Source organism: Rhinatrema bivittatum, chromosome 6, assembly GCF_901001135.1.
Source record: "Rhinatrema bivittatum chromosome 6, aRhiBiv1.1, whole genome shotgun sequence".
Taxonomy (NCBI): domain Eukaryota; kingdom Metazoa; phylum Chordata; class Amphibia; order Gymnophiona; family Rhinatrematidae; genus Rhinatrema; species Rhinatrema bivittatum.
In genome coordinates, this window is record NC_042620.1 from 55,454,862 (window position 1) to 55,599,040 (window position 144,179).

Genomic DNA, 144,179 nt, shown 5'->3' on the forward strand with positions numbered 1-144,179 from the left:
CCACGTTTGGTTCTCACCAAATTGGCCATAAGTTTGTCTGCTTTATTTCCAAATCTATACAATTTGTGGGAAGCATGAAGTAAGGCTGTGGTAGTTTTTTGGTGCAAATAACAATTAAGGGTACTCAATGCCTCCTGATACACTTTTTTGTTCTCAATATTCGGGCCTGCCACATATCGAGCTTTCACCTTTTGGAATTCCCTCTCCAGTTCAAGTATCCTCCTGTTGAGGAGCTTATTTCGCCTGATTTGAAATGTGATAATTTCCCCTCGCAGGACTGCTTTTCCTGCTTCCCAATATAGCAGCGGATTGTCTTTTACTGACTTATTTTCCTCATAATCTTTCCATTTCTCCTTGAGGAAGAGCTGAAATTCACTGTCCCCTGTGAGATGGTCTGGGAATCGCCATCTCTTGACTGCCCTGCCCCCTATTTTCCTCTTAATATCAACCCATATCATAGCATGGTCTGAACACGCCACAGGCCCTATCTCTGCACCATTTATGAAAGAGAAATTTGTAGCGCTGGTGAGTAGATAATCAATACGAGACATACGTGCTCTAGCTATATGCGTATAGGTCCTGTCTTCAGGATGCAATTACTAGAGATGTGAATTGGAACCGGAATCTGATCGGTTCTGGTTCCGATCCAAATCTTAAAATTTTTATCGCCCAGCCCGATTTGAGTTTTGATTATCGGCTGCGCCCGATCCGATAATCAAAAAACCCTCCCCCACCCTCCCGAACCCCTAAAAAAGGTTTTAAAATTACCTGGTGGTCCAGCGGGAGCGCGGGGAGCGATCTACCTCTCTCAGGCCATCGGCTGCGTTAATAAAAATGGCGCCGATGGCCCTTTGTCCTTACCATAAGACAGGGCAAAGGTAGCGCCGGCGCCATTTTGAATACTGGCAATACGGCCTGAGTGCAGGTGATCACTCCCGGATCCCCGCTGGACCCCCAGGGACTTTTGGCCAGCTTGGGAGGGCCTCCTGACCCCCACAAGACTTGCCAAAAGTCCAGCGGGGGTCCGGGAGCGACCTCCTGCAGTTGGGCCGTATTGCCAGTATTCAAAATGGCACCGGCGCTACCTTTGCCCTCACTATGTCATAGGGGCCGACGGTCGGCCCCTGTGACATAGTGAGGGAAAAGGCTAGCACCGGCGCCATTTTCAGTACTGGCAGCCGCTTTTGGGGCAAAAAAAGTGTGTCTTATGGAGAGAAAAATATGGTAATTTCTTCCTCAACCGTACCTTTGAATGGTTGAGGAATCTTAAACTAAAACCCAACCCAGAGAAATCAGAAGCTGGGTGAAGGGGATACGATCCCCAAGTTTCCACCCAAAATGAATGGAATTGATATTCCTTTAAAGAACATAGTAAATGTGATAGGAGTGAATTTGGTTAGCAACCTGACAATGGCTAGACAGGTTGCTGCAGTGACTAAATCTTCTTTTTATTTTCTTCATTTTATTGGATGACTTACGCCAGTTCTGAAAAGATCTGACCTACAGCTATTAATTCAAGCTCTCCTTTAATCATTGAATTACTGCAGTTCATTATATGTGGATATTATAGGTGCATTTAACAAAAGGTTGTTAATGCAGTACACAGGGATTGATACTGGAACCTGTGATGTTTAATGTATTCATAAATGATCTCGGAAATCGAACAATGAGTGAGGTGATCAAATGTGCAGATGACACAAAATTATTCAAAGTCTTTAAAACAGCAGTGAATTGCAAGGAACTGCAGAACAACCTTGTGAGTCTAGGAGACAGACTAACTGAATGGCAAATGAAATTTAATGTGAAAAAGTGCAAAGTGATGCACATTGGGAAAAGTAATCCCAACAACAGATACACAATGCTGGGTTATGTACTAGGAGTCACCACCCAGTAAAAAGACCTTGAAGTTTTTGTGAAGAATATGTTGAAATCATCTACTCAGTGTGAAGAGGTGGTCAAAAATGCCAATAGAATGCTAGGAATGATCCAAAAAGGAATGGAGAATAAAATGTAAAATATTATATTGCCTCTGTATTGACCCAAAGTACAATTGCACTTTGAGTTTTGCATGCAGTTCTGATCGCCCTGTCTCAAACAAGAAATAGCAGAACTAGAAAAGGTGCAGAGGAGGGTGACAAAAATGATGAGAGGCTACTCAGGCTAGGGATTGTCAGCTTGGAAAAGAGATGGCTGAGAGTAGACATGATAGATATTTATAAAATTATAAGTGGTGTGGAACGGGCAAATAAAGGACAGTCATTTACCCTTTCTGTTACGACTATGGCTGCTGTGCAGCCTCCTCACCACCAGAGGTCCCTTACGAGCATGCTTTCTTGGCTGGCTCAGTCCATCCTACTTATCTGCTCTATATCCTGGATTTCCTACTTAACCCACCCTAGCCAATGCCTCAGTGCGTCGGCATTGAGTTCCCTTGGGCTCCCTGCTCTGCCTCCTGTTTCCTTCTGTGTGCCTTCCGGCCTTCTGTCTTGCCTTGCTGCCTTCGGGCTTGTATCCTGGCTCCTTGCCTTGCTGCCTTCGGGCGTTTGTGTTTTCTGTTCAGTGTAAGTCTTGTCTTGGTTTTGTCTAGTCCAGTCATTGTCTGTCCTGTTCTCTTGGTTCTCTCATTCCAGTTCACACATACCTACAGTCAGTCTCACACTTACCTGCACGCTATCCTGAGTCCACCCTTACCTGCACTCAGTTCCAGTGTTCAGACCACGTTTACCTGCACTCACATCCACGCGTACCCCCATGCTGTTCCAGTGTATCACGAAGTTCACCCTTACCCCCACGCACCCTGTTCCAGAGACTCCTTTCCAGCCAACACCCAGTTCTACAGACTGCAGCTTACACCAGACTCCTTCCAGCCAGCACCTGGTATCAGAGACTCCTCCAGCCTGCACCAGACTCCTTCCAGCCAGCTCCCAGCACCACAGACTCCTTCTAGCCAGTACCTGGTATCAGAGACTCCTCCAGCAGCACCAGAGATTCCTCTCCAGCCATTGTCAGAGACTTTACTGTGACTCCTGTTCTCTCTATCCTGAGTCACTCCTGCAGGTGGTGTTCACCACACCTGGTGATCGCCCAGTCGTAACACTTTCAAATAATATTAAAACAAGGGAACACTCCATGAAATGAACAACCAGCAAATTCAGATCATAGAAAGTACTTTTTCACTGACACCCGAATTTTCAATGGCCTGCAAGCATTAAAACCAGGGATTACGCGCATGGTCGGGCCATGCACGCGCCAAGCGCATTTCAGAAACAGTCCAGCTACGTGCATAACCCCCGATATGCGCAAAAGTGTCAGGCTAGCAAAAAGGGGTGGGCTGGGGAGGCGTGGTCTGGGTGGGGAGGGGTGGGGCAGGGCCCGGTTGGGACAGCGGCCATTAGGCCCTGTCCTGGGGAAGCATGCATCAGCAGCCGGCCGGTGTGCATAACTTACTTCTGCTCTGAAGGAGCAGGTAAGTTATAAAACAAAGAAAAATAGAGTAGGTAGGTAGCGGTTAGGGATCGGAGAGGAGAGGGGAAAAGGTAGGAAGATTAGGTAGGGGTATAGGGAAGTTCCCTCCCAGTCTGCTCCTGGGAGGGAAATGGGGAAGGCCTACTCATGTTGCTGCATGTTGGTTTCTAAAATTACCCCCCCCCCACCGCGTGCGCAAGTCCCAATCCACCCACACATGCACATATGATTTTAAAATCTGGCACACATGTGCACACGGGAATCATATTTTATAATATATATGCGCCAACATGTGCATGTTATAAAATAGCCGCATCCATGTGCGTGCTATTTTGTTTTAATTTGTATTAATTTTGACCCCTTAGTGCACTATCAAGCTGTGGAATCTATTGCCAGAGGACATGATCAATGTGACTAGCATAGTGGGATTTAAAAGAGGTTTGGACAAATTCCTGGAGGAAAAGTCATTAACACATTATTATCCAGGTAGACTAAAGAAAGCTATTGTTATTACTGGGCATGAGTAACAAGAATTAGATCTACTTTATGGGATCTTCCAGGTACTTGCAACTTAGATTGACCACTATCAAAGACAAGATGCTGGGCTCTATGAACCTTGGACTGACCCAGCATACTAATTCTAATGTTCTTATGTTCTAAGTTTGCAATTTTTACAGAATACAGCAGCCAGGTTAATCTCAGGTATACCTGTACTGAAGGAACCTTATTGGTTACCAGTGCAGATCCGAATTTAATTTAAAAATTTGGGCTTACCTTTTAAAATGCTCCACAGAGGTTTGCCACATTATTTAGATGTGCTACTGATCGTGATCGCTTATAGACCAACTTGTGCTCTTCACTCTTTGCAAATAGAGTTGCTAAGGCTTCCTTCACCTAATGGGATAAGGTTTTAAGGGACTCGGCGTACTTCTCTTGCCAGGCTCCCTTGCTGTGGAACTTGCTCCCATTGTATATATGCCCAGAATTAATTATGAGAAGTTTAGGAAACTAATCAAGGCATGTTTTTTTTAATGAATTGTAGAAAACCCCACTGGAAATTAAGTTACTAATCAGGAAGAAAGACGTTTTCAGGAGCCTCTGACTCTGAGAGATCCAAAGCCCCTTCACAGGGATGGATTCCTGAGAGGAGGATGGAAGTGTAAGAGAAAGAGAATTGCGGCACCTATCCGGTATTAACCACCATATATCAACAGGATATACTGCAGGAGGTTGGATAAGGACTAGTCATCTGAATCAAGGCATGACAAGTGGGATTGTATTGTATGCCATTACATTTAGTGAAGAAACTTATTCCACCAATTCCGAGAGGGAGCTCCAAAATGATCCCTGCAACTAGAAAGGGATTTGGAACCAGAAGAGTAATTTAAAACATCAATAGTCACAGATTTATTGGAACTTAATTACATAATGGATTTCATGGAACAAAGATATGTATATTGTCAATCACGTCATTTCTACATTAATTACCAGTAAAGTTATGTTGGAACCACATTCAATGTCCTGTGTCATTATTGCTGTAAATCTTATTGATTGTTAAGACAATATTCAGGGACTTGGAGATCAGTCTTCCCCCAACAAGGCATCCTGAAAAAACAGAGGGATTTAAGGATAGCATAGGAGGCTTTGAAAGCTTAAGTCGTTGCTGGTCGATTTTAAAAGCTTTGCAGACACATCAAAACTATGAGATAAGCATGGGCCTCAGACCCATGCGCGCCGCATGGATTTTAAAAAGGTCCACGGCAATGCGATTGCGCATATCTCCTGTTATGAGCACAAAAATATTTTTGCCAAAAAGGGACAGGGTGTAGGCATGGTCTGGGTGGGGCATGGGTGGGACATGGGCGAGCTGGGTCTGTAGCATGAATTCAACACGGAAGTATTTACACGCACAAGTGAGCACCGGGGTCCCCTATCGTGTAACTTTACTTCTGCTATGGACAGCATGTAAGTAATAAAATTAAAAGAACAGAGACTAGTTAGCAAGGTTTATGGGGTCTAGGCTAACAGGGCCAATGGTAGACAAACTAACAGGGGGGGTTAGGAAAGCTGATTGGTTATTTGGGAGAACTGAGAAAATGGGCTCTAGTGTTGGCATGGGTATCTACTGAAATGCCCCCCACTCATCCAGGCTAAATGGTATTTGCATGCACATGCGTATGCCCATATAAACCGAGGTGCACATGTATGTGCATCCATGTTATTTTATAACATGCGAGCATATATGAGCGTATGTTATAAAATGGCCGTGTTCATTGGCACGCGCCGGCAAATGTGCGTACATGTGCGCCCGTGCGCGGTTCTTAAAATTTACCTCTAGAAATTTGGGATGGCCTGCAGACCCTTCAGTGAGGACCTCAGCCAAGGCATTACAAAAGTTTTTAGTTAACAGGGTTGTTTTAGGATGTAGGTAATCTAACTGTGGGGTCGGGTTGGAATGAATTTTTATGGTCTATTTTATTTTGGGTAGGTGGGGAGGGGCTGGAATGATTATTATAATGTATTTGTAATAGCATTTTATTATACACGTCTTAGATGCTATGGTTGTGTGGCAGTATATCAAATTTTATTAAATATATGATGTGGAAGGTTCCAAGTTCAATCCCTGAAGTTTCTGCTCCCTAGGTTAACTGGGCCTGAGTATGGTACAAAGGCAGCATTTGTAGTCCCTGAGGGGTAGGGAGTCATGGTCATTACTCAAGGCTGACACCTACTGGCCAGATTCAGGACCCTTGATTGTTGGGCTCTGGAAGAGCCCTGGTACATGGCCTCTGGTCCCAGACTGTCACTGCAATAATCAGACTAGGTACATTAGCAGGGGAGAAAATAATCTAAAATAGGGGGGGGGAAAGCCTCCAGTTAGTTGTGAATGAAGGCTCATCGTGCGAAGATCCTACTCCTAGTTCCAAATGAGCAGCAGGTCCAAAGGAGCAGGAGGAAATTGCCAGATATACAAAAAGAAAAAAAAGAAAAAGAAGTAATCAAGGGCACCTATTGTTTATTTTGCTGATTTTCAATCTTTCCATTGCTATCAGATATTCAAGAAAAATCATAGATTTTATATGGATTGCTGATACTTTATATGAAATTTGTGCTTCAGGATCAATGGTTTATAAAGTTAAAAAATGAGTCTTTGGGGTATACAAGTTTTACCATACTCAGTACTGAAAGGAAATGTTTTATTTTTTTTTTTCTTATACATTTTGTTTCATTAATGTGTCAAATTGTGCCTAGCATTTTGTCACTAGAATTATTGTTCTTTATTTCACTGTCAAATTTCATAAATTAACAGGAAACATATTCACATAAGAATCTGAAGAGTGTAATACAGTTGCTTAACAGATGTCAGAACAAGTGCAGTTGTTATATGTGTTGTCAAATTTGCTTTAATTATTCATTAAAAGACATATCACCAGTAAACCTGAGCTCACATTTCTTGCAGTTTAACCACATTAATATAGGGGATGTCTTGATAGTTATTCCTCCTTGTTTAAAATCATCTGGTAGTTCAAAAAGGAGATGTGGGAAACGATACATTATTTTAGCATAAAGAATAAGGAAGCTTTGAATATTGTAGTAAATATAATGGGAACGAGAAGGCCAGTATACCCCACTGAAATAAAACTTGCATATTGTTATTAAGGATACAAGACAATATTCTCCCTCATTTAGGTCAAAAATAAACTCATATACCTTAAAAATGAAGAGAGGGGAGGCAGAAGAATACCAAAAGGAGTTTTAGGAGCTATTTAAGTGCTCTAGTTTTTGACCTTGTGGTGTATTCCAAATGAAAAATAATAATGACCACAGTATCAATTTCAGAAAACCATCTATTCTCCAGTAGGGGTACCCACAGAGAGACAAAGCAGTAGTACAGTTTGGACCAATATTTCTCAGTTGTTTTAAAAAAGGAAGAGGGGGTCAGTGATTACTAGGGCACTGGACTATGTCTAAGAAGAAGTGCCAAGCCAAACGTTTTTTTAATATTGAAATTTAATTTTTAATTTTCCTGTTTTGAGATGTGTCACATAAATTGGACAGCTACCCAATAGTAAGTAATACAAAGCAGGACTATTCTCCACATTATTCATGCATTCCTTCTATTATACATAATGGTTTATCTAGTTTCTCAGTTTCTTTATTGTCTGTGCTTTGAGTCTTCTCTGATGAGTATCTTGAATTATAGACCAGTGCAACAGGCCTTTCCTTCTTGATACCCACCACTAATTTGTCTGTTATTCCATTTTAGGAGATTTTGCATTAATAGCCTTACAATAAAATGCTTAACTTAACTAGGTTTAGGACCATATTTGCTAAGTATTTCCCATAGACACATCTTTTGAAAGTTAGCCACAGATGTATTGAGTTAGTCCAATAAATATTATCACCTACAATGTGTCTAATCACCTTTATTTCCCATAGACACCTAATAGGAAAAAAGCCTTAGTAAATCAGGCTCTTAGAGGTACACTGTTGACAAACCTCTAGTTTCTAGAGGGTACTAAATAATGAACAAGATTACAACAGTCGCTCCATGACTTAGAAGCTGGATGTTTAGCATAAAACAATGATGGGTGACATTCTGATAGATTTAAATTCTTTAGTTTCAAAATCTAGTAATTAGAATTACATAGTTGTATTAAATATACCACAAATGACATATTTAGTAAACTAATTCACAAGAAAATGTCTGTGTTGAGAATAGAATGAGAATATAAATTAAGTATCACATTTTTAATTATATCTAAAGCTGGATAAAATAAAATGTCAATAAAATGATCACTGAAGACGGAGTTACAAAATAGTTTCAAAAATTTAAATTAGGGAAATTGACCTAACTGTTTTAGCACACTTTGTATACTGTGCTTAGTCTAAACAACCTATGTGAAATATAAATACCGCATAACATCTAGACATCAACATTATCTAAGGAAACCTGAAGGCATCATTTGGGACAATGTTGAATATAGTGCATAAAGTATACAATTAATTAAGAGTTGTGATCACTTTTCTTAGAAAAAAATATCCCAGATGAATGCAGCAGCTTTTGAGCAAAACTGTAAGTTATAGATGTGACAGAAAGAGAAAAAATAATTGTCCTATCGGAAAAGACTGCTTTTGAGTTGGTCTGCAAATAGCACTATTTGTGAACATATCCCTCCTGATGTGGTGATTTGTGCATAAGAGCTGTATTCAGATTGCACAATATGATATTATCTGATAGCCATATTTTAAGGGGGGTCAGCTGGGTCTCCATTGAATATATTTGTATTTGGTCTTTCATTGTTTGTTTATATTCTTACTACACTTGATATTTCTGTAAATGTTATTTCCCCTGTGGTTTATGTATTTAACTTTGAGGGTTTTTTTTTTTAATATAAGCAAGTAACACATTTTTAAATAAACATTAATATTGCCTAATCCGGTACTAATAGGTGAAGTGTCACATAGATCACTAAACCTTGCAATATTTTCTTTATGTCTTTATGCCTTGTTCTCTCCTTTACCTTCAGTATCTTTATGTCTTGTTCTCTCCTTTACCTTCAAGTTCTAAGTTCCTATGAAGTTAGCCTTGTTATTTTGTATCCACTTGTTTGAAGTAATTTCCAATTTTGGTTCTATGTAAACCGACGCGGTATGTACTAGTACATGAACTTCGGTATATAAAAGCCTTTAAATAAATAAATAAATAAATAAATACATACATTTTCTTAGGCTTCTTTTTTAGGTAATGCTTAGCTAGTACGGCCATGGCAAAGCTATCATTGTCATGGTACAGGAAAGCCTCACAATGGGCAACAAAACTATACCAAAACTGCTTTTTGTGAGCTTGCAGAGGGGAAGGAAAACCAACGCACAGTAAGTAAGTACATTTACCATTGTTCCGCAAAATTTAGCGGTGTGCCAAACATTTGCACAGGAGTACATCTCTACAAGGCAGAGTAAGATTTTTCCAGAGCCAATGTGAAAATATATTTTTCTGCATAGGAAAAAAAATTGGCACAGACCAAATATCTCCATGTAATCGACTGTTTGCATGGCTCTAGTATGTTCCAGAATTGAAGCTATGTAGATGTTAGGAACAGCAGCTACTCACTCAGTTCCAACTGGAATATTTTATTATGGACTAACAGAATCAGATGCAGAGACATTTTTCATCAGTTTGCATTCAGTGGAAATAACTCCTTGAAAATTATCTTTTACTATGATGTTTGATATTTGTTAACTGTTTAATATTTGTAATTGTTTGACACCATGGTGTTTTGTTCTTTTATAATAAATTAATCTTCAAATAATGCTTCAAATAAGTGCCTTTATGACAGCATTTTTATGATGTATACTTGGATCTCTTTATGTCACATGTTGAAACTTTCTGATACACCGCTCAGGTTATACAGATGTGCTGCATCTAGATGTTACAATTGTAAATGGATGCTAAGAAAACAGAGCTGATCCTTTATAGATTAAAATATCTAGCTTACAGCACTAACACAATCACTATTTTATTTTTCACCTGATAAAGAGGCATTGTCAATCTGCAGAAAATTAAAGAAAGCTTACTGTTTAAGTCAATAACTTTTCTGCCAATGCTGGATACCTTTAGTAACTCCAAAAAATACACCATGTTCGCATAATAAAGATTCATCAACCAGAGGACAAATATGGTGTTTCACTATGATAATTATAATCAGGGCAGACTTTTTGCACAAGTTTGTAATCTACACTGTAAAAGGCAATGTAAATGCAGATGACCTTGAATGGTTTTGAGCATAACCAGGAAACATGGCTTTGTGTCTGCTCTTGGTAGCAGACCTTAAAAGGATCAAAGTTGCATGAGGCAGTTTTCTTGGCTCGGTCAGTTTTTTCGTATTCAATTCGGCAGTTGAAAGACTTGGAATCCTTGTTTTCCAGAGTTGACTGTGGAGAAGTTTCAAACTCCACCACCTTGGAGGGTGGCACGAGACTGACAGAAACATTTCCAAGGCCTGTTGAGTTGTGTCGGAAATACACACTGAAGGTCCCATTTCCATGGTCAACAATTTTCCCTGTTATCAGAAGGTTCAGTTTTACTGTTTTGATGTTAGAATGGAAATCCCCCCATCCAAACATTTTCTTGAATTTCCCAGTTTTTACTATTGGCCTGCGTTTCGTTCGTACAAGGGACACTTGAGCATCAGTTATATTGGATAACCAATCCCAAAAGCTTTCTGTGCTGTCCAAATAAGACATTTGGCTGTGCTTGATCTCTGGTGACTGTTTAACAAACAGACGCAAAGGACTGATGATCCTAGAATGGACAGCATTGCCAACCATCGTCTTTGCGGCATATTTTTCTTCCCATTCGAGCACTTCTGTTGCACTTATTACTTGCTTATTTTCACAAGAAATCTGTTTCAAAAGAGAAATAAAAAGAAATGAATATTAAAAATCTAAAATTGTGTTCAATTCAACGTTAAATGTGTACTCTCCGGTTGAACAGACTGTATGGAGAAACAGAATTTTCCTTTTATGATATGTTAGCCTGAGATATAGCACCCCAACAACTAACTGTGAGCATAATAATAGAACATTACAAAACTGTGATCACAAAAGAATTTACTTTTTCCTGCATTATTTTATTTCTTCAAGCACATATCAAAAGTATAATGGACACTGTTATATTGAAAAGGTTTGGAGTAGTATGATGAAAATGTCAACTTATAATGGTGAATTTTTCTATGATAAAAGAATTATGTATAAGGTGTTTCAAATTTTAATATTAATATTGCAGTTAGTAAGGCATAAAGATACTTGGATTACAGAAATATGACATCAAAAATAAGCAGGAGCTGGTGTCTTGTATGAGTAACAGTTCTATGTCATGTTATTATAATAGCACGAGTGTGCATTTTATTCTACAAACTATAGGGTAGATTTTAAAAAATTGCGCATTCGCATACTTTTGTTTGCGCACCAGGCGCAAACAAAAGTAGGCTGCATTTTATAAGATATGCGCGTAGCCGCGCGTATCTTATAAAATCCAGTGTCGGCGCGCGCAAGGGGGTGCACATTTGTGCAACCTGCGAGCGCCAAGCCCAGTGCGCGCTGCCTGTTCCCTCCGAGGCCGCTCCGATTTCGGAATGGCCTCGGAGGGAACTTTCCTTCGCCCTCCCCCCACCTTCCCCTCCCTTCCCCTCCCTAACCCACCCCCCCGGCCCTATCTAAACCCCCCTTACCTTTATTCCACGATTTACGCCTACGAAAAGCAGACGTAAATCTGCGCACGTCGGCCGGCTGCCCCGCTCCGTGTTCCGGTCCCGGGGGCTGGTCCGGAGGCCGCGGCCACGCCCCCGGAACGCCCCCGGGCCGAAAACACGCCCGCGTTGCCGCCCCCAAAACGCCGCGTCACGCCCCCGAAACGCAGCGTCATTCGGCCACGCCCCTGACACGCCCCTCCCCGCCCCTTTTTAAAAACCCTGGGACTTACGCGCGTCCCGGGGCTCTGCGCTCGCCGGCGGCCTATGCAAAATAGGCGCGCCGGCGCACGAGGGCCCTGCGCGCGTAAATCCGCCCGGATTTATGCGCTCAGGGCATTTAAAATCCGCCCCTATATATTAGGAAGGGTTGGTCATGTGCTAAACTTTATAAATATCAGGCTGATACAGTACAGTGTGCTCCAGTGGAGCGCACTGTTAACCGGCATTTGGACGCGCATTTTCGACGCACTAGCTTTACCCCTTATTCAGTAAGATGAGCAGTTAAGATGTGCAAATTATCTTGTGTAAATGGCTCATGTTAATGACATGAAAATTAGTCAGTAAATTTTTTATTTTAAAGTTAGCTTGTTAATGTTGACATTACACAACATACATCTCTTGTATGTGTAATTTAATTTGTCATGGAAATGGGTTTGAGTTAATGTTCGTATGCTTTAACACATGTTATTTTATTATATGTTTATAAGTAATGAGCTGATTTACATAGTCATGCAACTCATTGCCTATTTTGCATAGATTTACATTCATTTTTGTGATAGCTAAATTACCGTACATATATTAAAAGCACTGAAAACACATGTAATCAATGTAATGTGTATTCATGGTACTTTTAATGCATGTTAATGATATTGTGTATATCAGCACGGGTTAGAAAATTGGCTTATTCCTGATAATTCTGAAATCTGTCATGTAGGAGTAAGATAAAGTCTTCCTCTAACAACTCAGAGGCCAATGTATTAAAATGCACGGAACTTCACAAAGGCAAGTTTGCATGCTAAAATCACTAACAGGCCGATTCAGTAAAGTCCACGGGAGAGCGGGTGAATGCTCGCTCTCCCGGCGCGCGCACAGGCCACTTGCCTGGGCACGCGATACAGTATTCAAATGAGGCCCGGCAGTAGAAACGGGCAAAAGGAGGCGCTAGGGACACTAGCGCATACCTAGCGCCTCCTTTTTGACAGGTGCGGCGGCTGTCAGTGGGTTTGACAGCCGATGCTCAATTTTGCCGGCGTCGGCTCTCGAGCCCGCTGACAGCCACGGGCTTGGAAACCGGACACCGGCAAAATTGAGCGTCTGGTTTTCGACCCGACAGCTGCCGGCCGACTTCCAATTTTTTTTTCTTTTTTTAAAACTTTTTTTACTCTTCGGGACCTCTGACTTAATATTGCCATGATATTAAGTCAGAGGGTGCACAGAAAAGCAGTTTTTACTGCTTTTCTGTGCACTTACCTGGTGCCAGAAGAAATTAGCGCCTACCTTTGGGTAGGCGCTAATTTCTGAAAGTAAAATGGCTTGGCTGCACATTTTACTTTCTGAATCGCGCAGAAATACCTAATAGGGCCATCAACATGCATTTGCATGTTCAGGGCGCTATTAGGTTCGGTGGGTTGGATGCTCGTTTTCCGCCCCTTATTGAATAAGGGGTAAGGGAAAACACGTGTCCAATGGCAGGTAAACTGTACTGTACTGTATCGGCCTGTAAATGGGATAACACGTAGCAGAGACACACATACCTGAGCTTCTGACCAGAGAAGTTGAATTTTTAATTTGTTAACCATAATATAGACTGATTTCTTGCTGACTTGCTCTATTTCCTGCTCTATTTCTTCTGTTGTTGCATTATTTTAAATCTCTATACAGGGGCAGATTGCAGGAAAATATTGGCCCAGGGAATTTTTTCAAAACCGGCATCAGATACCGGAAGGGTATCTGATGCCTTCATGCCCTTTCCCTGCAGCACGTGTATCAACAGCTCCCAAAGGCACACTATGTCAACCCTGGTACCCAGCAGAACTGAGCCAAAATATCTCCAAAATAAACTTAATCTTTCCTAAATAACTAGGAAGTTGAACATATTCTAGAGACCATTGGTGAGCAGAGTTGCAGCCCCTGTTCCATCCATGCAAATTGAGATATAGTCTGGATTCCTGGTCTGGCTCTTGAACCAGTTGCAAGTAATGACACTGCCAGCCAGTGTCAAACACACACACTCAGTCTCAAACATTTTTTAGATTGCTGAAAGTTTATTGGCACAATCAAATTAGCATCCGCAAAGTCACATACTCTTTCTCAGACACACCCAGACAGAGTGTGTATGTGTCTGTATCAGAGACAAAGATACCCCCACATACAGACACTCTCTCTCACAGACAAAGTGTATAAGGGTGTGTGACTCTCACTCTCTCTGACAGACACACAAACACTCTCTCTGACATTGTACTGTTGTGCTGCTGCTTATGTGCTCACACAGTGCGTGCCCCCAGTCCAGCACTGCTCATCGTGGTGTAAAGTTCTTGCTTGCTGCCAGTCCTTCCCCATTCTGTAGCAGCCCCTCCCTTTCCCAATCTCATTCTGTAAGAGACTCACTGGTTCCAGGGCCAGCTGCTTCTCTCAGAGCTCAGTATAGTCACCTCAGACAGAAGCCTCCCCAACACTGCATAGGAACTTTTTCCTACCTTACTCCCTTCTGACCTGTGCCTGTGCCTTGCCTCCACGTCTCTGCAACCCTCCCACCTCTCTAGTGCATTCCCACTGGCTGCAGGCTACACAGTCTGCGGCGTTTATGGTTCTCAGGCTGTGCTCTGCCTACAGACCCCAGGGGAGGAGGGACCAGAAGTGATCCACACTGTTCCCTGGGCTTATAGAAAGGGAAAATTAAGCCCTGGTCGAGACTGGGGAGAGCCACTAACCTAAAGCAGCACAGCTCCAGATGGAATCCTGCTTTCTCTTATGGAGCTAGTGCAGCCAGGGCTGGTGAAGGGTATTAGGTATCATAGGTGAACCTTACAGCCTTGCATACATGCCTAACCCCACCCTTCCCACAAATAATTTAAAAACAACCATTTATAGTAACAGATTTTACATGAAAAAGAATATTCAGTGTTCTAAGGAAAAATTTCACTTAAAAAATGTATATTATTTGCAAGCACTATTGTGGTACCATCCGGGAAACTCTGCAAAAAAGACACCTGCAATCATATTGTAAAGCATGTTGGCCCTCAGAAAGCTTTAAGTAAATGTTATTACAATATAGTAAACCTACCATAGGAAAAGAGTACTAACTGCCAGCACTCAAACAGTAACAACCCTAACTATGAAAAGGCAACACTTCAAATGTTACAGCAGGCCCTAAAACACCAATTTACTCGATAGTAAGCTGAAACTACATGCTAGCAAAATATCTTACCTCAAACACACATGCAGAACACAGGCAGACCCTCACCAAATACAAAATAAAGAGACAAAATATAACTAGAAACATGCAGACAAAAACTGATTGGAAACCGTAACAAGACAGACTCTGTATGCAATGCAACAATGTAAAAACAGAAACATCACTATTCCTCATTAAACATCAAACAATACAATCAAGATATATAAAATATCAATCATAATAGTAAAACCATAATCATAAAAAGAATACATGTTCAAAACAGCTGATGAAAAGAATACCCAATAATTACTTTTTTAAATTATTCCCAAATACCATTAAAAGCAGATACATACCAAATAAATAAAATATTTAAAAACAGAAGATATCAAATAACACGCAATTATTAAAACTAATAAGGATAAAAAAATATCCTGCTCTCCAACTTTTGATTTCAAGTCACCTGAGATTGTCATGGATTAGTTCAGGGAGAGAGTAGCACAACTTTCTCCTCTCTTTCTCACATACCCATATTCCCCAAAACACACACACACACACACACTTGCTTACTCACACATCCTCACACACATGTTCTCTCTCTCTCTCTCTCTCATATGCTTTCTCACATACCAATACATATGCTCCCTCACTTCTCTCTCACTCATACATGCACACATAGGGGTAGATTTTCAAAGGGGTACGCGCGTACCCCCCGAAAACCTACCCCAACCCCCCCCTGCACGCGCCGAGTCTATTTTGCATAGGCTCGGCGGCGCGCACAAGCCCCAGGACACGCTTAAGTCCCGGGGCGTGTCGGGGGCATGTCGGGGGCGTGTCAGGGGCATGTCGGGGGCGTGTCGGGGGCATGTCGGGGGCGTGCCGCGAGTGACGTGGCGTTTCGGGGGTGTGCTGCGAGTGTCGTGGCGTTTCGGGGGCAGGCCCGGGGGCGTGGTCGAGGCCTCCAGACCAGCCCCCGGGTCGGGTGATGGCGCGCCAGCAGCCCGCTGGCGCGCGCAGATTTACGCCTGCGGAAATCTGCCAACAAAGGTAGGGGGGGGTTTAGATAGGGCCGGGGGGGGGGGGGTGGGTTAGGTAGGGGAAGGGAGGGGAAGGTGAGGGGAGGCGGAAGTAAAGTTCCCTCCGAGGCCACTCCGATTTTGGAGCGGCCTCGGAGGGAACAGGCAGCGTGCGCTGGGTTCGGCGTGCGCAGGTTGCACAAATGTGCACCCCGTTGCTCGCGCTGACCCCGGATTTTATAAGATACACGCGTACTTTTGTTCGCGCCTGGTGCACGAACAAAAGTACGCCCGTGCGTACATTTATAAAATCTACCCCATATTCTCTCTCATGCACTTACTCTCTCCCCAGAACATACAAACAGAGGCTTCCTTGGGTCTGCACAGCTTCTTTCTCATACACACATGCAGTCTTACATGCTATTTCCTCACATGCACACAGGCTCCTACACATGCTCACCCACATACTCTCTTACATGCTATTTGCTCACACATATGCTCTCTCATGCATACATACATGTTCCATCTCATATACATATGCTCTATCTCATACACACGCACACACAAACACTTGCTCTCTCTCTCCCTGGAATATACTAATAACAGAAGCCTTCTCCTTGAGCCTGTGCAATGACTCTCACACATACATACATATTCTGTCTTACATTCTATTTACTCATATACATACTCACTCTCTCTCCAAGGAACATAAAGAATTCAGGTAGCATCAGACTTCTTTCTTCTGCCGGTGCAACAGTCTTAAATGGTGCAGCTCCCAACAACAGTCTCTTTGCCATGGCACGGCCAAGCTGACAGGGCCTCTTCTTTCCAGCCCCGTGGCCCGGCTGACAGGGGCTTCTTTCTTTTTTGCCACGCAGCCTGGCCGACAGCGGCAACTTCTTTTCTTCTGAGCAGTGCGGCACAAATTAGCCCTGCAACCATGTGACTAGCCTGACTGGCCCACCAGGACATGCCCGAAGCCCCAATAGGCCAATCTGCTCCTGTCTCTATATATTTAATCTAGTTATTGTTTTTAGAATCCTGGCTAGTATATATTGAATAACTGTTTTTTAAGTTAAATAAAAACAAATATATTATAAAATATAGGTAGCCTTTGGGTCTGGTGACTCAGAAGGTACTGCAGTGGTTCATTAAAAAATTAGTATATAGTAGTAAAATTAATTGTTCAAGTGCGTTTCCTGAGACACACATACCTGAACGTCCTGCCAGAGAAGTTGAATTTGTAATTTATTAGCCTTAATATAGACTGATTTCTTGCTGACTTGTTCTATTTTCTGCTATAGTCCCTCCCCCACTACGCCTCTACTCACCCACCCCAAAGGTTGCTATTCGGCCCCTATGACATAGTGAGGGCAAAGGTGGCGCCGGCGCCATTTTGAATACTGGCAATACGGCCCAAGTGCAGGAGGTCGCTCCCGGACCCCCGCTGGACTTTTGGCAAGTCTTGTGGGGGTCAGGAGGCCCCCCCAAGCCGGCCAAAAGTCCCTGGGGGTCCAGTGGGGGTCCGGGAGCGATCTCCTGCACTCAGGCCGTATTGCCAATATTCAAAATGGCGCCGGCGCTACCTTTGCCCTGTCACAGGGTAAGGGCAAAGGGCCATCGGCGCCATTTTTATTAACGCAGCTGATGGCCCGAGAGCGGGAGATCGCGCCCCCACTGGACCACCAGGTAATTTTAAAAGGTTTTGGGGGGGGGGTTCAAGGGGGTCATTTTAAAGGGTCGGTGGGTTTTTTGTTTTATCGGGCCATCGGCGCCATTTATATTAGTGGCAGCCAAAATGACGCTGATGACCCGAGAGCGGGAGATTGCGCCGGGACCCCCCCCACTGGACCACCAGGTAATTTAAAACGTTTTTTGGGGGGGGTTCGGGAGGGTGAGGATTTGTTTTAAAGGGTTGGGGTGGGTTTAGGGGTTGTTTTGGTGTGCCAGTTTTCCCGCCCTCCCCCCTCCCCCGATTTACGATTTTTCATGATAAATCGGGGGAATTTCTATTGTATCGCGACTCTAACGATTTTTGACGATTTAAAAAATATCTGACGATTTTTTTAAATCGTCAAAAAACAATTCACATCCCTAACCCATTCTTCATTGCCCTCCTCCACTTGCACAGAGCACCCAGAAACCAAGAATAAATGGATTATAGTGGGCTCTGGTAGGATAAAACCTGTGATATGGAGACAGCCACGCTCTCAAGTGACACAAATACAAAATACCTTCTCTCTATTGAAAAATGAAGAAGCTGTAGCAATGGAGACTGATGTGGGATCGGAAAGGAAAGAAGAAACCCAGTGCACACAGAAACTCCATAACAAAACCAAAAACCATAAGAAGAAGCTCATTGTGCTGGGAGTCTTAGTCATCAGAGGCACTAATTTGGGAATTCTTTTCAAGGGGAATACAATAGTTAAATGCCTTCCAGGATCTTCAGCTAGTAGAAATGCTAATCAGATAGTCAATGCAATCAATAAAGAAAGTAAGGGCTCTGAAGTTGACTTTATTATCCATCTTGGAACTAATGACCTTGCTAGAAACAACATCCAAGCCACACAGAGAGATTTCTAGACTCTGGGGAAGCAGATTAGGCACATGGTGAAGACTCTTGCCTTTTCAGAAGTGTTACCTATTCATTGAAAGTGAAAAGAGAGGCTAAGCCATGTAAATAATTTCAATGCATGCCTCAAAACTTGATGTAAGGATGAAAGTTTTGGATATATTGGGGGTGGGGCTGTGTATGGAACTGTAAGAGGCTCCATGTCACAGATGACTTACATCTGTCTGTGGCAGGAAAAAGGATCCTAAGTGAAAAATTCAAATCATATACCATATGGCATTTAAATTAGAGGACAGGGGAGGCAAAAGGAAATTGAAATGTCACCCCCAAGATCTCCAAGAAGTGGGTGAAAAAATTAACAGAAATCAAGGAGAGAAGCTGGAAAGCTATAAGTACGAATGCCCGTAATCTGGGCAAAAAAGTCCCAGACCTGCAGGCTTTAATGGTGGAAGCCACTGCTATGACTGGCATCAGTAGCATGGGATCTTCTTAGTGTTTGGGTACTTCCCAGGTTCTTGTGGCCTGGTTTGGCCTCTGTTGGAAACAGGATGCTGGGCTTGATGGACCCTTGGTCTGACCCAGCATGGCAATTTCTTATGTTCTTATGTTCTTAAGTAGATTTGGACATCATTACTGTTACAGAGACATAATTCACTGAGCCTCATTATTGGGATATGGCCATCCCTGGCTATAACTTGTTTAGGAAGGACAGATAATACAGAAAATGTGGAGGAGTAGCTCTTTATGTCAGAAACAATATTCAAGTAACTGAAATGGAAGGGATGGGGGCAGAAAAGAAGCATTATCATCTGTCCTAAAAAAAAGAAGATGGTGCTTCCATTTATATCGGTGTGGTCTACAGGTCTCTGCCTCAAACAGAAGAATTGGACAGAGATCTGGGTGAAGACATCCAAAAAGTGGGAAAGAAGGGAGATTTGTTGCTATTTGGAGATCTTAATCTGCCAGATGTGGATTGGAATATCCCTTCTGCAGAACGAATAAGCAATAGGGAGAGAGTGGATGCTTTTCAAGGGGCTCTGTTCAAACAAATGGTAATGGAACCTATGAGGTAGGGTGTGATGCATAATGGGTTAATGGTGCCATTTTGAATACTGGCAGCATATCGCCTTTGCCCTCACTATGTCACAGGGACCGACCGTCGGTACCTGTGACATAGTGAGGGCAAAGGCGATCGGCGTCATTTTGAGTACTAGCATCGGACGGTCGGCGTGCAGGAGGTCGCTCCCGGACCCCCACTGGACTTTTGGCAAGTCTTGTGGGGGTCAGGAGGCCCCCCCAAGCTGGCCAAAAGTCCCCAACTGGGGTCCAGGAGCGACCTCCTGCACTCCGGCCATCCAATGCCAGTACTCAAAATGGCGCCGATAGCCTTTGCCCATACTATGTCACAGGGGCTACCGGTGCCATTGGTCAGCCCCTGTCACATGGTAGGAGCACAAGATGGCACCGATGGCCATGTGACAGGGGCTGACCAATGGCACCGGTAGCCCCTGTGACAAAGGCTATCGGCGCCATGATGAAACCGGCACCGAGGGTGTGAGTGCAGGGGATGGCTTCCGGACCCCGCGCTGGACCACCAGGGAGTTTTGGTAAGTCTTGGGGGGGTTCAGGAGGGTGAGGGGTGGTAGTTAATTTTAATTTAGCTGGGACACGAATAGAAATCGCCGTATTAATACATCGGGGCGCCATACGGCCGAATGCAACATATCTGCTCCCCGACGAATCCGAATCACGAATGAAACGTATGGCTTCCCTCTGCACATCCCTACTAAAGGCCAGCTGGATAGTGAGCTCTTGCTGCCGGTAATTTTTTTTTTTTTTTTTTGCAGTTTGCATAGAAAAAAGTAGGACCTGCTGAAAAATTACCTTGCTAGTATCATATGAGATTTTCTGACCTGTTGTATAAAATCAATATTTATTTATTTATTTAAAATGTTTCTTGCCCACGCTCTCCAAAGTATGGAGCTGGGTACTTGGCAACAAGCATAATCATCTAAAAACAATACATATACCTCAAGACGGAATACATAATCTTTAAATCTTAACAGTTGCATAAAGATGTCAGACATTCCTGATGGCTTAGTATATCTGTGTGACAATTTAGTCACTTATTTCAAATGCATCCTTGAAAAGGATGGTTTTAAGTCCTTCTTAAATGCTGTCGTTTCTTTAATATTATGAACCCGAGCAGGAAGAGGTTTCCATAATATGGGACCTGCTGTAGAAAAAGCCCATTCATGTGTTTCTGTTAGGTGGACAACTCACAGGGATGGGATATCTAATAGATTCTGGTTGGCAGACTGAAGGGACCATGCAGGGGTATAAATGCTAAGAGATTAATTTTCAAAAGATGCGCATGTAAAAAATAACTCAATCACATAAAATAGTATGCAAGCAAGTATACACTATTGTATAAACTGCAACATATGTGCGCATATTAGGTACCATGAGGAGACTTGCATGTGTGAAAAAAGGGATCGGCCAGGGATGTTCAGGAAGAGTCCAACAGTTATCTGCATGGGTTGCTATTTTACAACCTGCCAAAATGACGTGCACAAGTTTTTTATTTGCATATATTTACTCTTACTCAATATCTGGTGTAAGAGATTGTAAACATCTCAGAAGTGAAAAAAAAAAATGACTGGGTTGGGAGTCTGAGTGAAACAGGGTTACTTCAGGTTGAAGTGCCAAGAAGATCTACACAACCTGCAGATGGACTGGGCGAACTGGTAAAATTTGTTATTTCATTGCTGCAAACATACTATAAAATCCCCTGACTTATGCATGCAGCCGCCAACTTATGGGGGTAAATATGTCAAAGTAACACAAGTAAATCTATTTGCATATACCTTTAAAATTCAAAGTGAAAATTCACAAGTATATCATTTGTGCACACTTATATGGCTAAACTCCAACTTATCTGGCTAAGTAGTGCCTTTGCTGCTATTTAGATGGTCAAATTTGAACTAATCCAGATAAATAGCACTTTTTTTTAGACTTATCCAGCAATCTTACATACCCAGATACATTGGAAAAATGCTAATTAGATGGACAAGTAACACTTTTCAGACATCCAGCTAAGTGCTGCTACTGAGCTGCATAAATCCAAACTTATCCAGATAAGTGCCACTACTTTCCCGGATAAGCCTGAACTTGCTTGGGTTGCACTTTTTACATAAATGAGCATGTGTGCATGCATATGAACTTGTGTTTTATAACCTGCACATATTATTTGCACACAGATTATAAAACAGAGTAGGAAATTCACGTGAGCCCATCCATATATATGTGTATATGGACACACACACAAGCAGTTTTGAAAGTTATCCTCAAATTGTTGGATTGATCAGTGATAAAGAATTTATAATTGTTAATAAATTATGCATAATGACTGCTATAGCAGCATTAAAACTTACTAAAAGAACTTAATATTGTTCCATGCAATACATTGAAAAGTAAGGTTGTTTTTGGGAGGAAATAATACATACTGAAGAATGAACTAAAGGAAATATTTTCCATATGTGGCATAATCTGTGAAAGGCTTTAAAAATAGCATTCAATATTGAAGAAGTACTGTAACTACATATATATATATATATATATATATATATATGTAGTTACATATATGTAGTTATATATATATATATATATATATATATATATATATATATATATATATGTAGTTACAGTACTTCTTCAATATTGAATGCTATTTTTAAAGCCTTTCACAGATTATGCCACATATGGAAAATATTTCCTTTAGTTCATTCTTCAGTATGTATTATTTCCTCCCAAAAACAACCTTACTTTTCAATGTATTGCATGGAACAATATTAAGTTCTTTTAGTAAGTTTTAATGCTGCTATAGCAGTCATTATGCATAATTTATTAACAATTATAAATTCTTTATCACTGATCAATCCAACAATTTGAGGATAACTTTCAAAACTGCTTGTGTGTGTGTCCATATACACATATATATGGATGGGCTCACGTGAATTTCCTACTCTGTTTTATAATCTGTGTGCAAATAATATGTGCAGGTTATAAAACACAAGTTCATATGCATGCACACATGCTCATTTATGTAAAAAGTGCAACCCAAGCAAGTTCAGGCTTATCCGGGAAAGTACATACATATATATATGTATATATGTATGTAAGTATATATATATATATATATATATATATATATATCCTATTTTGGGGGTTGATTTAATTTAAATAAAAATTTTCTAGATCTTCTCTTGATTTAATAAGTCTTTGAATAGATTTCAATTTATTAGGCTAATCCACTTGCAGTTTCCCCTCCAACCCTAAACCACTGCACTGCTATAAGAGCTTTGCAGAACTGATAAAATGTTTTTAGGATCCCCCTGTTCAATAGCTCATATAATTGGATTGGTTTAACAATTCTGCCCTGTCTCTTGTAGTTAAACTAAAATGACAAGCTGCTTCAGCAGATAAGTCCTTCTTGATGTAGCCCATCAAATTTAGTACTTATAAATGAATCTTATAAGGAACTTCCCTCCTGATCGAGATACTTCATTGCAGCTGACAAAACTGAAACCAGTATCTGCTGACTGAACACTAGATTGCCATCAATGATTAGTGGTGTAGCTTGCCCAAAAGTCATCCCTCTTCTGAACCTGTAGGGAATGCTAGAGCGGTATAATAAGAAAATGACAGATGGGGGAATGAGAAATGACAGCATGTGGACATCTATCAATATGTTATTTTGAGGTAATATTTCCTGACATAATACATCATCTACTGACAAACTAGTAATAATGATAAAAAGAAATATAAAGTTAATTTTGTCAATGCTTAAATTGAAAAATTTATTGAACTTTCCTGCATTTATTAAATGTTTAGCATTTGAAAGTTTGACAAATTGATTTGAAAACTAACAGAACATAGAAAAGAAAAGAAAGAAAATTCATATACTTATTTAGGATTGAAGATAATAACTTTTGCATCATCCCATTTCTTATTAGCTAAGATGTTAAATGAACAGCAGTAGACTAACATTTGTTTACAACTTTATTCAAATTGAATAATGGATGATCGTATACCATCATGTCAAAAGAGAGATGCTGAGCCAATTTTGATTTTTACTGCATTATATTTACGGCTTAGTAACGCCAGCTTTTCTTTAGAAACTGGTAATATGAGCCCATAGATGAAATGGAAGTAAAATGACTGGCTCAACCTAACCCCCCTGACATGGAGCTCTGTGGTCACTCTAAAACCTAAGCAACAGAGACTCAGCAGCAGCTCTGCAGAACTATATTGTCCATCTGCTCAATTTTAAAATCCTTAAGAACATAAGAAGCTGCCATACTGGGTCAGACCAATGGTCTATCAAGCCCAGAGTCCTGTTTCAAACAGTGGCCAATCCATTCCAGGATACAAATACCTGGCCATACCCAAACGTTAGATAAATCCCATGTTTTCTGGATTCAGACCATGCTCACTGGCATTCTGCCCAGGGACTCTGACCTGAGGGGCTAATTTCACTGAGGTTTACACTGTGGGCTACTTGAGGGGCTTATCGCCTGTATGCACACAGGACTACCTTGGGGACTTACCCAATATAAATATACCTGGGGGCTTGAACCCAGGAGCTTATTCCTACACAATTGGCACCACAAACTTTGATTCAGTATATCATGTTCTAGGTACTTAGGATAGTAAGTTTATTTGAGCAATAGGAGGATAGAACAAATAAAATCAGATCATACAGAAGAAGTAATGGTAGATAATAGTAATTGCTACATTTATATAAAAAGCTTACATGTTTCCAAAGGATCAGCCTATGCTATCACGTCCGGAAGCACATTTTTCCTCTCTCTCTGTTATTTTTCTTTATATTTATTTATTTATTTATTTATTTGAGTTTTTTCTATACCGGCATTCGCGAAGGGAATCGCATCATGCCGGTTTACAAATAACAAGGAGTGAACAACAATAAAGTGATAAAAAACATTAACAAGTGCTAAAAGAAGGGAAAATTGCAGTTACAATAAAACAGGGACATATTACAACTTGGAACAGAAGAAAAGGAGATAGTAATTTAACAGTGAAGAATAACTGGGAAAGCCTGCCAGTTTAAAAGGGATTGTACAATTGATGGGATTGTCAAAACTGTTGATTTTATATACTAAATGTGTTGTGTCCCGCGGCCGTGGCAGGCCACGACCGCGGTCCTCTACCTCGTCCGCGGCGGCGACCCGCCGCAGCAGCCTCAGGGGAAAACCCTGACCGGGTGCGCGTTGCCCCGGCGTGGGTCCCCGGCCTGACCGCCGGGTGGAGAACCATCTCTGCTCTATCCCCACGCCATTCCTGCAGCCTTTCCTCCGTGGAGGAAATTCAAGATGGCCACCGCCATCCTTAGGCGGGAAGCCGCGTTCCCTTCTTTAAAGATGGCGCCGGCCACTTTACTCATCAGCCCCTTTTATAATAATAGGGGCTGATGAGTAAAGTGGCCGGCGCCATGTTTAAAGATGGCGCCGGCCAGCCTGTGCTCCTACCATGTGACAGGGGCCGGCCAATGGCACGGATACCCTGTCACATGGTAAGGGCAAAGGGGCATCGGCGCCATTTTTTTTTTTTTTTTAGAACAGCTGATGCCGGGAAATCTCTCCCCGAGGCCCCCCGAGGCCCCCCTGGATCTCTCCCCGAGGCCCCCCGAGGTCCCCCTGGACCACCAGGTAATTTTAAAAGGTTTTGGGGGGGGTCAATTTAAAGGGTCGGGTGTTTGGTTTTTTTTTAGCAGCGCGGGCCTCCTTAAAAAAAAAGGGTTGGGAGGGTGGGGGGGTCGATTTAAAGGGTCGGGAGGGTTTTTTTTTTATCGTGCCATCGGCACCATTTTAATTAGTGGCAGCCAAAATGGTGCCGATGGCCCGAGAGCGGGAGATCGCGCCGGGACCCCCCCCACTGGACCACCAGGTACTTAACATTTTGGGGGGGTTCGGGAGGGTGGGGGAGGGTAAGGAATTGGTTTTAAAGGGTCGGGGTGGGTTTAGGGGTTGTTTTGGTGTGCCGGTTTTCCCGCCCTCCCCCAAATAATTCCCATGCCCTATTTAATGATACAATACAAATGCCCCTGACGATAAATCGGGGGCATTTGTATTGTATCGTGCACTCTAACGATTTTGGACGATTTTAAAATTATCTGACGATAATTTTAATCATTCAAAAACGATTCACATCCCTAACAATTAGTAAGAGACGATAAATACCTAGGAGGTATTTCTATGTATCCACACATTGAGACTTCAGAGCTATGTCTGCTTCTGGGGACCTGCATGTGAAACAAGGAGCATTTCAGAGAATGCCACCTTAGAGGTTTTGGATCACAACTGTACCTTAAAGCCTACATTTGGTTTCCAGAAACTCCTTCCCACACCATCTTATGTTATTGGTGTCAACATATATTATGACAGCCAGCTCTTCCCCAGCACTGTCTAAAATCCTTTCTAGGTGACGTGTGAGGTCCACCTCCTTTGTTTCAGTCAGGCAAGTTAAGTTACCGAGTGATCCACCAGCCATCCAGTAGCTACATTACTAATACTGAATCACCAGCTATGATGGCCAAACTAACCCTTTCCTCCTGGGCAATAGCCCTGGGTGTTACGATTCCTTCTGCAGCTGTGCCACAGGAGGCATCTCACCTTCTTCTGGAGGCCACTCCAAAGCCAGGGCCTCGCCTGAGCAATTGTCCGGATCCGGCTCCACGGCCTGGGAGGCCTTCGGTGTTTGGAGCCTACTTGAGGCCTATTCCACTGCAGCCTGGATGCTCTGGTGTGGACCGCGCCCTTCTCCTAAGGGGCAGGCCCGCGGCTCCTCTCCTCTCTTATAGAGCCAGCGAGGGATGACCCATCTGGACTCCTCCCAGGGAGTTGCCTGCTTCTGGGCTATAAAAGCCTTGCTCCAGCACTCATGCTTTGCCTTGCATTGGAGTTACACGATTCTGGATGTCTCCTCTTCCAGCGCTCCGTAAGGCCTCCATGTTTACTTCAGCTTGGTGTCCGTGTCTTGCACGCCTTGATGTTTCATGATGTCCCTTGATGTTTGTTCCTGACCCTCATGTTTTAATCTTGCTTTTGACTGCCAGGAGTGCAGTAACCTGCTTCAAACTGCCAGGAGTGCAGTACCTTCCCTGAACTGCTTGTGCAGCATATTTCCTTTCCTGCGCTGGTTCCCCTCCTGCGGATGTGGGACAGGGTGGTCTGTGACCAGACCAGTCGTACTGGCTGTGTAGGGCACCCTGAGGGACAGTGCCAATGTCTGAACCTCCCTGCTTGTTTCAGAATCTAGGTCTACAGTATCCTGCTTTAGAGTCTACATCTAAGTACCTTGTTTTAGAGTCTACGTCTACAGTATCTTGCTTTAGAGTCTACGTCTACAGTCTGTGGTTCCCGAGTCTTCGTCGTCTGTTTTTGAACCTTTGTCTGCCCACGCTCTGAGTCTGGCCTGCTGCTTCTTGCCATCTCAGCAGCAGGTCCGAAAGGGCTGGGAATGGTCGGAGGACTGTTCATCACCAACACTCCTCATGTTTGTTCCAGAAGCATGCAGGTCCGGCTGGGGTCGGATCCACACTACACCTACCCTTGGTGCGGGATCGTGCCAGGGGCCCAAGGGTACACTCCCTCCAAGGGGGACTGCTCTCCTAGCGCTCCCGTGGTAACCCTGGGAGACTCATCCTCTGTCTGAGAGGATAATGCATCACCTGGAGAGCAGGTCTATGCTACAGGATCACTTCCTGTTGCACCAGGATGATGCTTTCTGACCAGGTGACCTTCCTCTTCCAAGGCAGCACTGGAGTTGGGACTTGGCTACTAAGTCTCTGAAGGTCTTCTCTATATACCTCTCTTGTCTGCCTCAGCTCCTCCAGGTCTGCGTTACTACTACATAATAGGACCAAGACAAAATATGTTTAAATCAGAGATATATAATACCTTAATTTCCAAAAACTTACACAGAATTTATAATATGAATGTGCTTTTGTTTCATTTCATTTTGAAAACGAAACAAAACAAAAACAAATTAAATTCTGTTTGTTTTTATTTCATTTCATTGTCAAATGAAGTGGGGCAGCGCCCTCCTCCCCTTAACCACTTATCCAATCCACAAGTTTAAGGGGCAGGAGTTATCCCCAGTTTCTCCTTGTCTGCTGGGTGTGCATTTTAAAGTGGTGCCAGTGAACCCTGAGGCCAGCACAATTGAAGTACTGTATATCTGTATCTCCATACAGAGGTACTTCCATGCAACAAAACGGTACCAATCTCAGGACTTGCTGGAGCCATTCTGAAATATAGGCTCGGGGAGCAGGAGCAATTGGAAATTACTCCAGTGAGATTGAGGGAAAGGTGCTGAGGGGGCATTTGTGGTGGCGGCGGCAGCAGCAGAGGGAAAGGGGGCAGGGTGGGCTAGACCTTTTTCATTTGTTTTGTTTTAAATGTATTGTGCTTTGATAACTTTTACAGGATTTTAAAATTTTTATCTTCCTCTATTGATGCATCACAACTGGTACTTACTTTCTAATTTATTTGAAAAATGTTAAAAAAAAACCCCAAAAAACTATAGAAAGTTATAAAATGCAGATCTCTAAAAAATGTCAAAAATCAGGATCCTTCTCTTCCAAAAATTCTCTTTATCTTGATACTAAATCTAATGGTGTACCTTTGACATGAGAATTTACTGAACAACCATTTGCTAGTCCATAGTCCTATCATCCTAAGGAAAAACTGTGGTGCAAACAAGTAAGAAAAGAATATGGCATATCTATGCAACTTACTGGCTACAAGGAAAATATTCTACATAATCCTATTAAGGATGTTGCCATTATTTGATCAAAAATATAAACATATTCCGAGCATATTATACAGGAATTTATATCATGTTCATTAGAGATGTGAATCAGGTGCCAGAATCGGTTCTGGTTTCGGGGTAGTCCAGTAGGGGTCCCGGGAGCAATCTCCCGCTCTCTTGTTGTCGGCTGCTAGTAAACAAAATGGCGCCGGCGGCCCTTTGCCCTTACCATGTGACAGGGGCTATCGATGCCATTTTGATGCAGGCCATCCATTAGGGGTGTGCGTTTGTTTGCAACATATTGGCAATCCGAAACGTATAGGGCCATATTTGTTGTATTCATGGGGAAGCGAAATGTATCGCGATTCCAACGAATACAACAAATCTTCACCAAATTATTCGGCCGTCTAAAGGAGCGAATTTAAACAAAACCCCCACCCTCATGACCCCCCCAAGACTTGCCAAAACTCCCTGGTTGTCCAGCGGGGGACCGGGAGCCATCTACTGCACTCACGCCGTCGGCTGCCGGTATTCAAAATGGCGCCAATAGCCTTTGACCTTACTATGTCACAGGGGCTACTGGTGCCATTGATCGGCCCCTGTCACATGGTAGGAGCAATGGACGGCCGGTGCCATCTTGTGCTCCTACCATGTGACAGGAGCCGACCAATGGCACCGGTAGCCCCTGTGACATAGTAAGGGCAAAGGCTATCGGCGCCATTTTGATTACAGGCAGCTGACGGCGTGAGTGCAGGAGATCGCTCCCGGACCCCTGCTGGACCACCAGGGACTTTTGGAAAGTCTTGGGGGACCCTCCTGACCCCCTCCATCCCCTGCCCCCCCATAAATTCCATAGTGGTCCTTGTTCTCCCCTCCCCATGATCCTAAAGCCCCAAGCCTAATCTCTTATCCCTAGTGATTCTTGAGTCCCTCCTCTCCCTGGAAAATCTCCCTCTTCAGCAACTTTCTTCATCTCTCTCCTTGGTCAGTAAAGTACTAACTTTGTATGCACTAATAACTCAAGTTGACATCCTGATCTGAAAAAAGAAGCAATGTCACCCTCAATATTTCTAATTTCTATTATATTGAAGGTAAAATAATTGCTCAGAGCTCTTGAAAGTTACTCCTTCACCAATAAAGGTGCCAGCTGCCCTATCTTGCATTCTTATAGCTAAGGTAGAAGATTCCCATGGCCGAAAATGCTTTGCTTAACTGTATTTAGCCTTTTCCAGCATTATTGGTCTATGCGCTATAACATTCTGCTGTGCAGTGCATTGTCAGAGCACTGTGCTTGCACCGACCTGAAACATTTCATTTATGGCTATGGCTCAAACAGATGGAGTAACCTCAGGGGAGATGAGCTGTTTGAACAGAAACAGGCAGTGTGGGCAAAATGAATGGCACACATTTCTCTTTTATTCCAATGACAAGTCCACATACAAGAAATATATTTTTTTATTTTTTGCAGAAAAAATAGGATACCAAGACTAAGAATAATAGCATGAAGAACAAAGACAAGAGCAAGGAAAGTTGTTATTTTGACTAAAACGGATAATGCTGCTGCTGTTCAGTTTTCTCCTCCCAGCCGGCTGTCCCTCTGACATCTTGTGGACACTACAGTTGGAATTCTCTTTCTTGAGCCTTATGCCATTAACGCTAGAAAGAGATTGCTTAACATTTGCTAAGCTCAGTTCATTAGAACACTAATTTCAAGCTCTAATTATCTTGTTGGTTAGCAAGGCTGGTTGAATCAGCAGTGCAACTGATATGTTCTAACTTGAAGAGAATTCACAGCTGTTCTAGCTTCCAATAGCCTCTAGCAAGGACTGCTATAGCACTACTGTATAAAGCAAAGCAGCTTTGAAAGTGATTTAGTGAGTTTGAGGGCTGTTAACAGAGAACGTTATTGGGAATGTTCCACATGGAGTGGGTAGAATTTTAGATCTGTGCTGTTCCTGCTGCCATATTAAATCCTTGGTATGTCACAACTTTTTACAATTGCCCATAAGGAGGGCAATTTTAAAAGCCACCTCCTTGGGTACTACAGTTCTTTATATGTAGAGATGAGCTTTTAGAAAATTGCCTTCCCTGTATGCAAGTAAACTTTCGCGCATGGGTCCCCTACACATGAACGTCTACCTTCCGAAGGAGAAGGTGATCCTAGGAGCAGGGTTTGGAACTATGTACATACCTTTGAAACTTCAGAAGTATGCATGTAGTTTTTGCCGGAAAAAAGTGCCTCCTAACTTTTCAGGTGGGAATGTGTACAGGTATTTTTCCTTAGCTAAATTTGAAAGTGAAAGGATGCATACATATTTATTTTTGAGAATTAGCACAGGGCCCAGGGAGTAAAAAAATATACTTGCAGACTTTGTACTTATGTGGCCAGTCTTTAAATTATCACCTAAAGATAGAGCTTCCTTCTACTCCAAAATATACTCTTAAAAGCCTCAATGCTGCCAAAAGTGGATATCTGGTAAGATCAGTGAATAAACAGATTCACATTCTAAGTTAAAAAGGAAAGACAGTGGCAACAAAGCATGTTGGTGATCTAAACAAAGGCATGCACAGAGCTACTCCCCACCTCATCCCTTTTTTTGGATAAATCTTTCCGCCAGATGAAAACATGAGGGGAAAACTACTGAACATACCCGAACTATGTCAACAGTGAGAATGAAATGAAGCCAATTTTTTTACACACATACAATAAAAAAGTCCTGCAAGAAATAACCACTCATTCAGATAATTTCACTCCAAGGACATCTACTTAAAATCTGCAAATGTTTTAATAATCCCTATCAGATTCTGCTCCAGTTATAACATGCCTATGCATTTTAGCCACTCATCCATTCACACATGCCTTTATCCCCAAAGTCAGCGTATCCTATGGTACTGATATGCTGACATTGGGGATAAAGCTAAGCCATGTCCAACAGCAAAGCACATTAAAGCAGACTTGTCTGAATTATCAGGAAGGCTGCACACCGCATAAAAATGTCGAGGTCATTTTGTTATGGGTTTGACAGTTGCTTGGTCTTGTTTGTACGTTTACTATTCTTAACATAAGGCAAGGAGGGAACTTTCACAGAGTGGCAGTCACAGCCCTTGGCAACACTTGGGGGTAACTTGCACGAAGTGGTAGTTGCTGCCATGGGAAGCTTGCTGGGCAGACTAGATGGACCATTTGGTCTTTTTGTGCTGACAATACTATGTTACTACTCTCTCTCTTTGATCATTTTTATCTCTCATCACATACCATGAATATATTCCTAGAAACTCTCACTAGACTCATCAAGTGATCATTGTTGTCAAGGACTACTCAAGATGCACTTGCTTCTAGTTCATGTACATTTTCCAATGACAAGAGGCAGACACCACATCAGTACCATAGGTGCATCTGTAGCACTTCTACAGAACGTTAGCTCTCTTAACACTTTATTTTATATGTACATTACTTTGGGCGATAATTTGTATCTGGAAAGTGATTAATAAACGCTAATAAATAAAACATGAAAGAATTGATTTCTTGAAATGATACTTTTTTGTGTGTGAGTGGATTTTCTATGGAGGCTGTGAGGCATGAGATTGATAGATGGAGTTTAGGAAGGCATTCAAAGTTAGGGGCAAATGGAGGTTTGGTAAGAATGTAGGGAAGTGTAAGAACATAAGAAAATGCCATACTGGGTCAGACCAAGGGTCCATCAAGCCTAGCATCCTGTTTCCAACAGTGGCCAATCCAGGCCATAAGAACCTGGCAAGTACCCAAAAACTAAGTCTATTTCATGTAACCATTGCTAATGGCAGTGGCTATTCTCTAAGTGAACTTAATAGCAGGTAATGGACTTCTCCTCCAAGAACTTATCCAATCCTTTTTTAAACACAGCTATACTAACTGCACGAACCACATTCTCTGGCAACAAATTCCAGAGTTTAATTGTGCGTTGAGTAAAAAAGAATGTTCTCAGATTAGTTTTAAATGTGCCCCATGCTAACTTCATGGAGTGCCCCCTAGTCTTTCTACTATCCGAAAGAGTAAATAACCGATTCACATCTACCAGTTCTAGACCTCTCATGATTTTAAACACCTCTATCATATCCCCCCTCCTCCAAGCTGAAAAGTCCTAACCTCTTTAGTCTTTCCTCATAGGGGAGTTGTTCCATTCCCCTTATCATTTTGGTAGCCCTTCTCTGTACCTTCTCCATCGCAATTATATCTTTTGTGGCAGAAGAGAAGATCAGCAAGGCAGGAAAGTAGTTGAGGAGAGAAAGGATTAGTGTTATGAAAGGCAAAAACAATAGTGAGGCAGTGTGTCTAGACTGTAGGAAGAGACTACAGAAATAAATGAATGAACTTAGGAAGGGAAGAAAAAGAAGTGGGAAGTCAATTTTCAAAGTCATGTATGCATGTAAATTGGCTGTCTGGAAACTGCCCTCCCACAATGCAGCTAAAACTATGTGATTTATTCCACGACAAGCACACTTTTAGTCACATTTATAGGAGACATTCTCAGGAGTGTGTTTAGGTCAGGGGAGGAAAATAATGTGCATAGATAGCATTTTCAAATCTACATGCGTTATTTTTCATTAAAAAAGTACCCGCAGAAAAAGCAGGTGGAATTGAAACCATGGCAATTTTATATTGAAAATTGGTGCAAAGCTATCAGGTTATAAGTACCCAATGACTTTGTCAGGTCTAAAATCATCTGGCTAATTTAGGGCTAGAGGCACTAAGCCACGATGTTTTATCGCAGGAGGGGGTCCCAATATTGCAGGAGGTGTTGCCACGATAATGAAGCCCCTGCCTCGAAAAATCATCATGAGTGTATGGCACGATCCTTTGTCTCACGGGCAAACATTGTGAGAGAAAAGTACGCGGCATGTGACCTTTTAATGTGATGGTGGCCCCAACCTCATGGGAGTGCCATTGCTTTAAAGGCTGATGGCCTGAAAAAAATCAAGTTGTGGCAAACAGGGAGGTGCTGACCCCCATTTCAAACCGGGGCTGCCTCCAAAATGTAAAAAAATTAAATGTGTAGGCATGCAGTGATGCCATCTACTCTCCTCCCCTCAAAGACTAACATGGCCCCAGCTCCGCCACCCCCAAAGCTGAAAACAAAAACAAAAATATAGAGTTTTGACCCCTTCTAATCCTCACCCCTCACCTCCAAGTCAACAATAGGGTCCAGGTCCCCCCTTCCCATACCCCACCCCCTGACCCCCCCCCCTGCAACCCACCTGAACTTTGAAATGCATCCACATCAGGACCGAATGCACCTTGCACCTGGCCTGGTTGGCGATCCCCAGACCTTACCCCAGTCCAATAGCTGGGGCAGGTGCCATTTTGAAAAATGACACCGACTGGGCCGGGTGCAAGGGTGAATCTGGTGCCGACATGGGATCCATTTGAAGATTCTAGGGCTGCAAGAGGAGGGATGCAGATGGGGTGGGATGGGGTCCCTTCCCACTAATTTTTTAATTTTTTGGCATCTGGGGGGGAAGAGGTGGATATGGGCAGGTGGGGCTGAGACACTATCTTTGACTTGGGGGTAAAAAGCGGGGCCAGGACCCTATTGTTGACTTGGGGGGGTAGGGGTGGGGATCAGTAATGGCTGAGAACCTATATTTTATGCTTCAAGATTTGTGGGGGTGGGGGGTCAGGGCCATGATGATCTTTGTGGGTGGAGGGGTTTGGGGGGGACATCACTGTGTGGGAGCATTTTTTATATTTTAAATTTTGGGGTGTTGAAGTCACCTCAAATGTTGGCCCCGGGTTGAGCTATGGGTCAGCACTGACCACCACTCAACCTCCCAGTTTGCTGTAAACAATTTTTTTTCTTTGGCCGCTGTTTTAAATGTGAGGCAGGAGCCTCAGGACCCATGTTAGGGTCCTGGGCCGCCCGCCTCACATTTACCACTTTTACCATAGCTGACCAGCTTCTCAGTCAACATCAATACAATATCTGCATAGGATTGCCTATGCATGACCTTCTTTGCATGCATTTGCATTATTCATTCATGCAAAATGCATGCAAAGAAGGTCATTGTAATAGGGGAGGTAACCTGGGCATGAAGAGGCAAAATATCATGTATATTACACAATATATGTGATATAATGCACATTAGAGGGCTACCATGGCTTGACGAGTCTCCCAGTTAGTCAGTTATAATTGAAAATCAGCTAAGTTAGCCAGACACTTTATCCCGTCTCAGAGTACCTCCAGAGTGCCTTCTTTTTATATGGTTACATTTTAGCTGGATAATTAATTCAATATTTCAAAAATGTTCTAATAGTCAAATAACTTATGACTGAACTGGTTAAATGCCTGGTGAATATTGACCCCTAAATGGGTCATTGATATTTATTAATGACCATGGCTTCATTTGAGAATTTGGAAAGAGGTTTTAAAAATGTACGATGTAGTAGGGATCATATATGGGAGTAGGATCTGTATTATAGTGCTTGTACAAATGTCTTAAAACATTATTTAAGGGGGGGATAACCTAGGGAGTTTGCAAGTTTAATCCAGGAGATACTTAAGATACTGAGTATCTTAATTAAGTATCCAGGAGATACTTAATTAAGAAAATATTCTTAATTTTAATAGGGGTAAACTAAAAGAAGTATTTTAGCTGTTCTTCACTATGGGATCCGAGAGAGGGGCTGCGTTCTCAATATTCTTGTATGCGGCCTACCATAGTTGATATCATGGGCTAGACATTTTAAAAAATATAAACAAAATAAATAAATGACATTTGCAGAGGTGTACCTAGAGTATTTGGCCCCTGGGTTGTATTCTTCTTTGGCACCCCCCAAATATATAATTTCAAAATATCCTAAACATCGATAAAATATTTCAAAATGGCAGACACATCAAATAACACCCAATAATTAAAACTAATAAGGATTTTAAAAATCTCAAGCTCTACATATCTGTCATCCTAAGAATGTTTAGACTAGGGGCACGCATACACACACACACTGCCTCTGTCTCTCTCACACAAAGACATGCTTACTCTATTTCTCTCTCTCACACACACATGCTTCCTCTGTCTCTCTCACACGCTAACACACACACACATACAAGCTTCCTCTCTCTCTCTTTCTCTCACACACACGCACACATGCAGACAAAAACTTAACTGGAGACCACAAGCTAGATTCTGTATGCAGTGCAACAATGGAAAAGCAGAAAATCATTATTCCTCAAAACAATACAATCAAGAAATATAAATCAATCAGAATAGTAAAACCATACTAAAAAATATGCATTTCAAAACAGCTGATGAAAAGAATAATATTCAATAATTAGAAGCTCCTGTACAAATTTTTTAACATTTTCTAAACATTGGTAAAATATTTCAAAACAGCAGACATGAAATAACACCGAGTAATTAAAACTAATATGGATTTTAAAAATCCCCCACTCTCCATACCTGTCACTCTGAGATTATTGTGAACTGGGGGTACTCACACACACTGAGACACAAACAAAATATGCTCCCTCTGTCTCTCACACACATATATGTTTGGTGAGAGACAGACAGAGCTTGAGTGTGTGTGTGTGTGTGTGTGTGTGTATGTGAGACAGACACACATCTTTCCTCCAATTCTCTCTCTCTCACACACATACAGGCTTCCTCTGTATCTCTCATGATTCCTGTCTCACCCAGGCACACACACACACACACACACACATGCTTCCTCTCTCTCACCCCCAGCCCCATACACCGGCACCCTCTCATACACACCCACAGGCATCCTCTCACACATTCGCACCCAAAGGCACCCTCTCATATATATATATATATATATATATATATATATACACAGGCAGACACACACTCACTCTTCTAAACACTCACGTCTCATACACACACACATACACACACACATATAGAGGCATCCTCTCATACACACACACACCCACACACACTCTCATACACACACATCCACACACCCCCACAGACACACACACACACACACATAGGATCTCACATTGACACACACACATGCACACACAAACAGGCTCTCACTCATTCACACAAGCTGACACACATCATGGTCTCCTGTGGTCTTCAGGCCATGGAGGGAAGAGCTCCACCACGGCCCAAGGGCCTTCTGCTATTTTCTGGCCATATAACACAATTGCGCACAGCTTCTGCTCCCTCCCCCCCAGGCAGGAAGATCAGTGGGCCATATGGTAGCAGGAGAGGTCATAGGCCGCCGGCGGAGCCTAAACAGCCAGCGTTCTCTCTTGCTGCCGCCTACCTCCTGTTAACTTCAGGTCATACAGCTGGTTAGGCTCCACCGGTGACCTGCAGCCTCTCCTGCTGCTGCCGGCTCACCACCTCCTCGGGTGTGCCACTCTGGACCTGTTCTCTTCGGCCAACAGGGCTTGGGCTCCCTGCTGGCCCGCCGCTCCTGGCTGGAATGCATTCTCTTTGGCTGGCAGAGCTTGGGCTCCTGCTGGCCTGCTGCTACTGGCTGGAATGTTTCTTCTTCCCAGGTGACTACAAGAGGTTGATTGGTCGCACAGTTGCTGGCAGTCCCCTACTTGTCGTCACCCTAGGCGGACCGCCCTCCATGCCCTTGTTTGTCATGGAGACAGACACAGAATCAGTTCAAGGAAGAGGGCATGGAAAATGGTTCATGTATATAGAATGCCTGGTAAAATAAATTAATGAGATTAACTGAAAGGCTGAATGTTTATGGGGAAGGAGCAGGAAGGAAAAATAGTAAAACATATGTCTGGAAAAAAATGAGATTGTGAGACTGGAAAGTGAATAAATAGAAAAAGGAGGTGATTACTTTGCTTATGGATTGATTCTAGTTTGGAAGGCCTGCTTGATTATAGTGTTTGGGTTTTTTTCCATGGACACAGAAAGGGAGAAAACATTTCTTGGTGCATCAGGTCTATGGTGTTAGATTGTTTTTTAGACCTACTGGGAGGAAGTAAGGTCATCTGTGGCAGATGCAGAATGTGTGAAGAAAAGGTTGAATAGGGGATTCCTCTTACAGGTCTTCTGAATTCTACTTGTAAGATCAAATGTTTATTTTAGGATAATTGTACAGTTCATAGTTTGTTCTGAAAGGAATCAACTGCAGAAATTACAAAAGACTGGGAAATGAAATTTTTAGTAGTGCATTTACCTGGCACTCTATACCCCCTGCTTTTTGCTTGTTCAAATCTTAATTAAAAGAAGAAGGTTTTAGATATGTTGGAGGCTAGAGCTGTAAATGGAGCACTATAAGATTTACTGTTTGGCCTGCACATTTCTGTGAGAGGTAAAAGGATTCTAGGTGAGATATTCAAATTACACAATAACAGAGGATTAAGCTAGAGGAAAGGGTAATGGATAGAAGCTGATTGATTCAGGCTGTCACCTCTGACAATAAGTGAAGATTGTGAAGAAGAATGCAAACATGAGGAACTATTAAGTCTATCCTTGACCAACAGGATGGACAAAGGGAAAAAGTTATGAGGCAATACGGAGTGTAGACAAGTGAAAGAGAAATAGCTGAAGAGATATAAGCAAAACTTCAGCTAGTCTAGGCCAGTGATGGCGAACTCAAGTCCTCGAGTGCCACAAACAGGCCAGGTTTTCAGGATATCCACAATGAATATGCACGAGAACGATTTGCATGCACTGACTCCATTAAATGTAAATTTCTCTCATTCATATTCAATGTGGATATCCTGAAAACCTGGCCTGTTTGTGGCACTCGAGGACTGGAGTTCGCCATCACTGGTCTAGGCAATAAAATTTCAGATCTGCATAGGCAGGACTTGAATATTGCCATTGATAGGCTACTACGATGGAGGCTACTGTGATTGGGGAGAACAACTGCAAATAAAGGTATGAGGCAAGGGGGGGGTAATAGAAGGGAAAGGGTTGGGGGTGGGTGTTAAGGGGGGGGGGTTCTGGAGCCCATGAGATGTACTTTAAAAAATGAAAGGGGAGGTAGGAGCAGGGGGTGGGGGAGGGGGGACTCTCAGCCCTAATAACAAATTTTTTTTAACTATGAGATGGGCCATTTTGGGGAGGGAGCGGCAAGTTCAGCCACAACTCTGGTTGGAGGGATGTGGGGGACAGGTTAGGGCCTGTAGGCTCGCGATGTGCGGGATTTTTTTTTTTTTTTAAATAGGAACATAATTATATTATAATTATTAAATAGGAACATAATTATATTATAAACAAAATATATTGAAAAGAATATATTCTGTTAAGTCTAAAGTTATCTAATTAACCATAGCCAAATAAATGTATTCATAACTGGCGATATTCAAAAGAATATCCAATAATGTTTAAAGTTATCTGGCTACGATTAGTCGGATAACTTTAACTGAGATATTCCGTGGGACATTTCTCCCACGGAATATCCTGGACAAGTTATCCTGCAAACATTAGCTGGATAACTTGTCTACTAAATGGCTAACTCAATATGGACCCCATACTTTATTGTAGAATATGGAGGTAATATTCTACTAGATGAGTTAATGCTCTTAATTTCAAATTATCTATAAAAAATTCTTCTGAATTTAATAAAAATATATGAATATAGAATGTAAAATGAAGGATTGCAATTAATGATTTATTTAAATTTGTACCATTTCTACTGCAAGCCATTTTGGATTTCTAGGAATGACAATTCTCATGATCTGACTACAAGGGAAGAAAATGCTATTTCTTTTATAGGATACAATAGAAGCAGCACGACAAGCTAGTAATGGGAATAGAAAAGACAAGTAGAGATTTTCTAATGGGCTCTGGAATTAATTTTGTCATAATATATATGAGAGCATTAAGAAAAAAAAGCCCCATACATTTTCTGCACCTTTGAGATTTTAACTAATGAATCTCCAGCAGCTGCTCCTAAAGAAAATTCTACTTTCACTATCAATTTCAAGATAAAGCACAGCTGACAGATACTTGAAATGATAAATCAAGCTGCTCAAGAATTAAAATAAGCCCCAAATGACCTTTAAAAAGACAAGGGTGTTAAAGCTCAGTGTTTCCAGTCACTGTGGATACTGACATAAGTTAGTTTTCTGATATAATTATCTTAAAAAAACAGTGAGGATCATCTTGTCAAGATCGTGCAAATTACACATTTTTTTTAATTCACCTCTTTTTAAGTGGAAGTACTGTTGAGGTGATAAATGTTGTCAAAAAAATGTCATGTCTGTGGGATGTGTCATAATGAGAATTTGGTTAGTATATAAAATAAATGTACATATTCTCTTCCTAAATTCAAATGGCCAGAATTTTGGACTTTGACATAGTTTGTAAGTTTTAAACACTGTACAAGGAAAATATAAAAACTGCTTTTTATGTTGCTCAAATAGAAACCGTCCAATAAAAAGCCACCATAATTTTAATCAAAATGTTTAAGTCAGCTACATGGATCAAAACATCACATTTCGATGACTGCAATAATACTTTCTACTGGGGTGGAAAGAAGAAACATTTTTATTTTGGTTTTCATTTTGTTTTTGGGAGTTTGATTTTCCATGAATTTTGTTTTGCTAAATGTTTATTTTATTTTGTTAAAAAAACCAAAATAAATATTTAAACAGAAAAACCCCACAAAAACAAAGCAAAAAAGAAACAAAGCCTCCCAAGCCCTTTCCACCTGAAAATATTTTGTGGCCAGGATCCTCCCTGTCCCCCATTTACCCGGTCTGCGGGGGTGATCCAATGCCGAGTCCTAGGCCCAGGCTTCGGCCTTGGCCTTACATAAGGCACAGGTCAAGACTGCCGTGACCTTCTGTGGCCTAGAACTACGCAAGGCCAAGGCCAGGACACTGCACCTGTGCCTCAGCCTGACTTCAAGACTCGGGCCGGAGATAGGGACCTGGCGCCTGGACCTCAGAGTGCTCCTCTTCTGTATTCTTTATCCAGCTCTTGAAGCCAATTGATGCCATCCTTTGAGGTCATGCCCGAGTTAACTCCGGCGCATTCACTCCAGCAGATGGCGCCATTTTGATTTATGCCAATGCCATACAATGACAAACATTAAAATGGCTCTGTTCACTGGGGTAAATGTGCTAGAGTTAATTCAGCACAACCCCCAAAGCACAGTGCCAGTTGACTTCAAGAGCCAAAGAAAGAAGACAGAAGAGGAGTGCTCTGAGATCTGGGCCTGACCCTGGGTCAAGCCCCAGGTGTCAGGACCCAGGCCTCTGGGTCGGGTCCCAGCATTGGGCCTGGGTCCGGGCCAAGGTTCCGGTGTCAGGACCTGATCTCTGGACTGGGTCATGGCATCAGGCCTAGGCCAAGGCACAGGCATTAGGCCTGGGCTGAACCATGTTGTTGGATCCCCAGAGCAGGAAAGTTATTTTACATTTTTGGGTCCTGGTCAAGGACCCCAGCATTAGGCCTTGGCCAGGACCCCGGCATTGCATTTGGATCTAGGCCATGGTTCATGTTTCCGACTGCGCCCTTTGTTTAGGTGAGGCCCCAGCCTCATGCCTAGGCCTTGGCCCAGGCTCATACATCATGCTCTGGTCTAGGCATAGGCCCTTGCTTTGGGTCTTGGTCTATTACATAGGCAAAGCCCCAGTTTCGAGCCTGGGCCTAGGGCTGATGGCTAAGTTTTGATTTTCAAAACAAAATGTGAAGCCAATGAAATTTTGTCAGATTTTCAATCATTTCACTTTGATAATGAAATGAAACAAAATATGAAATATTTTCTAATTTCCTATTTTGTTTCTCCCGAATGCCCATCCCTACTTTCTACTTCTGTTTGAAATCACTAAGTTTTATTTTCAAGGGTTTTCCATAAGAACGGGAGAAACTGTTAAAATGTGTGTGATGGACCCCTTGGATGCATCACTATTAAGCCCTGGGTATTCCTATATTCAGAAAGCAGTCTAGTGTAAGTTAGAACTAGGGGAGGCTCTATTCAAAATGTAGCCCCTCCCCCATCAAGGGTGCTGGGCATACCTGCCAACTTTTGAGTTGTGGTCATCCTGAGATTGCTATTGATTAGGAATGGGGGGAGGGGGATGGAATGGAATAATATGTATCAGCTTTCACTCTTCCACCCCCTCCAACCCAACTAATTCATACTTTCTTTTTTTCCCACCCATCAGCATCACCTGTTCCCCCTCCCGAGATGACCCGGCATACTTCCCCTTCATCTCGTTCTGGCTCCAACATTCTCTTTGCTTTATCCCCTTATAAGTCTCAGCTCCATGACTTATGCATCCTCATTCTACCCTTAGCTGAGTGATTCCCAAGTCCTGGAATCACAGCTTCAGACTGAGTTTTGTGTGTTTTCCAGCCCCTCTCCAGTTTCTCCCCACATGTTGCTTGCAGTGTCTACTCCAAGCTCACCCCACTTCTCCTGTTTTCTACAGATTTCCTGAGGAAGGGGAGTGGCTGATCTGTATACAGAGAGCCCCTCAGATTTCTAGCATTTCCCAAGACCCTGCAATTGATGCAAATTCCCTGAGCCCCAGGGTGAAATCCTAAGAGTTCCCAGGTATGGTGCTGGGATGGGCCGCCTCCTGAGAATTAACAAAAGCAGCTTGAAAGAGTGAGCTTTGGGGGTAGTGCAGAGTGTAGTTGGAGTTAGGAGGAAGTGAGGAGTCTTGTAATAAGTTATTTTTTTCTGGCCCGGTGAGAGGAGCCAGGTAAGCCCTTCTTGGTGATACTGACCAGGGTTGGGAAGGGTTTTCTGATCCAGCCACTCACTGGCTGTTTGGGATTTTCCCTCTGGGTTGTTTTCGGGATTTTTGAAATTTTTGTGGCAACAGCCTTATGAGACCTCTGAACCTTTCTGGGACTCAGGGAATGGGGACCCCTTTGGTCAGGACACCTAGGGATAAGGAAGTCCTGCCTTAGAGGTGGTGACCTGCTGCAAGGAACAACTCCGATGTTAATATCAGTTTTGGGAGTAAGAGACATTGTTGTTAGAGGATTTGGGAGGAAGATATTGGCTGCCTCTTCATCCTACCCTGTGTAGGGAACATCAAAAGCTGTGTGTTCCAGGATCCCTTCCCAACTCGGAATCTGTAAAACTGAGTGAGATCAAGAAGGACTGAGGAAAACCGTGAGTAATATTACATTTCCATTCCATCTGAGGACTTCCCCGCCCCTTCTCCTGGGGAAGAGAGATCATTGAGAATCCTGTGCAGAGACTGGGGAATATATTTTTGGCCAGTTGAAAGAGGTTTTTCCATCACAACAAGGAGTTCCCTGACCTCCTGGGATCCTCATTAATTCAAGCCCTGGATGGTGAGTGTTTCCCTTGCTCCTGGAACCAAGTAAAAAGATCCTTGCACAGATAGATCAAGAAAGAACTTAGCAATCACCTGTGGAAATTAAAGGAGTTAAGTTGAATGTTACCATTTTCCATCTGATTACCCCTCACTGAGTAAAGACAATGATTTTAGACATGCCACCTGAGTGCCCTGTCTCTTATTTCCGATACTCATGGCATTTACTGGGTTGAGAAAAGAGTATCTCTCTTCCATGGGAATACAAATAAAGATCACCCCTGTCACATTGGGCCCTGGAAATATACCCACCTACAAAGGATACAATCTTGGGAGTAAGAGGGAATGAGAAAGAACTAGCCGAATGAGGTTTCAGCCCCGAAGAGAAACACATTCCGTTGAGTAGCAGTCTGCACCCGGGGATGAGATTACATAGGCTACATATTCTTTCAAGAGTGGCCAACTCCAGTTCTCAAGAGCCATAAACAGGTCTGGTTTTCAGAATAGGCACAATGAATATGCATGAGAGAGATTTGCATGCACTGCCTCTACTGTATGCAAATATATCTCATACATATTCATCATGGATATCCTGAAAACCAGGCATGTTTTTGGGCTCTTGAGGACTATCCCTGTATTATGTTATAGCATGACAGATACTGTAATAAAAGTTTGTCCATTAGTTTCAATCTATCCATTTTTACTTTTGTGGCCATTTATAAGCATTTATGCTTAGGTAATGAAATAATGCAAGGTGATAACAGAATGCCTCAAATTGGCCCTGATAATTTCATACTTCACTAATAAGTCACTGTTTATGTCTATCCTATAATTGCGAAGACTCTAGAAATTTGTTTTGCACAATTGAATATTATGAAAGATTCATGTAAAAACACTCGGGCGGATTTTAAAAGCCCTGCTTGCGTAAATCCGCCCGGATTTATGCGAGCAGGGCCTTGCGCGCCGGCACGCCTATTTTCCATAGGCCGCCGGCGCGCACAGAGCCCCGGAACGCGCGTAGGTCCTGGGGTTTTTCGAAGGGGGCATGTCGGGGGCGGGACTGGATGACGCGGCGTTTCGGGGGCGGGGCGTGGTGTTTCGGGGGCAGGACCGGGGGCGTGGTTTCGGCCTGGGGTGTTTCGGGGGCGTGGCCGCGCTCTCCGGAACCTCCCCCGGGTCGAGTCTTGGCGCGCCAGCAGCCCGCTGGCGCGCGTGGATTTACGTCTCCCTCTGGGAGGCGTAAATCCGTGGATAAAGGTAGGGGGGGGTTTAGATAGGGCCAAGGGGGTGGGTTAGGTAGAGGAAGGCAGGGGAAGGTGAGGGGAGGGCGAAAGAGAGTTCCCTCCGAGGCCGCTCTGATTTCGGAGCGGCCTCGGAGGGAACGGAGGCAGGCTGCGCGGCTCGGCACGCGCCGGCTGCCCAAAATCAGCAGCCTTGCGCGCGCCGATCCAGGATTTTAGAGGATATGCGCGGCTATGCGCGTATCTTATAAAATCCAGCGTACTTTTGTTTGCGCAAACAAAAGTACGCGATCGCGCAGTTTTTAAAAATCTACCCCTCTATTTTCAAACAAATGTTCAGCGTTAGAAAGCTTTGAAGAGAATGTTTTAATTTAAATAGATACTGGATAGCAATTAGCCTAATTAGCAATTTCTTTCTAATTAGTTAATTTCTTTCTAATCCAATTTCAGGGAAAAGAAAACATGAATAAATATTTTGTGTCTTCCTAACTGAATATTTTTGTGACATGAACAGACATTAGGGGGGTCATTTTCAAAAGGATTTACACTTGTAAATGTAACTACTATTGTTGCAATTTTCTTTACCTGCGTAAAACCCATTTCTAAGCATGTACAAGCTTTTGAAAATCAGGCTCTTTAGGTCTGATTCAATAGCCTTTTCCCCCATAGATGGAGAATGGGAGAAAAACCTCATAGGCACTGTAGCTATTCAAAAGCATTAGATGCTTAGATCTGCTCAGGGAAAATTTCCCTCTCTTAAGTGCCTAAATCTAGATACTAAATTTCTCCAGGTCCTACATTTATATATCTAAAAATATCTGACTATGGGGAAAAAAAATCTTAGTAAATCAAGCCTTTAATCTGTTCCTTTTAATAATTCTATAGTACAAATGATAGAATCTATCCTGTGACACACTGAATACACTTTTATATTATTTTATGCCTCCTGAAAATATATTGAGCTCTATTTTCAAAAGAGTTTTGTAAATATCATTTAGATTCCTCCTTCACACAACCTATACAACACACATAACACAAAAGCTTACATCTCAGCAGTTACCTTTTCTGCTGTACACAGCACTTCTGAACACATGGCATGCAATCAGAAGCAACACACACAAGGTGGCCAAAAGTTCCGGTTGGGTCCAACGGGGGTCCGGGAGCGGAGGCGCGGAGAAGCACGTGACTCCGCGTCACGTGCTCCTCGCAAAGGAATACAGGGATGGCTTCCTGACTCCCCGCTGGACCACCAGGGAGTTTTGGTAAGTCTTGGGGGGGGTATTAAGGAGGGTGAGGGGTTTAAATTTTTATTTAGGGAACCGGTGAACGTATGGACAGACCCTCAACTTATGGAATTCTCCATATGTCCATATTGAACGAAATCGACCCTCAACTTCAACTTATTAACTTATCAACGCAAACTTTTTGTCTGCACATCCCTAGGAGGGGGCTCCATCAGATTCACCAAGCCAGCAGATGTAGGCATCCGTAACCCTCTCCCAGGGTTACAGGGGAAAGGAGGAGGAGTTGGGCAGAGATACCCCACAAGTTTATATATTTATTTATGTATTTATTTATTTATTTATTTATTTATTTAAAATCACTTATATACTTCTGCCTATACAAATGTTTGTAAGATCTAAGTGGTTTACAATAAAATAAATTAAGAAAATACATTAATCAGAAGGCTAAAGTAAAGAGAAACAATCTGGAGTGGAATATAATACAAGAGGAGCAAGATAGGGTAAAAACTAAAAAAAAATACAAGCTTAAAAAATAAAAACAGTAAGTAAAAAATGAAAATATGGGAAAAGGTAAAATATCATATGAAGAGGTCATATGTTTGTGTGAGTTTTTTTAAAAACAATGGAACATAAGTGGTTTTTTTTGCGCTTTTATATTTGACAGTAGTCTGAGGGAATGAGGAAGAGAGTTCCATAATAGGAGGCTTGCCACAGAGAAGGCACATTTTCTTGTTAAATCGAGTCTCGCCATCTTGATTGAGGGAACTTCTAAAAATCATTTGTAATTGCCATGGTGGTTGGTATAATCTTAGCGAGGAACCGAGCCATACAATGGATGGACTGCAAATCAAGTAATGAATAATTGACAAAACTTTGAATTGAATGCATTGTTTAATTGGAAGCCAAATGTAAGGTTTGAAGTATAGGGATGTTATAATCTCTGCAATTTGAATTTGAAATAAGGCGAGCAGCAGTGTTTTGACCTAATTGAAACGGGCAAAGGGCAACATCAGAGAGACCCAGGTGGAGTGAATTGCAATAGTCTAGTCCAGTTAAGATCAAGGCTTGCAGAGCAGTACGAAAGTCTGTGGTATATAACAAAGGTTTTAGTTTTTTTAACATATGTATTTTGTAGAAAGAATTTTTCACTAACTGTAGAAATATTATTGGACATGGATAGATTGGAGTTCAGGATCACTCCGAGGTTACGAGCATAATTTACAATTGGAATAGTACAATTTTTCGTAAACAAATTCAGTAGGTGGACAGCAAGAAGAATAGGGGTAGATTTTCAAACGAGCGCGAACAGCCTACTTTTGTTTGCGCTCCAGGCGCAAACAAAAGTACGCTGGATTTTAGTAGATACGCGCATAGTCGCGCGTATCGGCTAAAATCCTGGATCGGCGCGCGCAAGGCTATCGATTTCGTATAGCCTGCGCGCGCCGAGCCGCGCAGCCTACCCCCGTTCCCTCCTAGGCCGCTCCGAAATCGGAGCGGCCTAGAAGGGAACTTTCCTTTGCCCTCCCCTCACCTTCCCCTCCCTTCCCCTACCTAACCCACCCGCCCGGCCCTGTCTAAACCCCGATCCTACCTTTGTCGGGGGATTTACGCCTCCCAGAGGGAGGCGTAAATCCCCGCGCGCGAGCGGGACCCCTGCGCGCCGGGCCGCGACCTGGGGGCGGGTACGGAGGGCGAGGCCATGCCCCCGGACTGCCCCGGGGCGTAGCCACGCCCCCGTACCCGCCCCCAAAACGCTGCCGGCACGCCCCCGAAACGCCGCGCAATCCGGCCCCGCCCCCCGACACGCCTCCCGACACGCCCACTCCGAAAACCCCGGGACTTACGCGAGTCCCGGGGTTGTGCGCAGCGCCGGTGAGCCTATGTAAAATAGGCTCACCGGCGCGCAGGGCCCTGCTCGCGTAAATCCGCCCGGTTTTGGGCGGATTTAGGCGAGCAGGGCTCTGAAAATCTACCCCATAGGGAATAGTGGCTAAGTAAACCATTTCTGTCTTAGAAGTATTTAGTTTCAAGCGGTTATGTGATTATCATGTGTTGATAGTTTTAAGATATAAATGTATTAGTGAGAAGGTGTTTTTGCCATGAAGTTGAATGTCATCTGCATATATTTTGAAGTTTATTTCCAGGCCGTCTAGTAAGTGACAAAGAGGAATCAGATAAATGTTGAAGAAAATAGAGACTAGAGAAGAACCTTGGGGGACACCCGAATTAGTGCAATACCCATTAGAATGGTGTTCCCTGAGGAATGTGAAAAGATACTTAAAGATGTTAATCTGAGAATTTATAGAACTGAATTAAGGGAACTGTTTAGAGGATCCTCAAGGCCAGAAAGGCTCCAGTGCCAGATTGGAGTCTCTGATCAGAGTTGGGGAGCTACATTCCATCTATAGAAGAGGGATTGAGTTTCCTTGCAGCCACCCTAAAAGTTGTGGTCAACATATTGGATTTAAACTGTTGTGAATGCTAAGGAAGATGGGTCTCGTTAAAGGCTGAAGAGTGGTAGAACTGTGATTTGAAGTTGTTCTAAACTCTTGAAAAGGATTGAGATTGAAACTGCTCAATTTTATGGAAGTGTGATCTTTACAATTTTTGGAGTGATTGAACAGTTTGTTTAAGTAAATTATCTTTCATTGGAGAACACCATTTGTAGTGGACAGTGAATTTGTGGAGGTATTTGGGAGTAGTACTTAGCTCATTTTGGCCCTGCAGTTTATCCTTCCTCAGCCCATGACCTACCTGTGACTGAATTCCTCACTTTGAGTGAGTTATCCCAGGTTCCCTGAAACTGAGAAGGTGACCCCAGAAGGACAGGGGGTTACAATAGTATTTTATGACATGCATGTATCACATACACACATATTATAAAATATGCATATGTTTACCCCATAACATGCATGCAAATACAATTTACCCAGGTAGAGAGTCCATCAAGCTAGGTGGAGAGAACATTGCACAAATCTCATCTTTGGGTGAGTTTCCTCACTCCGAAGGCCAGCAAATCTTCACAAGAGACCACTGTTCTGTTCGTACATCTCACGTTGAATGTCAAAGTGGCCCCTACCCCCCTACACTAATACTTCTCACCTCGAGTTACTAGGTGGGCCTCCCATAGGGATACAAATACCTGTCTAGGGCAGCAACACTATAGCAAGGCTCTCTCTCTCTCTCTGTCTCTCTCTCTCAGCCTGCTGAAACAGGCCTGTTCAGAAACATCATGAACCACAATATATACTGGCAATGTAGCCCAAATTGGGCTAATAGTACAACTTGCAATAACAGCCTTTTGCATAGCTGATATCGCAATTTGCGATACACATGTTTATTAGCATAAGGCACACCCCTTTTTGGTATAGCATGCAATACCAATGCGATATTGGAAAATGAGGCCCTTTATTTGGAATACTGTGTGCAATTCTGGAAACAGTAAAAGTATGCGCATAATTACAAATCATGTCCAATCCTGTCTTCAAGAATGGTTTTTCATACTCTAGGTAAAAGTCTGCACATACACATCCAATGTACATACTGTTATTAACACATAAGGTGGTTATTTTTTTTAAAGTCTATTTCCACAGGTATAGCACTCATGGAAATGGCTCTGAGAATTACTCATCTTAAATTTGTTACAAAAGTCACCAAAAGCAATTTATTCATTTCCTGTTTTTCATATGATTTATATATCCAGTTTTGCATTTTTTAATTTTATTGCCACTGTATTTTAAACTGAAATCATTATTAACAGTTAAAGTTAAAACTCCATTTAATTAATATACCATTTATGTGTCCAATTTGTTTTTTCAAGTTTTCTGTATTTGCTTGACTACCTTTTAAGTAAGTTGTTATTATGTATAGAGCATCCATTCAACTTCAAATATATCAGCTAATTAAATTAAATTTAGTCAAGGTACATTGCATAGTCTAATTAAGTTGCTAAGTCAATCACATTAGAATAACTCAACCATATTGCTCTATAATTCCTTCTAATAAACAGAATTAGAATTACATGATTTTTGTTCTAAGCATACCATATGTTGCAAGGCAGGGTCCCCCTTAATTTATTTCATTGACTTCAAGAAGTAAATCATTCATGTGTAATAACTTTTTGCATAAAAAATTAATTCTAATCTTATTATAAAGTTTTAAATTGTTTCCATTATTTGGTTATAGTAGCACATGTAGAAAGTAGAGTAAAACTCTTGGTACAAAAGTAAAATCACAAATTATATATTACAGTAAAAGCATGCTATATCACCACATTAAAATGCTACTTTAGACTTAGGGGCCAATCGTCAGCCTCCGAGCAGCTCGGCTAGTTACCCGAATAAACCTATCTGGTTAACTAGCAGCGTATATTCAACGGTAAGGCCGTGCCGCTAAATATGTCCAGCTATCTTAAAGTTGGCCGCATATGTTTATGCAGTTAACTTTAGGATAGGTTGGTGGTAGAGATGTGCTTCGGGTTGCTTTATCGTGTTGAGCTTTGTTTCAGGGCCCCCCCGAGGGAATTTTGTTTTTCCCACGGTTCGGGTTTTTTTTTTCGGGGGCCCTGATTTTTGGGTTAGCGCGTGCTAACTCCCCGTTAGCTCACACTAACTCTGCCACATTAATGCACACTATCGGGAGTTAGCGTGCACTAACGGGAGTTAGCGGACACGAACCCGAAAATGAATGTTTTCCGAAATTTCAGAAAAAATTCAATCGTTTTTCGGTTCTCCCGAACCATTAATTCGGGAAAAACGATTGCACAACCCTAGTTGGTGGCATGACCAGAGCTAATCACATAACTTATGCAACTAATTCCGCTCCTCCCTCGAAAAGCTTCCCGCCTGCCCCTGGAATACCACTGTCTTATGCATACGGCTTTCAATATCATTGGTTAGCCATTCAGACAGATAACTTTTCAGTTATCTTTCTAAATGGCTTTTGAATATTGACCTCTAGATGTATAAAATTAAATTAAGAAACCCCTGATTTTTGGATTACCAAAGAAGTATGCACTGCAAGCAAACTAGGCAGAGTGAGCAATTTGGAAATTATGTTGTTGTAAGAGAAATCTGTATTACTAGTCATCCAATCATGCTATGTATACACACGTATCCATCTACCCATTCCTCTATCTTTTCATTTCTCTATTTATTTGTTTAATTTCCTCGAATTAGTGGTTTCCTATTAATTTGTATTGTAGACAGATTGCTGAATGGTCGTATAATCTAATATGGAGAAGGTAGTTCAGTTAAACACTTTCACATATATTTTTCACAGATGTAGTGTTTGGGCTGTATGCACTTAGCACCCATACTTTCTGGCTTGCTTATACTGCTAATTCAAGGAAAAAAAAATCACATTTATACTAGCTATTCTGAGATCATAGCCCAACATCAACATACAGGGATGAATTTAAGATTTTGCCGAAACTATGTACTATGCTTCTCCTCCCCCCCCCCCCAAGTCTCCTGTAAAATTCTGTGATAGGGTAGCAGAGGGCTGTTCTCTGCTGACAGATTCAGCAGAGCTGGATGGCAGCAAATCTGAGCCAGTCTGCTGCTCTTAAATGTTTGGCGCCCTAGGCACAAGCATAAAGGGTGCCTATCAACAAATCTTTGGCTGATAATTCTCTGGAAGCACTTTCTTATAACATAGCATCTTTATGTTTTCTGTTTGAATCTTGAAAACCATTGTGATGGCTGCACCGAATGACGGTATATAAAACTCAACAAATAAATAAATAAATACATAAGTAAATAAATAAATAAATGTTGCAATATTTTGGGCCTAAATCTGGTAGATGGATAAAGGTCTGTAATATGTAAACCACCAGACTAATGATCCAAAATTCCTTTAAGTTTTGTGATCCCTCCCTGTGATCTATACTTCGGATCACAATTTGCAGATACTTTTGGGGACCTAGTAAGATTATTTTGCCAACATTTAAGACATAGATGTCCTGTAACATGTGGAGTGAACAAAATTAAGCCTTTTCAACTTAAAAAATGCACACCTGGTTTAAAGGGTTCTGTAAGCACATCTGAAATCTTTTGGGCCTCTGGAGAGGGAATATCAAAATAAGCTCAAAAAGCAATTGTTGTCAAAGTTGATATTTGGGAGCTATTTGTGAAAAGAAACGAAGATATGCATCACAGCCTAAAATATATATATTCAGAGTGCAAACAAGGAGAAGCCACCATACAAACATCACGGCAGAAAAAAACGATTATGGCATATCCAGCCTTCTCATCCTCAACAACTATTCAGCTTTATGATTCCTACCCTTCCCTCCAAGATCCTCTGTATTTATCCCATGCTTTCTTGAATTAAGATACTGTCCTTTTCTCTACCACCTCTATAGAGAACTTGTTCCATGCATCCACTACCCTCTCTGTAAAGAAATATTTCCTTAGATCACTCCTGAATCTACCCCCTTTCCTCATCATCCCATGATTATGATTCAAGCCATAATCTTCTCTAAGACCGATTATTGCAACTCTATCTTACTAGGTCTCCCATTATCCTCTACTAAACCACTTCAGATGATCCAAAACGCAGCCGTCAGAATACTGACAAACATGAGGAGAAGAGACCACATCACCCCCACCCTCAAAATCCTACACTGGCTATACACTTCAGGATTTTATACAAATCCATCACAACGATCTATAAATCCATACATCACCATACTCATCTTAACTTACAAATACCTCTCAGATGACATTCTTTTACTAGACCCATTAGAGAAGCCTACAGAGGATCATTTCATGTACCACTTACCAAAACCACACAGCATCTAACATTCAGAGACCGGGCCTTTTCTACAGCAGGACCATCGATATGGAATTCCATTCCACCGGATCTTCGACAGGAGCCATGCCTCCCAACTTTCAGAAAAAGGCTTAAGACTTGGCTGTTTAAACAAGCCTTTCCAGATCCCATCTGAATCATAATCCATCATCAACTTTAGTCAATCATTTTCGATTATTGTAAATAATTAAGTCTTGTTTCGTTAAATGATGTTCTATCCTCTCCTTCCTCTCCTAGTTTTGAACAACCTTGCTTTATTGTAACTTCACTATTTCTCTCACTTGTTCCATGTTCATGTTCATACATACCCCTTGTTGAATGTAAACCAGCATGATGTGATTTTATCATGAATGCCGGTATATAAAAACTCTAAATAAAATAAATAAATAAAATGATTATGTATTCTAAAGCCTCCTTTCCATTGAAAAAGGTCTACCTCTTCTGAATGGAAATCTTGGATGTATTCAAATGTCTCTATCATATCTCCCTAATGCTGCCCTTTTTCCAGGTTATACAATTTAGATCTTTAAATCTATTAGGCATGTACATTTATTTAAAACAAAATAGAAAATGTCAACAACATTGTCTATTTCATTGGAACCGTGAAATGAAATAAAAACCACCAAAATTTGGGTTTTTTTTTAGTTTTGTGTTAGTTTGCACTAACTGGATTTAGTACACACTAAGGGGTCAATTTTAAAAGGAGTCCATAGCCGTGCATATGTGTGCAGTTCCCGGTGCATGCACATGGACGTGCCGATTTTATAACATGCACACGCAAGGGGGCAAATTTTCAGTAATTATACACAGCGACACAATCGGGCCCCTCCCAGTCCACTCCAATTAAAACTTTTTTTGTGTTGTTTTTGTTTCATGTAGTTTTCTGATTGATTTTATTTTAAGGAGTGGACTGGGAGAGAACTTTCCTACTCCCCTACTAAACCTTCCTTCCCTTTCCCCTCTCCACCCTGACCCCTAATCCCCCAAATTTTTTTATTTCACTACTTACTGTTTCTTTGGAGCGGCGCGTATAAGGCCTGGCCACATGTGTAAACTCTGGTTTTTATGCTCATGAGCCTTTGAATATCCGGGCTATACTGTACTTAGGGCCTTATTTTCCAGATGGATCGCACGCGATAAGGGACGTTTCACACATGAAAAGTCCCTTATCACGTGCGATACCAAGATGGGGGCAGAGTTGGCCCCGGAAGAGGAGGAGTTGGGGTGTCACCGGGGCTGACTCCGCGAAGACGCCGCAGATGATGAAAAGGTAAGGCCCTTTTCGTGTCCTAGTTTGCGCCCAATAGCTATACCTTCTATGGTGTTGCTATTGGGTGCAAAACCGGCAGCGATCGCACCAAGGCGGTGCGATCGCTGCCGGCTAGCGCAGGTCCGCCCCCCGTTTCGGCCCCCCACCCCTCATTACCTAAAGTATTGCAGGCCTGCGATACTTTAGAAAATGAGGCCCTTAGTATGCACTAATTTGGATTTAGTGTGTACTAAGTCTAGTTAGTGTGCACTAACAAAACTTAATATGCACTAACCATAAATTAGGGAAAAACAAAAAAACCTAATGAATCAATCAAAAAACTACATGAAACAAAAATAACACACACAAAAATCCCTACTGCACATCACTAAAATCTGGTATGGTTTAGAATGAAGACCACTAATCATTTTAATAGCCACTCTCTGTATCGACTTCAGTCATCTTATATCCTCTTGAAGAACTGTATACAGTTCTCACCAGGGATTTCACTTTTTACTTCTGACCATTCCTTTCCCTATGCACTCAAGCATGTTCCTGACTTTCGTCATCGTCTTAGCCACCTGTTTGGACATCTTAAGGTCATCAGGTATGATCACCCTCAGAATTATGCATGCTGGTTTTTTGTGCTTAGAAAAAGCATACCCCTATAATGTCCTTTCCCCATGGGTTTTGCAACTTAAATTTATAACTACATTTTTTAACATTAAATCTTTGCTGCCATACCTTAGGCCCTTCCTTGAGCTTTGCTAGATCCCTCTTCATGTTTTCCACATCTTCCTGGCTGTTAACCCAGGTACAGTACATATGGCTCTCACACCTATATTTATTGACTCCTGGCATAGTTCTGGGCTGAAGTGCCACTGCAGTCACACAGATCCCATAACTGCAAATAGGAATGATTATGACATATTTATAACTTTTTACATATGGGAGACAAATGGGAAAGCTGTCACATCACACCACAATAGAATAAATAAACAGAAACTTAAGAACATAAGATGGTAACGTTCCAACCGGTGCACAGGCACTCTTTGGACCTATCAGTGCACGCCCAGCTAAGCGGCTATTATATAACTTACATGTATATGTGCATTCATGTTATAAAATAGCCTGTCTGCGTTCACATGCGCACCCAATTTTAAGTGGATGTGCACATGGGTGCTCAAATCCCACCTCTACTGTGTAAGTCAGGGATTTTTAAAGGGGCATGTGCCCAAGCCACTGTCAGTTTCACCAGTTCATCCAGCAGTTCACCCAGTTAACAGCTAGATCATCCAAACCCCCTAGTTTAATAGCCTTCAATCCCTCCAGTTACCCCAGACCCTTAAAGAATCTTAGTTAGGGCTAGTTTGTTTTTTTTTAACTTACATCTCCTCCACTGTAGAAGTAAACATACCCGCCACTGGACCTGGGTGCACGCCCAGGCATGTAAGTATTTTGTGCGCATCTTTTGACCATGCCCAAAACATCATTGCCCATGCCCATGACTTCCACACCCCTTTTGAAAACTTTTGAGATGTGTGTGCAGCAGGAGATAACGCTTGTATTTGGGTGGCTTTTAATATTCAGTTGGCACACTCCAGCCTGACTTGTATGCGCATCCCCCAATTGATGCTTGCACCAGGCTTTTAAAATTCATCTTTAATATTTGCCATACTGGGTCAGATAAATGGTCCATCAAGTCCAGTATCCTGTTTCTATCAGTGGCCAATCCAAGTCTCATGTACCTGGCAGGATCCCAGAAAGTCTTTAGATTCCATGCTGCTTATCCCAATGATAAGCAGTGGATTTCCCTAATTCTACCTTAGTAATGGTTTATGGACTTTTCTTCCAGGAACTTGCCCATTACACTAACATCTTTTATCACATCATCTGGCAATGAATTCCATAGTTTAAATATATATTGAGTAAAAAAATATTTTCTCCTATTTGTCTTAAATGTATTTCCTAGTAACTTCATTGCCTGTCCCCTAGACTTTGACATAAGAATATAAGAACATAAGAAATTGCCATGCTGGGTCAGACCAAGGGTCCATCAAGCCCAGCATCCTGTTTCCAACAGAGGCCAAAACCAGGCCACAAGAACCTGGCAATTACCCAAACACTAAGAAGAACCCATGCTACTGATGCAATTAATAGCAGTGGCTATTCCCTATGGGGCGGATTTTAAGAGCCCTGCTCGCCGGTGCGCCTATTTTACATAGGCCTACCGGCGCGCGCAGAGCCCCGGGACTCGCGTAAGTCCCAGGGTTCTCCGAGGGGGGCGTGTCGGGGGCGGTCCCGGTCGTCGTGGCGTTTTCGGGGCGTGTCGGCAGCGTTGTGGGGGCGGGTACGGGGGTGTGGCTACGACCCGGGGTGGTCCGGGGGCATGGCCGCGCCCTGCGTGGCCGCGCCCTCCGTACCCGCCCCCAGGTCGCGGCCCGGCGCGCAGGAGGCCCGCTGACGCGCGGGGATTTACGCCTCCCTCTGGGAGGCGTAAATCCCCGGAGAAAGGTAAGGGGAGGGGGGTGTAGACAGGGCCGGGCGGGTGGGTTAGGTAGAGGAAGGGAGGGGAAGGTGAGGGGAGGGCGTTAGAGGATTCCCTCCAAGGCCGCTCCGATTTCGGAGCGGCCTTGGAGGGAACGGGGGTAGGCTGCGCGGCTCGGCGCGCGCCGGCTATACAAAATCGATAGCCTTGCGTGCGCCGATCCAGGTTTTTAGCAGATACGCGCGGCTCCGCGCGTATCTACTAAAATCCAGCGTACTTTTGTTTGCGCCTGGAGCGCAAACAAAAGTAGGCCTATTCGCGGAGTCTGAAAATCCGCCCCTAAGTATAATTGATTAATAGCCATTAATGGACTTCTCCTCCAAGAACTTATCCAAACCTTTTTTGAACCCAGCTACACTAACTGCACTAACCACCTCCTCTGGCAACAAATTCCAGAGCTTTATTGTGTGTTGAGTGAAAAAGAATTTTCTCCGATTAGTCTTAAATGTGTTACTTGCTAACTTCATGGAATGCCCCCTAGTCCTTCTATTATTCGAAAGTGTAAATAACCGAGTAACATCTACTCGTTCAAGACCTCTCATGATCTTAAAGACCTCTATCATATCCCCCCTCAGCCATCTTTTCTCCAAGCTGAACAGCCCTAACCTCTTCAGCCTTTCCTCATAGGGGAGCTGTTCCATCCCCTTTATCATTTTGGTTGCCCTTCTCTGTACCTTCTTCATCGCAACTATTTTTTGAGATGCGGCGACCAGAATTGTACACAGTATTCAATGTGCGGTCTCACCATGGAGCGATACAGAGGCATTATGACATTTTCCGTTCTATTAACCATTCCCTTCCTAATAATTCCTAACATTCTATTTGCTTTTTTGACTGCTGCAGCACACTGAGCCGACGATTTTAAAGTATTATCCACTATGATGCCTAGATCTTTTTCCTGGGTGGTAGCTCCTAATATGGAACCTAACATTGTGTAACTACAGCAAGGGTTATTTTTCCCTATATGCAACACCTTGCACTTGTCCACAGCCATTTGCCGCTGTGCCCGGGATCGCGGGCCGGCCGTCAGCCGGCTCGTGTAACTTCTTCAACAAAGGTAAGGGGGGGTTCTAGGTAGGGCTGGGGGGCGAGTTAGGTAGGGGAAGGGAGGGGAAGGTGCAGGGGGGGGGGGGCGGAAGGAAAGTTCCCTCTGAGGCTGCTCTGATTTCGGAGCAGCCTCGGAGGGAACAGAGGCAGGCTGCGCGGCTCAGCGTGTGCAAGTTGCAGAATTGTGCACCCCCTTGCGCGCACCGACCCTGGATTTTATAACATGTGCGTGACTGCGCGCGCATGTTATAAAATCGGGCGTAGATTTGTTCGTGCCAGGTTGAGCGAACAAATCTGTGCCCATGCGCAGGTTTTAAAATCTGCCCCTATATCAACTGACTGAATTTTATCTATATGTTTATTCATGTCTTCAAAAAAAAAGTAGCAGATTGATGAGACCAGACTTCCCTTGGCAAAATCCATGTTGACTTTGCCCCATTAAGCTATGACTAACTATATATCTGGTAATTTTGTTCTTTATAATAATTTCACAACCATTTTTCCAGCATGACATCATGCTGTAGTTTCTTGGATCACCCTTGGATCCCTTTTTAAAAGTTGTCATTACATTTGCCGCCCTCCAATCTTCAGGTATTATTGCTGATTTTAATGATAATGTACATATTACTAATAGTAGTTCTGCAATTTCATTGTCCTATTCTTTCAGCACTCTGGGAGGTTTATCATTTTCTGCAGGTGATTTTCTACTTTTTAGTTTGCAGTTTATCCTATTGCATCTTTCTGCTTCACTGAGATTTATTTCATTTCCTGAAAATCATCACCATTAAATTTCATTTTTGGCTTGGGTATCTTCCTCTCAACACATAGATTCCAACATCAAGGGTGAAAATAACTTCCTTGCTATATCACTTGTCCGGTATTTTAATGAAAAGGCATCTGCCACCCCTTAGGCTATGCCTTGACTGAGATTATACCATTTTTAATTTGAAATCTCAAATTCTTTCTATATTTTTGTTTGGTTTTGTAATGCAATTAAAAATATCAATCTTTAAAATATTCTAATAGTTCCTGTCTTATATTCAAAAACCCTTTTCAAAATAAGTATTCTTGGCGTCTAGGGAACACTTACTCTCTCTCTCGATCACTGTCTCACTCTCTCCCTCCCTCCCAAAATGTGGAAATGCCTGTCTGGGCACTTCTCAGCTTGTGAAGTGAAGATATTGTGGGTGCGGTAACTCAAAAATTACCCTAACCATGCCCCATTTATTTTATTGCGGGCGCTAATTCATGTGAAATTTATAGCAAAATTATGAATTTAGGTCCTAATTTGTTGATTTTATAAAGTCTTAAATACTGGTAAGGAGTAGGTATGTCTCAGTTTAAGGGCTGCTAAATGTGATTAGGGTTTTTAAATTAATTTATTAGCTGTCTTTTTAAAAACTGAGAGGTAGATTTTAAGAGTTGTGCATGGGTATGCGCATAGATGCGTAAAACATATGCGCATGTTTTAGGCTATTTGCACGTACATGTACACACAATTGCCGCCTTGCTTGTGTAGGGGGGATTTTACTAGACGCGCGCTGATGCCAGAACCCATTTTCCCAGTTCTTTCCCAATTCTCCCAGATAACCAATTGGCCTTCCTCATCTCCTCTGTTACGTTGCTACCTTTTACTCTGTTAGGCCAGACCCCCTAAACCTCGCTAAGTAGCCTATATTTTATTATTTTATTACTTATACGCCATTCATAGTAGAATTAAAGTTACGAGGTAGGGGACCCTGGCATGTGCTTGTGCGCGCAAATAGACATGCACAAAAACTATGCCGCAGCCACAGCCTGCCCATGACCCACTATTCCCTGCCCAGACAATGCCTATACCCTGCCCCTTTTTCCTGAAAATTCTTTGTGCGTGTAACAGGATATGCGCCCATTGTTACAGGCCTTTTAAAATTTGTGTGATACTGGTGTCTGAGGCATGCATGTATCTCCCGGTTTTGGTGCGCACAAGGCTTTTAAAATTGACCAGTGACGCGTAAATAGGTACATGTAAAAATCATGCATCAGCCCTGGCCCGCCCATGCCCTGCCTAGACCACTCCCACACCCCGTCCCCTTTTTCCCCAAACCCAGATATACACGTGTTGCCACGGGCTTTTAAAATCCGTGCAGCACGTGTGCATCCGAGACACGCACGTATCTCTGAGTTTTGGCACGTGCAAGGCTTTTAAAATTGACCGGTATGATTTTTAAATGTCATAACTGGGTGATTAATGTTAGTTAGTGAATAACCAGCAGCAGGGCTAAAATTAGTTACTAAAAATCTGGGTCAATTTATTGTTATTTTAAGTGACTAATGTATTTATTTTGAAGACTTTCCTCCTAGTAGGGGTGATAATCTATGCATCAAACTATGAGCAGGGGTAGGTGGGAAGATGGGATTAAAAATAGTAACTAGTTGCCCAAGGACCAGTACTCTCACCTTCTCAGATTAAGTAAGTGACCTTTGCAAGCTCACAATTCAAACACTCACAAAGAATACCATCTTTTACTATTTCAAGGAAGCAAAGTCTATTTTCCCACCTCACAAACAATTCTAATACTGGGCTGTTACAGTTGTGAGCCCTTTGGCTCTGGTCTGGTTGATGTAGCCTAGTAAATGAACTTACCAGGCCCTCTCCAACAGTTGGCAGATACGCAGGAAAAATGAATTATGAACCGATACGATATATAAAAACGATACACATCTTTAAACTAATACACCACAGGGGTAGATATTCAAAGCTGGCTGTGTAAGTAATTTAGCCATTAGAACTAATCTGGTTAAGTTACGAAGTATAGTGAGTGTCACAGCAAAGCCACTGAATATACACATATATGTGCACACTTTGCCGGTTAGGTCTACCTGGCTAAGTTTAGACCTGCTCTCTGGGGCATCTAAACTTAGACATAAACTTATCTGGATAACTCCAAATATCAGTAGTTAGCTGTATAAGTTATATGGTTAATTCGCTCTGCCTCAAATCTGCCCAGCACACGCCCACATTTTGTGCATGTAACTTTTAGCCATATAAGGGATTTATACGGCTAAATGGTGGCCGCTGACTAATACTATAGGTGCATATTCAGCGGCCAATACTTAGCCGCATAAGTCCTGCTTATTCGGCTAAATTGCGTTGAACACACTGGGCCAGATTTTAGAACATGTGCGCGGGCTTAGATTTGTTCGTGCAACCCGGTGCGAACAAATCTACGCCCGATTTTATAACATGCATGTGCTGCCGCGCGCATCTTATAAAATCCAGGGTCAGCGTGCGCAGGGGGGTGCACAATTGTGCAACCTGCGTGCGCCGAGCCAAGCAGCCTGCCTCCGTTCCCTCCAAGGCCGCTCCGAAATCGAAATCCAAAATCAGAGCGGCCTCAGAGGGAACTTTCCTTCTGCCCCCCCCCCCCCCGCACCTTCCCTTCCCTTATCTAACCCGCTCCCCCCAGCCCTAACTAACCCCCCCCCCGACCTTTATTGAAGAAGTTACGCCTGCCTCTGGGCAGGCGTAACTTGCGTGCACCAACTCTCCATCCCCCGTCCCGATGGCTGTTCCGAAGGCCTCGGTCCCACCCCTGGAATGCCCCCAGGCTGACGCCCCACCCATGACCCCGCCCCCGGAACGCCCATTTTTTCAAGCCCCGGGACTTACATGCGTCCCGGGGCTTGTGCACGCCGCTGAACCTATGCAAGATAGGCTCGGCACGCACAGGGGAGTCAGGGGTAGGTTTTCGGGGGTTGCTCGCGTACCTTATGCATGCAACCCTTTCAAAATCTACCCCACTTTGAATATTTATTTATTTATTTAACAGTTTTATATACCGAAGTTCTAGCAACAAAGTTACTAATCAATTCGGTTTACATTGTAACAATAAAATTGACAGAATGTAGAATAATGTCTTACAGAGAACAGGGAAGATTTAACTTGGAAAAATAAAATAAAATAACTTAATGAGAACAATAAATAACTTCAACGGAGTAAGGAGAGTACAATTTAAACAACAAAATAATTTAGGAGAATATATGTTCAGAATTGAATGAGTTGGGCCTGAGGTCGAATATTGAAAAGATCAGAATAGTTATTGGGATTAGGAGAATGCTTGATTAAACAACCAAGTCTTGAGTCTCTTTTTAAAGGTGGGAGTCGATTGTTCCAATCTCAGGTCAGGAGGGAGAGAGTTCCAGAGTTTAGGTCCAGCGGTGGAAAGAGCTCTTTTACTAAGAGAAGTTTTGAGCGGATGGGCCTTAAGCGTGCCTCTCTGGGCTAGCCTCGTTGGACGGGAAGAGGTGTGAAGTTGTAAAGAGTTGTAAAGAATATCTACCTTTACATTGTTTTACCTGTGAAAAAGTGCTTTTCTAAAATTGCCCTCCCTATGTTTAAATATATTCAGTCTTTTCTTTCTTTCCCTTTTCTTTGAGTTACTGTCCCCCATTTTGTTGATCTTTCAAGCTGCTTAAAAATTTTATGTACTTTATTTATAATTCTATTATTTAAAATTGAAAATAAGCCATCCAAGGAATTTAGTTTTGAATTTAATCAATGATGTGATTCATGTCCAAGTTCATTGGCTTATATTGTAGTTTTCTTGGTTTTGTGGCTTACTTAAATTGCACAGTGGGTAAAATTACCTATACTCTCAACAATTGTTATAGCACACACTTGAGCATAAGAGAGTTACAAGCTTTATTATCTCAAATTACTTAACATAGAAACATAGAAATGACGGCAGAAGAAGACCAAACGGCCCATCTAGTCTGCCCAGCAAGCTACGCACTTTATCCATTTTTTCCCCTTTTTTTCTCTCCCACCTGTTACTATTGGCTTCCAGTACCCTCCAGCCCTAATTCCCCTCCACCCCACCACCAATTTAGAGAGCAGTGCCGTATCTGCATCCAAGTGAACGTCCAGCTCAGTTAGGGGTAGCAACTGCTGTAACAAGCAGGCCACACCCTTACCCCATACTCTTACCCACCCCTGTTTTTATTTTTGTTTGTTTTTTTGTTTTTTGGGTTTTTTTGGAGATAGCAGCCGTCCATCCTTCCGCTCCGTGAAGGTGGAACACCAACTGCTGGCCACTGGCATCCCGCTCCGTGAATGCCTCTGTGGCTACTGCCGCTTCGTGCAGTGTTTGAATGCCTCTGTGGCTACTGCAGCTCCGTGCAGTGTTTGAATGCCTCCTCTTTATTCACGCCCTCTAGACTTGATGGATCCGCAGTGTTTATCCCACGCCCCTTTGAAGTCGTTCACATACCATAAAATGTGTCATGATGGTTTCACAACACCCACCCTTATATTCATTCACACTCTTACACATTCATTCCATTAAAAACACAAAAGCCAATATTGTCATTAAACAGCCCTACTACACCAATTCACTAACGCATATGGAAAAAACTGTGTGTGCATATATTGGTGCAACTCTTATATCCTCATGGCTGATATGCCATTTACAACACTTAACATAGGCTTAAATCTAGTTTGCATCAAAACAATACTCTTTCCAATGAATGCCCATACATCTTTATTAATATGTTTACTGCTGAGGTCTTCCCATCTCTTCCATGATCTACAGTTTATGTGTGGATTTCAGTTTACCCGATGATATTACACTCTATTCTTCCTTTCTTGGCTGTTGACAATTTTCCTTCCTCATGAAGACCCATCTAGTTTGATGCAAACTAGATTTAAGCCTATGTTAAGTGTTGTAAATGGCATATCAGCCATGAGGATATAAGAGTTGCACCAATATATGCACACACAGTTTTTTTCCATATGTGTTAGTGAATTGGTGTAGTAGGGTTGTTTCATGACAATATTGGCTTTTGTGTTTTTAATGGAATGAATGGGTAAGAGTGTGAATGAATATAAGGGTGGGTGTTGTGAAACCATCATGACACATTTTATGGTATGTGCTAAGTAATTTGAGATAATAAAGTTTGTTAACTCTCTTTTACTTAAATTGCATCCAGCTAACTTTGCAGGATATTCAGCAGGATGTATTGCTGAATATCCCCAGCTATTTTAAAGTTAGCAGATTAAATTTATTCAGCTAATTTTATGACAGCTCTTCAGCTGCCCTATTTTTTGACTATATTAACCAGATGATAATGATGAAAAAGCAGCATTTATCCATTTAATATAACCAGATAGCAGTCTCTGCCTCCTAGAAGGTCCCCACCCCATTTCTGTATAAGCCAGATAACATTTTAGCCAGATGAAAAGTTGTCAGATTAACTTGGGGCCGGTCAGTGCTGTTGAATTTTAGGGCTTAGCTGAAAAAATGGTGCTGAATATTGGCCTCAAAATATCTTCGCTATATCTGAATCAAAGTGGACTTTAACTAGAAATAAATTAAATAATTTCTTAGAATAGAATAATTTTATCAGGTACCCAGTTGATAAGAGGGCATGATTTTAGAGAGGGGCAATAGTAGTCCAAGTTATAGACCATGTGAATAGTAGCTTACATATGTAGTTTATACTCTTTTATTTAGAAGATAAGTCTTCTTCTTGGAATAACACACTCTTATTAACTTCAGTTAAAAAACAGGAAACAGTTACCTGGGTTGGACAAGACATCATAATCCATCAACTCAAGCGAAAATACAGACCTTATCATGCAGCTATAGTGAATTAATCTTGTCACACCACATTAGAGTAAAACTAATAATTTAATTAAAATTAAAATTAACATGTCATATGAGATTTAATTTAACAGTATACCAAGTCTTTATCATTACAGATACTGTTTGTACTCTAATATAAAATTTTATACTACACTGAACCTCTGTTGCCCTCATAAATTTGATCATTTTTTCATGAATTAATGGATGCCTCAAAGGACTCATATATTTTTTTAATTTACATTTTCAGCAGCTCACAATGACAATAACAATCCATATCTGAAACTGCTAAATCTAAGTCTACAAAGTAGTTAGCCAGTAGGGTTGTGCATGGAAAAAAAAAATCTTTAGTTTGGTTCTTTTAGTTTGGTTGCAGTTTTGTATTACTTTTGTTCCCAAATTCATTCATTAAGGCCTGGATTCTCTAAGGTCACAGACCTCAGAGAATCCGGCGGTAAGGGGGGCGGGGGGCGAAGCGGGGAGGGCAGTCCTCCGATAGCCGGCAGCGATCGCACTTCCGCAGTGAGATCGCTGCCGGCTTTCGCCTGAATAACTACACCATAAAAGGCGTAATTATTCGGCGCAAAACTGGGGCGATAAGGAACCTTACCTTTCGCCGCCAGCGCGACTCCGCCCCGAGCTAGCTATCACATGTGAAAAGTCCCTTTTCATGTGCGATAGCGTTAGAGAATGTTGTTATGTTGTTTTATTTGTTTCCATAAAAGTCAATGGGAGAAATGATGCATTCTATTTTGGATTTTGACATTGTGATTCTCTAGCTAACTTTAATTACATTTGCAGGCAGGCATCAGCAAGAAAGGGAATGGCACTCCAAGTTACCAAGAATGAGAAAAAGTGGCATGATCAGCCAAAGGCACTGTGAGAAGTGCAAAAAGGAATGACCAGTGAAAATAACTCTCCAAGGTTCTGTGAGAGGGGCAAAGGGCACCAACAACAGTGGCATGAACACACCAAGGCACCAAGAGAGGGGAAAGCATCACATACAATAGGGATGTGCAGAGCAAAATTTTATGTTCATATTTTTTATGTCCGAAAGGGGGTCCCACTTGCGGCCAATATGGACATAAAAAAAATCCAATGAGTTGGGTATATGTACATATGTGCAAAAAAAAAATTTAAACCCCCTCACCCTCCTTAATCCCCCCCCCCAGACTTACCACAACTCCCTGGTGATCGAGCGAGGAGTGAGGACGTCATTTCTGCAATCCTTGGCGAGAAGCATGTGACGTCGGTGGCACGTCGAGTGACGCGGCGTCACATGATTCCCGGCTCGTTCGCGCCGGACGGCTCGTTCGGCCCAAAAAGAACTTTTGGCCAGCTTGGGGGGGCCTCCTGACCCCCCCAAGTTGGCCAAAAGTTCTTTTTGGGCCGAACGAGCCGTCCGGCGCGAACTCGCCGGGAATCACGTGGCGCCGCGTCACTCAGACGCGACGTCACGTGATTCCCGGCTCGTTCGCGCCGGACGGCTCGTTCGGCCCAAAAAGAACTTTTGGCCAGCTTGGGGGGGCCTCCTGACCCCCTCAAGCTGGCCAAAAGTTCTTTTGGGCCGAACGAGCCGTCCGGCGCGAACGAGCCGGGAATCACGTGACGCCGGCGTCACTCGACGTGCCGCCGACGTCACATGCTTCTCGCCAAGGATTGCAGAAATGGCGTCCTCACTCCTCGCTCCATCACCAGGGAGTTGTGGTAAGTCGGGGGGGGGGATTAAGGAGGGTGAGGGGGTTTATATTTTTATTTTGGCTCAACAATCGCGATTTCCCACATATCGAACATATCTATGTTCGATATGTGGGAAATCCGATCGTTTATGTCGAATCAATTTTTTAAGTAAAAAAAAAATATGAGTTGCGTTTTACTAATGCGGTCAATCCGAATGCACACCCCTAACATACAATGGCATGAACACCTCAAGGCACTGAGAGAGAGGAAAGCATCCCATACAGTGGCATCGATACACCAAGTGAGGAGTTAGGCAGCAAGATAATGACATTAACACCCCAAGGCATAAAGAAAGGAGTAAGGCATCGAGAGGAGTGGCAATAACACCCCCAGACATTGAGTGATGGATAAGACTGCAAGAGAAGTAGCATCAACGCAGTAAGGCACTGAATTAAGAGAGGGAAAGGGCAAGAGGTGCAAGATGCTTGGTGGGTAGTAGCATCATCATCAAGACTTCAAGATTCTAAAGCATCCAGAAAGAGGCAAGAGAGGAAAATATTTTTATTTTTTTTTTTTGGTGGGGGAGACCACTTCAATTTATTCAGGAGAGAGGCAGTGCAGGAGGAGCAGGCCTGGCATAGGCAGCAAGAGTGGAAACTGGCAACAACAAAGTAGGGAACAGATGCCAAATAGTTTAGGCATTTGGTCACTGTAGTTGTGCATTCAGACCACCTGCCACTTACATGGAAATTCAGGCAACCCAGCAGAGGAGGTTTATCTTAAAGAAGACCAACTTTTCTATCAACTCTGGTGCTAGCTATGAATGATGTGGACTCAGGATGTTCCATGCCATTGAGATTACCCATTTACCAGGCAAGCTGATGGTGGGAGAAGAGGAAATGCTGGACCACCTTGGCTAGGTCTGGCCAAACATCAACCTTGTGTGCCCATTATGCCAATGGATCTGTGTCCATGACCTTAATGGGCTCTTCAAGGTACCATGCAACTGAAATTCGGAAAGTCACCGCTTCCTGATGCTCAGATTCAGGCCAGGAGTTGGGCTCTGCTCTCAGCATCTCTCAGCACCAAGGGACACCAACATTGGCTTTTAAACTTGTAGGAACTCCTGAGAACATGCGTAATCATTTGTACCTCTTCTTGCTAGCTGCAGCATGAACCCCAGAGTGTGTCAATTAATGGGCAGCATGCAGAGCATGGATAGTTGGAACCTGCTTTGTGCGGCATATGCAGTGCATACAGCACCTCCTTATTTCTCTATCTTTGAATTTTTCAAGCTTTTGTCATATCCCCAGGCTGAGTGAGGCAGTTTTGTGTGTGTGGGGGGGTGGGGGGGGGGAGCAAGGAGGTGTCCTATGTAAACAATTACTGCATCTGTGCTTCTGATTGGGGAGTAGGGTAGAAAGTGAGAGAGAGTTTGTGTCTATGTGTGTGTGTGTCTAGGAGAGTTTGTATGTGTCTGTGTGTTAGAGCATGTCTGAGTGCATGTCTGTGTGTGAGAGAGGGAGCTGTGTGAAGGGGCATGTATGTGAGAGAGAGAGAAATGGAGGGACCCTGTGTGCAGGGGTGTGTGACAATGTGTGCAAGAAAGAGAGAGAGACCCTGTGTGAGGGAGAGGGTAACCAGAGATCACTGGGGGGAGGGGGAGGAGGGACGGGAAGTGAGGTAGGGGAGGAGGGACAGAGAAGTGAATCTGGGGGGAGGGTGCCAAAGGAATTATCCACCCCGGTGCCAAATACTTTAGGTATGCCACTGTCTGGCAGCCATCTGTGGCAAACAAGGTAACTAACTGAGCCGACTGCCTACACTACTTCAACTTCTTCCTTCTCCTGTCGGAGCTGGTACATTGTGTTTTTGCCCCCTCTCTTCCTTTGTTTTAAAATTTGGAAGAGATGCTGGTGGGGCTTTCAGTGCTCTACGAGCTCCTCTTTAGGCCTTATAGTCCTTTCTGTGTCCACACTTCCTGCTCCATGGAGGCTGGTGTGCCACACAAAGTTTTTTATTAATGTCGCTGTGCCTTGTGCTTGGAAAAGTTGGGAAACACTGATATACATGTTGTAAGCGAAATATTTTTTTACTTCAGAAGAATGTAATTTGAATGTTCTTTTTCATGTAAAATCTGTTATTATAAATGCATAATTCTTAATTGTGTGTGTGGTGAGGGCCGGAGAGGTATAATGTTCAGCTAGAAGCGCCTAAACCTTTGCAGTGGCCATAGATTCAAGGGGTGGGGGTGAAGATTCGGGAGGTGAAGGGGTGTCGGTTTTTAAAGTTTAGATCGCTGAAAGAAGCTGGGCCTTTATTTGGCAGGCTCAGGTCAGAGACCGAACAAACGAGATGTGTGTGTGTCGGGGGGGGGGGGGGGGGGGGAGGGGGGCAAGGAGATGTCCTGTGTAAACAATTACTGCGGCACGGTAATTGTTTACACAGGACACCAAAAAAAGCTAGCACCAGTAACGAATAGGACTCAGTCCCTTTTCTTCCCCACATCCCAAGTTACCCGCGCACAGTCTTCCCAGCCTGTTCAGAGATGTACGGGTGGTTGCTCTCTGCGACTGTCGCCATGCACAGTGCCTGCAGTCTCTGTTCTCTGCCAGCCACAGCGCCTCCTGCAGGTCGCTCTGCTGTTCCTCTCCTGCACAGCTCTCCTAAATCCCTCGGCCAGTACCCGCTAACCCCCTGCACGCGGACACTTTCAATTTGGCAGCAGAGCTTCTTGATATCGCCAGCAGCTACCTGACAACTTTCACAGGAATCCAATTCGTTGTATCTCTGAACAGAGGGCCTCACAGGCAGATGGAATAACACGAGCTTCATATAAGGTGTCCTTTACATTAACTTTGTAAAAATAAAAATAAAAATATTTTTATTTATTTTATTTAAAAATGTTTCTATACTGTCGTTAAGTTAAATACCATCACAACAGTTTACAGAAGGGCACAATAAAGAGAAATATGGGTGGTATAGATTACAGATTACTCGTGTGCCATCATAGTACGGTAACAATGTAAAATAATAAACTAGGTGTGTAAATTAAACCTGATTGTTAGGAACAAATTAGGCAGTTTGATTTTAACATTAATATGCTTATGTAGGTTACTAAAAACTTCTAGCTTGGGCCGATACAGTAAAGTCCGCGGGAGAGCGGACGAACGCCCGCTGTCCTGGCGCGCGCACCGGCCCTTTGCCGGTGTGCGTGATTCTCTATTTAAATTAGGTGATGCGGTAGATCCGGATAAAAGGAGGCGCTAGGGACACTAGCGCGTCCCTAGCGCCTCCTTTTTGACAGGAGCGGCGGCTGTCAGCGGGTTGACAGCCGACGCTCAATTTTGCTGGCGTCGGTTCTCGAGCCCACTGACAGCCACGGGCTCGGAAACCGGACGCCGGCAAAATTGAGCGTCCGGTTTTCGGCCCAACAGCCGCGGGCTGAATTCAAATTTTTTTTTTTTTTTACTTTTCTTTACTTTTCAGGACCTCCGACTTAATATCGCCATGATATTAAGTCGGAGGGTGCACAGAAAAGCAGTAACAACTGCTTTTCTGTGCACTTTCCCAGTGCCGGAAGAAATTAGCGCCGACCTTTGGGTCAGCGCTAATTTCTGAAAGTAAAATGTGCGGCTTGGCTGCACATTTTACTTTCTGTATCCCGCGCGCATACCTAATAGGGCCATCAACATGCATTTGCATGTTGAGGGCGCTATTAGGTGCTGCGGGTTGGACACGGGTTTTCCTCCCCTTACTGAATAAGGGGTAAGGGAAAACGCGCCTGTAAGAATGGTATGACGCATCAAAAAGTAATAGATGGAGATACATAAAGAGGGTATTAAGGGGAATAAGCACAAAACCCTCTGGGACATTAACTGAAAGAAGTTAGAAAGGTCAGATAAAATCTGTGAAGAAAGTAGATGAAATACAGGACGTACAATCAGATAGAACTGGAATGTACAAGTTATGAGAGTCACAATAGAAGAACAGTAGTATTAACAGCATTAAAAAAGCAGCAAAGAAACCCAGTAGGATGAAGACTAGTGATCATGCTGTATGACTGGCAGTGATGTGGACAAGAATAACCGGGCCGACTGGACTGCTCTCATCAACTATGTTAGTATTAGTAATGTTAGTACAGAATGTCAACACAGAAACATCAGGAAATTGACCAAGCAGAAAATTGCCCTTCCCCTCTGTGGGTGAAATTATTCTCACTGTTTTACAGTGCTGGTGCTTTTATCCATACTGCAATCTGGTGGGAGCAGGGAGAGAGTGGAGTCAGCTGACAATGTGATAGACTTTCATTTTGAAACCTCTGAATGTGCCTTATAGCAGTGGTTCTCAACCTTTTTCCCATCGTGACACACCTGACAGACCACGCTCACATGTGTGACACACTGCTCATTACAGTTCAAGGCGGAAATAAAAAATAAAGGCCCAGTATTATTTTTATTGTTAAGAATGACTTAAGGAAAAGATACATATGGGGTAGATTTTTAAAAACTGCGTGATCGTGTACTTTTGTTTGCGCAGCAGGCGCAAACAAAAGTACGCTGGATTTTATAAGATACGCGCGTAGTCGCGCGTATCTTCTAAAATCCTGGATCGGCGCGCGCAAGGCTGCCGATTTTGGGCAGCCTGCGTGCGCCGAGCCGCTCAGCCTGTCTCCGTTCCCTCCGAGGCCGCTCCGAAATTGGAGCGGCCTCGGAGGGAACTTTCTTTCGCCCTCCCCTCACCTTCCCCTCCCTTCCCCTACCTAACCCACCCCCCCGGCCCTATCTAAACCCCCCCCTACCTTTATCCACGGATTTACGCCTCCCGGAGGGAGACGTAAATCCGCGGCCACGCCCCCGAAACACCCCGGGCCGAAACCACGCCCCCGGTCCCGCCCCCGAAACACCGCGTCATTGGGCCCCGCCCCCGACACGCCCCCTTCCAAAAACCCCGGGACCTATGCGCTTCCCAGGGCTCTGCGCGCGCCGTCGGCCTAAGGAAAATAGGCGCGCCGGCGCGCAAGGCCCTGCTCGCGTAAATCCGTGTGGATTTACGCAAGCAGGGCTTTTAAAATCCGCCCGAACCTGTCTGAATAGAAATTGCATAAATAGTAAACATCTCACACCAAAACAGCACCAATTTCCAGTACTCAAACAGTAAACACCTTACTTAAGAAAAGGCAACACTGAAAATATTACACCAAGCCTTAAGTCACCTATTACGAAAACGGAACAAGCCAGGTTGCTATGGAGCCCTACACAGAAACTACACGCCAGCTGAAAACCTCAACTGATTCACATGTGCTGACCTTCACTTAACAAAAAATAAAGAGACCAAAACGCATATCTAGAAGCATGCAGAAAAAACTGAATTGGAAACTGCAACAAGCCAGGGTCTCTGTATGCAGTGTAACAAACGAAAAAGAGAAACATTACCAGTCCTTATAAAACAAATCAAGAAATATAAAATCAGTAGCAGTAAAACCATACTAACAAAAAGAACAGATTATTTCAAAACAGCTGATGAATGGAATATCCAATAATTAAAAACGTATTAAAAAATTTCTAGATACCAATACAATATTTCAAAATAGCAGACACAAAGGCCCAATAATGAAAAATAATGATACAAAAAATATTCTGCTCTGCGTACCTGGGAACGTTTGATATCCAGGTGCCCTGAGAATGTTTTGAATTAGCAGGAAGAAGGATGGTTTGCTTGCAACTTTCTCCTCTCTCTCATACTGGCTCTCAATCGCTCACATATACACGTGCTTTTTCTCTCTCACTTATATAGGCTCTTAATTACACAGTTACACACATGCTTTCACTCTTACACATTCAGGCTTTCATTCACACACATACATGCTGTCTTTTTATCTCACACACAGACTCTCATTCACATGCTTACACACATGCGCTCTCTCTTTCTCTCATTTACATAGAGGCTCTCAATCACATACTCACATGCTCCCTCACCTAAACCAGCTTTCAATCAGACACAGACACACATGGTCTCTTTTTTACTTATACACGCTGAGGTAGATTTTCAAAATCTACGCGAGCGCGTACATTTGTTCGCGCAGCAGGCGCGAACAAAAGTACACCAGATTTTATAAGATACGCGCGTAGTCGCGCATATCTTATAAAATCTGGGGTCGGCGCGCGCAAGGCTGCGCAAAATTGGCAGCCTGTGCGCGCCGAGCCGCGCAGCCTGCCTCCGTTCCTTCCAAGGCCGCTCCGATTTCGGAGCGGCCTCGGAGGGAACTTTCCTTCGCCCTCCCCCCACCTTCCCCTCCCTTCCCCTACCTAACCCACCCCCCCAGCCCTATCTAAACACCCCCATACCTTTGTTGGCAAAGTTACGCCTGCTAAAAGCAGGACGGAGCGGCCGGCACCCCGCTCCGTCCTCCGGTCCCGGGGGCTGGTCAGGAGGCCTTGTCCACGCCCCCGGGCCGGCGCCACGCCCCCAGGCCCGCCCCCAAAACGCCACGTCGTTTCGGGAACGCCCCGGACACGCCCCCTCCCGCCCCTTTTCGAAAACCCCGGGACTTATGCGTGTCCCGGGGCTTTACGCGTGCCGGCGGCCTATGCAAAATAGGCGCGCCGGCGCACGAGGGCCCTGCGCGCGTAAATCCTTACGGATTTACGCGCGCGGGCCTTTTAAAATCCGCCCCACAGGCTCTTAATCATACATACACATGATCTCTCTCACACACAAAGGATTTCAATTATACACGTATACTCTTTCACATAAATAGTTTCTCAATGATACACTTACATTCATGCTCTCTCTCACACACAGGCTCTCAATCACACACAGACCCAGGCCTCAATCATTCACATACATGCTATCTCACTCACATACACACACACACACACACACACACACACACACAGCACCTCAAACACATATGCTTGGTCATTCACTCTTCCCCCCCCCCCTCCCAAACTAGTGACAGCAGCAGCCTCTTCCACTTCCAACCCTAAAGGCAGCAGCAACCTCCTTCACTTTCAGCCCTCGCGGAGAAAGGAGTCCCATCAGCCGCGGGGGTTGACATTGTTCTTCGTTTTTCTCCGAGCTGCGCTGCTCATTCCTCAGGCTGCGCCTCTCTTCTCTTCTTCAGGCCGACGCTGCCCACACTAGCATGGTCTCTTCTTCCCGCACACGCACCCGCTGCTCCCCACTTCCTCTTGCGGGGCATGGGAAGAAGAGAGCATGCCGGTGCCGCTGACTCCAGCTGTCCTGCCGCGTTCCTCCCGGGCTTTCAGCGTTTTAAGCCCGAATGGAGGACCTATTTCGCTCGGGTAGGGGGAGCAGCTGGGTCAGCGGGGGGCTGGGAAGTGTGGCGACACACCTGCATGTGCTTGGCAACACACTGGTGTGTCACAACACACCAGTTGAGAACCACTGCCTTATAGCACTGATTTTGCACCTGCTATATCACCAGTACCGAGTCTGCTGTAATGAAGCACTCATGGCACCAGCTGGCTCTGAATTTTCAAAAGAAAACTCTTCCGAGAGACTCAATGTTAATTCTAAAAATTGCCCCACTATCAAATGGCACTACAAATAACTTCCATTACCTCATCTTTAAATTATGTGAAATACAGAAGGCTCAATTTATTTTATCATCACAAAACAAAAGTATCCATCATTTGAGATAAGATGAAAATGAAAAGCTGCACTCAACACTAAGTACTAGAAAAATCACCATAAAGTAATGTGCTAAATGATTAGACTAGATTCATTCTAGTGTATAAAGAAGCAACAATTCCAGTGCTGGACAAAATCATTGGAAAGTTTTAAAATAAGTATATTTTCTAATTTGCATATGTACTTCTTTTGCTTGTTTCTGTCACCTACAAGCCATTTTGTAGTAGGCCGGAAGTAAAATGAGTTTGTGTTCACAACCCAATGGAAAGGTATGAAAATTACTATAAAACAATTGCACCTGGTCCATAACTGGCCTATGGAGCAAAGGGCAGATAGAAAAATGGAGTCCCTTCCCTAGGGCCCTTTCATCACTCTAGTTACTCACCTCAGAAGAACAGATCAGAAATATATAACAATAGAGTGATCAAAGAAAGCCTGCCATTGCCATGGCCACTGCCTGAGCTGTATATACTGAACACTTCAATTTATAATTTTCATGTTTGTAATAAATAAAATTCAGTAGAAATGTTCAGACTTTATAGTTTGCTTTTGGAATAAGCACAGCTATTGGCAAACCCTTTTTTGTTTCCATTTTCCATCTCATTTTGGCTTACGAATTAAGATCTGAGTAAAAAAAAATGTTTAGTACATTTTTGAATCAGGCGAGGTGCTAGCACACTAATGAACTGTAAATTAAAAATGATCATGCTGCGGTAATGCAGTGTTTTGTGACATCTCAGATAAGCTTGCATTCAAAGGAAGCCATTGCTGAAAGGAACTGACTTTGAGTTGCATTATCTCATGATCATTCATATTAATTTCATCAGACTCCATTCACCCGGATTCAGGTGCTTGAAAAACTTCCAGCTGGAAGATAGTAATTGGAGCAAATGAATAAAATATGTTTGAACCTTATCATAAAAATTGCTCCCAAGGGGAGGGGGATTATATCTTTTGCAGAAGTGGGTTTTGTGAATCCTGTTATGAGAGCTTCCAGGTCTGATGCATGGAGTAGATCATCAGCCTCATTTCACACCCTCTCCACCCACATTATTTATAGCCAAACATCTCCCTTGGATGGCTTCATATACATCTGGAATAGGGGCACTGGAACCATACCATTCATGCTCAGACTGATGTTCAGCCTTTTGGCTAAGATCGAGTGTAGTGTATTATGCACACATTGAGGAAAGGCATTAAGCTAAAAATAGTAGAGATGTGAATCGCTTTTAGCATTCAGGTCGGCTTCGGGTCGGGCACTCCATAGAAAATTTTATTTTCTTATGGCTCGTTTTTTTTTTTTTGGCATTTTTCGACGAAGTGCATTAGTGCACATTAATGGGTCTTACTGCTCACTAACAACCAGTTAGTGCATACTATCACAGCATTAGTGTGTGCAATACACCGACCAAGATAGTGCGCACTAGCTAGATGTTAATGTGCATAAAGGCTTATTAGTGCGCACGAACAGGTTAGTTAGTGCGCCCTAATAGAACTTACAGCTCACTAAGTATGTAGTAGTGCGCTGTAACTAATATTATTGCGCACTAAAAAAATGCAACTTAAAAATTAAAAAGTATCAATTTAGAGGAGTTTGTTAGCTAGAAAGACAGTGTGCACTAATGGAGTTACTGTGCACTAACAACTTCAGAGTAAAAAATGAACTTTGCGGCTGTCCTTTCATCTACCCCAAAGACAAGATTGGGCTTGTCTTTGGGGTAGATTGGGCTTGTCTTTGGGGTAGATCTCACCAGGTAGACAGAGTCTACCTGGTGAGATCTTATTTGGAATACTGTGTATAATTCTGGAGATTGTACCTTCAAATAATATAAACTGATTGGAGTCAGTCTAGAGGATGGCTACTAAAATGATCAGTGGTCTTACTCTTCGTTCTAAAGTATATATGGATATTCTTAAAGTTTTAAACATGTATACACTTGAGGAAAGACCAGACAGGGAATATATAAGAGGCATTTAAATATCTCAAAGGTTTCCATGCACATGAAGCTAGCCTCTTTCAATGGAAAGGAGGATCTAGAACAAAAGGTCATGGGATAAGGATGAAAAGGGTAGAATCAGGTGTAATTTTAGGAAATATTTTTTTACAGAGTAGTGGATGCATGAAACGGCCTCCCAGCAGAGGTGGTGGAGATGAAAACAGTATCTGAATTCAAGAAAGCATGGGATAAATACCGGGGATCCCCAAAGGTGTGATGGGAATTGTAAGGGCAAATAAATTGGATAGATGGCCAGAATTAAGGTTGCAAAGAGACTTCCAGGTTTTTAAGAAAAACCTAAAAACATGGCTTTTTAAACAAGCTTTTGAAAGATAAGATTGAATAGGCAATACAGTGGAATCAGTCCATTATTAATGAGTATGCTATTAACTGAATATTGGTGATTGAGGCTTGATTTCCTTTTGTCTGTTTCCTTTTAATTTTATGATTTGTATAGTTTGTTTGTTTTATTATAATTATTAGCCTTGTTTTATTTTCTTTTAATGTATTTATATGTTATTTTATAGTAACTGTTATTAGCCACTGTGGATTTAATTGTGACTGTCTAATCCAGTGGTTCTCAACCTTTTTTCTGTCGGGATACACCTTACAGATGGTTCTCACATGCATAACACACTGAACACATGACCATTTGCATCCACAGGAACCTCCCTGACACACAATAATGGATGTAAAGCAGAATTATGACATTCCCATACAACTCAACCTACAAAAAAGGTATTCTGGTTCTGGTGTCATCTCAGTAACAGCAACCTAATCTCCTTCTACTACCAGGCTCAATAGCCCTACTTATGAAAAGACAGCAATTTACCACCAATGCATGTCCTCTTGAGAAAACACAACAAATAAGACTGATACAAACACTTACATGCTAGTAAAATACCTCACCTTAGACACACACACAGAATGGACCTAACATACTCCCAGGAACTGCAGTAATGCACATAAACTAATCCGCACACAGTTATACTTGTATTATGGAATGCACTCAAACAGTAACAGCCCTACCTATGAAAAGGCAACACTACAAATATTAAATCAGGCCCTAAACACCAATATACCTCTTATTAGGTACTAGCAAAGCAGCTATAGATCCCCACACAGAAATAATTGTAAAACTATACTAATAAACAGAATAAATGTTTCAAAACAGCTATGAACAGAAAAATATTAAACAATTAAAAACTCATAAAATTATTGAAAATTCTCCAAACACCAATAAAATATTTCAAAACAGCAGACACATCACATAATATTTAATAATTAAAATGGCAGTCAATCAAGAAAAATAAACTTAAAAAGTCACCTTTATTCACCCCCTCCAGCAGCTCTCCTTCTCCTCTTCCATGCAGGCTAGTAGCACACACCAGAAGCAGCAGTAGTGGCAGAAGCTTTGTACTCATGGTCCTCTTCCTTAGGGCCCACAACCAGACTCTCTGTCTTTCACACACACACACACACACACACACACACATACACATACCATTCACACCCCATGACTAGTTTCTGTCTCTCACACACCAATCATCTCCCGACCAGTCTTTCTTTCACACACACACCAGTCACCTTCCTGAACAGTCTCCCTCTCTCATGAACACACACACACACAAGCTTCCCACTCCCATGTTCTTTCTTACATATACAGGCTTCTCACTCCCATGCTCGCTCTCTCCACATGCTCCGGCTTCTCATTCCCATAATCACTTTCTCTCTCTCACACACACACACACACCAGTCTCTCTCTCTCACATACACAAGTCACCTTCCTGAACAGTCTCCCTCTCTCATGAACACACACACACACACAAGCTTCCCACTCCCATGTTCTATCTTACATATACAGGCTTCTCACTCCCATGCTATGTCTCACACACACCCACACACCCAGGTTTCTCACTCCCATGCTCCTCTCTCCAAATACACAGGCTTCTAATTCCCATAATCACTTTCTCATACACACACACACACACACACACACCAGTCTCTCTCACTCCCAAGCTCGCTCTCTCCACATGCTCCGGCTTCTCATTCCCATAATCACTTTCTCTCTCTCTCTCACACACACACCAGTCTCTCTCTCTCTCTCACACACACCAGTCACCTCACCAACCAGTCTCTCATGCATACACACACACACACACACACACACACCATTCATCTCCCTGACCAGTCTCTCTTTCTCTCTCACATACACAATCCAGTCATCTCCTGACCAGTCACTTTCATTGTCTCTCACATATACACAACTTTCTGACCAGTTTCTCTCAATCACATGCTCTCAATCAAACATGCTCTCAATCAAATTCATGCTCTTACTTACACGCAGGCTCTCAATCACAGTTAGACATACACACTCTCAATCACACACACATTTTATCACTTACACACAGGCTGGCTGGCTGTCTCTCACTATCTCTCACTTCTTGCCCCGCCAGAGCACAAATGGTAGCTGCAGTAGCCTCCTCCTCCAGCCCCCGCAGGCCAAGAAAGAATAATCCCATCGGCAGCGGGAGGCAAATGCTGCTGTCTCTTTTGCTGATTGCCGGCTGCTTAGGATTTTGCTCTGGGCCCATGCTACTGCTCAAGGTCAATGCTGCTGCTGCGGCTTTTCCATGCAGCATTGCTCTTTCTTCTTCCTGCGAACTCCACTGCACATCACTTCCTGTTCCAGGCCACAGGGGCAGGTGCAGGAAGAAGAAAAGGCCAGCTGCAGTTTCCAGCCTCCCCTAACACTGCTGCCATTCCCATCTGGGCTTGAACTTCTGATAGCCCAGGTGGCAACAGCGGCAGTGGAAGATCGTCTGCCTTTCACTTGGTGAAGGAAAAGGAGGGGAAGAGCAGTGGGAGATCGGTAACATGTGACACACCTGCCGGTGCTTGGAGACATACTGGTGTGTCATGACACACCGGTTGAGAATTGCTGGTCTAATCAACTGGGGGTTTTTGCAGTTAGCCAGGTCTTGTTGAAGAAAGGTAAAATGTTGGAGCCAAAAGTTACGATATCAATCACAAACACCACCCAAAATTACACAATGTGTATTCCAGAAAACCTCTATGTAGTACCACAAACAATTATAAATGGTTTAGCTGGTGTATCTTTTATACCATATCACAGAGCCATCTATAATGTGTGAAACTATCAAATGTAGGACCCTTACTCACAGAGTCTGTATACCAATCAAACTCTCATTCGGTACAGGGTCACTTTATTTTATTTTAAATCAATTTTGTTTGGTTAATTTTTTATAATTTCAATTTTTGTTAAAATATGTTGGGAGAATTCCAGACTCTGTGAGAATTCCAGACTCTGAGTAAGGGTCCTACAACATTTGATAGTTTCACAAGTTATAGATGGCTATGTGATATGGTATAAAAGATACACCAGCTAAACCATTTATTATTGTTTGAGCCAAAAGTTAGGTGCTCCCCAGGCACTTCCAGTTTAGGGCTGATTTTAACCTGGCTTCCAGCTCAATTGTTGAAACTTTAGGCCATTCCATAGTTTTGATGATTGTCTTTTCTATATTCCCCTGAACTCTGGGCAACCATTCTGCATCTCTGTTATGTTTCATCGGATCTTCATACAAAGAAATTTCTCCAAAACTTGTTTCTTCTTTTATTGATGGTTTTTTTTAACTGTACTAATTCTGTTCCTCAATTCCCTGTAAAAACACTTTTGTTCTCTCAAAATGTTTTATTTTGGTGCCTCTCCTTTCTGTTTTCTTCATATCTTTGCAGCTTTTCTGTTTTTGATGTTATTTTCAATCTGTTGTTGGAGGATATTCATTGAAGATCTTTTATTAGAGCAGCCTTAGCTTAGCTTCATGTTTTCGATTTTTCTCATTATGTTCAGTGTTCTCAGTCCTTTAAGGTACGCGACTACAAGGGAAACCTCTGTACGCAGTGATTTCATTTCTCTTCTATACGTTTTATTTTTCAAGGAGGAGCTGTTATCTTTCTCCTGTTCTGGCCTTGTGTTTTTGTTAGTAAGATTTTTTTCAGTAATAATTTTTGCTGCACAACATTGTATACAATTTATGTCTGTGATATCAATAGATGACTCCTTAATATGGATTATGGCCCTGTTCATCTCACTTATCATGCTTTTTTAACTTTGGGTATCAGATTTACCTTAGGTAGTCTATCCCTCTGCAGGACCCCAGCATTTATATTCCTCTCCATATAACATGTGAGTTCAACTGCCAATTCTTCAATCTCCTGTTTTCTTTCCCCTTGATTCTGCTTTCTGGCCTGTCTTACCCTCCTCATCTTCTCCTGCAATGCACTTTTATCTTTTAAGGATATCTTACCAGTTGCCTCTCCCACTTCTAGTTGCTCAGGGCTACTAGCTCTGGTGGCCCTTGTGTGTTTGGGTGCCTGGTTCTTCTCCTTTTCTCTCTTCTTCCTGGCCCATCTTGCACTGTTCTCATCCTCCAGCCTTGTACCCTTATCCTGTGCTGGAATCACAACAGTTGCCACTTCCAATTGTATATATTTTGGAACCCTTCTTCTGGTAGACCTTGACTTTTACAGTACCTTTGCTCTGATGGTCCTGGACTGCTTAAGCATGTCTTGGTGGTCCTTGGCTTTTCTGTTACCTTTACAATGATGCTTGTTAACTGCTCAGGCAACACACCGTGGGGATCTTTTCTTCATTTCCTTCTTCTCTAGCAATCTCTCTTTCAGCATTACCCCTCAGCTGTTGTAAGATGTCATCACTTAAGAATTTATGCTCTATGATTTGTCCAAATAAGGATCTTACTTTGTATCAGTTGCTCTTTCCAACGTTTTCTTTGATATTATTGCTTTTCCTTCCATTTTTGGTGGGCTTTCTTTGTGTATCCCAGAAATTTATATATGAGGTTTTGGGCATAAAAGTTGCAGTACATCACCTCCTTTTAATCTTTAGGAGTCTACCTTTTAATTATTTATTTCAAATATTTATATGCCGCCTGCACCACAGCACTAGGTGTCTTACAACTAAAGCAAATACAATATAGACATATAACTTATACAACCATGAACATTTCTGCCATGATCATAACAACACTACACAAAATGAAGTACCTTCATATTGCATATGCCTGTTCAAAGAGGAATGATTTTAACAATTTCCTGAAAGACGGTACAATACATCAAATGCAGAGACTGGGGAGTGAGTTCCAAAAAAGATGTTGTAGCAATAGAAAAATCCCTCTCACGAGTTTCACTCAGGCGAGCATGACAAGTGGATGGAACCTCCATTAAAAGCTCGAGTAAGATTATGAATGGGAAACAAGGAGTTAATAGAATCCTCCCTTAGGGCCAGATTTTCAAAGAGTTACGCGCGTAAATCCTCAGGATTTACTTGCGTAACTGCTCCTGCGCATGCCTAGCCTATTTTGCATAGGCCCGGCGATGTGCGCAAGCCCCAGGACACGCGTATATCCCGGGGCTTTGTGAAAATGGCGGGGTGGGGGCAGGGCGGGACCGAGGCCTCCGGCACAGCGGCCGTGCCGGGGGATCTCGTGCCGGCACTCAGCCGGCGCACACAACCTACACCTACCCAGAGGCAGGCGCAACTTATTAAACAAAGGTTAGGGGGGTTTAGATAGGGCTGGGGGGTGGGTTAGGTAGGGGAAGGGAGGGGAAGATGGGGGGCAGAAGGAAAGTTCCCTCTGAGGCCGCTCCAATTTTGGAGCGGCCTCAGAGGGAATGAGGAAAGCCATCGGGGCTCGCCTAGGGCTTGGCACGCGCAAGGTGCACTAGTGTGCACCCCCTCGCGCGCGCTGACCCCAGATTTTATAACATGTGTACAGTTGCGCGTGCATGTTATAAAATCGGGCGTACATTTGTGCGCGACGAGTAACACGCACAAAGGTACCCCGCTCGTCTAGGTTTTAAAATCCAGCCCTTAGCAATTTATGCAAAATCATTGCAATCTTGAATTTAACTCTCCATGCCATTGATAGCCAATGCAGATGCATCAAAATAGGGGTCATGTGCTCTCTTATACATTGCCAGAGATTAGAAGGGCAGCAGAGTTCTGAAGACTCTGAAGCATCCTTAATGTAGATGCCAGTAGTTTAATCAGGAGAGAATTACAATAACTGAATCCAGAAAAAATGAATGCCTAATTGTAGATAATAGTCTTAATCTTTTCATTTGTGTTTGTTGTCTATCTTCTGTTTCAATGGGTTCATGAACAAGTTCATCATGATCTATAGCTGCACCAGGGGTCTTATCTTCATTTGAAGATTCAGCACTATTGCTACCACTTTCATTAGCCCTAGTGCTTAGGCTAAGGGTGGGCATCTTTTAATTCTGGGTGATATATGGCCATTATGAAATTTTCTTTTTGCTTCCTATCGTACTTCAGTAGTAGTAGTCACTAGAGATGTGTATCGTGTGATCGATCATCTTAACGATCGATTTCGGCTGGGGGGGGAGGGAATCGAATCGTCGTGGTTTTGTTTCTGTAAATATCGTGTAAATCGTAAATCGGGGAGGGCGGGAAAACCGGCACACTAAAACATCCCTAAAACCCACCCCGACCCTTTAAAATAAATCCCCCACCCTCCCGAACCCCCCCAAATGTCTTAAATTACCTGGGGTCCAGTGGGGGGGGGTCCCATTGTGATCTTCCACTCTTGGGCCACGGGTGCGTTGATAGAAAAATGGCGCCGGCGCTACCTTTGCCCTGTCATATGACAGGATATCCAATCCTGGCAACAATTCTTAGGTATCACAAACCAATTAACTACTAATACATATATTGTGACAACAATCCAATTCAATAATCTTTATTAGTGTAAGTTCCATATAAAACATCCAACATTAATCCATAATACCCCACACAATAGATATTAACATTTTATAAAACATCACTTAATATTCATACATCATCATCCAACATACATCACACATACATTCCACATTCAACCTCATAAAAACCATTTGAATTCCAACCATTCAAATTTAAACATTAAATATAAACTTTTTGATCAACACATCCTCAAGTGTAGATACATTTCATTTTTCAAGCAGAAAGAGTTATATTGCACATTAAATCTTGCGTTACAAGAACGTCAATCCTCTTAGGCTCCTTTTATTCTCTCAACATGTTTCGCCTTCCTTCAGGCTTCTTCAGGAGAGTTTGTTTTCCCCACAATCTCCCACTGCTCATGTATCCAGCATCTATCAGATAGGGTTTTCTAAAAACAATTCCACAAATATTCATAAATATTCAATTTATACAATTTTCAAAAAACTGATTCTTTATAAAGTTTTCCAAAATACTACTATACCTGCACGTCCCAGAAAAACTTGCCCAGACGTACAGAACAGCACTTCCCCGACTCTTGTTTTTTAAAGCATATTAATCATTCAAAGCAAGCAGCACATCTCTCAAAGATATTTAGACTGAAAAACAAATCGAAACAAATTCTAATGAAAGGCATTTCTTCCCCCCAGGAGTTTACCAACATGCAAGACAAGCAAGGATCCTTACCTTCCTTCTATTAGGCAGAAAAACCGCCATCACCTCATTTCAAAAAAATGCCGCCATGGAATGAATCAAACGGAAGTAAACAGACTCTTCCTCTACAGCCTTTTAAAGCGCGCTACACCAATCAAAACTCAATGTAGAGCTAACTCCACCCCTGTAAACCAATCAATCACGTCACCCTTCCAAACCATTTAGCACCCAGCAGCCCGCCAGAATCAAGTCAATAAGGATCAATTACTGAGGCTCTGTAGCCCGGATCAAAAAATCTAAAAACATGTTACCCAATCGATCTTATCATTTAATCCTTTCGGCCACAGAGTCTGTAAATGAAAAATCCATCGTTGTTCCTTCTGCAATAATATTTTATTTATATTGCCACCTCGTCTGGCAGTGACCTTCTGGAGTACAAAAAAACGGAGATCTTCTACCGTATGGTTATATTCCCGCCAATGTTTCACTAGGGGAGCTGTCTCCACCACATTTCTAATCCTGCTGCAATGCTCCAGGATTCGAAGTCTCACCATTCTCGATGTCTTACCTACATATAATAGCCCACATGGGCATTGCACAACATATACTACAGAACTCGTTTGACATGTAGTGAAGTGCTTCAGAAAATTTTTTTTCCCCGAAACAGGATGTAAAAAATTATTCTGCGTTAAACAAAGTTTACATACACTACATTTCGTGCAAGGATAATGCCCACCAACCTTGTCTAATTGTTGTTCACTACCTCCCAAATCCGAGTGAACTAGAATGTCCCTCAAATTCCTGGACCTCCTAAAGGAAAACATAGGAAAATCCTGCATTCCCACAAAACCACTCACAAGATGCCAATGAGTTTTTACAACTTCAATGAGATCCCCAACTCGATTCGAATATGGTAAAACACATACTAAAGCTGGTGCATTCTGTTTGGGCCTCGGATGTAATAATAAATCTCTATTAATATATCGAGCTCTTTTATAGGCCTTTTTCACTATGTGTGTAGGATAACCTCTTGCACTAAACCTTTCTTGCAGATCCTGAGCATGGGTTTTAAACGATAATACATCAGAACAGATCCTTCTTATCCTAAAGAATTGACCTACAGGAATATTCTCTCTGACATGCTTGGGATGGAAACTATTAAAATGTAACAAACCATTTCTATCAATTGATTTACGGTATAGCTCTGTAACAAATCTACCACCCCTCTTTCCCACCTTCATATCTAAAAATGGGACCCATTGATTCTGGACATCACAGGTAAACCTAAGATTCATATCCTGTCCATTTAGATAATGAAAAAATTCTTCAAATTCACCTTGCGTTCCAGACCAAAGAACCAGGACATCGTCAATATAACGGCACCATAACCTCACATGCTTGTACCATGATGAAGGGTAAACAAATTTTTCTTCAAATGCTGACACGTACAAGCATGCGAGGTCAGGTGCGAAACATATTGAGAGAATAAAAGGAGCCTAAGAGGATTGACGTTCTTGTAACGCAAGATTTAATGTGCAATATAACTCTTTCTGCTTGAAAAATGAAATGTATCTACACTTGAGGATGTGTTGATCAAAAAGTTTATATTTAATGTTTAAATTTGAATGGTTGGAATTCAAATGGTTTTTATGAGGTTGAATGTGGAATGTATGTGTGATGTATGTTGGATGATGATGTATGAATATTAAGTGATGTTTTATAAAATGTTAATATCTATTGTGTGGGGTATTATGGATTAATGTTGGATGTTTTATATGGAACTTACACTAATAAAGATTATTGAATTGGATTGTTGTCACAATATATGTATTAGCTGTCATATGACAGGGCAAAGGTAGCACCGGCGCCATTTTGGTTCCTATCCCCCCGACGTCACGAGCTTAGGAGATCGCTCCCGGACCCCCGCTGGGCCCCCAGGGACTTTTGGCCAGCTTGGGGGGGCCTCCTGACCCCCACAAGACTTGCCAAAAGTCCAGCGGGGGTCCGGGAACGACCTCCTGCACTCGAATCGTGTTGCCGTACGGCCGGCGCCATTTTGCCGTACGGCAATATGGCCATATGGCCGGCGCCAACTTGCAAAATGGCACCGGGGGGGTTCGGGAGGGTGCTGTACGGCAATATGGCCATATGGCCGGCGCCATTTTGCAAAATGGCGCCGGGGGGGGGGGGTTCGGGAGGGTGGGGGATTTATTTTAAAGGGTCGGGGTAGGTTTTAGGGATGTTTTAGTGTGCCGGTTTTCCCGCCCTCCCCTTCCCCTCCCCCTTCCCCCGATTTACGATTTTTGACGATAAATCGGGGAATTCCTATTAAATATCGACTCTAACGATTTTTGACGATTTAAAATATATCGGACGATATTTTAAATCATGAAAAAACGATTCACATCCCTAGTAGTCACCCAGGACATGGTTCTGGTCTGTTGGACTGCCCAAGCCTGATACTTCTGCACAGAGGTGTCCAGTCACTACTGACAGAGCCTTTGGAGGCCACAGACACAGAAGGCAATGGTAATAGGTGATAGTTGCCAGAGAGATCCAGATGCCAGAGCAGCTCCTTAGATCTGACATATGATATGCATCTCCTCTTTAGATGGCATACAAGATGAGACTATCCTGTATAGCAGAGGGGGATGTCTGAGGTGTTTCATCAGAGGGGGGAGCCTTCCTCAGAGGTGCTGAAGACATTGGTGGAGGAGGCATCCGTGGAAGTGTTAGAATAATAAGAAGATAAGATGGCATCATAGGTGGTGTTGGACACACAGGGGGAGCATCCCATCAGGCTAAAGGAACTATAACTGGTGGAGGAACTAACCATAGTGGTGATGATGCAAATGCAGGAGGAGGCAGCATTCAGAGTACCTGAATGCTGCCTCCTCCTGCATTTGCATCATCCTTCATTCCTTTAGCAGATGTCTTCATTCCATGCTTGAAGCAGCTGGAATGAAGACATCTGCTAAATTATTTCCCTGCAAATAGTGGTCAAGGACCACAACATCTTGCAGAGACCTTGTATATCCTAGCTTACACTCTGCAGCTCTTTCTGCATCACTTCCTTGCAGCCCTGTTTTGTACTGCCCTATGTCTACAAGCAAGTCTGTTATTCTATCATTTTGAAACAGTATGAGGCTGCCAACTGGAGTGCAGTGCATCTCATTATCTGCCTTCCTGCTTATCAACATCTTGTCCCAAGACATCAGAAGTATATAGTTTTGTATAGGTGAGCAAGGGCTCATCTTGCAACAAAACCTGGGTGTGTTCTTTGTCTCTTGCAACATCTCTCGAATACTCCTCTGGAGCTGCTACACCTCTGATATGGTGATCACTGATCAGGACCATCCTTTCTGCTTGGGTGAAGGTCTCTGGTTGGTGGGCCTTCTGCCCTCATTCTGGCCTGTTTCTACTTTTCCTTGCATCTAAGGTCTCACCACTTGTGACTGAGGTCTTGCACAATTCTGCTATTGTGGAAGACAGTATTCAATTATAGTGGATTTTCTGCCAGGTCTGCTCATTTCGATAGAATCACATTTTTTTGGACTCCTTTTCATACAGGATGCTCTGGATCTTCATGACCTCTCTGACAAAAAAGTACACTTCCTGTGGCTGGAAGTTAGGCTTCATAAGGAGCTGTCCCTTTTCTCAGGCATGGTGTACTTAGGATGAGACCTGCCCTTATATATTCACATTCATATGTGCAGGTAACATACATATGCATATAAGAGGGCAGGTTTTACACACATAAAATTTATGCATGTTCTTTTAAAAATAGAATTATTTAGCATGGAACCTATACACACATACATTTATTTATTTATTTAAAAACTTTTATATACCGGTATTAGTATGCATACATCATACCGGTTTACAATGTAACTTTAAAGGTAGAAATTACAATGAACAGGGAGGGCGAACAAGGAGGAGTATACAAAGAGCAGGAGGTGGAGGAATTAAAGCAATAAATAAAAACTGCAACGGACTATTTACAGGAATATACAAGGCGTAGGCAAGATACTTGCAGAAGTCGGTGTACTTAATCAGGGTAGGCTTGTTGGAAGAGCCATGTTTTAAGTTTTTTTCTGAACTTGGCGTAACATGGCTCTAGCCTGAGAGTGGTAGGGAGGGCGTTCCATTGTTTAGGGCCTGCAATGGATAGTGCACGGTCCCTAGTAGAGGAGAGGTGGGCTTTTTTCAAAGGGGGAATGGAGAGGGTGCCTTTGTTGACAGTGCGAGTGGGTCGTTCAGTGCGTATAGGACGAAATGTTATGTAAATGCATAGGCACCTTATTAGAAGTGGTATAAATGTATTATATTCTTATATGTGTGTCTGTGTGTGTGTGTGTGTGTGTGTGTGTGTAGAGTTGGTCAATATAAAAATATTGTCTGGAAGGAATTCAAGGCATCTGTGGATGATTGACTAATTATCTGAAGCCTTTTCCAATTTTCTATTGCCTTAGCTCATTACCTCTATAGTTGGTATTTAATCAGAGAAGGTGAGGCCCTTCAATCATTACAAAATGCTATTCCTTGTTACTGTATGGGCCCTGTATACTGGAGAAATTACTTATCTGATAATTTCATTTTCCATAGAGTAGACAGATGGATTCAGGACCAGTACGTTGATGCTCCCCTGCCAGCAGATAGAGACAGAGCAAGCTGATGTCACAGTATATATAACCCTGCAGTGACATCAGGCTGCCAGTATTCTCTTCAAAAGCAACTGTGGACAGACTAGCAAAAAACATGATTACAAACAGATAAGTAGAACTGTACTCAACCAACCATAAATTCTGAACTCTCATAAGATTCTAGGTACCGCAAGCCAGGGACTGAATGAACACTTACCAGTAATCCCTTGGGACCCAGAGCCCCACAGGAGGACTATTGATACACTCATGCGGCAGCCGTTGGTGGGAAGCTGAGACCATCTGTCTACACTAAGGAAAACAAAATTATCAGGTAAGTAATTTCTCCATTTCTTAGCATGTAGACAGATGGACTCAGGACCAGTGGGATATACCAAAGCTATTCCCCAACTGCCCGCGATCCAGTCAACACCAGACATGCAAAGGCTGCAGCCTCCTGGGCTTGCACATCCAGATGATAAAACCTGGAAAAAGTGTGTAAGGAGAACCACGTCGCAGCTCGACAGATATCGACAGGAGACATCAGATTAACCTCCACCCATGACACTGCCTGAGCCCTAGTGGAATGGACCCTATCCTGAGTAAGCAACAGCTTTCCAGCGTGCACATATGCGGCCATGACCACCTCCTTAATCCAATGAGCTATCGTAGCCAGGGAAGTTGGAGCGCCCTGCTTACTCCCGCCATGGAGAACAAACTTGCGATCCATCTTTCAAAAAGACTCAGAGACCTTCAGAAACCGCATGACAAGACACTTAACATCCAAGGAGCACAAAAGGCAAAACTCCTCTGCATCACTGACCGTATCTAGGGATGGCAAGGAGATGGACTGATTAATATGAAATTTTGAGACTACCCTGGGCAAAAAGGATGAAACAGTATGCAGCTGTAATGCCCCAGAAGTTACCTGAAGGAACGGCTCCTGGCAAGACAAGGCCTGCAGCTCAGAAGTCCAATGCGCAGAATATTAAGCCATCGGAAACACCATCTTCAAAGTCAGCAACCATAAAGAAGGATATGAAGTGATTGGAACGTAGGGCCCGCCAAAAAGTCCAGCACCAAGTTAAGACTCCACAATGGAACCAGTAACCTCAAGGGAGGCCTAAGGTACTCCACTCCCTTCAAAAAATGGACCATATCAGGATGAGACGACAAAGAAACACCATTCACCAGGCCTCTGAAACAGACAAGAGCCGCAACCTGCACCTTCAAAGAATTAAGGGTCAAGCCTTTATTCAATTCATCCTGCAAAATATCCAGTATAAGAGGGATCTTTTCTGAATGAAGAAGAACACCCTGCTCCTCACACAAGGCCTCAAAAACTCTCCAAACCTGCACATAAGCTAAGGAAGTGGAGAATTTGTGAGCATGGAGTAAAGTGATAATCACTGCAGAGGAATAGCCACTCTTTAACAGGCGAGCCCTCTCAAGGGCCAAAACTGTAAGACAAAATTGAGTCAGATCTTTGTGAAGAACCAGTCCCTGCTGAAGCAGATGCATGTGCAGTAGAAGAAGAAGGGGGGCCTCCACCAGGTGTTGTCGCAAATCCACATACCACGGACTGCTGAACCAGTTTGGCACCATCAGGAGTATAAGCCCCCTGTGGCCTTCGATTTTGAAAATGGCGCGGGCCATCCATTGCTCCTACCATGTGACAGGGGCTGACCAATGGCACCGATAGCCCTTGTCACATGGTAAGGGCAAAGGGCCATTGGCGCCATTTTGATTAGTGGCAGCTGACAGCCCATGAGAGGGAGATCGCTCCCGGGTCCACGCTGGACCACCTGGGACTTTCGGTAAGTCTTGGGGGGGGGGGGAGGTTGGGCAAGTCTTAGGGGGTCGGGAGGGTGGGGGGTTGCAATTAATTAAATTTGAAGGGTTGGGGTGAGTTTGGGTTTGTTTGTTTTTTTAATGTGCCCTTCCCCCCCCCCCCCCCGAAAACGATAAGAAAAGCCACACGAAATTTCATGGGTTTTCCTATCGTTTCGTCGACCCCCCCAAACCTCGATGTGCATTCATTTGCGATGAAATAGGAAATATAGACAATATTTCCTATTTCATCGCAAATGAATGCACATCCCTAGTTACTACAACTCGCTCCCAAACAACATCGAGCCTTCAAAAGGGCATCTTGGTAAGATTGGCTTTGGAAGCTGTGTCGGCTGACCAATTTTATAACCAGAGTTGATGCCTGGCTGCTATCCCAAAGCCATTCCTCTGGCCTCGGTCCAGACCAAATCACAGCCTGCGTATGCTAAAAAGGCAGCAGCAGCAGGCTCCAGGACCACTCTGGAATTCCCTCTAGACTCATCAAACGCCTGAAAGTGAAGCAGACAAGATCTTGCCAATAGGGTGCAATACTGACATGGCATCTGAACCAGAGACACCCAGCTGTTTCAAGGTCTGTGAAATCAGGGCCGGCAGTTTATCTCTATGAAAGAAGTACAACATGGTTCGATACGGTTCCAGCCCTGGAGGAATTTCCCCATCTTCCATGGAATCAGGATCAATCTCATCTTCAGTGCCATCCAGATTCCTATTGGGAACACTCGCAGGGAGCTAGGGTGAGCCCTGGCGCTTAAGCATAGGACTGGAAGAAGGAGGAGCCATTGGCTGAGGGTCCAACCGGACAGATATGGGGGAAGCAGAGGACTGCGCCTGAAGAAAGGCTTGTAAACCTTTAAAAAATTCCACCCAAGAAAAATCAGCTGGGTCCAGACCAAAACCAGAAGGAACTGGAACTAGTCCCACAGAGCTACCCTTGCCAGCGGAGGAGTCAGTCAAGAAAGAACCAGGATCTGGTGTCTCCCAGTCAAGGCAGTGACAACCACATCATCAGAATAGGAAGAGCCAGGCTTAGCAAAATCTGAGGAAGACAACTCTCCCTGAGCATCACTGACACAGGTTAGAAGCCAGGTCAGGCTGAAAAGCCCTAATATGACAGGCAACACAAAAGAACATAAGAACATAAGAAAATGCCATACTGGGTCAGACCAAGGGTCCATCATGCCCAGCATCCTGTTTCCAACAGTTGCCAATCCAGGCCATAAGAACCTGGCAAGTACCCAAAAGCTAAGTCTATTCCATGTAACCATTGCTAATGGCAGTGGCTATTCTCTAAGTGAACTTAATAACAGGTAATGGACTTCTCCTCCAAGATCTTATCCAATCCTTTTTTAAACACAGCTATACTAACTGCACGAACCACATTCTCTGGCAACAAATTCCAGAGTTTAATTGTGCGTTGAGTAAAAAAGAACTTTCTCCGATTAGTTTTAAATGTGCCCCATGCTAACTTCATGGAGTGCCCCCTAGTCTTTCTATTATCCGAAAGAGTAAATAACCGATTCACATCTACCCGTTCTAGACCTCTCATGATTTTAAACACCTCTATCATATCCCCCCTCAGTCGTCTCTTCTCCAAGCTGAAAAGTCCTAACCTCTTTAGTCTTTCCTCATAGGGGAGTTGTTCCATTCCCCTTATCATTTTGGTAGCCCTTCTCTGTACCTTCTCCATCGCAACACAAATAGGAAGAAGCTTAGGCTTCTTGCTTACCAGTGCCATCACTGTGGCAAACGTGCGTTGGAACGGCTTGTGCTCAAAAATGAAATGCACCCAAAAAATAAGTACCTAGAAGAAAGTGTGGCAAGATGTACCACAACCTGTTCACCAAGTTAAGCATGTACAAAAGTTTGTGCGCATAAAAAGTTCACCCAAAAACCACGTGCACAGAGCCGACACATTGAGTACACCGACAGCCTATAGAGGGCAGCAGAACACGCACAATAGCGCACGAAAATGGCTGCTGCAGCCTACCATGCGGCGTGCAAGAAAAAAGGCCTAAGTCCGCCGGGGACTACTCAACCTGCATGGCTGCTCAGTTCCCCAACCTCAACGGGAGCAGGAATGAACGTCAGAATAGTGCTCTGAGAACAGAGACCAAAGGAAGTCCTGAAACCTCTCCAGCTGTCTCTGATTCAGGTATAACTTTCTCCTTTTTTTTTTTTTAAACCTTACCTGAGCTCAGCACTTATCAGCTGAGTACAGAGACGGTCTCTGGCTGCGGGGCAGAAGGCATCTACCATCACCGCCGTGCTTGGCCTCCTGCACCTGCTGCCTTAAAGCAGTTAAGTCCACGCCAGGAAACCCAGTTACCGGACCAAGGCACACCTCTGAGGGACCATGAAAATCGCTTCAGGAATTCTCAACTGGGGGAGGAACTGGGGGTATCACTGCAGGAGAGCAGAGCTTTCTTTTTCTGAATTTAGAATTTCAAATTTCTCCTTTCAAAAAGCTCAAAGCAATCCCCATAGGAAGATGCATGTCCACCATCTACTGGAGATGGAGAATACTGGCAGGCTGGGGTCACTGCAGGGTTATATATACTGTGCTGTCAACTTGCTCCATCTCCCTCAGCTGGCAGGGGAGCATAAACCCACTGGTCCTGAGTCCATCTGTCTACACACTAGGAAATAGAAGACTTCTGGATGTTTGTTTCCAGAGGGTCACCTTTGCTGTATCTACCCTACATATTCCATTTAGGGTAATTTATGTCTGGATGGGAAGCAACTAAGGGAACTGACTTTTGATCTTGCTAAAGGTGATTTCATTCAATCTCTGAAGGAGTGTTTGTTTGGGTCCTTGCCCATTATAAAGGTTGTGGGAGGGAGAAGGGATGAGGTAATGGTAACATCTAGGAGTCCCTATTAGCTCACAGCTGTGAAAGCCTTCAAATACTCTTTTTGTCTACATATCTGGAAGAAGACAGGGGCCCAGGGAATCCTCTCTACTGACAAGCTGATCTCCATTGAAATGTAGGTTTTTCAGAGATGTTAGTGTTGCACTATGATGAAGAAATTTCCATCTGGAAGCTGAGACTCTTATGGTGATTAGCTGGCCCTACCGGGGAGGTGAGCCAGTGTAAAAAGAGAGAATGTAAGGATTGGGCCTCTATTTATATCAGCCAGCTTTTTAATGCCAGGTTGGCCTTCATCACCATGGAGTGCCCTATTACTTTCATTGACAGAACAAGCTTCATTGACAGAACAGATGATTAGACCTTGATACAGACAGCTTCTCTTTAAAAGTGTTCCTACCATACGTCACCTCTTCTCTACTGGAAGGTTTCCTGTTAATTAAAAAGGGTCACTAAATGTCATCTTCTTTTCTCCTTGTTGTGTGATGTTTGTAGTGGTGACACAAACAAGATTTATCCCTCTATAGGCTATGCTATTGTTTGTGGTTTTGCCACACTCACATCTCTGCTGCTTTGAAGAGGCCACACTTAAGTGATAATTTAAAGCTTTGTCATGTTGTGCCCATTACACCAAGGACATTCAGGGTAGTGAGATATAGAATGTTTACCCAGTCAAAAAGGAGCTAAACTGAGGAGCTGCAAGGATAGATGAGTACAGGATAGAAGTTAGAGGAAAGGCTGCATGCCTAGCTACAGTCAGGCCAGTGTATAGATGTAAGAGTGAGTGCAGTAGGCTGTGCTGAACGGTATGCTGGGATGAAATAGTACACAATAAGCAAAAGAATAAGTCACTTATAAAAGTTAAACAATAAAATAACTTTTATATAAAAATATCAAATATTTTAAACTTTAACAAACATTTACAAAAAAGGGGATAGGGTGGTAAAGACTATATAAATAAAATGCCCCAAGAACCTTAGAAGGATTGGTCCTAATAGGCTAGGGAGCAGGTGACTGTGGTGTTTTCTGCATGCCCACCAGCTCAAGCGCAGCCATATAGCCCTCTTGAGCCTACATTTGCTGCTCCTTCACATCCACCAGCCTCTTGAGGTCCACATGCATCTTCCCCCATCATCTGGACAGCTGTTGCCACAAGTGCAAAATACTGGGCCTTTGGGCTTGAAGCCAAAGCTCCAGCTCCAGAGATGACCTTTGCAGCCACAGGGTGCTAGTCAGATTCAAGAGGTGGAAGCTCAGTGAGAAGCTCACCATCTTTTCCCAGTAGTGGCTGGCCACCATCAAGACCTGTGTCCTTAGCTCCCTGGGGAAAATGTTGTGGAGGCTCTACAGGGAAGGGGTTTGGAAGGGGATGTTGTTCTGGCCTGGGATCATCATTTGGAGGGTGGGGTGTATTGTATAACTGCTATGCAACAACAGGCTAGGTGGTGATTGTGATGGTGCAGTGCTCCTGGCCACCTAGAAGGAGGAACTGGGTGCTCTGTCTCTTCCTCCTCCTCCTCCTCTTCCTCCTCTAAGCTGGTGATGTCTAAACAGAGAAAAAAGTGTGTGTCAAGCCATTAGCTGGTATGCTCAGGGGTCTGATGTGTAACACCATATAAACTGTAAGAGTCCATTCCGTTTATTGGAGATTATTAGGATGGGAATGGTTAATAAAACAGAAAATGTCATAATGCCTCTGTATCGCTCCATGGTGAGACTGCACCTTGAATATAGTGTACAATTCTGGTCGCCGCATCTCAAAAAAGATATAGTTACGATGGAGAAGGTACAGAGAAGAGCGACCAAAATAATGGGATGGAACAGCTCCCCTATCAGGAAAGGCTGAAGAGGTTAAGGCTGTTCAGTTTGGAGAAGAGACGGCTGAGGGGGATATGATAGAGGTTTTTAAAATCATGAGAGGTCTTTAATGAGTAGATGTGAATCGGTTATTTACACTTTCAGATAATAGAAGGACTAGGGGGCACTCCATGAAGTTAGCAGGTAGCAATTTAAGACTAATCAGAGAAAATTCTTTTTCACTCAACGCACAATTAAGCTCTGGAATTTGTTGCCAGAGGATGTGGTTAGTGCAGTTAGTGTAGCTGGGTTTAAAAAAGGTTTGGATAAGTTCTTGGAGGAGAAGTCCATTGAGTGCTATTAATCAAGTTGACATAGGGAATGGCCTCTGCTATTACTGGCATCAGTAGCATGGGACCTTCTTAGTGTTTGGGTAAGTGCCAGGTTCTTGTGGCCTGGTTTGGCCTCTGTTGGAAACAGGATGCTGGGCTTGATGGCCTTTGGTCTGACCCAGTATAGCAATTTCTTATGTTCTTAGATGGAGGCAATATGATGTGATCCTAGCTCTGGGACATCCATCTTGCTATAGGGGATAGCAAAGCCATATCATCATTTTATGTATCTTGGAAGTCCATTTGGATTTTGAATTAACTATGAAAGATCATGTGCGAAAGCTGGTGAAAATCGGGTACTTCAAATTGTGTATTTTGCATCAATTAAAGCCATTTTTGGGGTTTGATCATTTTTTGTTAATTATGCAAATGATAATACTAAATAATATTGACTATTGTAATTCACTTCTTCTAGGGTTACCAAAAAACATAATTAAATCAGTACAGTTGTTACAAAATTCTGCGGCCTGAGTACTGTGTGGAGTGGGGAGGTATGAACATATTTTGCCTGTACTTAAGGACCTTCAGTGGTTGCCAGTATCTCTTAGAGACCGTTTTAAAGTGTTAGTTATAATACATAAGGTACTCTATAACCGGAAAATGGATGTTTGAGATCCAGATTACAGTGGTATGTGCCAGAAAGGGAATTACAGTCTGTGAATAAAGATCTTTTGGTTACCACCTTAGTGAAGATAGCTAGCTTGAACATGGTGCGTGATCAAGCGATTACAGTGGCAGGACCAGTACTCTGGAATTCAGTGCTGGAACAGATACGGCTAATGAGCAAGCATAAGCTATTTAGGGAAATGCTAAAAACTTGGCTTTTTAAGGAGGCTTATAATAAACTAAAGATAAAGAGAGAGGGCTAAAGAGTTAAGCAGCAAGAGGGTTTAGAGGGGAAGGTCAAGAGTCGCTTATTCATCTTGCATGTTTTATACTATTTTGTATTGGTATTGTATTTATTTTAAAATTTTATGTATGTAAAATTTTTAAACTGCCTAGATTGATGATAGGTGGTATAGAAAAAAAGAGAAAATAAATAAATAAATATACACATAAATAAATATTTCCCTTAGAAACTTGCAGGTGAATTTTCAAAGGAGTTACATGCGTAAATGTGACATACTATCATAGCAATTTTCTAAAGCCATTTACTCGAGTAAAGTGCACTTATGCGAGTAAATCCTATGGACAATTCAATGGCATATATTGTAGCAATTTTCAAAAGCCCATTTACATGAGTAAAATGCATTTACACATGTAATTCCAATTTTAAGCATATAAATGCTTTTTAAAATCAGGTCCCTAGGCTTTTATAAAGCAGTCCTTTACATTATGGTGTCAACTAGTGATGAGGGCTCTGAGGTAACTCCAGTAGCTAGGTAGTATGTATTGAAGAGTGCCTTGGATTCCAGCCTGTCAACGACCATGATGCTGTAGCAAAGCAAAGGGTCCTTGTTGCAAGGGAGTCCTAGAGATTCCCTGGAAACAGTATTTAGAGTAGGTTCTAACACCCTACTTAGTTCTATAGTTAGCCTGTGAGTGCACTAAAAATATTACTTTATGACATGGCAGGCCATGATCCAGGGGTTATGCTCATCATATTGCTGGATGGACATCTATGGCCTCAAGAAGGAAGAAGCTGTATGTGTGTATGAATACTTCCAGCTATTGGCTGAGATAGTGTATTGTTTTTGGTTTTTTTTTATTATTTATTCATTTTCAAATTACCAAACATCAAGTATGCTTGAATAAAGAAAAATTGCAAAAAAGAAAATTATTGCAAGAAGAAAAAAAAAATATATATGCATAATCAGACCTCAATATGGCGAGAAGCTGGAGGGTCAAAAACAAAGAAGAAGCCTATATATATATATATAAATAGACTTCCTGAAATACGCTAACAGACTAAAGAACATGAACAGAAGAAACATCCTTATTTTGTAGAACAACCAGGGCTGGTGCATCCCATTAGGTGAACTAGGCAGTTGCCTAGGGCGCCAACAATTAGGGTGCACCGAAGAGCAGCCATGTGGGGCCACGAGTGGAGCCTATCCCGCTCGCAGGAAAGAGGAGTAGAGGTTCGGCGGGCCTCGAGCGGCAACCAACCTGCTCGCAGCCCAGAGAAGCACACACTCAGCAGGCACGAATGAGGTAGGAGTTGCGGCCAAGACTGGGGTGGGGGGGGGTAGTATGACCGGGAGTTGGGCAGGCACAAAGCAGAAGTTTCACCTAGGGCACCTAATATTCTTACACTGGCCCTGAGAGCAACATCTAGTTGTGTAGGGTCAAAAAACATATATCTGTTACTTTCAAATTTAACTAGTAATTTATATGGAAATGTTAATGTGAAAGTACCACCTAAGGCTACTACTTTCACCCTTAGTTTCAAAAAAGATCTCAGTTGTGTAGATCTTGCTAAATCAGGAAATATCATAATCTTCTGACCCATAAAGGAAGTGTCTTCACAATGAAATAACTTCTTAAGGGTTGACTCAATGTCCAGCTCTAAGGCAAATACAACAAGTAAAGTAGCTTGAGAAGACACAGTGATACTGGAGTCCTGCAAAAACCCAGTTAAATCAGTGTATTGTTGAGTACCAAGGCAATAGGGGGGCCTGTGAAGGAACCAGCAAATGGACAGACTATGTTGATATCTCCTGGATAGGCATTTGGCAAACTTTCCATTGTCATCCTCCTGTTTGACATACTGCTGCTGCAACCAATCCCCCAGCAGGCAGTGCAGCCAAGGGGCTTTTTTCTTGAGGTCCTCAATCTATACAGAGGAGAAGTAGGAATAAAATGTTTGGTTCGATGTTGCAGGTTCTGTGAACTCCTCAATGGCATGTTTCCATTCTGCAAGTTAACCCTTGAGCCTCTGATACAGTGGTTCACCATTGTCCTTTCTAACATTAATATATGCTGTTTGTCATCCCCCTTTCCCCACCCCACTCTATTCCCTCCCCACCCCCCAAACTCCCATCCCCCAATCTCTCATTCCGACATCCCACCTATCCTCAAGTTACTTACCCTGCAGGGCGAGGAGACTCTACGATTAAATTCTCTGCTGAGGTCCAGCCAGGCCTCCTGCAATGCCTGCTTATTCTTGCAGACCCCCAAATGGAGAAACAATAGGTCTTTGTCCCTCATCACCAGAAAGTCTAACCTGATCACGTCCCTGGTGTTGAAATTTAGCCGTCTTGCTGGGGGAGAGGAAAATTGGAATAAACCCTCTTGAGCAAAATTGGAAGGGTGCATATGTACACCTGAAAATGTATGCACATAGGACAGTACCCAAGTATGCACTTAGGGGTCAATTTTCAAAGGAGCACATGCCCGTCCATGTGTGCGCGGTTCTTGGTGCACACACTTGGACACAGCTATTATATAACACGCGATATCCTCATGCACATATGGGGCGGATTTTAACATCTACGCGTTCATGTGTGAGCAGTTGGCCTTCTCTGTGCGTGGAGGGGTGGGGGGAATTTTAAAAGCACCATGCACGGCAACGCAATCGGGCCTCCCCCAATTCCCTCCCAGTCTGCTCCAATTAAGGAGTGAACTGGGAAGGAACTTTCCTATGCCTAACCCAACCCTTCCTACCTCTTCCCTTCTCCTCCCTGATCCCTATCCCCTACATAACTCTTACATTTTTTTAAATTTTTTACCTTGCTGTTTCTCTGGAGCAGCAGTAGATTCCACATGCTGGCCAGCTGCCAGCGCATGATTCCCCGGGACAATGTTGAATGGAGTTGTCTCGGCCCGCCCCCTCCCCACTCAGACACCGCCCCCAGGTCAGCCCCTTCTGAAAGGCCTGGCACTTGTGCATGTATTGGTGGTTACTCGTGTGGCCAAGTCTTTTAGAAAATGTGTGTGGCATGTGCAGGGCCTGGCCACGTGCATAACCGCCAGTATTTGCACAGATGGCCCTTTGAAAATTGACCCAATACCTTGCATACTGTAAACCAGCGGTTCTCAACCGGTGTGTCGCGACACACCAGTGTGTCGCCAAGCACCGGCTGGTGTGTCGCGTGCTCCCGGTCTCTCCTGCTGCTCTTTCTTCCCTGCTGCCGTTGCTGCCGGGCTATCAGCACGTTCAAGCCCAGTGGGAACGGCAGCAGTGCTAAAATAAGCTGTGGCACCCGTGGCTGGCCTTTTCTTCTTCCCGCGCCTGCATCCCCCCCCCCCCCCCCCGCGGACCCGGAACAGGAAGTGATACGCGGTGTGCGGTAAGAAGAAAGAGCCATGCCGCGTGATAAAGTAGCAGCGGCTGCTGCACCATCGGCCCCCGAGCAATCGAAGCAGCCGGTAATCGAGAAAGGAGACAGCAGCATGAGCCTCCCGTGGTCGATGGAATTCTTCCTTTTTGGCCTGCGGGGGCTGGAGGAGAAGGCTGCTGCAGCTACCATTTGTGCTCGGGGGGGGAAGAGGAAGTGAGTGAGAGAAAGAGAGAGAAGCAGCCAGCCAGCCAGTGTGTAAGTGAGAGAATGTATTTGATCGAGAGCATGTGTGTGATTGAGAGAAACTGGTCAGAGAGCTGATGTATGTGTATATGTGAGAGACAATGAAAGTGACTGCTCAAGGAGATGACTGATGTGTATGTGAGAGTGTGAGAAAGTCAAGGATGTGACTGGTGTGTGTGTGTGTGTGTGTGTGTGTGTATGTTTGTGTGAGAAAGAGAGAAAAAGCATGGAAGTGAGAAATCTGGGTATGTGAGAAAGCATGGGAGTAAGAAGCCTGGGGTTGTGGGGGTGTATGTGAAAGAAAGCATGGGAGTGAGAAGCCTGATTATGTGAGAGAGAGCTTGGGAGTGGGAAGCCTGTGTGTGTGTGTGCATGTATGAGAGAGAGACTGGTTGGTAAGGTGACGGTGTGACTGGTGTGTATGTGAATGTGAGAGACAGAGAATGTGATTCAGGGAATGAGAAGCCTGTGCACGTGAAGAGCAAGCATGGAAATGAGAGAGAGAGACGTGTGTGTGTGTGTGTGTGTGTGTGTAACAGAGAGAAAGTGATTATGGAAATGAGAAGCCTGTGCATGTGAAGAGAGTGAGCATGGGAGTGAGAACCTGGGTGTGTGTGAGACACAGCATCGGAGGGAGAAGCCTGTATATGTAAGACAGAACATGGAAGTGGGAAGCCTGTGTGTGTGTGTGTGTGTATGCATGAGAGAGATCAGGTGACTGGTGTGTGTGAGAGAGAGAGAGAGAAAGTGATTATGGGAATGAGAAGCCTGTGCATGTGAAGAGTGAGCATGGGAGTCAGAAATCTGGGTGTTTGCGAGACACAGCATGGGAGTGAGAAGCCTGTATATCTGAAAGAGAACATGGGAGTGGGAAGCCTGTGTGTGTGTGTGTGTGTGTGTGTGTGTGTGTGTGTATGCATGACAGAGATCAGATGACTGGTGTGTGTTTGTGTGTATGTGAGAGAGAGAAAGAAAGTGATTATGGGAATGAGAAGCCTGTGCACGTGAAGAGTGAGCATGGGAGTGAGAAACCTGTGTGTGTGTGTGAGACACAGCATGGGAGTGAGAAGCCTGTATATCTGAAAGAGAACATGAGACTGGGAAGCCTGTGTGTGTGTGTATATGCATGAGAGAGATCAGGTGACTGGTGTGTGTTTGTGTGTATGTGTGAGAGAGAAAGAAAGTGATTATGGGAATGAGAAGCCTGTGCATGTGAAGAGTGAGCATGTGAGTGAGAAACCTGGGTGTGTGTGAGACACAGCATGGGAGTGAGAAGCCTGAATATCTGAAAGAGAACATGTGTGTGGGAAGCCTGTGTGTGTGTGTATATGCATGAGAGAGATCAGGTGACTGGTGTGTGTTTGTGTGTATGTGTGAGAGAGAAAGAAAGTGATTATGGGAATGAGAAGCCTGTGCATGTGAAGAGTGAGCATGGGAGTGAGAAAGCTGGGAGTGTGTGAGATACAGCATGGGAGTGAGAAGCCTGTATTTTTGAAAGAGAATATGAGAGTGGGAAGCCTGTGTGTGTGTGTATATGCATGAGAGAGATCAGGTGACTGGTGTGTGTTTGTGTGTATGTGAGAGAGAGAACGAAAGTGATAATGGGAATGAGAAGCCTGTGCATGTGAAGAGTGAGCATGTGAGTGAGAAACCTGGGTGTGTGTGAGACACAGCATGGGAGTGAGAAGCCTGTATTTTTGAAAGAGAATATGAGAGTGGGAAGCCTGTGTGTGTGTGTATATGCATGAGAGAGATCAGGTGACTGGTGTGTGTTTGTGTGTATGTGAGAGAGAGAACGAAAGTGATAATGGGAATGAGAAGCCTGTGCATGTGAAGAGTGAGCATGGGAGTGAGAAACCTGTGTGTGTGTGTGAGACACAGCATGGGAGTGAGAAGCCTGTATATCTGAAAGAGAACATGAGACTGGGAAGCCTGTGTGTGTGTGTATATGCATGAGAGAGATCAGGTGACTGGTGTGTGTTTGTGTGTATGTGAGAGAGAGAACGAAAGTGATAATGGGAATGAGAAGCCTGTGCATGTGAAGAGTGAGCATGTGAGTGAGAAACCTGGGTGTGTGTGAGACACAGCATGGGAGTGAGAAGCCTGTATATCTGAAAGAGAACATGGGTGTGGGAAGCCTGTGTGTGTGTATGCATGAGAGAGATCAGGTGACTGGTGTGTGTGTTTGTGTATGTGTGTGAGAGAAAGAACATGATTATGGGAATAAGAAGCCTGTGCATGTGGAGAGAACAAGCATGGGAGTGAGAGACTGGTGAGTGTGCGTGAGAAAGAGAAAGTGATTATGAGAGTGAGAAGCCCATATATGTAAGTGGAACACGGGAGTGGGAAGCCTGTGTGCGTGTATGGCATGAGAGAAACTGTTCAGGAAGGTGACTGGTGTGTTTGTCAAAGACTGTTTGGGAGATGATTGGTGTGTGAGAGACCAAAACTGGTCATGGGGGCATGACTGGTATGGTGTGTGTGTGTGTGAGAGAGACATGGGCCCTAAGGAAGAGGACCATGAGTATAGAGCTTAGCCACTACTGCTGCTTCTGGTATGTGCTACAGCCTGCATGGAAGAGGAGTAGGAGAGCTGCTGGAGGGGGTAAGTAAAGGTGGCTTTTTAAGTTTATTTTTCTTGATTGACTGCCATTTTAATTATTTAATATTATGTGATGTGTCTGCAAATATTTTATTGGTGTTTAGAGAATTTTTTATAGTTTTTATGAGTTTTTAATTGTTGGATGTTATTCTGTTCATAGTTGTTGTGAAACAGTTATTCTGCTTATAGTATAGTTTTACAATTATTTCTGTGTGTGGATCTATAGCTGCTTGCTAGTTCTGTTTTCTTAATAAGAGGTAGGGATGTGAATCGTTTTTTGACGATTTAAAACAATCGTCAGATATATTTTAAATCTTCAAAAATCATTAGAGCCGTGATACAATAGCAATTCCCCAGATTTATCATCAAAAAATCGTAAATCCGGGGAGGGGGGAGGGCAAGAAAACTGGCACACCAAAACAACCCTAAAACCCACCCATACGACCCGTATGACATAGTGAGGCAAAAGTAGCTCCGGCTACTTTTTTTGAATATTGGCAATACGGCGCGAGTGCAGGAGGTCGCTCCTGGACCCCCGCTGGACTTTTGGCAAGTCTTGTGGGGGTCAGGAGGCCCCCCCAAGCTGGCCAAAAGTCCCTGGGGATCCAGCGAGGGTCCAGGAGCGATCTCCTGCACTCGTGACGTCAGGTGACAGGAACCAAAATGGCGCCGGCGCTACCTTTGCCCTGTCATATGGTAAGGGCAAAGGGCCACCGGTGCCATTTCTATTAACGCAGCCATGGCCCGAGAGCGGGAGATCGCGCCGGGACCCCCCCACTGGACCCCAGGTAATTTAAAACATTTTGGGGTGGTTCGGGAGGGTGGGGGATTTGTTTTAAAGGGTCGGGGTGGGTTTTAGGGTTGTTTTGGTGTGCCGGTTTTCCTGCCCTCCCCCGATTTACGATTTTTTACGATTTTTTAAGAAAAAAACCATGACGATCAGATTTCCCTCCCCCCCCAGCCAAAATCGATCGTTAAGACGATCGATCACACGATTCACAACATTAATAAGAGGTGTATTGGTTTTTAGGGTCTGATTTAATATTTGTAGTGTTGCCTTTTCATAGATAGAGTTGCTCCTGTTTGAGTGTATTCCATAATACAGGTGTAACTGTGTGCGGATTAGTTTATGTGCATTACTACAGATCCTGGGAGTATGTTAGGTCGGTTCTGCGTCTGTTACCGAGATATTTTACTAGAATTTAAGTGTTTTATCAGTCTTATTTGTTGTGTTTTCTCAAGAGGACATGCATTGGTGGTAAACTGCTGTCTTTTCATAAGTAGGGCTATTGAGCCTGGAAGTAGAAGAAGTTTGAGTTGCTGTTACTGAGATGACACCAGAACCAGAATATCTTTTTTGTAGGGTGAGTTGTATGGAGAATGTAGTAATTCTGCTTTACATCCATTATTGTGGGTCAGGGGGGTTCCCGTGGATGCAAACTGTACTTTTAAATCTAGCCCTGTGACAATCATGGGTCAGTGTGTCACGCATGTGAGAACCATCTGTCAGGTGTGTCCCGACAGAAAAAAGGTTGAGAACCACTGCTGTAAACTATACACATACCCTAGGGAGCAGAGATACACGTATTTTAGAAATCTGCACTGATGCATCCACACAGGTTATAAAATATGTTATCAAATCTGCATGGACATGTACACGTGCATATATGGGACTCTGTGGAGACTTTTGAAAGTTTTCCTCCCTATGTATACACACACTATATATTACCACCTTTGTGACTAGGCAATGAATCAAACGTTTAGCATGCATGCTACCTTCTTTTGGGAGATTTTTCTTAATTTTATTTCTTCTTGTTCAATTTTTAGATGATAATTTTCAAATAGTCTGCTTAGCTGTAAAGACTGTGTGTACATTGTACACGCAGACTTTACCAAGAATTTTTTAAAGCAAACTTACATGCATAAATTTATTTTGAAAACCATCAAGTAATTGGTGGAGTAAACAAGAAAATTACCTCGCAAAAAAATTATACCTGCTCCAAGAAGAGCAGAATTTGTATGTGGTAACTTAGGCATATAGAAGTGAGTTTTCAAAAGTGTTACATGCTTAAAATTGTATATATCATAGTAATTTTACACATGTAATGTCCATTCATGAGCAGAGTGAATAAAGTTCATTTATTCACTATGGAGTGAATTTTCAAAGGAATTCCATGATTAGAAGTTGCAGTTTTCAAAAGTCCATTTACACACACAAAATCCTTTGAAAATTACCTTCTGCGTTTTAAAAATAAAAAAAACCATGCGGGAATGCCTCTGCTTAGTGCTTGTAAAAGTAAGTGTAAAACTGAGTTATGCACTGGGTTTTACATTCACAGGCCTCTGATTTTCAAAAGCAGATTTATGTGCATAAATCAGGGTTTATGCACATAAATTCTTTTGAAAATTATCCTTTAATGTTTTTTCAAACATAAATTTGCAGTCAAAATGTAATAATTGCCTGGGAAGTTATGCCATCTTCTAGCCACTCACAGAGTCACAACCAATCTTAAAACTGAACGATCTACAGTTAAAATCCTCTCCCTCCACACTCCTACAAACATAAACCAAAAATGTATCTTTTTGACATGTTACCCATTATAGCTAAAATCTTTCCTTTTCATTTCAGAGAAGTTGGGAGATTGCAGCTGCAGACCATGCTTCTGTGAAAATCAAATTCTAGAATAAGAAGTCATAATAAAAGAAGGTAAACTCAGGAATATCAGAAAATATTTCTTCATGGTAAGGGTGGTAGATCCATGGGGAGATGGTAAAAGGACAAACAGTAATGGAATCCAAGGAAACCCGGGATGAGGACAGCGCTGCAACATGGAAGGACCTAGATTGATTCTCAGCTCTTCTACTTGCTGGTGCTGGGTAAGCTATGGAGGCAGCATTCATTGTCCCTGAGTGGGAGGGAGTCATAGACATCATGCAAAAGTGACACCTAGTGGCTAGATTTAGGGACCATGGTTACAGAATTGTAGAAGAAGCTCTGGTGCATGGCTCTTAGCATCACTGAACTGACTGGACTCAAGTAAAGAGAAATAAATCTCTAGGTGATTGTTGATGGAAGCTTATGGCATCAGATGCCAGTCCTGGTTTTGAATGAGCTAGGAAGCTGCTGGGTCAAAAAACAAAAAAGAGAAGGGAACACATTTGGCAGGCTAGACAGGCCTTACAGTCCCTATCTGTTTAAATGTGATAATGTAATACTAGCCCAGATCCTCTTTCCAGAAGCAGTGGATGTAGCAGAATAAGATAGACACAAAATCATGTCTTTGAACAATAAAGAATATTTTATCTAGGACATAAGCTTGATGTAAAGTTTGTATATTACAGATCAGTTGTGCTTTCAAATAAATGATAGATAAATCAGCAGAGGGAGAAAGCGAAAGAGAGAAAGAGGAGGGTTGTGTATATGTAGATGAATGATTCTGGTAGTTTGAGGTGTCCCCTTCTTTCACAGATTTGCTATCCTTACAAAGCTGCATTTCATGCCCGTATTTTTCACTGCTCCCATGGTCTGCCTTTATAGTCGTTATCTGCTCTCATATTCTATATTTCTCTCATCTTGATCAGGGCTGTCACAAGGTATGGGCAAGCAGGACAACCACCTTGGGCACCAAGCGAAGGGGGGGGGGGGGCAATGCTGCCCTTTTCAGTCAGTCTGCAAGTCTGCGAGGAATGCCAAAAGCAACGCCTATCTGGGGCACCATTTTGTCCAGCAACTACCCTGATCATGATGTGGTCTATTCTGATAGGGAAACATGAGTGATGGTGTTGAGCATACGACTGCATTGGTATAAATGTTAAAAAGAATTACACCCCTATTTGGGAGAAGCAGTGAAACAGTTTAAAGCAGGATCAGATAAAATGGTTCACAATCATAATGATAAATACTACTCATAATCTAAGTATTTGCATGCAAGTGTTCAGTGAATCATAAAAGCAGATATGCAATATCCTGGGTTCTTAGTGGATTGCAGTCCAATGAGTTCCACTCACTGGTGAATATCCAAATTATAGGCAGGGTTTGTAAGCAAATTCACAAATTGAGATTTTTGTCACATCTCTAATCTTATCAGTTCAATAATTCAGAAATACAACTGCAAATATGCCATTGTCTTTCTAACTACTATTTCATTTCATTACCCTTTTAGGCACTTAGGCTGTTCACACACAATATGCACATGGAAGAAGCTAGTAAGACATAGGAAGATTTATTGTTTACTATTTTCAGAGTTACAGCAGACAGCTATGACCCTGTGTGTTCCAAAAATGACCTACAGTGGGTAATAATGCTGTCTATTCCTGATTTAAGTCTTCTCAATCTAGAAACGGGTCAACAAATTGTCATTTAGGGTTGCTGTTGGAAACCCTGTCTTTAATCTAGGGATTTTCCCTTAGACAAGCTTTATTGGTTTGGGATCATATCGGGGGCTTTGACCTTTATGCCCTGATTCCCCTCTAAGTTGTAGACTCTGCAAGTTAGAATTACAAACCGCGCAAGCCTCCTATAAACCATTCAACTACAGCATGGTGACATCTTAATAGCCCAACTAAGAATACCAATTATAAAATTATACTAATTTATGATGATCATCATTAATGTTGAAAAGGCAATTATTATGAGGATAAAAATATCACAAAGAGGAAAATGTACCTGTGAGATTATAAAAACTAAACTAAAAAGATAACAAATGGGCCCTAGGTACTGAGCAATTTTTCCATAGACACAAAATGGGAGACAACCCTTAATACATATGGCCCTGAGAGAATCGTTTATGCATATTAGTTCCAAAGGGGCATTAAAAGGGTCTTAGACAAAACAATAGAAATATTTCACAACGGGTGTGTACAATTAATAGCTCAAGTTCTTGCACTCTTGGAATTTCTTTCCCAAAGACCATGCCCTTTTGAATGCTTATCAGTCATTAGCATGCACATTAAACATATTAAACAATTACATTGCACCATGTGTATTAAATGTAGAAGAGAATTACTATGTGTGCCAAAAATGTTACCATTGGTCTCTTTGTACAAATATTTGTATCTGGTAAAACGGATTTCAGCACCGTTCTATCTTGTTCAACCACTTTGCATTCCCTTTTATTATTTTCTAATCACATCCTTAACTTGAGTAGGTTCTTTAACTGGAATTTCTACTGCAAGAATGTAGAGAATGCAAACAGCCTTCTATTGTCCAGAAGGCTGGTGGTATACAAGCAATGTGCTCCTTATCACTGGGCTGCAGCTCAGCAATTCATTGCCATGATAAAGTGCTAGAGCCAAAAACATTACAAAACAAGCACAATGCAAAAAACGGATTAGGATTTGACGTCAGCTTCCATGAAAAGTAATCAATCAGCGCATGCTGAAATATTAGAATCTGGCTCTTAAAAGCAGTGTTTAACTCCTTCCCGGGATTTATTATATTTTCCCTGGAGACAACACTGACAAAACTTTCAGATATGAGACTGCTAGAAAGGAAGGTGGAACTTATGCAATGTGAAGTAGAAAGATAGTTGTATCCTGAAAAGACAATAAACAATAAAATTGATGTATAGTTTGATGGTCTCTTGTATTTTAAAATGAGGAGGGGGGCTGAAATTATTTTAGTGGAAAAAAACCTATATTTTCTCCACTCAACCTACAGAAAAAATTAGAATATTTAATTTAATCTATTATTACCTGGAAACAAAATCCAGTGCTAAGACAGTTTTGCTGCTTGAGGCTCCTTCACATTAATCACTGGTCATACACACTCTCCATTCTCTGCATTTTAGGTGGCTGTCTCTGTTTTGGCTTCTGTCAGAGGATATGTTGTATGAAAGCACATTCATTCAGTTTTATTACAGACTGACTTCTCTTTCACAGTGTGGGGATGAGTACTTGTCCTACACACCCAACACACTTCAGTGTACTGTAGGCTGCAGAATAATTCTTGCCTACAAAATATGTGATCTATAAGATTCCTAAATTGGCAACCTTCATATACTGGTCTGTTCCTTAAGATTTCTTCTTTTAATATAAATATCAGTGAAACCTGATAATAAAATTAAACCAAGCCACATTCACACTGCTTTTTGGTTTAAGACTTTAAAAATGTGTGTGTGTGTGTGTGTGTGTGTGTGTATTGTGTGTGTGTGTCTATCTATCTATATGATTAGTGACCTCGGAGAACAGAATCCTTGTTTGTGCAGCCCATATGCATGAGATACAGAGTAAAGTGCACAAATGACTGTAATACCCTACAAACTACTTTGCCAAATTGGTATTAGTTTCCTTGTATAGCCAGTCATATTGCTATCTTGAAAGCACCCTGGTTTCTCAGCAATCCTGTTTTTCTTTCTAGTCCATAATAGCTTTAAAAAGGCAGCATCTCAAATGTTTAAATGTGTCTTTCAACATAGTAGAGTACACTTTATAAAACAGAAGTTTACTTTGTTTCTCTCTCTGGAATCTAAGAAAAAAAAATCTTTAAAAAATCATTTTATCCCTATATGTAATCAGTTTCTTTGGCACGGGTTTTTTATTCCTTTCCCAAATTACAGTCTACTCTTCATTTTGTCTCCCAAAATGAAAGGCCAAGCGAGGAACACCTGCTAAGGTGACTGATACCTCCCCGAGCTCTTTTGTTTAATGTTGTTGAAGTTTCACAGGACCAGCGATGCAGAAACAATAAAGAAAGCAAGAAATGCAATCATCTCATTACTGCAAGTGACATGTACTTTGAAGCCCCCACCCCCAAGAATAAAAAGATCAGAAAGCAGAGAGGTGTGAAAATGCAGTCTGTGAAGCCAACAAAATCCAGCATTCCCACTGTGGTAGATAGGCTGATACTAGACGTAGGAAACAATCACTTGCCAGAGATAATTAGGCAGAAATAAAGGCCGGCAAAGGAGCTTCATGCCATGCCTTTCTAACGAACTTACGAAAAATGAGACCTTTTTTTTTTTTTTAAGATTTTAACTGCGTTTAATAGGTCCGGGCACATTTTGCTCTGATCCAATACAAGAGAGGACAACTCTTGAAAGTCGGTTAGTCCAAAAGAAGGTATCACCTACATTTGGTTTGCTGCCCTTTATTTCCGTCCAGCGGAGTGACTGCATTTCTTCATGATAATGAGAGATCACAGTATGAACATGCATGCAAGGTCATTTCCCTTGTTCTAAAAGTCCTATTCTGCATGCATATCATCTCACAAATAAGTCCAAAATTTACTTTAATGGCATCATAACTAGATTTCAAAAGTTTTATTGCTGTAAATAATTTAAAAAAGAGTATATATATATATATATATATATATATAATCCTACTTACAAGTTGAAGAGAGCATTGTACCAGAATAAGAGAAAGGGGGTGAAGGTGCATCATTCTGGTTTGGAGTCTACGAGATGATTTCCTTTACTTGGAGCTTGCACATATCCACTTTTGGGGGCAGGACCATGTCCAGGGACATACCACTGTGATTACCTTAATGAGAACACAAACAATGAAAAACAAAAATAGAGCATTCTGTGCTCCTCAGTACAGCATTGCAATTAGCACTCTGCTCTGATGCAAACCACCGTACGAGACACGACAATGTAAAGTGTGCACAGACACATTGCAATGCTTCCATGCATTACCTAGGAAAGGCTCAGCCCGGGATCCCTGGTAGACTCTCTTTCACTGCACCGTCAAGGAAACAGCTCCAAAGAGTGCATGCAAGGGGGCGACGGACTCTTCAGACAGCAGGATTCTTGTTTTGCTCAGCAAATCCTTCATCTCCTAAACGCAGTCTTCAGTGGTTCGCCTTTTATCCTCATTCTGTGCAAGTTCTCAGCTTGGAGTTCAGGCTGCCTGCATTTCCTCCAGCGCTCGAGGACCTGTGCACTGTCCTCTGTTGTGAGCGGGAGAGTTGCGTGCACTGCTGTCTGATGAGTGTAGCTGCTGGAACTGTGCCCCATGGAGTACTGTGGTGTGAGTCTCTGTCTCGGGGGAGGAGGGGGGTACTTCAGCTGCAGATGTATACCATCACATAAATACATTTGTAGAGAACTTACAGCCCGGATAAAGAGCTTAGGGACTGTTTGTGTCCAAAAGACAAACTGAGGGCGTTTCTGCAAAGATATTTTGGGTGTGTTTATGTCAGGGAAAAGAGCAATTCACTAAAGATTAGTTCCTTTGTAAACTAAAGATATGGGTCTATTACATTTCTAGTGCAAGTTTTGCATAAAGCTCACTGCAGCTCTGTCATAGGCTCTGGTCTAGTATCTATAGGGATGCCAGCTGACATCTTGATGCAGTGCAGGTGTTGATAGCCATTGCAGACTGCCCCGGGTGCAAGGACTGACTATTGCTGTTTGGTTTGGTTACACTGAAGTTTATGACTCTTAACTGAAATATATGACTGCGCCTATTATATTACCATGCTGTGTTTGATCGAAATATATATATATATATATTTTTTTTTTTTTTGCAAAAACAAAAGCTGTTCTGTTTTTCTCATAGGATCAGTAAGAGGGTAATTTTGTAAGAACCTGCATAAATGTGCCAGCAAATACACAAGTTACACCAATTTTCAAAACAAACATGTATAAGTTCACTTGAATATTATCCCACCAAATTTGGCTGCACACAAATACACCTGCTATTGTGTGAGTGGCAATTTTTCAAGAAAATGTATGTGCACATTTTTTAAAATACAAAAATATGCACGAGTGTAAACTATTCTCTAACCCAGCCTCCAGGAACATCTTTGTTCAGTCTACATAAACTAATGTTCTTGCAAAACATACATATGTAAGTTTACCCACATATAAGAACATAGGAATTGTCATTCTAGGTCAGATCAAAGGTCCATCTAGCCCAGTATCCTGTTTCCAGCAGTGGCCAATTTAGGTCACAAGTACCTGGCAGGATCTCAAGAGGTAGATAGATTCCATGCTGCTTATCCCAGGGATAAGCAATGGATTTCCCTGAATCTACCTTAATAATGGTTTATGGACTTTTTTTTTTCAGGAACTTGCTCAAACCTTTTTTAAATTCAGCTACACTAACAGATGTTACCATATATTCTGGCAACAAATTCCTGAGTTTAATTATGCATTGAATAAAATAATATTTTCACCTATTTCTTTTAAATGTCTCACCTAGTAACTACATTGTGTATCCCCCTAGTCTTTGTACTTTTTGAATGGTAAACTACCGATTGGCATTTACCCATTTCACTCATTATTTTATAGATTTATATCATATCTCCCCTTAGTCAATTTTTTTTTCCAAACTGAAGAGCCCTAACATCTTTAGCTTTTCCTCATAGGGAAATTGTTCCATCCCCTTTATCATTTTGGTCACCCTTCTCTATACATTTTCTAATTCTGCTATATCTTTTTTGAAATGCGGTAACCAGAAAAGCACACAATAGTCAGTGAGGTTGCACCATGGAGCAATACAGAGTCATTATGATATTCTGTGTTTTATTCTTTATTATTTTCCTAATAAGTCCAAGTATTCTATTTGCTTTCTTGCCACTGCTGCACACTGAGCAGAAGATTTCAACATATTATGCAAAATGATGCCTAGATCTAGGGATGTGCATCGTTTTTTTGATGAATTAAAATATTGTACGATATTTCCTAATTCGGGAAAAATTGTTTTTCAGTTTAGTGCGCGCTAAAGGGAGCTAGCGCGCATTAACTCCCGTTAGCACGCACTAACCTGGAAACGATTTGCCACGAAAAAAAACACACCGAATCACGGGAATACGAACTTTTCCCACAGCTACATGAAAATGAAAGTGGAAACAATCGCCGGCACGATGCACATCTCTACCTAGATCCCTTGCCAGGGTGGTGACGCCCAATGTGGTTTGCTCTTCCATATGTTCATCTCTTTGCAGTTGTCCACATTAAATGTCATTTGCCATTTGGATACCCAGTCTCCTGATCTCACAAAGTAATTTCTCACAATCCTTTTGTAATTTAAGAACTTTGAATAATTTTGCATCATCAGCAAATGTGACTGACTCACATTTTGTTCCCATCTTTAAGTCATATATAAATATGTTAAAAAGCAGTGGTCCCAGTATAGATCCCTGGGGCACTCCTCTATTCTTCATTTTCCACTGAAAAAATTGACTATTTAGTTCCACTCTGTGTTTTCTATTTTTTAACCAGTTCTCAATCCATAATTGAACATTGCCTCCTGTCCCACGACTTTTTAATTTCCTCAAGAGTCTCTCATGAGGGACTTTGTCAAACACTTTTTGAAAATCCAGATACACTATATCAACTTTCTCACCTTTATTCACATGTTTAATCACACCTTCAAAAAAATGTAGCAGATTGGTAAGGCCAGACTTTCCTTTGCTAAATTATTGTTGGCTTTGTCCAATTAAACTGTGACTATCTATATGTTCAGTAATTTTGTTCTTTATAATATTTTCATACATTTTTCCTGGCACTGACTTCACCCTCAGAACTCTTCTTAAAAACTGATGCTACATTGGCTACACTTGAATTTTCAGATACTGTAGCTGATTTTAATGAAAGTTTACAGATTACTAATAGTAGGTCTGCAATTTCATTTTTTAGTTCTTTCAGTACTCTGGGATATATGCCATCTTGTCAAGGTAATTTGCTAAGTGTGTCAATGTTCTCTATAATATTTATTTATTTGTCTATCTATTTATTTATTTATTTAAAATTGCTTGTAACCAGCTTACATACTGTAAACATAAATTAAATCAAAATAATACAGACATGGTAATAGAAATACAAGGACATGAACAGCAAAACAAGTAAGAATTTAAATCATAATACAATTATCTGAAACCTTACTGAAATAAATTATATTTTAGTTTTTCACAACACTCTTTCAGATCTGATATAGCATGTTAGTCTGGTAGAAGCACATTCCATGATACAGGGTCAACCACTGAAAACACCCATTCATGTGTGATAACCAATCATGCCTCCTTAATCCATGGAATCATTAACAAATCTTGACCTTGAGAGTGTAGTGTATGTATAGGAATGTAAGCATATAAAACATCCTCCAAATATTTGGCCTTCCCTGAATGCATTACTTTAAATACTAAAAGAATCACTTTAAACAAAATTCTAAACTGCACTAGTAACCCCAGTGTAGTTGCTTAAATATGGGGGACATATGCTGAAATTGTGAGCTAGTAGTGAGAAGCTGTGCTGCTGTGTTTTGAATTAGTTGAAGAACCCATGGTTGAGTCTTAGGAATCTTCCAGGTTCAGTGAGATTTGTTTTAGTTTCTTTGAATCATAACCTTTAAATATCACTTCTGGCATGGGTATCTGCCTTACTTCTTCTTCAGTAAAACTGAAGCAAATAATTCATTTAATCTCTCTGTTATAGCTTTGTCATCCCTTAGTGCTCTTTTCCCCCTTGATCATCTAATGGACCAACTGACTCCCTTGCAGGCTTCTTGCTTCGATTATACCTGAAAAAGTTTTTATTATCAGTTTTGCATCTACAGCAAGCTTCTTTTCAAATTCTATCTTTGTCTTCCTTATCAATGCTTTGCATATAACTTGCCAGTGCTTATTCTGATTCCTGTGTCCTTCATTCAGATCCCTTTTCCATTTTTTTAAAGATGTTCTTTTGGCTATAATAGCCTCTCTTACCTCACCTTTTATTCATGCTGGCAGTTGGTTGGCCTTCCTTCCACCTTTTCTAATGCATGGAATACATCTGGTCTGGGCTTCCAAGATGATATTTTTAAACAATGCAATAGTGAAATCCAACACACTGATTACTATATTTTTCCAATTTCCAATTTTTTTTTTTTTTGCTTTTGTTCCCCCTGTTTTTACTTAACTCTCTAATTATACAAATTGTAGAATTAATGCAGCCATCACTTACATGAAACTATTAATTTTTGAACAGAGAAAACCTCATAATACATGAAATTCTCAAAGTCTCTTATTTTTCCTATTTGTCTTGAAACAATTGGAAACTCTACTGAGAAGGGACTGTCTTTTTTGTGTATTTGTATAGTGCTACATATGTCTAGTAGTACTATAGAAATGAGTAGCAATAGCAGTAGTAGTACATTTTTCTAAAAGAAAGCCACTTTTAAAGGGCTGGTGCTGCTTTTTCTGCTTGGCAATACAGCACTTCCTTTACAAAACACATTTCTGCATACTCTTGTTCTTATAATGTCTTTATAACATGCAAACTCTTGTATGTTAATGTAAACTTACTTTTTCTTACATTCCCTCTTTATCACTTACACTTGGCACTGATCTCAGGGCCAGCAATTGTTATTATTAAAAGGATTCCCTCACTGGGGATTAGCTCCTTCCCCTTTCTTTTGCCTGCAGATCCCCTCAGAAGAGGTAAGTGGGGAACGGGGAGAACCCCTGACCTAGCTTATTTCTGGAGGTGTGGAAGGGAGGTCGGAGGGCCTAAGGAGATCTTGACCAAAGAAGGCCCTGTTGCAGCACAATTTTTTTGTTTTTAAAAATGTTTATTTTGGTTCAACAAAGAATTGATTTAAAACAAACAAACAAACAAAAAACAACCCCTCACAACACAAAAGAATGTTGGCTGCACATCCCTAAGGAACAGGGGGAACCTTTCCTGTGTTTGCTAATCATTCTGTGTTGACTGTAATGGCACTGCCAGCAATGTCAAAATCCCTGGGCTGGCATGTCCTGCCAGCTGATATTGTGATACAAGAGATCAGCAGGCAGGAAATGCTGGCCTGAGAGTTTTGATGGGGAAGGGGGAAGCAGATGCCAGGAAAAGGGGTCAAGAGGCAATGGTGAGCAGATGGTAGTGAAAGGGGGAACGAGGCAGGTAGAGCAGATGCTGATTAAAGGAGGCAAGATGCAGGGAAAGATACTGGGGAAGAATATGTGGCAGATGCTGGAAAATTGGGGAAGAGACTGGAATAAGTGCTGGGGAATGGGGGAAGGAGGAAAAGGCAGGGGGATAAATGCTTGAGGGAGAGGGGTAAGAGACAGGGTGATGGATGCTGGGTAATTGGCATAAGAGAGAAAGGAGATTAGATGCTGGGAGAATGGGGAAGGGATAATGGGTAGGGCCAATGCTAGGAAAGGAGGTAAGAACTAGGGGACAGATGCTAGAGAAAGGGGAAGAGGTAGGCAGAGGATGGAGGCTGAAGCACATAAAGGCTGGGGAGAGGAGCAAAAGGCAGGTGGATGCATACTGGGGGAAGGAGTAAAAAACTGGGGTGGATTCTAGGGAAGAGGAAAACACAGGGTGCAGGTTATGGCGAAGAAGAGGTAGGGGGAAGATGCTGGAGAAGAGGGAAGCAGTAATAGGAAAACATTTGGGGAGACATGAAAAATGGAGTGAATCCTGGAGAACTGGGAGATAGATGCTGGGAAGGAGACACATGAGATAGTGGGGTGGATGCTGGGGAAGAGAGAAATGAAGGAATGGTGGAGGCAAAGGGTAAGAATGGAAAGGTACTGAATGCATTTTTTTACTGTTGTAAACTACCTTGTAGCCTTATTGGGAGAGGTAAGTTATAAATATGTAAATAGATAATGATGGAAGATCTGGAGGTGGAGGGAATGGGATACAAAATAAAGGAATGGAAGGGGAGGGGAGAGTGAAGAGGTAGGTGAGAGAGTTGAAATGTGTGAGCGTAACCCCAACCCGGTATGCCTGTCCTGCATGGGTGAGGCCATACAAAAATGTGTAGTTTTTCAGGGCAGGGACCTTGGCTAGTTCTTCTATACTACTCCTTCCCCAGGGTGTAGATTCTTTTATGGGAGGAAAGAGTTAACTTTTAGGGCCCAGTGCAGGGGTGACTAATTTCCTTCCTGATATATCCCTGGGGTTAACTTCTCTCACCAAATAACCTTCCAATCCATGTCCAAAATAAAGTCTTTACTAATCTAACATTGAATGGTAATGGCACAATAAATATGATTTCAGCACCACAGGATTTCTCAGATTCTTTACAGTCTCCTTACCTCTATCTGTGCAGGAGTCTTTCTTACAGAGCAGGGAACCATCCACCGTCGTGGATTTAGTAAGGTGGGGGTCCCAGTGGGCAGGGTAACCTTAAATTGGTAGAAACCCTTTTCAATGAAGGCCAAAAATTCCTGTTCATGCACAGAGTCCCAACCTCTCTCTCCCCACGGGGAAGACTCTGGGTAGGCGTCCTCAATAATATTTACAGTTCTTTTACTCATGATTAGCAGATTGTTGTGTCCGTCGGTTCCCGACGCCCTCTCTCAGCCCTCCTTACCTCTTTGGCGCCTCCCTCTTCGCCCGCGGGAAGATTGGCTGCCGCAGCGTCCTTCTGCCAAAGTCCTCCAGGGTCCCCGGACCAGCTAGACGCTGCAACCCGCCATGTTTTCCTGGAGGCCTAGGGGCGTGCATGCGGCATGGCTCCAATTGAAGTACCGGCAATGGCACGAACCTCAGGGGGTCCCCCTGAGATGATGTCACCCGCGACGGATATATAAGGTCTTAGAATTTGCTAACAGATGGAGATAGCAAGGGTTACTCTATCTAAGTTACTCTGCCTCCTCAGACTTACCAGGGGTACCCGCTCCTCGGGGGCCTCGCTCTCTCCTTTGTTTGTCAGGTGATAGTCTGGAACTGGTACTCGCTCCTCGAGGGCCCTCGTTCCCAGACTTGCTCCGTATTCTCTTCTGCCTGGAAGTCATCACTGCCAACTACATCAGTGAGTTACCATCGCTCTCTCAGAGCTTTCCCTGGAACCAGGTACTCGCGCCTCGAGGGCCTATACATTCCAGCTCCTGGGCTTCTATGAGACATTGTATGAGTGTTACCATCAGGTTCGGTACATGAACTCTGCATTCCCTGCCTACTCACTATATTTCAGTTTCTCTACAGCTCAGCCTCCAGGGATCGCTGTTCCAGTACCTGAGGGACTACAGCCCAGCCGGGCATTCCAGCTCACTACTGCCACCTCTGGTGGTTCAGTATACTGTCTAATAAAAGAACTAGTGTGTGTCTGTCTCCTAACTGTGAGCCTGACCGGTGGTCCCTCTCGGGATCTTCCCCCGGGGGCGTGGTCATCTGCCACTGGTCCAAGGATCCACCCACAACTCTCCTAAATAACAACACAGATCTTCAGAATCTTTAAGTTTCTCACAGTCTCAGTCTCTCTTCAGGATCCCTGATGAGAGGGATCCCTTGATGCAGGTAACTTACCCTGCTCCAAATACTGGAAGGGGCAGCAAAAAATAATCTTTTTCCTGGATCTTTAACTTAATGTCCCATTCTCTTAGCTTAAATTAACATCAGAATTACTCCTTACAATGGGTGACCACCTCTGAAGGACGGTCTTTCCTAACCCTGGGCAACCCAGACACAAGGTTCCCCATTCCCTGAATCCAAGAAAGGCCCAGTTGTCCAGTATGGCTCCTACTATGAAAAAGCCAGAAAATGCCTGAAAACAACCCAGAGGGATATCCCTACCAATTAGCGAGTGGATTGGAAGGAAAGCCCTCCCGACCCTGTTGTATCTCCAGGTTAATATCTCCAGGCAAAGTTTTACTGGATCCTCTGAGTGGGCCTGAGAAAACAACAACGGCAAATACTCCCCTCCACCTCCTAACTGTAGACAAACCATAAGGGACTGCCCACAGACTTTCAGGAGAGAGCTGTTATAAATCCCTCTGCGGGATGGCCATTTTCAGACCCCACAAGAGGAACGGCTGAAATCTGAATGGTAACTCCCCCTTAAATGCTAACCTATATTATCTGAAATTTACAGGGGATTACTGGTAACCCAACAGGAGGGTCCAATTACCACCCCCTCCCAGTTATTTAAGAATCTAAATAGGAGTGAAAGCTTATGCATAGAGTTTTATAGTAGAAACTATAGTGACATAAAATCCATATACAAATTACAATGTTCTATAAGATTCAATACACTTCCACCATAAACACCAATAATTGTACTGGAGAGCAAGGCATCCATATCTGCCTGGGCTGGATTCAAACCCTAGTAGGCTCTACAACTGATATAGGAATTAAACTGCCAGGCATGCAGCTCAGTCCTAGAGAGAAAAGGTCATACAAGATATCACAATAAACATGCTCCAAATTTTAATGAAAATGACAAAAGAATGTGAAATAGTTCAGCCCTGCCATTGCTGGTCAACAGAGGGTTCTGCCACAACCTCTTATGCATGCAAAGGATGCTCTCTGCAGCCAAAATGTAAAGCATAGATAGCATATATTTTCCATCACTCTCTTAGTGGGAGGCAAAACCCTATTTTGATCCTCTGGATAGGAGGACAGATGACTCTCATTTATTTACTTCTCACTTCTTCTGGAACGATACTGCAGATATCTCTTCCATAACCTGGGGAGAGAAGTAACAATTAAGTTGCATTGTGGTCAATCCTTCTGTGGCATCCTCCTGAAATAAACTGTTATAATGCACCGGATGGGCAGTTGGCACCCAACCTACAAAGCAAATATTTAATTTACATGACAGTTGCAATGAAATAAATCCCAAAACACTATTTTTCCAAACAAATTTTGATATTTTTATAGAAAGATTTTGTTCTTTTATATGGAACATTTTTCTAAAAACCTAAATAAGACATTGTGTCATAAATAGCATTTTCAAACAGAAATACAGTTGGCATGTATTCTCATACTATATAAACTCAAAGAATTTAATTAATAGGATGCCATACATTTGATAGTATTAAATGCAAAAGAAATTAATAAATAAAGTATCTTCCCAATCAGGGATGAAGGCAGAGAACTTACTTTCTTCTAAGCCTCTTGACTGACCAGGTCATCTGGTTGATTGAAGGTGTACTTTCTGGAAGAATAGAAGTCCAACATAAATCAATCCTCTTCAAAGGTGGAAAATAGACCATAAGAACATAAGACATTTCCATGCTGGGTCAGACCAAGGGTCCATCAAGCCCAGCATCCTGCTTCCAACAGAGGCCAAACCAGGTCAGAAGAACCTGGCAATTACCCAAACACTAAGAAGATCCCATGCCACTGATGCAATTAATAGCAGTGGCTATTCCCTAAGTAAATTTGATTAATAGCCGTTAATGGACTTCTCCTCCAAGAACTTATCCAAACCTTTTTTGAACCCAGCTACACTAACTGCACTAACCACATCCTCTGGCAACAAATTCCAGAGCTTTATTGTACATTGAGTGAAAAAGAATTTTCTCCGATTAGTCTTAAATGTGCTACTTGCTAACTTCATGGAATGCCCCCTAGTCCTTCTATTATTTGAAAGTGTAAATAACCGAGTCACATCTACTCATTCAAGACCTCTCATGATCTTAAAGTCCTCTATCATATCCCCCCTCAGCCATCTCTTCTCCAAGATGAACAGCCCTAACCTCTTCAGCCTTTCCTCCTAGGGGAGCTGTTCCATCCCATTTATCATTTTGGTGGCCAATGTGGGTAAGCTTCACCCCATCACTCGGGGCCTTACTTAGGTAAGAGGCTTCCATGTGGGAAGCCTACCTCATTCAAATTGTTCTAATTCTGATTCCATCTCCAGGAATGCTGCTTCTACTAGGTCTCCCCAGTTGGGTTGACTCAGCCTTGATGGGGTCATTCAAGTTTAGCTGCTAAAAGGGTCCCAAGGCCACTGGATTAGTAGACCTCAGCTTCTTCCTCGGATTGTGATGTCCTCCTTCAGCTTGTTGGAACCACCGGTGCTGGTGCTTGTGCCTTTTGATCTCCACTGCTGTCTGAACCTTCTGATACTGACCATTCTGGCGCAGACTCCCTCCAAGGCAGTAGATAGCTGGGTACCAGTTACTCCAGGGGAAGGTAGGGTGCTTACCAATTTGGTCTCAATTATAAGGCCTAGGCATTTGTAGCACTGGAGCTGAATGAGCTGTGCCAGTTGAAGGGTGTAACAGTGTCGACACGCCCATGTCCCCAATGCATGGGCACACTTTACCCTCCCATGTGGGGTGAAATATGGCTCCATCTCAGCACTGGTTGAGGCATCTCCGAAAGCAGCCCCTCTGGTAAGGGACTCATGATCCAGGGATCTGAAACTGCTATGGGCTCCTTGATGTTCTCCAGAACCCTCAATTGAGCCATGGGTGGATTGTTGGCTGCTGCCCGTTCCAGATCATGCAGAGCTAGCCATGGATGTTCTAAATCGGAATGCTGTGTCATTGATATAGTGGCTCACTTCACCCAAACCCACTCCATCGCTGGCCATTTGCTCCGCACAAACCATGCATTGTGCTAAGATGCCATCGGCGTGATGACATTGCACTGATGTTCTGGCAAATGACATCATACATCCGCTGACATACCCCCCTCATTTGGCATGCTTTTGATTGCACCTGATAACTTCACTGGGAATAATGCTTTCTGTGGGAACAGTGGTCATTTTTCTGCTTTTCATGGTTCTTGTCTTAATCATCTGACTAGTTGAAACAGTTGATATACAGCAATTCCTACATTGATTTTCTCCATCTTTGCACCCCACGTTGGGTACCATTTTATGTAACCCCAACCTGGTGTGCCAGTCCTGCATGGATGGGGATCATAAAAAATGAATAGTTCTTCATTGCAAGGACCCCAGCTAGCTCTTCTGTCTTGCTCCTTTCCCAGGATGTAGATTTTTTTATGGGGAGGGGGAAGCATTAACTTTCAGGGAACAGTGTAGGAGTGACTAATTTCCTTCCTGATATATCCCTGGGAGAGGGGTTAACTTTTCTCACTGTCAGGCCGATATATTAAAGCGCGGCCGCGGTTACCCTGTTTCTAACCCGCTTTGTACCCACAATTTGGCCACGTAAGTCTAACCCGCGATTCACTATCCATTTTTACCAATCCTTACCACTTCTTTAAATCGACAATTTTCCCTTTCCGCCCACGGCATGTATATGATATGTAAACGATCAGATTAGCTATTCCCTCCCATACAGTAACGTGTGGCCCGATTATCGCCTTTTTAACCAACTGTTTTGCCACGTCTTTAACCCGCTAATTTACCGCCTACCCTGACCCTGGTGTTAGAGGGATGTGACAGCAATAGGCAGGCTCTGGTCAAATAAGTGGGTGGGTTGGAGCAAGCGAGTAACATGGTGTGGCCTGGTTCTCCTATGCTCGGGCATCGGGGATTGCCAGTCCTCTCTTCCCCCCTCCTGAAGCAAGGCGCAGGGTGAAAATCGACTCGACATGTTATTAAAGCAAATAGAAATTGTAACAAAAGTAAACTTACTGCATGCTTCCAGCAGCCCCAGTCCTCTCTCCCCTCCTCCCGAGGCGCGCACCACGGCTCCCCTGCCTCCTGGGGGCAGCCGGCGGCGAAAGCGGCTTCCAGCAGCCCCGCCGGCGAAGGTGCATGAACGCACGTCCAATTTGGGCATTCAAGGCAGCGAAGGCGCATGAGCGCACGCCATGACCTGAGCGCCCGGATGGACGTCCGAGGTCATGGCATTTGAAATGACAGGTACCAGCGCACCCAGGATACTGTATAAGCGCTGTATAGCACTCTATACAGTAAAATGGATTGCACTTCATGGACGCTTCATGGACGCGCTTTGGACGCGGCTTGCATTTGCATCTAATTTAAATACGGTATCGAGCGGTATGTGATCCGAACTGTGCGTGCGGCAAACGAGTGGACGCCCGGCACTGCTGCACTTTTTCTTACGCGCCCTTACTGTATCAGCCTGTGTGTATGCTGTGTGCCCAAATAACCACAAGGGTTCACTGTGTTAATGTTCAAAATAAAGTCTTTACTGATCCAAGCTGATGAGTATTGGCACAATAAATATGATTCCAGAACCACAGATTTTCTCTGATTCTTTACAGTCTCTTTACCTTTATCTGTGCAGAGGTCGTACTTAAAGGGAAGGGAGCCATCTACCCTCCTGGATTTAGTATGGTGGGGGTCCCTGGGGGGGGCAGAGTAACCTTAAACTGATCAGGAACCCTTTCCAATGATGGCCAAACAATCCTGTCCATGCATAGAGCATCCCATCCTCTCTCTCCCTAGAGTAAGGAATCTGGATGTGGCTCCTCAATAGTAATTAATTACAGTTTTTTTATTCATGATTAGCAGATCTTCAGGATCTTCAGTTTCTCACAGTCTAAGTCTCTCTTCAGGATCCCTGATGGGAGGGAGCCCTGAATGCAGGTAACTTATCATGCTCCAAATGCAGGAAGGAAGTGGCAGCCAAAAACAGTCTTCCTCCTGGATCTTTAACTTAATGTCCCATACCTTTAACCACAATTAATACCAGAGTCTCTCCTCACAACAGGTCACCACCTTTGAAGGGCAGGTCTTCCCTAACCCTGGGCATTCCAGACATAGGGTTCTCCATTTCCTGAATCCAATAAAGGCCCAGATGTCCAGTAAGACTCCTACTATGAAAAAGTCCAAAAATGCCTGAAAACAACCCAGAGGGTTACCCTACCAGCTAGTGAGCAGACTCAGAGCCGTAGCCAGGCCCCCTGGACTACACCACACCACACCACCCAGCGCCCTCCCCACCCCTTTCCCGAGGCCCCAGGACTTACAAGCATGGCCAGGTGATTGAAAAAATGGAAGGAAGGATAAATGACTACCAGTATGGTTAAAGGTGATATGAGAGAGGCTTTAATATCTAAAAGAACATCTTTGAAGAAATGGAAAAGGGATCCGAATGAAGAAAACAGGAAACAGCAAAGGCACTGGCAAGTCAGATGGAAAGCATTGATAAGGAAGGCAAAGAGAGAATTTGAAAAGAAGCTTGCTGTGGAAGAAAAAATTCATAATAAAAACTTTTCCAGGTACATTTGAGATAAAAAGCCTCTGAGGGAGTCAGCTGGACCATTAGATGATCATGGGGTAAAAGGGGCACTTAGGGTTGACAAAGCCATAGCAGAGAGACTAAATGAATTCTTTGCTTTGGTATTCACTGAGGAAGATGTAAGAGATATACTCATGCCAGAAATGATACTCAATGGTCCCAAGCTTTCTAATCTTTTCGGCCTGGGGTTCAAGCGATAGAGCGAATAAAAGTGGAGAGAGTGGGCACTCCTGCCGTGTGCCTCTCTCCCCCATTCGAGGTATTTTGCAGCTATGTTCAATGTCTTGTGCTGGTTTGTAAAATGACATTGCGGAATGCTGTTGTTATGTCCTTAAGTTAATAAAATACAAATTGCCAAAAAAAACCGAAATGATACTCAAAGGTGATGATTCAGAAGAACTGAAAGATATCTCAATAAATCTGGAAGATGTACTAGGGCAAATTGACAAATTAAAGAGTAGCAAATCTCCTGGATCAGATGATATACATCCCAGAGTGCTGAAAGAACTGAGAAATGAAATTGTGAACCTGCTATTGCAAATTTGTAAACAATCAGTAACATCATCTGTGGCAACTGAAGACTGGAGGGTTGCCAATGTTACACCAATTTTTAAAAAGAGATCAAGGGGTAATCCAGGAAACTACAGACCAGTGAATCTGAAGTCTGTTCCAGGCAAAATAGTAGAAACTATCATTAAGAAACAAAATTGTTGAACATATAGATAGGCATAGTTTAACCCCTTTCAGCCGAAAGGGGTTAAACTATGCCTATCACGATGGTGAAAGGGGTTAAACTATGCCTATCACGATGGTGATTATATTCGGGGTGGACCAGAAAGCGTTAATGGGACAAAGCCAACATGGATTTAGCTAAGGGAAGTCTTGCCTCATACATTCCTACATTTTCTTGAGGGCATAAATAAGCACATGGATAAAGGAGAGCGAGTTGATATGGTGTATCTGGATTTCCAGTAAGAATGTGACAAAGTCTCTCATTAGATACTTCTTAGGAAATTAAATAGTTCTTGGACAGTATTGTATCACTCCCCAATTATATCATTGAGAAAACTATGTACCGAATCATCATGGCACACGTGTAAATTAATGTATCTCAGCATCCTTACAGTAAGGATGTGCCTTACTGTAAACCGTTGTGGCGGATCCTTCCTAACGACGGTATAGAAAAAATATAAATAAATAAATAAATAAATAAATAAAAAATCATGGGATAGGGGGCATGAACTATTGTGGATTGCCAACTGGTTAAAACATAGAAAGAGAATAGGACTAAATGGTAATTTTTTTCAATGGAGAAAGGTGAATAGTGGAGTGCCACAATGATCTATTCTGGGACCACTTCTTTTAATATATTTATAAATGACCTGGGAATGGGAACAAGAAGTAATGTTATCAGATTTACCAAAGACTCAAAATTATTCAAAGTTGTTAAATCACAAGAGGATTGTGAGATATTGCAAGAGGACATTGCAAAACTGGGAGACTGGGCATGCAAATGGCAAATTAAATTTATTGTGGACAAGTGCAAAGTATATCCCAAGGAAAGAGTAACCCAAATTATGGCTACACAATGCAAGATTCCACAGTAGGAGTCACCTCTCAGAAAAAGGATCTAGGTGTCATTGTTGAAAATAAATTGAAATCTTCTGCTCAGTGTGCAGCAGCAGCTAAGAAAGCAAATAGAATATATTAAGAAAGAAATGGAGAATAAAACACAGAATATCATGATACCTCTGAATCGCTCCATGGTGCGACCTCATCTTGAATATTGGGTGCAGATCTGGATACCACATCTCAAATAAGATACAGCAGAACTAGAAAAGGTAGAGAGAAGGGTGACCAAAATCATAAAGGGGATGGAACAATTCCCCAATGAAGAAAGACTAAAGAGTTTAGGACTTCAGGTTGTAGAAGAGACAACTGAGGGGAGATATGATAGAGGTCTATAAAATAATGAGTGGAATGGAACAAATACATGTTAAACACTTGTTTACTCTTTTGAAAAGTAGAAAGACCAGGGAACATGCAATGAAGTTACTAAGTAGTAGTATATTTAAAACTAATATGAGAAAATATTTTTTTTACTCGATATTTAAGCTCCAGAATTCTTTGCCAGATGATGTGGTAAAAGTTAATCGTGTAGCTGCATTTTTACATACAGTTGGTCAAGTTCCTGGAGGAAAAGTCCATTAACCATTATTAAGACAGAGTTGCAGAAATCTACGGCTTATTCTTGGGATAAGCAGCTTGGAATCTATGCTCACCTTGGGACCCTGCCAGGTACTTGTGACCTGGCTTGGCCACTGTTGGAAACAGGATACTGGGCTTGATGGACCTTTGGTTTGATGCAGTATGTCTTATGTTCTTATTGGTTTCTTAATGTACTATCCATTTGCAAAGGTTATGAAAGGATATGTCATTCATAAGAACCCAGTCTTTGCAGATTCAAATTGATGAAATTATGGATTTTCAATGGCTTCCATTTAAATTTTATTTAAAAAAAGACAACTCATCTGATTTCCTAAGTAGTTGCCTTTATAGTGTCTACTTGTTCTGCAGTCTCATAGGGTTAGGAGATAAAGAGGAGCATTTGTTTTTTTTATTTTTACAGACCAAGCCAGAGAAACTAGGCAAACCCTGCCTGGGAATTCTGACCAGGATTGGGAGGGATTTCCTTCCAGCCTACTCAGAGCTGTAGCCTGCCTATGGCCAATATGGCCATGGCTATGGGTGCCGCTACCAAAAGGTGCCATAGAGCCGCCATGTGGGGCCTCAGTAAGGGTAAAAGCAGTGTGGCCCGCTGGCCATGCTGATAATTCTGGTGGGGCCGCACTGCTTTTTCCACTCATAGTTGTCAGAACAGGGGAGGGATGCCGACAATGGGAGAAGCCTCATTTGTGGCAGTGGGACGATGCATGATTTTCTTAACGCTGCCCACCCCAGCAGTGCTGCCACAACTCCTGATTCACTGACCCTGCTCCTGAGCAATCGAAAGATCCCGGCCTTGCAGCTCAGGCTGCTTCTTCCTCCTCAGCTGTCAGTACCTGATGATGTCATTCAGGCACTGGCAGCCAAGAGAGATGAAGCAGCCCACACTGCAAGGTCGCAATACTTTGATAGTTCAGGAGAAGGGAGGGTGAGTGAGGGGATTGTGGCAGCACGCAGGGGTGAGAAGCATGCACTCAAATCATGCACTGGCCATCTGCAGTAAGCGAGGGGATTGTGGGTGAGAAGGTGTGGGAGGGGGAGCAAGACTTCTGGGGACTGGGAGGGGAGAGGGGACTGCAGAACAAGATTTCTGGGGAGTAGGATGCTGGGAGGGGAAGGGGGCTGGGAAGCAAGACTGCTTGGGAGTGGAGGGTCTGGGTGGGAAGAGGGGGCTGTAGAGTAAGACTTCTAGGGGTTGGGTTTCTGGGATGGGAGAGGGGTCCGAAAAGCATCAAAGCAAGACTGCTGGGGAATGTAAGATCTGGAAGGGGAGAGGGGATTGGAGAGTAAGACTCCTGTGAAGTGGGGTGTCTGGGAGAAGAGAGGAGAGGGGAGTTGTGGGTCTGAGAGGGGAAAGGGGGTTGAGAGCAAGAGTGCTGAGGGGTGGGAGGCTGGTGGAGCAAGATTGCAGGGGAAGGGGGGTCTGAGAGGGTCTTGGGAGCAAGAGTTCTGGTGTTATGCTCACTGGCTGCAAGCTCCCACGATCGGCTTCACTCACCTGACACCACACCAGAGTGGTCGAGCCAGCCCCAGGTCTCCTGATAGTGGCGGGGTGTCACCACCACCACTGCCATGCTTCTTCCAGCTCTGAGCCGGCCGCCTAATGCCGCCAACACTGTCAAGTACTTCCTGCTTCTGGTGTCATTCTAGGTGCATGGTTGCACCTATCTTCCTCATTTAAAGGACCCATGGTGGGAAAATGCCTGCGTACCTCCTGGATGACCTCATTGCTGGAGGACTCTTTGAGGCTGGACCCTGCTTTCAGCCTTTGCCTTGGCAATAGGTCTCCTCGCTCCTTGCATTGTGCGTGTTGCTGCCCTGAGTTCCTGAGTCCTCTGCTTCTTGTTTGTTCCTTGGATTGCCTTGCCTTTGACTTCAGATTGGAACCTGACCATGAGATATGCCTCCTACCTCAACCCTTGCCTGGAACCTGACCATGAGATATGCCGCATGCCATGAACCTGGCCTGGAACTCAACCACGAGATATGCTGCCTACCACGATTGTTGTCTGGAATTTGCCCTCGTACTCTACTGCCTGTTCCTGAACTTGGCCTACTGTCTAGTTCCTCCTCTTCTCTTGGACTTCCATCACTGCCGAGATCCAATGTATGTCCAGCCGGCCCCGACACCCGAGGGCTCAACCTAAGGAAAATGTGGGCTGGTAGTGGTGAAGCTCCAGCGGGGTCTCTGCTCTTCATCAGCCTCGCCTACTGATGGTGGGGACCTGTGGAGCTCCTCCCCACAGTCCAAGGTTCCACCAGCATAACAGCTGGGGAGTGGAATCTGAAGGGGAAGCGGGGACTTGGGAGCAAGAGTGCTGGGGAGTGGGGTTCTAGGAAGGGAGCAGGGGCTAGGAAACAAGTCTGCCGGAGGATGATAAGCAAGATTGCTGAGGATGAGTATGTGAGAGCCAGAGAGCCTGTGTCGGTGTATGCAAGTGTATGAGAGCCAGACAGCCATGCTTATTTGTATGCATATGAGAGCCAGTGAGCCTGTACGTGTGTGTGTGTGTGTGTGTGTGTGTGTGTGCGTATGAGAATCAGAAGCCTGTGAATGAGGAAGAGAGAGGTTATGTGTGTATGTGAAAGAGGGAGAGGGGGTTTGAATGAATCTGTGTGTGAGAAAGGGGCTGTGGAATTTCCACTTATTAAGGCCCCGCTGACCACGCTGTAGATTTCAATGGGGCCATGCTGCTTCGGAAGAGGAGGAGATGCGTGCCTTGCCCTGCCATGCCAGAAGGAGCCCAAAGTCAGAGCTAGAACATAAGAACATACAAAATGCCATACTGGGTCAGACCAAGGGTCCAGCAAGCCCAGTATCCTGTTTCCAACAGTGGCCAATCCAAGTCGCATGTTCCTGGCAATTATCCAAACATTAGACAGATCACAAGCTACTATTGCTTATTAATTACCGTAATAGCAGTTTATGGATTTAACCTCTAGGAACTTATCCACCCTTTTTTAAACCCAGTAACACTATCTGCTGAAAACCTCATCCCCTGGCAATGAATTCCAGAGTTTAAATATGCACTGAGTGAAAACAAATTTTCTTCGATTTGTTTTAAATGAGCTACTTGCTAACTTCATGGAGTGCCTTGTGGCAGGAAGTTGTTCCCTTGGCAGTGGGAGCTGAAGAAACAGACTGCTGCTGTCTGCTGCTTCATTGTAGAGTGAGAGAGAGATCATGTGTGGGAGACAGAGAGCATGTGTGTATTTGTGTGGAAGAGAGAGCATATATGTGGGAGAGAGAGAGCATATGTATATGTGTGTGAGAGTGAAAGAGAACAAGTGTGTGGGAGAATGAGAGAGAGAGCATGTGTGTGGGAGACAGAACATGAGAACATGTGTGTGGGAGATAGAGAGAGAGATCATGTCTCTGGGAGACTGAACCCACTTCCTCTCTGCCTGCTAATCCATGGCAATTTTAGGGCATCTGGAAATCAAAAGTTCCCAGGTATGGATAATGGGGAATTTTAAAAAATCCTAATTAGTTTTAATTATTGGGTATTATTTGATGTATTAGAAATATTTTATTGGTATTTGGAAATTTTGTTTGTGAGTTTTAAATTATTGAATGTTATTCTATTCATTAGTTTTGAATTATTACATTGAATGGTATGGTTTTACTAAATTTATTGTTTTATGATGAATGGTAATGCTTCTGTTTTTCCATTGTTGCAGTGCATATAGAATTTGGCTTGTTGCAGTTTCCAATTCAGTTTTTGTCTGTACATTTCTATTCATAGTTTATGGTCTCTTTATTCTGTATTTGAGGGTCTGTCTGTGTTTGCATGCATCATTGAAGTGAGGTATTCCAATAGTATGTAGTTTTTATACTGTATATATAACAGCTTGGCTTGTTCTGTTTTCCTAATATGGAGTGCATTGGTGTTTTAGGTCTGGGATAATATTTGCAGTGTTAACTTTCATAAGTAAAGTTGTTGCTGTTTGAGTGCTGGCAGTTAGTGTTGTTTTGATATAGAAAGTTTATTTCATTGTAATTCTATTTTCTTAAGGCTCTCTGAGGTTCATGCCCATGCACAAGACATATTATTGTAGGCCTAATACCATATGAGTTCCAACTGTCTCTTGCTTTTTTACAGGATTTTCTGGTTGGCACCACAACAGTGTATGTAAATATAATGTACATATTATGATATTTTTACCTCAGAGGACTGTGTTTTTAATGCACGCAATTTGCTCCTGCCCCGAGGCAGAAAAAAATGATAAGACAAAGATTTGGGGGGTTAGGATAGGGCTAGGGGGCGGGAAGGTTATGGGAAGGGGTAGGAAGGTTAGTATATAGGGGGTAGGGAAGTTCAATCCCAGGCCGCTCTTAAATTGGAGCGGACTGGGAGGGAACTGCGGAAGGCTGTGGGCGTCGGTGCACGCAAGTTGCACATCCTTGCGTGCGCCGACCCCCAATTTTATGACATGCGCCCACTGGCGCGCGTATGTTATAAAATTGCGTGTCCATGTGTACGCGCCGAGTAGCGCGCGCACATAGATGTGCACACATAAGTTTTGAAAATCTATTCCTTAACCTTTGCAGTTACTCCTTTCAGTTTTTCCCAACCATTTTCCTCATTTTATCATAATCACCTTTTTGAAAGTTAAATGCTGTCTCAGTAAATTTCTTTTTACGCTCCCTCCAGTTATTAAATCAAATTTGATAATGTTGTGTTCACTATTGCCAAGTGGCTCCAACACTGTTACCTCTTGAACCAAATAATTTGTCCCACTAAGGACTAGGTCTAAAATAGTTTATCTTGTACCAGCTGCTCCATGAATCAATCATTTATTTCACCTAAGAACTTTACCTTTCTAGAATGTTCTGATGTAAGATTCACCCAGTCAAACTGAAGTAATTGAAATCACCCATTATTACTGTGTGTTATGCCTGTCTGTCGCAGAGGCGAGTACTCACTGCTTGTTCTACTCTTCTACCCTCCCAGGGTCTACTCGCTGCATGGGCCTGGCTGTATCGCCGGTTCCGCAGGCCTCCTCGTGGAGGCATGGACGCTATCACTTCCTGCTCCGGTGCTGGGCCCTCCTAGACACACGCGCGCGTCACAAGCCCCACCTTTGAAGCTCCTTTGCTGGGAACCTCGGGGGTGACCCCATCTGATGATGTCATTAGACTCTTGTATTTAAGCTCTTGCTTTGCCCTCAGCAAGCTGACTTGGCAACAAGTTCTGTATGAGTCTTATGCCTGCCTCTTGTTCCTGAGAGGCCGTTCCTGCCTGCAATGTGGACCTTGTCTGGCACCCGCTCCTCGAGGGTCATTGTGCGCTATCGGGGTCTTGGTACCTGGCCTACCCCACTCCTCGAGCTGGTCCCGTGCCTCTTGGGTTCCACCTGCTACCTGCACTATCTCTCGGCTCTTCCTGGGATCTAGAGCAGTTCCTTGTGATGCTCCAGTTGGCCTTCACCGCTTCTCGGAGTGAAGATATAGTATTCAAGACTGTTTGCGCTCCCCACTCCTCGGGCCACACTCGCTTATCCTGAGATCACTCTGAGCTTCCCTGTTGCTCGGGGTTTGCTCCTGGATGTTCTACCATTGTCAGCTGCCACGCTCCGTGGGTCCTTCTCTCCATGGCTGAACCAGTCATCTCCGGTCATCAGTTATCAGTCTGCGTCAGCTATTGATCTTGGGCTCAGGCTTCCCCACATTACGGGTTGCCTTCACTCTCTCGTCTATGCCCACTACATTGTAGCTCCGTCTCCTGGGCTGTCCTACCGGAGTACCTCCTACTTGGCTGTCCCAGCGTCGACCATCTCTCTCACCTCACCCCCACCCCCACACACAGGCAACCTCTCTCACATATACGCAACCACAGGCACACACACACTCACTCTTCTATACATTCACTGTCTCATACATACACAGGCATCCTCTCATACACACACACACACACACACCCTCATATAGATACACACACACACCCTCATATAGATACACACACACACACACTCATATACACCCTCATACATACACACACACACACCCTCACACAGACACAGCCACCCTTATATACTAGAGATGAGCTTTGTTTTTCTGGCTCGGGTAGGGTTTCATTTCGGGCGCTTCGTGGGAAAACTCATTTTCCCACGGCTCATTTTTCACCAAAAACTAAGCTGGAACCTGAACCCGAAACCGGAAAAACGAATAAAAAAAAACCCCCGAATCAGAAAAATATCCACCCCAACCCTTCACATTTACTGTATTACAACCCCCCCACCATCCCGATCCCTCCCCAAGAAAGCCCTGGTGGTCCAGCGGGGTCCTGCGAGCAATCTCTCCCTCCATGCCATCAAGCTGTCGGGCCTGCTACGAATCAAAATGGTGCCGATGGCCCTTTGCCCTTACGATGTCACAGGGGCTACCGGTGTCATTGGTCAGCCCCTGTCACATGGTAGGAGCAATGGACGGCCAACGCCATCTTGTGCTCCTACCATGTATCAGGGGCCGACCAATGGCACCCGTAGCCCCTGTGACATCGTAAAGGCAAAGGGCCATCTGCGCCATTTTGATTCGTAGCAGGCCCGACAGCCCGACGGCATGGAGAGTTCGCTCGCGGGACCCCGCTGGGCCACCAGGGCTTTTAGTAAGTCTTGGGGAGGGATTGGGATGGTGGGGGGGGGGGGGGGGGGGGTTTGTAAGCAAGTAAAATTGAAAGGTTGGTGTGTTTTTTGTTTTTTTTTTAATAAATGTGCCCCTCACCCCGCACTATCCCGAAAAACGAATTTTCCCCGAAGTTCGTGGAAAATCCGTTTCATGGTTCAGATCCCCCAAACCACTATGAATTAGGCAATTTCATTGAAATTGCCTAATTCGTGATAAACGAATGCACATCTCTATTATATACACAAACATAGCCACCCTCATATATACACACACACATACACACACACACACTCATACACTGGCACTTACTCTCACAGGGCCAGTCTCTCCCTTCTTCGACTGCTGGCGGCACCCACAGGGCCTCTTCTTCTGCCACCAACTCCAGGAGCACTGGAGACAATGCTGGGCCTGTTCTTTTCCACCAGGCTTGCTCCAGGAAATACTGGCAGTGCCGCTGGCCTCTGCCACTGCAGGTCCTTGCTTTTGCTGGTGGGGTTTCCCCCACCACGTCACTGTTCCACGCCACCACAGGACCTTCCTACCAGCGGCAATGGCACCCCTCCCCCTGTTTCCACCTGGGGTGGACCACCTCCTCACCCCCCCCCCCCTCCTTAGCATGCCTCTGTCTGACACATTGGCTCCTCTGTCTTGATAGAGTTAACCCCCATATCAATATGTTTCTCCTGCTGTACAAAATTCCCCCATATTGAAGAATTATGTAATGTGCTGTTTTACCTTGTTCATTTGATTTATGTATGTTCTCATTGTACCCCACCCTGTACATAGGAAGGGCCAGGAATAAATGCCTTTAAATAAATAAATAACTAGTGCACACTCGAATATACAGTATATACTAGAAAAAAATAAAGGTAACTTTGGTACTGACCCCTGCAATTTATGCCTGAATGAGCTTTATGGGAAAGTTTTATGGGAAAGCTTTATGGGAAAGACCAAACATTCAGTTGTTTCCTTTGCCTGGTGAGGCCCTTATTGACAGTTTTATTGTGCAAGGAACAGCAACAACAGTGACATCATTTTTTGTTCTGCTTTCTCAGCTGGGTGTAGAGGAAAGTGAATCACTGCCTCTTCTTTCCTACCACCAATAAAGATGCCTTACTCTGCAAATGATAGTATTCCTCCTTCACTGATGAAGTTCAGCCTTCACCTTTCAGAGTGAAGGAGCTCTTCAGATCCCCAGCAATAGAATGTCACAGTTTTTTGGACTGGGCTATAAATACGCAGACTATGGAAAAGCATTATTAATGGCCATAGTGAAGAGTGCCCTGGAGATTGTGATGAAGGAGACATCCATATTGGGAGCAGTGGAAGCTGAATATTTGGTTCCTGGACTGTCAGCAAAACTTGAGGAATGACAGCTAAGATTTATTTGCTAAAAATTGCAGAGTAATGCATTTATTCTGCAAAACCCATGGGAGAGATATAATATTAAAGGTGAAATTCTTCTAAGAAGGAGAGAGGAACAGGATCTGGGGGTGAGTGTATCTGATGATCTGAAGGTAGCCAAACAAGTGGCTAAAGACCTCATTTGGAATACTATGTATAATTCTGTATAATTTTGGAGATCACACCTTCAAAAGGATATAAACCAGTTGGAGTTGATCCAGAAGGTGGTTATTAAAATGGTCAGTGGTCTTCGTTCTAAAGCATATGGGGATAGATTCAACGATCTAAACAACATGTAGAGGCCCTTAATCAGAGGCATTTAGCTGGATAACTCAGAAGTTGTCCAGCTAAATGAATATTTTGGCACTTATCCAACTAAATGATATCTTATTATCTAACTAAAATTTAGCCAGATAACTTAGGAGCATTCCAGAAGTGTTTCAGGGAGGAGTTATACCAACTGGATAAGTTACCTGGCTTACTCTTATATTCAGAGTTGGCCGGATAACTTATCCGGTCAAGTTTGGTCATGCTGTAGAGCTGTCCTAAAGTTAACTGGATAAAGTTATCTGACTAACTTTAAGATAGCTGTCTATATTCAATAGTACGACTGCACTATTTGAATATACTTCCAAAGTTAATCGGATACGTTTATAACTTTGTAATCTAGACAATAACTGAATATGGACCACTTATACCCTAAGGAAAGGTGAAACATGGAGATATGATAGAGACATTTAAATATCTTAGAGATATCCATGCACAAGAGAAGAATCTCTTTCAATGGAAAGGAGGCGCTAAAGAAAGGGATTATGAGATGAGGGTGACAGGAGTAGATTCAGGAGTAATGTTAGGAAATATTTCTTATAGAGAGGGTGGAGGAAGTATGGAACAGCCTCCCAGGGGGGATGGTGTATAAAAAATCAGTATCTGAATTCAAGAAAGCATGGAATAAATACAGGGGATCTCTAAGGAAGTGATGAGAATTATAATGATAAATTAATTGGATGGATGGGCAGATTGATTCGGCCTTTTTCTGCCAATGCATTTCTATGTTTCTAAATATTGATATAATTTTGGATCAATCTCAGTTAATTTATGTATTTATGTATTTATTTGATTTATATTCCACTTCAGATAATTGAAAGGTTTTAATGATGCACAATCGACAAACCTTTTCCATTGGAAAGAAGTCAGTAGAACTAGGGGTCACGTAATGAAACTCCAATAATAATAATAATAATAATAATAATAATAATAAAAACCCCAATAACACAAAAGATTAGCTTGTGTATGCTGGCAGAGATAACATGAGGCTCAGTAACAATTTTACTTTCATAGACTTACTGCCTCTACAAACTTCCTCATGCAGAGACACAAATAACCACAAAAATGGGAAATTAAAGCCTCTTGGCCTGCTCTAATGTTCGGTTCTCCAGTCCTTGAGTGCCACAAACAGGCCAGGCTTTCAGGATATCTACAATGAATATGCATGAGAAAGATATGCATGCAGTGCCTCCATTGTATGCAAATCTATCTCATGCATATTCATTGCGGATATCCTGAAAATCTGGCCTGGTTGTGGCATTTGAGGACTGGAGTTTGCCATCACTGGTTTAGAGGGTGAGCAGGAATGTATGAGTAATGTACTTGCAGAGGTGGGCTGGTGCACAACCCTTGAGAGCTTTGTAGGCCAGGAACAGGATTTTGAATTTGGGAGCCGGTGCACGGATGCTAAAATCAGAGTTATCCATTTGAATTTGCTCACATTTTGTAGTAGCAGGCAGGAACATTTTGCATGAGTTCTGATACAGAGTACTTTGGAGTTCTGATTATCATGGAATTCTGATGCAGAGTACATTGTAATTGTCCAGCTGGGGGGGGGGGGGGGGGGGGTCACATAGGAATGGATGGAGGTGGCAAAGGTTTCATCATTTAGGAAAGGGCAGCACAGACGGAGGTACCAAAGTGGAAAAAGGCAGATTTATAAAATGGCAAAATAAATAAATTTGGGCCTCAGTGGAGACTTGTGAGCTCAGCATAAAGGGCAAGTTTCAGACTTGGGAACTGATTAGGAGGGTTATTCCCTCAAGAATCACCTTGGACAGGGGGTTAGTTAAGGGTTTTTCTTTTCAAACCCATAATAGTACTGTTTTTGGTGGGCTTAGGCAGAGCTGCTTCAGCCACTTAGCAATCCTTTCCAAGCAGCTGTTGAGGTTGGCAATTGTCTTGCCATGAGCCGGGTCAAGTGGGATCAGGAGCTGGATGTCATCAGCAATAGGAGCAGTATGTAATCTGGTGAACCCTGAAGAGTTTGCTGAGAGAGATCCATGTAAATATTGAATAGGGTGTGGAAAAGGATAGATCATTTGGGACTCCATAGGGGAGAGAGTGGGGCTATGACAGTGATGTTCCCAGAGATGCAGTTTGGAAACAAATCTGAAGGCCAGATGTGAGCCATGTTAGTACTGGGTCTGCTAAACCTAGGGCTTGTAGGTGACATAGTGGATAATGCATTGAAATCATCGGCTCAGTGTGCTGTGGCAGCCAAAAAAGCAAACAGAATGTTAGGAATTATTAGGAAGGGAATGACAAAATGGTGGATGTTATAATGCCTCCGTATCGCTCCATGGTGAGACCACACCTTGAATACTGTGTGCAATTTCAGTCACCATATCTCAAAAAAGATATAGTTGCACTGGAGAAAATGCAGAGAAGGGCGACCAAAATGATAAGGGGCATGGAACAGCTGCCCTATGAGGAAAGGCTAAAGAAGTTAGGGCTGTTCAGTTTGAAGAAGAGACAACTGAAGGGGAATATGATAGAAATCTACAAAATCATTAATGGACTTGAACAAGTTAATGTTATTCGGTTATTTACTCTCTCAGATAATAGAAGGACCAAGGGGCACTCTATGAAGTTAGCAAGTAGCTCATTTAAAACAAATCGAAGAAATTCTTTTTCACTCAGTGCATAGTTAAGCTCCGGAATTCATTGCTAGAAGATATGATTATGACAGTGTAACTGGGTTTAAAAAAGGTTTGGAAAAGTTCCTAGAGGAAAAATCCATAAACTGTTATTAATCAAGAAGGAATAGTAACTTGAGATCTATTTAATTTTTGGGTACTTGCCAGGTATTTGTGAGATAAATTGGCCACTGTTGGAAAGAGGATGTTGGGCTTGAAGGACCCTTGGTCTGACCCAGCATAGCCTATATTATGTTCTTATGGGTGGTTAGGATGTTGTGGTTTACTGTGTCAAAGGTTGCTGAGAGGTCTGAAAGGAACAGCAAAGCTGATTGTGATTTAGACATAGCTGCACATAGATACAAAAGGTACATACTTTCACCTGCACAGACCTGGATGTGTTTCTGAAGTGGGATTAGGTAATGCATAATTTTGTATTTTCAAAATTATGTGCCTAATTTTGACTGAAAACAATTGCTGTAGAAAAAGCAGGTGCAAATTTCTGTGGATACTTTTTCCTGGGGCAATTTTCAAAGTAAAAGTATGTGTACATGTGATCCTGCCTTTTATGCACCCTCCCAAACACCAGAGGTCCCTGTGGAGCAATATCTGCTCTTGCTCCAGAAATAGCCTCTGTGGTCCCATGACTCAGCAGGGCTCAGCCTATTTGGCTAAGCTCAGTGCCTTGTCATTGAGTTCCCTACGCTCTCTGCTTGACCCTGTCCTGCCTTGGACTACTTTCTGGACTCTGAGCCTTCCAGCTTTGTCTTGTGGTTTTTCAGACCTTTTGCTCTTGCCTTGTGGTCTCTCAGGCCTTCTGCCCTAGCATTGCTTTGTGGCCTTCTCAGGCCTTCTGTTCTAGCCTTGCTCTGCGACCTTTACAGGCCTTCTGCTCTAGCCTTGCCTTGCCCTGTTTTGTGGCCTTAGGGTATTTTTGTTTTTTCCTTGCCTTGCGGCCTACCTTGGCCTTTCCCTGACCTCTGGCCTATTCAGGCCTTGCCTACCTCTGTGGCCTCTCTAGATCTTTCCCTGTTCTGTCTCTCAGGGCCTTCCTGTATTGCTGCCTTTGGGCTTTATGTTCCATGTTCTGTGTTATCCTTGTCTTGTTTTGTCTTGTCCTGTCTTAGCCCATTCCAGTCCTGCTCCTGAGTCCCACTCTTACCTGTACTCTGTTACAGCATTCTAGCCTTCCTGTACACACTGTTCCAGTCTGTTCCAGTTTCACGCTTGCTTGCACTCTGTTCCAGAGTTCCATTCTTACCTGCATACTGTTCCAGTCTGTTCCAGTTCCATGTTTACCTGCACTCTGTTCCAGAGTTCCACTGAATCCCAGCCTTGCCTTGCCTCAGATTCCAGTCTTGCCTTGCCTCAAACTTCAGTTCTGCACTGCCCCAGACTCCAAGTTCCAACCTGCATTTAAACTCCAGTCACAACCTAACTTCTGCCAGTTGCAAGAATTCAAGGGCCCAACCTGCAGGGGAGGCGGCTGGTTGAGGCTGAGACTCCCCTGGTCATTGTCCTGTAGGGGTTCACCAGCTCTAGCTAGGCCCTCAGCTGTAACAGTGCATTTTTCCTTCTAAAAATTGGTGCAAAGACTGGGTGTAACATGTACCCACAGATTTTGTAGCAATGTGGACAGTTTGAAAATTGCCTCTATAATGATTATAATAGTTACATCATAATACAATACAATCTGATGAGGGTCCAGCATAAGGCAGAGAAAGGCATGCAATATCATTTTAACATCATGAGCTTCTCTGGGAACTTTCTATTAGCATGGATTAGCATGGGGCTGGGAGGAGAGCAGGGGATGTAGGGTGCATGCAAATGTATACTCTCCTTTTCCATCCTGTCTCTCTAACACACACTCCAGGACCTTACCAGCCAAACCCTCCCACCTTTTCACCTCAGCTGCTTCCTTTTTCAGCACACAGTAACTCTTCCTCCTTCTTTGGTGCATAAAGGCTGATGGGACTGCTGCCTTCCATCTGCATGGCCCATTCCTTTGAATCTACATGGGTCAAAATGACCTCACTTTATCCTTTGGATTCACATGGGCCAAAATGATCCCACTTACTCCTTTGGACTTGCGTGGGATGATAAGATTCTTGCTGCCTCTGATCCATAAAGGCTCATGTGGCCTCACGTCTTCGTTCAAGCCTGCATGCTGCTTCAAGCTGACCTAACACCAGTTTCTCCTTAGGGGCCCAAATTGACTGATTTGGTATCAGCACCCATGCAGTCCTGATGTTTGCCCTGAGATCTGGCAATTCCCACAGAATCATGGAGTCTCTGAGTCAAATCTGGATCCTCCAGGTCGAACATGGAGAATTCCCAAGTATAATCATGAGACATTAAAAGCATACAATATATTATTAACATTATAACATTAAGAACCCAAAATAAAGGCCAAATGGATAGTAACCTGTCAACCGTTTAAAATGCTAGTATTCAGCCATTGTATGGTGCTGGAAGAGAACCAAAGACATAAAATAGTATCAGAACATAAAACATTCAATTAAGTACTAAAAAGATCATATGACTGTAGCAAAGATGACATCTCAAAACATAATCATAGCTCTCACCACAAAACGAGGGAAAAGTCATTGAAAAACTGATCACAGTATTTATGCCTCCCCATAATCAACTCAGAAACGACAAATATCATGAGAGCAAAGCAGCATGCACGTGTACATACAGCTATATAACTAGCTGAGAAAGGATAGAAGAAAAGTATTTATGGAAGGGGGGAGTGACATGAATTGAGTCCATGCATCCACCAATGGCATGGTAACTCCTGGCCAATTCTGCAGCCACGGAGAAATTTCTTGTTCTCCAGCTGATCCTCTGCTTTCCATAGCAACATGAGGGACTTGGTCTTACTAGGTCCGTCTGAAAATTATGGAAAGAAGAAAACCAAATGAGAAAAGAATTGCAGAGCAATTAGTATGAGCACTTTTTTTTTTTAATTCTTTATTTATCATTTTCAAGTTTACAAATTGAATGAAAAGTACTTTCAATATATAATCTTATTATTCAATAAGTGTTACTTCATACAAGATCCACTATTTTACCATAGGAAATCATAATGAAAAGAAAAATAAATCTCAATTTGTACCTTTAAACATTTGAATATATATCATTATAGAAAAAGAACAGTCGAGGGACAGTAATTTCAAAAGGAGAAAACAAAGGAAACATAGATAAATGTAAGGGCATTGCATAGTACACAGCCAGCTATATATTTTCTATATGACCTATTCCCATTTTGAGGTATAGGGGATGAGGTAGAAGGTATGCGGGCCTCAATAAATTGGCGTAGCTGATCTACTTGATAGAAAACAAAAATCTCTTCACTTCTTTTTAGAAGACATCTGCAAGGATATCGAAGCTGAAAAGAAAAACCTAATGTAATCACATTTTGAAGCTCTGGTGGTAGTGAGTTCCATTGAGAGGGTCCAGCAGTGGATAAGGCACCTTTCTGAATGGCGGGGTGAAGTGAAGCTTTGGTGGGGGGTGCGCTGGAGAGTCTGGATGACTGCTGGAGCGTCTGGATGAATACTGGAGTTGGCTAGGTGTGACTGTGAGAGATAGGATGCGAGCCGGGTGTCTGTGTAGCTCGGGAATAACAATGTTAGAGAGAGGTCAAAAGCAGAAAGTAGGGTCTCTGTCGTGAGTCCTGGGGCCCACAAAGGGGCGCACTAAGGGGCAGGCCCCTTAGGTTGCGCTCCTTCGGGCGCGCAACGCCTGGCGTGTGGCGCCGCTGAAGGGAGCCCAAATTTAAAGGGCTGACTGGGCCGGCCTCCCAGGCATTCACGTGGATGCAGCTCCTGCCCCTTGATTGGAGGCTGGGGAGCTCAGGGAGGATTCGTGGGCGGCCCTACTTGTTTGTATTGGTTTTTGGATTAGGTTTCTTACTTTTTGGAGGAGGACATCCCTCCCCTCGTGTTCTCCCGGCGTCTCTCTCTCTTAATTTCTTTTTTTTTCAGTCCCGGCCTCTCTCTCTCTCGCCATCGCTTCTGGTGGGGGGGGGGGGGCGCTCCCTGCGGAGGGTCCGGTGTGGAGTAGATTCGGGACTGGGTCAGGGTCGGAACGAGTTCGGGAGGATGGTCGAGTCCGATGCTGGGGGAGCCCGGTCGGTGCACAATAAATAATAATAATAAATGGTATCTCCCCAACAACTTTAGAAAAATGTAATATCCTTACATTCAGTTGTTTAATATTGTTTTCCAGTGTCTCTAAACGTCTTGAACATGCTATTTGATCCTTAATAATTGTAGCATTTAAGGTTTGTAGAGACTGAATTTTGTTTTCAGCCTTCCCAGCCTTTATGGAAACAACATTAGTCTGTTCTTGCAGTCCTAGCAAATTTTGTTGAATATTGTAGGAAACAGAATCTGTTTTGTTTTCCAGTCTATTCAAAGAAGACCCAAATCCAACCACCAGGCCCCGAATAGCCTCAAGGGTTACCGTCTCTGGTTTTGCTGGAATGCGCAGAAGTCCCCCCCCGTCCCCCCCACAGTCCTGAGGGTGTTGGCTCCAGCTCTCCAAGCAGGGGTCTCTCCACTCTCTCCTTTCCCTGTAGTTCTCCCGGGGAGCCAGCCTTCACTTCGTCGCCGTGTGTATTCCCCTCTCCAACGACCAGGGGAGTCTCAGCCTCAAGCTCTGCTCCGGAAGCAACCTCCTCCTGCCCTGTCGCTCGAGCTGCATCATCGGGGAGCGGCTGGGGTGAGCTTCCTTCAAAGCCGCACTGTGCCGGGGGTGGATGCAGGTCCGGACTGAGGGACGCCTCCTCCAAGGGACCTCCTCGCTCTCCTCCACGGGAACTCCCGTCGGCATCACTGGTTCCCTCCGAGTCTGGCTGGGTGAGGAAGCGGTCAATCTCAAGCTGCAACAAGGGAGGTAAGGGTTCGGTGGGGTAAACCCTTACTTTTCCCTTTCTTTTCGTTGGCATGGCTCAAAATAGTGCAAAGGAAATAATTATTCAGACAGCGAGGAACGCTCCGTGAACCGACTATGCCGCCATCTTGTCCAAGTATGAGCACTTTTTTTCTAAAAAGATATGTATGATTGTAAAACATGTAATAAATAGATTTAAGTCTGGTTCCATCACCACCCCTGGGCACAGCTGTCCATAGGGTGGCAATCAGAATTTTGGGGGGCACTGTGCTGCTGTGGTAGCCCCATCTTCCTAATGTCCAACCTCATTTCCAATTCCTTGGGAGTGCCAGTGGAGTGGGAACTGCTATGGCAAACATCTGTTATGCTAATGGGCTATATTATGCATGCACATTTTCACACATAAGTAATGACCATGCGTAATCATGCAAACAGCATAATCCCTGAGTGTAGGCAGAGTCCAGTGATGAAGGAGTTGAGCACATGCAGTGAAAAACAGCAATGCCACAGACATGCATAACTGGGCACCACAGGAGCAAGCCACTAAGTGATTGGCAGTCAGCCAGGGCCAATCATTCTGTAGAACATTCTCCCGCCTGTGCCAAAAATGTTGGCTGAGAGTGGACCGCACACACTGAATCAGCAGAAGGTGGGAGAAATTGGAAAGCATACTGAAGAGGTTGCCACGATGCTGCCTGTGAGCCCAGGGTAACACCTGGTCTGGAATGCAACAGATCACCAGTATGCCAAAAGTAAATGGCTCCACATAGTGTAAGTGCTTGTAGGAGAGAGAAAACTCAGGACTTACTGACTGTCTGCATGCCTGCCTGAAGCTTGGTGGTAGGGGATGGGGAGTGTCTGGTTGATGCAGAAAAGACAAGTTAATGGGTGTGTGTGTGTGTGAATGGGGGGAATGAGAGAGACCTGATAGGAAATGGGAAGAGAGGAATGATGGGAAAAGGGGAGAGGAGGATGCTGTATGGGAAGAGGTGGACTTGATGGGAATTGGGGTTTGATGAGAAAGGGAGAGAAAAGGGTACTGTATGTCAGAGGGGGTACCTGATTAGAAATGGAGGGAATCTGAAGGGGAAAGGGGAGAGGAAGGGAGGGGAGGTTTAGGTGCCTAGAGGAGAAAAGGCTGTCTGAAAAGAAAGGGGGAGAGAAAGCCTTGAGAGAGCGGCAGCAGATTAGGCTCTTAGGGTGGCAGAGGAAGGAAATAGCTATACAGTAAGTAGAGAGGGAAAGAGAGCAAGGTGAGAAGGAAAAAGAAAAAGGGGTGGTTGCAGAGAAACAGACATAGGATACATCAAATAGGTTTATTCTGTGCTATGTAAAATTAATTTGCTGCAAATTTTCACTCATTACAACACAAAATTATTTTATTTTGTAATGCAGCACTATGTTTGATGTGGAATTTTCACAGCAGCCATGTGGGTGTCTTTTGGTATTTGCATGAGATGAAAAGAATGTAAATGACCTGAGGTGTTTGCTCCCAGAAGTAATCTTTGAAATGATATAAGAACATAAGAACATAAGAAATTGCCATACTGGGAGACAACAAGGGTCCATCAAGCCCAGGCCAGCATCCTGTTTCCAACATCGGCCAATCCAGGTTACCAGCACCTGGTGAGTACCCAGACGTTAAGTAGATCCCATGCTACAAACGCCAGTAAAAACACCTAAAGGCCTGATTTTAAACCCCCCCTCCCCCTGCGCATAGAAAATGGGGGATATAGATGTAGCCGGACCTGCACTAAACAGATCCTCTGGCAACAAATTCCAGAGCTTAATTGTGCGTTAAGTGAAAAAGAATTTTCTCCAATTAGTTTTAAATCTGCTACTTGCTAACTTCATGGCGTGCCCCCTAGTCCTTTTATTATCTGAAAGAGTAAATAACTGATTCACATTTACCCATTCTAGACCTCTCATGATTTTAAACACCTCTATCATATCCCCCCTCAGCCGTCTCTTCTCCAAGCTGAACAGCCCTAACCTCTTTAGCCTTTCCTCATAGGGGAGCTGTTCCATCCCCTTTATCATTTTGGTTGCCCTTCTCTGTACTTTCTCCAGTGCAACTATATCGTTTTGGAGATACGATGACCAGAATTGTACATAGTGCTCAAGGTGTGGTCGCACCATGAAGTGATGCAGAGGCATTATGACATTTTCTGTTATATTTACTATTCCCTTTCTAATAATTACTAACATTCTGTTTGCTTTTTTGACTGCTGCAGCACACTATGACACCTAGATCTTTTTCCTGGGTGGTAGCTTCTAGGGATGTGCAATTGTTTTTCCTGAATTAGGCAATGTCAACGAAATTACCTAATTCGGAATGGTTCGGGAGAACCAAAAAACTATTGATTTTTTTCAAAATTTCAGAAAAAATTCATTTTTGAGTTAGCGCGTGCTAACGGGAGTTAGCGCACACTAACCCAAAAATCGGGGCCCCCGAAAACAAAAAACCTGAACCACGGGAAAAATGAAATTCCTATGGGGGGCCCCCAAAACAAAGCCCAACACAAATTTTTTACCCGAAGCACATCTCTTCTAGCTTCTAATATGGAACCTAACATCATGTAACTACAGCATGGATTATTTATCCCTATAAGTATAATCACATTGCACTTGTCCACATTAAATTTCATCTGCTATTTGGATTCTCCATCTTTCAGTCTCACAACGTCTTCCTGCAATTTATCACAAACCATTTGTGATTTAACTACTCTGAATAATTTTGTATCATCTGCAGATTTGTATCCTCATTTGATTCCTCACTCATCATATTCCTTTCTAGATCATTTATAAATATATTGAAAAGCACCAGTCCAAGTACTGATCCCTGAGGCACTCCATTGTTTACCCTTTTCCACTGAGAAAATTTACCATTTAATCCTACTTTCTGTTTCCTGTCTTTTAACCAGTTTGTAATCCATGAAAGGACATTGCCTCCTATCCCATGACTTTTTAGTTTATTTAGAAGCTTCTCATGAGGGACTTTGTTAAACACCTTCTGAAAATCCAAATACACAACATCTACCGGTTCACCTTTATCTACATGTTTATTAACCTCTTCAAAAAATGTAGCAGATTTGTGAGGCAAGATTTCCCTTAGGTAAATCCATGCTGACTGTGTTCCATTAAACCATGTCTTTCTATATCCTCTGAGATTTTGATTTTTAGAATAGTTTCCACTATTTTTCCCAGCACTGAAGTCAGGCTCAACAGTCTATAGTTTCCTGGATCACCTCTGGAGCCCTTTTTAAATATTTGGGTTACATTGGATACATTGCAAGTCTTCAGGTATAATGGATAACATATCTAGGTTACAAAGTTTAACTACTAGATATGAAATTTCATTTTTTAGTTCCTTCAGATCTCTGGGGTACATACCATTCGGTCTAGGTGATTTGCTACTTTTTAGTTTATCAATCTGGCCTACTACATCTACATCTTCCAGGTTCACCGTGATTTTGTTCAGTCCATCTAACTCATCACCTTTGAAAACCATATCTGGAACTGGTATCACCCTAACATCCTCATTAGTAAACACAGAAGCAAAGAATTCATTTAGTCTTTCTGCAATGGTCCAACCAATTCCCTTGCAGGTTTCCTGCTATGGATATATTTTAAATATGAGTTTTTACTTCTATGGCCAACTTCATTTCAAATTCTCTCTTAGCCTGCTTTATCAATATTTTATACTTAATTTGACAATGCTTATGCTTTTGCCTATTTTCTTCAGATGGATCCTTCTTCTAGGTTTTGAAGGATTTTTTTTGGCTAAAACAGCCTTTTTCACTTCAACTTTTAACCATGCCGGTAATCATTTTGCCTTCCTTCCACATTTCTTAATGCATGGAATACATCTGGACTGCACTTCTAAGATTGTATTTTTAAACAATATCCACACCTGTTGTAATACTTTTAACCTTTGCAGCTGCACCTTTCAGTTTTTTCTAACTATTTTCCTCATTTTATCAAAGAATGAGCAATATTTAAAATGGATTTAAATATAAAAAGTGTGTAAAAATGTTATGGTATTATAGAGGTTGGACTAAAAGCAGAGGAACATAAATAGGTTGGGCTGTTCAGCTTGGAGAAGAGATGGCTAAGGGGGAATAAGATAGAAGTCTATAAAATCATGAAAGGACTTGAACAGCTAAATGTGAAACAGTTTTTTACTCTTTTGATAATAAAGGACTAGGGAACACTCCATGATGTTAGCAAGTAGCACATGTAAAACAAATTGGAGAAAATTATTTTTCATTCAATGTACAATTAAGCTCTGGAATTCATTGCCAGAGGATGTGGTTAAGT

The 144,179-nt window shown here is 43.0% G+C and overlaps 1 protein-coding gene across 1 annotated transcript; it reads right to left on the minus strand.

Annotated features, from left to right (window-relative positions):
- Positions 1-8,786: 8,786 nt before the first annotated feature.
- NXPH2 (neurexophilin 2) lies at positions 8,787-108,990 on the minus strand. Its single transcript, XM_029605404.1, has 3 exons — positions 108,583-108,990; positions 108,275-108,427; positions 8,787-10,872 (listed from the first exon to the last, which is right to left on the minus strand). The coding sequence occupies exons 2-3, from the start codon at positions 108,326-108,328 to the stop codon at positions 10,129-10,131; spliced, it is 798 nt and encodes a 265-aa protein (XP_029461264.1). The 5' UTR covers positions 108,329-108,427; positions 108,583-108,990; the 3' UTR covers positions 8,787-10,128.
- Between the last annotated feature and the right edge of the window lie 35,189 nt (positions 108,991-144,179).

Excerpts from the sequence above, each read along its gene's own strand:
- NXPH2 (XM_029605404.1), bottom strand. The coding sequence starts at position 108,328 with ATGATGCACCTTCACCCCCTTTCTCTTATTCTGGTACAATGCTCTCTT. Across the intron at positions 10,873-108,274 it reads TACAATGCTCTCTTCAACTT|ATTTCTTGTGAAAATAAGCA; the intron begins GTAAGTAGGATT and ends CTTTTGAAACAG.